The sequence below is a fragment of the Aristolochia californica genome, unplaced genomic scaffold, assembly GCF_029961685.1.
Source record: "Aristolochia californica isolate CCGP_79_NKW_82.1479 unplaced genomic scaffold, dmAriCali1.0.hap1 SCAF_13, whole genome shotgun sequence".
Lineage (NCBI taxonomy): Eukaryota > Viridiplantae > Streptophyta > Magnoliopsida > Piperales > Aristolochiaceae > Aristolochia > Aristolochia californica.
This window is the reverse complement of record NW_027181804.1, coordinates 7149054-7289792: the sequence shown is the minus strand read 5'-3', so window position 1 is coordinate 7289792 and position 140739 is coordinate 7149054. Positions and strand designations below refer to the sequence as shown.

At 37.0% G+C, this 140739-nt stretch overlaps 14 protein-coding genes and 1 non-coding gene across 21 annotated transcripts; 9 read left to right on the top strand and 6 right to left on the bottom strand.

The window, feature by feature from the left end:
• The first annotated feature begins 5724 nt into the window (after positions 1–5724).
• Positions 5725–7025, top strand: LOC137948039 (probable aquaporin TIP-type RB7-18C). The gene is made up of 3 exons (XM_068793956.1): positions 5725–5951; positions 6065–6315; positions 6398–7025. Exons 1-3 carry the CDS (start codon positions 5825–5827, stop codon positions 6770–6772), a joined length of 753 nt encoding a protein of 250 aa, XP_068650057.1. The 5' UTR covers positions 5725–5824; the 3' UTR covers positions 6773–7025.
• Positions 7026–13599: 6574 nt separating this feature from the next.
• LOC137947593 (probable glycosyltransferase At5g03795) lies at positions 13600–14704 on the top strand. The gene is made up of 3 exons (XM_068793401.1): positions 13600–13962; positions 14043–14173; positions 14293–14704. Exons 1-3 carry the CDS (start codon positions 13600–13602, stop codon positions 14702–14704), a joined length of 906 nt encoding a protein of 301 aa, XP_068649502.1.
• Positions 14705–15227: 523 nt separating this feature from the next.
• On the bottom strand, positions 15228–15468 carry LOC137949074 (uncharacterized). Its single transcript, XM_068795346.1, has 2 exons — positions 15390–15468; positions 15228–15355 (listed from the first exon to the last, which is right to left on the bottom strand). Exons 1-2 carry the CDS (start codon positions 15466–15468, stop codon positions 15228–15230), a joined length of 207 nt encoding a protein of 68 aa, XP_068651447.1.
• Positions 15469–34913: 19445 nt separating this feature from the next.
• LOC137948861 (VAN3-binding protein-like) lies at positions 34914–37134 on the top strand. Its single transcript, XM_068795044.1, has 7 exons — positions 34914–35292; positions 35359–35618; positions 35708–36074; positions 36168–36356; positions 36583–36629; positions 36716–36773; positions 36867–37134. The coding sequence occupies exons 2-7, from the start codon at positions 35379–35381 to the stop codon at positions 37085–37087; spliced, it is 1122 nt and encodes a 373-aa protein (XP_068651145.1). The 5' UTR covers positions 34914–35292; positions 35359–35378; the 3' UTR covers positions 37088–37134.
• A 730-nt stretch (positions 37135–37864) lies between these two features.
• On the bottom strand, positions 37865–41244 carry LOC137948590 (formyltetrahydrofolate deformylase 2, mitochondrial-like). Of its 3 annotated transcripts, none has more exons than XM_068794682.1 (9): positions 41014–41244; positions 40731–40843; positions 39595–39745; positions 39287–39375; positions 39053–39212; positions 38860–38958; positions 38671–38757; positions 38346–38525; positions 37865–38278 (listed from the first exon to the last, which is right to left on the bottom strand). In XM_068794682.1, exons 1-8 carry the CDS (start codon positions 41149–41151, stop codon positions 38379–38381), a joined length of 984 nt encoding a protein of 327 aa, XP_068650783.1. In that variant the 5' UTR covers positions 41152–41244; the 3' UTR covers positions 37865–38278; positions 38346–38378. The 3 variants fall into 3 exon arrangements, with proteins under 3 accessions (XP_068650783.1, XP_068650784.1, XP_068650785.1); XM_068794683.1 differs by having other exon boundaries at positions 37865–38273; XM_068794684.1 differs by having other exon boundaries at positions 39287–39360.
• A 12089-nt stretch (positions 41245–53333) lies between these two features.
• Positions 53334–54340, top strand: LOC137948943 (uncharacterized). 2 transcript variants are annotated; one of them, XM_068795168.1, is made up of 3 exons: positions 53334–53575; positions 53741–53889; positions 54056–54340. In XM_068795168.1, exons 1-3 carry the CDS (start codon positions 53570–53572, stop codon positions 54072–54074), a joined length of 174 nt encoding a protein of 57 aa, XP_068651269.1. In that variant the 5' UTR covers positions 53334–53569; the 3' UTR covers positions 54075–54340. The 2 variants fall into 2 exon arrangements, with proteins under 2 accessions (XP_068651269.1, XP_068651270.1); XM_068795169.1 differs by having other exon boundaries at positions 53741–53893.
• A 21782-nt stretch (positions 54341–76122) lies between these two features.
• On the top strand, positions 76123–80290 carry LOC137947938 (leucine-rich repeat receptor-like protein kinase TDR). Its single transcript, XM_068793801.1, has 2 exons — positions 76123–79160; positions 79736–80290. Exons 1-2 carry the CDS (start codon positions 76502–76504, stop codon positions 80149–80151), a joined length of 3075 nt encoding a protein of 1024 aa, XP_068649902.1. The 5' UTR covers positions 76123–76501; the 3' UTR covers positions 80152–80290.
• A 6317-nt stretch (positions 80291–86607) lies between these two features.
• TRNAE-CUC (transfer RNA glutamic acid (anticodon CUC)) lies at positions 86608–86680 on the bottom strand. Its single transcript has one exon. It is a non-coding gene; the product is annotated as a tRNA-Glu (tRNA).
• Positions 86681–89224: 2544 nt separating this feature from the next.
• On the top strand, positions 89225–93049 carry LOC137948462 (transcription factor MYBS3-like). 2 transcript variants are annotated; one of them, XM_068794547.1, is made up of 4 exons: positions 89225–89664; positions 91029–91237; positions 91325–91876; positions 93011–93049. In XM_068794547.1, the coding sequence occupies exons 1-3, from the start codon at positions 89388–89390 to the stop codon at positions 91853–91855; spliced, it is 1017 nt and encodes a 338-aa protein (XP_068650648.1). In that variant the 5' UTR covers positions 89225–89387; the 3' UTR covers positions 91856–91876; positions 93011–93049. The 2 variants fall into 2 exon arrangements, with proteins under 2 accessions (XP_068650648.1, XP_068650647.1); XM_068794546.1 differs by lacking the exon at positions 93011–93049 and having other exon boundaries at positions 91325–92054.
• A 4115-nt stretch (positions 93050–97164) lies between these two features.
• On the bottom strand, positions 97165–99497 carry LOC137948679 (uncharacterized). Its single transcript, XM_068794805.1, has 4 exons — positions 98956–99497; positions 98104–98262; positions 97909–98017; positions 97165–97574 (listed from the first exon to the last, which is right to left on the bottom strand). Exons 1-4 carry the CDS (start codon positions 99478–99480, stop codon positions 97369–97371), a joined length of 999 nt encoding a protein of 332 aa, XP_068650906.1. The 5' UTR covers positions 99481–99497; the 3' UTR covers positions 97165–97368.
• A 563-nt stretch (positions 99498–100060) lies between these two features.
• On the top strand, positions 100061–106135 carry LOC137948290 (peroxisomal acyl-coenzyme A oxidase 1-like). The gene is made up of 14 exons (XM_068794326.1): positions 100061–100629; positions 101594–101702; positions 101787–101848; positions 101944–102153; positions 102242–102329; positions 102410–102572; positions 102689–102887; positions 103003–103200; positions 104188–104319; positions 104533–104653; positions 104848–104958; positions 105127–105196; positions 105359–105542; positions 105639–106135. The coding sequence occupies exons 1-14, from the start codon at positions 100492–100494 to the stop codon at positions 105843–105845; spliced, it is 1992 nt and encodes a 663-aa protein (XP_068650427.1). The 5' UTR covers positions 100061–100491; the 3' UTR covers positions 105846–106135.
• Positions 106136–107270: 1135 nt separating this feature from the next.
• On the bottom strand, positions 107271–116602 carry LOC137947864 (probable anion transporter 6). Of its 3 annotated transcripts, XM_068793682.1 has the most exons (3): positions 115799–116602; positions 112306–115528; positions 107271–109396 (listed from the first exon to the last, which is right to left on the bottom strand). In XM_068793682.1, exon 3 carries the CDS (start codon positions 109328–109330, stop codon positions 107999–108001), a length of 1332 nt encoding a protein of 443 aa, XP_068649783.1. In that variant the 5' UTR covers positions 109331–109396; positions 112306–115528; positions 115799–116602; the 3' UTR covers positions 107271–107998. The 3 variants fall into 3 exon arrangements, with proteins under 3 accessions (XP_068649783.1, XP_068649781.1, XP_068649782.1); XM_068793680.1 differs by having other exon boundaries at positions 112306–116602; XM_068793681.1 differs by lacking the exon at positions 112306–115528.
• Positions 116603–116888: 286 nt separating this feature from the next.
• On the bottom strand, positions 116889–122079 carry LOC137948603 (8-amino-7-oxononanoate synthase). Its single transcript, XM_068794699.1, has 11 exons — positions 121770–122079; positions 120623–120765; positions 120424–120531; positions 120064–120302; positions 119853–119894; positions 119221–119308; positions 118984–119117; positions 118287–118375; positions 117575–117725; positions 117411–117479; positions 116889–117187 (listed from the first exon to the last, which is right to left on the bottom strand). Exons 1-11 carry the CDS (start codon positions 121999–122001, stop codon positions 117058–117060), a joined length of 1425 nt encoding a protein of 474 aa, XP_068650800.1. The 5' UTR covers positions 122002–122079; the 3' UTR covers positions 116889–117057.
• A 3874-nt stretch (positions 122080–125953) lies between these two features.
• LOC137947587 (chaperone protein dnaJ A6-like) lies at positions 125954–131526 on the top strand. Its single transcript, XM_068793396.1, has 8 exons — positions 125954–126060; positions 126788–127028; positions 128842–129004; positions 129120–129258; positions 129834–129967; positions 130064–130206; positions 130662–130860; positions 130949–131526. The coding sequence occupies exons 2-8, from the start codon at positions 126879–126881 to the stop codon at positions 131272–131274; spliced, it is 1254 nt and encodes a 417-aa protein (XP_068649497.1). The 5' UTR covers positions 125954–126060; positions 126788–126878; the 3' UTR covers positions 131275–131526.
• Positions 131527–133887: 2361 nt separating this feature from the next.
• LOC137947852 (chaperone protein dnaJ A6-like) lies at positions 133888–139181 on the top strand. Its single transcript, XM_068793662.1, has 8 exons — positions 133888–134030; positions 134726–134966; positions 136767–136836; positions 136953–137091; positions 137697–137830; positions 137927–138069; positions 138522–138720; positions 138809–139181. The coding sequence occupies exons 2-8, from the start codon at positions 134817–134819 to the stop codon at positions 139141–139143; spliced, it is 1170 nt and encodes a 389-aa protein (XP_068649763.1). The 5' UTR covers positions 133888–134030; positions 134726–134816; the 3' UTR covers positions 139144–139181.
• Positions 139182–140739: the final 1558 nt, after the last annotated feature.

Here is a 140739-nt window from a genome sequence, read left to right as displayed (position 1 = left end):
ATTTGTATTATTTTTGTTGGAAGATGAGCTCCAACCTACATGACCAAGGAATGCTCACATATCTAAGAGTATTATAAGATGGGTCACACAACCACTAAAGGCCTATAAGATAGGCCCAAGCCCATAAGAACTAGGACCCACCATGATTACCACGAGTTGACATCCTTATCACATAAGTTGGAAGATCAAGAAGAACTGAAAAATGTATCTTTATCTTATGGTCATGTTCTAGAAGAGTTCTGGTTTGAGTTATGTTTGTCTTTTATCTATATTGAGTTATTTAATTATGCTAGGACTTATCTTTAAGAGTTAGAGTTTGGGTATAATTAGGACAAAAATAGTTTTATTGTAATTGGCCACAACTACATTTCTCTATTATAAATAGAGGTTCATGTACTTTGATTATAATATGTCAATGAAGTATTTTTCTTTTCCATAAATTCAATAATTTTTATTTTTATTATTACGATGTTTGCGTAGTGCACTGGGTAATGTCTTTAAACAAATATAACTGTGCATATACGTTAGTTTAAGAGTGAGAATTTAAACACTTTTAATATAATAATTGCATTAAGTTTTTAGGTATTATTAAAGTAAGTATTTGTGTAAATATTTATATTTTATAAATTATGTTAATAAATTAATATTATTTTGATATTACTAATATATATTAAGTTAATAAATATTTTATAATATCCTGTTTATATAATTATTTCATATTTAGATATTACAAATTTACAATTTGATTACAATTTTAATTGTATAAAAGTAAGAATTTGTTTAATCAGTATATATAATATATTTTATTTATTAACTAGTATTAATTTAATTTTCTAAAATTAGATATATCAAAATATTTTATTAATAAATAATCTCTCTATACTTTACACCGCACTTTCCATTATGCATACTAACACAAATATGTATTTTACACTGCACTAATACAAACAAGTACTTTCCATTGTGCACACTAATACAAGCAAGTGATTCACTTTAACTTTCACTTTCCCTCTCACTTTCACAGCACGTACAAAGAAAATAAAAGAAAACAAGGAAAAATGATTTTCATGTTCGACAATCTCTTAGTTAATAAATTTTCTCTCACAAAATGATGAAATTTGGGAAGAAAAAAAAAATAGAAACTTGAGAGAAAATTTTAATCATCAAAATTTTAAAATATTATTAATATGGGCATCTAAACAAGAAAAAAAAACTTCATTTATTTTATTTTATTTTTTGTTCCTTTTTCTCTCTCTCTCCATCTCTTGTATTCTAAACACAGTCTAAAAGTTTTTAGAAATGATTTTAATTAAAATTTTTTAGAAATGATTTTATTTAAAAGTTTAAAAGATTATCGATGTGTACAAGTGTCCTTGATATTAAGGGAATTTGATTATATTTTAAAATTAATTTCACTATAATATGGGAATGAATACTCGTCCATGTTTGAAAAGTAGTACCATTTTATCTACTCTTTTCAATCTGAATCGGTCCAATGCTTTTTAAGGGAATATTTTTTCATCAAATATTATATCCAAATCTGAAAATTCAATTTGATCTGATTTTGGTGGGATAGGTTTTTCCTGACCCCCTCGACACATATGGTTTGAGGGAAAAAACCCAATGGATATATAAGAAGCAGACAAGTTTTTTAATCCCTATCTTAAATGTCACTCATGGGTCTTCTTCTTATATGGTGTATTTTAAAGTTGATTTATAAATTTAATGAGAACAAAGGAAACAAAATTATTATTTTTTAAAAATTAATAATTATTTTTATATTCTACTCTTATCCGACAAAAAAATAATTTCATGCTCCATTCAGTGTGCAAGATTTGGCTGAAGTTAATTGATTGGGTAATGCTTCAAGAGAGTACTGATTGTTAAGTATAAATCATAGACCACCACTAAGTTAGGGGGGTTAGTGCACTTAAAGGGGGAAGGGGAAAAGGAAAGTAAAAGTGAATTACTTTTTCGTGTTAGTTTGTTCAATGTAAAGTGCACTAGAAAGTACTTTCTCGTGTTAGTGAGAGAAATGGAAAATGTAATGAAAACAAAAGAATGAGTTACATTTTATAATATACCTAACAAATCTAATAAACCTAAACAATGGTTACTTTTATAATAAGTAATTTAATGTAATTTTAAAATATATTAATATAATAAATAATTAAGTAGGGTATTTTATTAATAAATTAAGATAGATTGTAGTTTAATCTAAATTAATACAATAATTATGAGTTAATATTAATTTTTTAAATTAATTAATTATAAATATAGAATATTGAAACACAAATATTTACTTTTATAATGTCTAGATACTTCATCAAATTCTTACTTTTATAATATCTTAATTATCACTCTTAAATTAGTAATTTAATATAGCATTAATAGAAATGAATATAATAAATAAATAAATATGATATTTTTTAATAACATAAGATAGATTTTAGTGTAGTATAGATTAATAATATAATTAAGAAGTAAAATAAATTTATTAATTTAATTAATTATAAAAAATAAAAAATAAAAAGACTCTGATTGAAGGTATTTAGGTTAATATTTTAAAGTCATAAAAAAATAATTTATTTAAAAATACTTCATATGAATTGAAAGGGGAAAATGGTTCAGACAACGAGAGGGTTTTACGAGAGGGTTCGACGAGATGGCAAGAGGACGCAGCACGATGAGCCAATAGAGAGCAAGAGACAAAAGAGATGAGGCTTAGGAAACAAAGAGTGTCAAGAGAGAAGAGAATGGAGAGAACATCGAGAGCATGGTGGACATAGAGAGCTTAGCGTGAGTAAGTGAAAGTGAATGAATCGAGTTTAGGGTCGGAAGTCACTTTCACTTGTTTTACACTCGTGTACATGCACTAACGCTTTGGGGTAAGTGAGAATGAAATCACTTTCACTTTCTGAGGGTGCACTAACATGCCCTTAGCTAAATAAAAATTGATATATAATTAGCTTGTTCTAAGCATGACAAGGTGGACAACCAAGCCACAAAAAGACGTCCCAACCAGTTCAAGCCACTTTAAAAAAAATAGGTCCGCTAATCTTGGAGCCCTTTTATTATTTTTAATGGCAAATATTTTTCTCCAACTTTTCAAGCTTATCTTCATTGCTTTTGGATGGAGATGTAAGCACATAAGAATTAGAATAATAAGGGTCAGTTTTCTTACCAGTCTCAATTACCCACAATGTATTCGACTACATGCTTTATTTTAAAAGTTGTAAAAAAGCATTTCATTCTCTATTTATTTGCTTGAGTCAGAATAGATAAGAGTTATTTTGTTATTGGTTTCAATTATGAAAAATGTGTTCAATTACAAGATTTATTCAAAACAATTAAAAGGGTATTTTGTTGCGGATTTATTTACTCAATTGCTAGGAGGAAATGAGATGGAAGATAAAATGGATAAATATTAAAAATTAAATATAATATATAAATCCATCATACGACCTATATATAATAGACAAAAATGTAAATATTTAAATTTAATAATTAATTATTAAATTATATTATATTTAATATTATTATTTTAAACTACATCTCATATCTATGATCAATATTTTTACTTACACACATGTGGGCATACATTAAAATTATAAATTTAACTTCACTATTGGAATAATGTACATAATAATATTGATCTAGACCTATTTTATTTAATATAAGTAAAAAAAGGCCCCAATATATTTAATTAAAACTATAGAAATTTTTTCAATTTTCCAAATATTCCCAACTAGACATGTCATGAAACCATTTGTAAATTCACCCACGGATTAATCATATCGTGAAACTATACATGAACGAGTATTGGTGAGACATATCATGTGTCATGGGGCGAAATTAATCTATCGTGTCATCGAATAAAATTTCCAATTAAAATTATATAAAAACATTTTTTTCAAAACAAAAGTGTTATCAAGAAAATTGGTTTCAACAAGTTACCTCAAATGAAGTCTTTTTTGTAATTAATTACCATTATAAGTTTATAAATTTATTTATTATTTATTTAAAAATACATCAATTTTCATTTGGGGGGGGGGGGGGGGGGTTAATCACAATGAACTTAAATTGAAGTGAATAATTGAATTGAACTTAAATGAATTGATTCAACTTCAACTCATCTTTTGGTGTTAGTGTAGACGAGTTCAAGTACACTAGATAGATTCCAGTGCTAGTGCCCCCAAATGAAAAGTATGATATAAAGAAGAGAATGAGTAACTTTTTATAATATACTTAAATAGAACATATACCTAAACATATAATTAACCAAAATAAACATTATTACTACACTTATAAGTGATTTAACGTGTAGTATTAGAATATATTAATATCCTAATTAATGAAAAACTATATTATGTTACTTAATGATTATAGTTTATTATAATTTAATACAATAATTACGTGTGACTAGAATAAATTATTAAAAATAAATAAATAAATAAAAATAATATAAGAGATTATAATAAATAAATAAATAATTTTTTAATAACATAAGATATGTTTTAATATTAAAAATCACTAATGTAGTAAAATAATAACAAAATTAATATAATAAAAAATATATATATTTATCAATAACATAATATTTTTTTATGTATTATTAGTTAATAATATATTGTCACAAAATTTAAAACCATTGGTTTAATTAATTATGGCAAAGGGATAATTAAACCAAAATAATTTATCAAATATTTATTTTAGCAATATTTGAATTATGACTATTAAATCACTAATTTAATATAATAATTATAAAATAAATATATTAAATAAGTAAAAATAATTATTTTATAAATAAAAATTATAAATTAGTGATTTTTATGATGATGGTTTAATTTTTCTTAACTTTTAGGAAAAATAAAACTATCGTCTTCTGCAGCGCGCGTCGTCTTCCTCAGCGGTGGGCCAATAGGCAATGGCGACGAGCCAATGGGAAATGAAAACGGAGGCGGCACTTCGATGGTATGTCGAGAGAGAAGAGAAACCGAGAGGCTGAGAGGCTCTGCGACAAATGCTCGCCTCTCGTGTTCTGCATCGGAGGAAGATCGACGGGGAGGGGGGCAGAGAGAAAAACAATTGGCTGAAGGATCGCGGGGGGAGGAGCAATATGCTTCAATTGATTGATTCGCAAAGTAGGTGAGAATCTAAAATCCTTGATTTTTGCCGAGGTGACTCACTTTCCAAGTAAGTCATTTTACACTAATAACCCATTTATTTAATGAACTAGGTAATACTTGGGGAATTCATTCCAACTTGATCGGAGAGTAACCCGCATTTGAACTAGAATCATTCAATAAAGTATATTCCTCTTATTATAACTAATAATAAAATTCATATATTTCCAAGGAAAAAACCAAAAGCAAATCAAGTCACGTCACTTAATATAAAGTTGAAAAGAGGGTAATTATGAAATGATTAGGGAGTGGTTACCAATTTTGGACTTTTTTACTGATTAACAAAATTCCCCCATGTTTGGTCGACTATTAATTACTGATTATGGACTTGTCGTTGTCTCCATCATTCCTAATAAAATCCAATTAGGGCGGTGGGCGGCTAACCAATCATTGCGTTTCGCTCTGAAATGTCTCTTTCTCGTTAGCAGGAGGGGGTCCCATTGGACGGTGCTGTCTAGGACCACCACTCCACGTCGTGGCCGGAGATGCCATTATAAAAGCTTCGAGCTCTATTGCTTTTGGATTCGTATCAGACAGCCTCGGCGTGCTCGGAGCACCACCAATAGAGAGAGAGAGAGAGAGAGAGAGAGAGAGAGAGTGTGTGTGTGCGCGTAGGGCGCTTGACTTCTATTGTAAGAATGGTGAAGATCTCTTTTGGTAGCATTGGGGATTCCTTCAATGTTGGGTCTCTGAAGGCGTACCTGGCGGAGTTCATCGCCACCCTTCTCTTCGTCTTCGCCGGCGTCGGCTCCGCCATTGCCTTCAGTAAGTATTAACCGGCGTATCTCGTTAGAGTTTCGCTGAGGTTCAATGGATGAAGCATGATAGTACGTAGTAGTTGAATTGGACGTTCTTGCTAACTCATGATCAATGTACAGGTAAGCTGACCGCCGGTGCTCCACTCGACGCCGCCGGTCTAGTGGCCGTCGCCGTCGCCCATGCCTTTGCCTTGTTCGTCGGTGTCTCCGTCGCTGCCAACATCTCCGGCGGCCACCTAAACCCTGCGGTGACATTCGGATTGGCCATCGGAGGCAACATCACCCTCCTCACCGGCTTCCTCTACTGGGTCGCGCAGTGTCTTGGCTCCATCGTCGCTTGCTTCCTCTTGAAGTTTGTCACCAGCGGCGAGGTATTTAATCGAAAGTAGTGCTATAATTTCACAAAGTAAATGAGAATTAAACGATCTAATGGGTATGTTTTTCTTTTGACAGCCGATCCCAACTCACGCGGTCGCAGCGGGAATGAACGGCTTCGAGGGTGTGGTGATGGAAATCATCATCACCTTCGCACTCGTCTACACCGTCTACGCCACCGCAGCAGATCCCAAGAAGGGTTCTTTGGGAACCATCGCTCCCATTGCAATTGGTTTCGTCGTGGGTGCCAACATCCTCGCCGCCGGTCCCTTCAGCGGTGGCTCCATGAACCCAGCCCGCTCCTTCGGCCCTGCTGTTGCCAGCGGAGATTTTTCCCAGAACTGGATTTACTGGGTTGGTCCGCTCATCGGTGGTGGACTCGCCGGCCTTGTGTACGGCGACATCTTCATCGGATCCTACGCTCCCCTCCCCGCAGCAGAAGACTATGCTTAGAGCGGTTTTAATGGCTGGGTTTAAATGAGTTCAGAAGACTCAGATAATTGGGAGTCACGGCTTCAATAAAAGTGTAGATAAAGTTTCTGTGTTTTGTTGGTTCTTGCTGCTTGTCTTGTCTCTGTCTCTGTCTCTGCGCACTGTTTCTGTTCTTAATTGAGCAGAAGCTGCCATAGATCAGCCATCAAACTTAGGTTATGTAATTTCTGGTTTCCTCTGTTTCTCCTATAAAAATGTCTGAAAATTTAAATTAGGAACTTGACTTCTTCATAAAAAAACAATTAGATCCGTACTTCCAATAAAATTCTTGAACCATAAGTCGTAGTATGTACCTATGATAGTTTATAAAATAGTAAATTTACTTAAGTAAAATAAAAAAATATTAGTATTAATAGATAAATTTTAGTAATTTTATCTTTTGACATATGATACAATAGAATACATTTTTACAACCTTTTTCTATTTTCTCTTTGTTGGAAGATGAGCCCAAACCCACACGACCAAGGAAGGCCCACGTATCGAAGTGTGTGGAAGATGAGCTCAAACCCACAAGACTAAGGAAGACCCACATGTCCAAGTATGTGGGAGATGTGTTTAAGCCCACAAGACCAAGGAGAAGGCCCACGGGCTCACACATTGGTGACATGATGGTAAATAAAGAATCATCTCATAAATATGGTATTGATGTAATTAATTTATGATTTATGTCTCTTATTCACTCTTAATAGGGTGAAGGGTATTCTTGTAATATTAATACTTTTGATATCTATAAATACATCTTAAGGGGAAGAGTTTGGATTAAGTCCATTACCCTAATCTTCATCCTCTTTTCTCCAAATTCGTCACTCTTCTTCATCTCCTCCTAAAACCTTCTCCCCACAATTTTTATTCTTCTTTTCACTCCTTACTCTTCTACTGCAATTATACATCATGAAATCTTAAGTTTTAACATGGTATCAGAGCAAGGAAAGATCTGAGATGGAAAATGTGTAGAAGACAGAGAAGAAGGGGAGGAAGAAGAAGAAGAAGAAAAAACAAGAAAAAACAAGAGGAGTTTCTCCTTTTTTCTTTAGTGTTCTTTTCCAATTATGTTTTTATTGGTTTTTTATCTCTCGTACCATATCTTTCATATAGAAAACTATATATCATTGGAAAGATATTTGAGTCTATTTTCCAAATCAAATAGAATTGTTGAGATAAGATTTTACTAGAAAAAGAAATAGACATCTGAAATAGCAAAGGTCGATCAACAAAAAAGTTTCATGCAATACTAGAAAACTTAAACTTGCGAGCCGTTTTATGACATCAAGAACGAAACTTTATATAGAGAATTATATATCAAAAGAAAGATTCATAAATTTATTTTCTTACCTATTAAACCGATTCTTATTTTGAGTTTTTTAGATGGAGATATCAATCTCGAAATAATGCTATTATTGATCAACAATAATAGGAAAGTATCTCATGATCTACCCTTGGAAAGTTTCTGTTTGTTAACTAACAATATCTGGAAAGAATCTTTAGAAGATCATCTTATTTTCAGAAACTTTCCTTGATTTATTTGTCAAAGATTACCTTGCCTAAAAATTTTAAGAAAAAAAGGCAAGGAGATGTGTCTTCTTTGATTGCTAAGCTACCACCAATTGAAGGGGAAAATTATCATATTTTAAAAGATTTTTCCAACCACAAATTTTGTGAGCTTTTATTGGTATTTTGAAAGATTACAAAGAATTTGATTTGGTATTATTGGCTAAAAAATAAGGCAAGAAAAGATTGAAATATTTTGCTTGATTTGAGTTACTTGGTTTACAATATTTGAGCCAGTGAAGTTGTTGATACTGGCCTTATCTTACTTGAATATACAAGAGGTGGATTAGTACTTGAGCTTGCAAAATATTTGTTAACTTCAAGCTAGGAGCATTGACATTATCTCCCAGCTTGAGGGGGAGAATAGAAGGAGAAGTATGAAGGATGAACCCATTAGAGATTGTTTAATTTATTGATTATCAAACATCACTTGGTTCAACTTATTATTGGCAGTCTATACTCGGCTTGACTCACGCACTCACTATCAAAGCTACTATCCACTATCTGCTACCTGCTTGACTTTGGATTATTACCTTGGATTATCCTCAACTTATTACTGGTGCATAACTTCCTTTTTCAAGGATGAACTTGCTCTAGATTATTTTATGAATTCTTATTGCTCTTAAGGACTTTTATTACCTACTGGTTATCCATTGCTATAAAACTGCCTATTTGGTACATGTTATTTGGGTCTAGGCCCATTTTATCTACTGTTATTGTGTCTCTTTGATTGAGACATTATTATTGAAGAAAGACTTTTCGATTGCTGATTGTTGTCAGTATTGGTTATTTGGATGAAGAAGAAAACACATGGTGGCCCCATAATATTATTTTATGGTAATTACCCTTTACCCCTCTTATTTGGTATTTTTACTCCCATTTGAGAGTCGGTGCCCTATATTAGGACACCGTGATGGAAGAGCTTATTACTACGTTTCTGAGCAATGCCTATAGACCCACTACTTATAGAGGATTGAAGTGTGCCTAACATCAAGCATGATTCAAGTCTATTATTCACCCAAGATGTATTTTTTTGAGCTACCCTGAGAAAGCGGGTAGACTCTCTGCCCATAGTAGAGCTACTTTTCCGCCTAGAAAATTGAGCGGAAAGTATTTTTGACTATGACCATTTAACTGGAGTATGAAACGATATCTTACGACTAGGAGTGCTTTGACTCCCTCTTATATTATGCTAGCTCAGTCTCTTGGTAAAAAACAAACAAACCACCATCTTGAGGGAGTGTGTTGGAAGATACGATGGACTGCCATTTTATATGGGAATATCCTATACACCATTTGCAGCAAGTTGGGCGTTTATGATGTTCTCTCACCTTGACTTGAGGGGGGAGTGTTGGAAGATGGGCCCAAACCCACATGACCAAGGAAGGCCCACACGTTCAAGTGTGTAAAAGATGGGTTTAAACCCACAAGACCAAGGAGCAGGCCCACAAGCTCACACATTGGTGGCATGATCATAAATAAAGAGTCATCTCATAAAAATGGCATTGATGTAATTAGTTTATGATTTATGTCTCTTATTCACTATTATTAGGGTGAAGGGTATTCTTGTAATATTAGTACTTTTGATATCTATAAATAAACTTAGGGGGAGGGTTTGGACTAAGTCCATTACCCTGATTTTCCTCCTATTTTCTCCAAATTCGCAACTCTTCCTCTTCTCCTCCTAAAAACCTTTTCTCCACCACTCTTATTCTTCTTCTCACCCGTTATTTTTCTTCTACTGTGATTATACATCATAGAATCCTTAGTTTCAACACTCTCTAAATTGGACTAGTTGTTTTTTTGTTTTTCAATGACGATTGTAGTTTTAAGTAGTAGTAGTGAACAAAACCTATATATTGTAAAAAGCTTATATGTTTAAATCAAAGGATAGTGCATGATATGGAGATAAAAAGTTAAAATACCTTTCAACTATTTGCTTCACTTTTAAAATATTCAAATTAAAATATAACTTAGTTACAAAAGTTGTCTGTAGATGTAAACATTCTATAAAAAAACTCAACTTTGAAATCATAACAATAAACTGAATAGATATAAATCTATTTATTTTTTTTATAATTTATTTACCTTAATACTTGTCCACTCTTGAAATTTTTGAAGAGAAAAATTCATTGAATAATTGTAATATAAATATAGTAGTGCTCTATTTATAATGAAAAAAACACACATTGAATTAGAGTAAAATTAAACGCTCCATGTCCCAATTACATAGATAATAAATCTTCTAATAAGAAACAAAGTAAACAACTATTATAGAGTATTATGTTAAAGAAAATAGGGGCATTATAAGTAATTAAGTGAATAAGTGCCATGTGATGCAATTATGTATAAGTTGATGTTCTTTCTTTTACTCAAGTATGAGGATTACAAGCCCTCACATCTATAAATAATAAGTAAGGGGGAGGGTTAAAGGGATATGCACTGATTTCTCCCTTTTCTCACTTCTCTTTGATTCACACGAGCTCTTTCTTCTCTCTTGATGTCTTTCTCTCTTCTCTTCTTCCACTCTCTTCTCTCAAACCCTAAACCTTGTAAGCAGTGAGGAATAAACCTAAAAGAGGGTGAATAGGTTTGTTCAAGTTTCTTGAATATCAAACTCATATCTTGTAGTTGTAGGTCTCCAAATATTGTAAGTGACCTATCAATATGTTCAACAAGAACAATAAATGAGATTTCTATCTCCCTAAAGTGAAAGACCTCACTCATGATTTGAGATCAGATTTGATTGTTTCTTCATTGAGCTAAGTCTTTTTGATTCAACAATTATATTGTAAGTACTTGTGTGATTGATAATATTCAATACATGCTTATATTTTATTTTATTGGGGGCACTTGAAAGGGTTCTTACTAAATATTGAGATTTGGGGATAAAATTTCAAATCTAAATATTTACATACATACTTTTGAGATATATCCATCATACATGGTCAAGTGAAGTGAATTAGTGCTTAGTACACTTTGAAATCATTCACTAAAGTTCATATTACTATTCGTGAGGAACATTTTGAAATCAATTGTTACATTCAATTGCATTGTGTGGCATTCCTCAACTTCAAAGTCAATCCCTAATTTACGTTGAGCAAATATTTTTCAAATTAAGACATCTTGAGTTGCCTATATTTCCAAATCAAGTCAGTAAGGACTATTATGAGTTGTCTTCATTTTAAAATCAAGTTATTAAGGACTATTATGAGTTGTCTTCATTTTAAAATCAAGTTATTAAGGACTATTTTAAGCTGTTGATTATATTGGATAAATACTTAAGATTTAAGTACCTATTTGTTTGCATTTAGTTGTTAAAATTTGACTATTAAGAGTCTGATTTACACTAGGTTATATTTTAAGCAAGTAGTCATTGCAACTAGGTCAAGCCTTGAGTAGGTAAAACCGTTCTCGCCCCAAAATGGTTTGAGAAAAGGTGTTGTGACCGAGTAAAGCTAGAAAATTGTGTTTGTTACTATATGAGCTATAAGACTCTTTGTATAGGTAGGTGATACTGAAAATCCCATTGTGGGTCTAGGTTGGGGTACTTAGAGAACTATTGAAAATCTCTATGCAGGGCTAGGCTAGTGTAATTTAGTGAGTTGCTAGAAAATTCTTTTGTGGGTCAAAGCTAATGTGCCTAGTTAGCAATTGTAACTCCAAGTAAAGGAGTGTTATCGTAAGTTGGTCATTATGGTCAATTGAGTGATGTAAGTCCCTGTGTGGGTAGCATTATCGTTGGTCTTACAGGATTTGTTGTAGATGTCATAGGGCAACCCATGCTTAGCGGATCCTCATTGTGCTTAAACATCTTGAGGGTGGATTAGCAATCTGCAAATGGATTATACCACCTCAAAATCCTATTTGTACTTCATATGTAATTGCTTCCACAAGTACCATTGGTCATTATGCATGAACATAATCTATAGAATTAACCTTGTCCTTAAAGAACAAATAGGAACTAAACAAACGAAGGGGAGTGATGATGTCGGTGTAAATAATATTTTATAATATGAAATTACTCTCTTACCCTTATAAGGGTACCGTCGTCAACCAAATTTATGTGTCATCTGTTCTATGGAAAGAAGTGGCAGATTTGTATTTCTATTGAAATTTTACGGTAATAAGAAGGTTGGATCTCCCCATGTGTGATCTAACCGTTACCTTCCTGTCGTTAACCCGCATTTTTTTCCGTTCGAGCGCGGGGTTGTTCCTTTCCCACTCCCGGGAATTTTGTGGTTTCCATTTCTTCTTTTTCTCTTTCTCTTCGTCGCTCCCATTTCAGATCTTACATTCTATTCATAGAAAATTCTTCTTCGTTTCCTCTTCAAATTGAAAACTTTTATGTGGAAACAACTCGTTCTTAGATATCGTATTCAGGATTCCTCTCGTTTTCATCCGACTTCCCCCGCCGAGGTATGACGTTTTCTGCTTTCTTTAATCTTTCATTTCGCAAAAAACTTGATCCTCGTTCAAGTGCTACTGCGTTCTGCTCGTTACGTGAATGTTAGAATCATTTTTGGCTTGTAGTAATGCTTTCATTTCTTACTTTCCTCGGTCTTTTTTTCTGCATTCGTGCTGCTCTGACTGTTTGTGATTTCTGTTTACATTTTATATTCGTATTCGACCTAATGGTATTGAAAGTTGACAACGAGTGATGTTTAAAAAAAAATCTCTATTGGAAATTAACTGTCCGAAAGTCTGTAATTTTGTACAGGGTATAAATGGTTCCATTTCTGGTTTCACAGTGCATTTCTCACGAACTATTTGGATCCTAATATTACCTGTTTCTGTTTGAGGTTTTAGATGTAATGAGATCTTTCAAAGTTGATTCTTCCTGGAGTTAGTTTTATCAAGTGAAGGGTCGTGTATAGTTCCATTGGTCATATGTCATCTTGCTGGGTGAGCAATTTATTGCTAGTAGTCGATACGAGTTTTAGGTCCTCTTGGCTGTTTCCCTAACGATTTCACGGTCCATTAACTTCCATATTATAACAGTCAAGGTGACAAATTTCATTGCTCATCTCAGGTATTGTTCTTTGACAATCACTGGATTGGAGCAGTTGGAAGATTGATAAATTGTTTCAATGACATGATTCTGAGTTCTGCTTAACTATAATATTTTTAAGGAGATGAAAGGCTTTTATATAGTGGCTCCTCACTGGTTGGGGAGGGGTTTAAGACAAATCTGTGGAGACTTCGGATATGATTGTTGGAAACTGATCTTCTTGTTGTCCATGCTTACAACAGCAGGAGCTCTGCTGCTGACTTGTTTGATACCTTATCCATTGACTATCTGGTTCCTTTCACCTCCTGTGGCTATTTCTTCGTACAAGACCCTTAACGGAACAATTCAGGTGGAGTTTCAGTCACCTCAGCTGGTGCTTGAGCAGTTTTCTTTAGTTTCATTTCCTTACAGTAAACCCAATATTAGTGCTTCAAGTGTAATTGCGCCAGAAAAGGGAGGAACTGTCAGAGTTTCTGGAAGAAAAACATCTCGTAGAAAAAGGCGGAGAAGAAACCGCAAAAAGGATGTTGCTAAAGATCAATCAACCCAAAGTATTCCAGGTGAAGATGAGGATACTAGTTCATATATAGAGGTATTGTTTAGATTAGTGTTAATGTCGAGACTATTGTGATCTAGAAGTGTCCTTATGCTCTTTTCTTGGTGTTCTTGTAGGTACCAGCAATAGCTCTGAAACCTGATCAGGCGCTTCTATATGCAAAGAAACAGATACTAGATGTCCCTATTCTAACTGATGATCCTGATCTATACGCCCCTATCTTTCGGAACATTTCAGTTTTCAAACGGTGAGTCTTTATGGATACGAGCATGTAGCTATGGATGCTTCTTGTCCAAAAGTTGTCACTTCTCCTACAATACCTTTTCTTTTTTTCTCCTTATATATCACAGTTCTTGAAACTCTCAGGAGCTATGAATTGATGGAAGGGATACTTAAGGTTTACATTTACCCTGATGGAAAGCAACCAATTTTCCATACACCACATCTCAGAGGTATTTATGCTTCAGAAGGATGGTTCATGAAATCGATGGAGGAAAATCGGCATTTTGTAGTGAGAGATCCAAACAAGGCGCACTTGTTCTACTTGCCTTATAGTGCACGTCAGCTGCAGCTTGCACTTTATGTACAGAATTCTCATAATATGCGACCACTATCTCTCTTCCTGAAGGACTATGTGAATCGAATTGCTGCCAAGTATCCTTTCTGGAATCGCACAAGAGGGTCAGATCATTTTTTAGTTGCTTGCCATGATTGGGTATGTAATTCTGCAACCAGTGTTTGTGTCAGTCCTGCCCAATGCTTGGCTTCTATTCAGTAAATTTGATTGAGCTTCTCTATAACGAGGGACAGTCCCCAATATATAACTGTGATTGATTACAAATGCTGATCACAAATACATTTGCTGCCTCTGATTATCTTACTCACGCCACATCTTTTGTTTAGGGTTCATACACTTTAACAGAGCACGAAGAGCTATGCATGAACACCATCAAAGCACTGTGCAATGCTGATGTGTCTGAAGGAATCTTCAAAGCTCATAAGGACGTATCTCTCCCAGAAACAACCATAAGAACTCCAAAGAAGCCCCTCCGAGATATTCGTGGAAAACCAGTCTCACAGCGTCCCATCCTAGCCTTCTTTGCTGGGAATATGCATGGCAGAGTTCGACCAGTTCTTCTTGAGCACTGGGGTGATAAAGACCCAGACATGAGAATTTATGGACCACTTCCAAACAGGGTTTCTAGAAAATTGTCTTATATACAGCACATGAAATCAAGCAAATTCTGCATTTGCCCAATGGGTTATGAAGTGAACAGTCCTAGGATTGCTGAGGCTATCTATTATGAGTGCGTCCCAGTAATTATTGCAGATAATTTTGTCCCACCTCTTGGTGATGTTCTGGATTGGAGCAAGTTTTCAGTAATTGTAGCTGAGAAGGATATACCTAAACTGAAGGATATCCTGCTAGCTATTCCACTTAGAAGATACATCTCTATGCAGACAGGTGTCAAGATGGTGCAACGGCATTTTCTGTGGCATCATAAACCCATAAGATATGATCTTTTTCATATGATTTTGCATTCTATTTGGGTCAGCAGGTTGAACCAGATTGAAATCTCATGATAGTAGTGTTACTAAGATAGGTTTGTCAGTGACCAAGTGTAAAGAAATCACAGGATGAAAGTTTTATTACTACTATTTTTTTTTTTGTTGTTGCAGAAGAGTGCAGTTTCAAATGTACAATGTAGATATCTGAGTTTTGATAGCATTACAAGTATTAGGAGAATTCATTAGTTCTAATAAGGTTCACTTTCAGGTACAAATAGTAAGTAGTTCTCTTTAGTCAGGAGATTCACTTTGGAACTTTTAGCTCAATGTAGTGTGTAGACATTTGCACCAACACAATATACTTAAATATGGCCTCAAATTTCAAAATTTAGCCGAAATCATTTCATCTCTGGGCATTTCTTTATCTGTAGAACAACTTAAAGATTAAACTTTCAAAATTAATTATAGGGTTAAAGTCTCTCGGCAATGACATTGAAGTTTTTTAACTTCCCTTGGAGGATGAGTTAAAAGAGTTGTGGTCAGAATGTATGTGGACTTTTAATGTACATAAAAAGAGGTGTTTAAAATACATGCTACATTTCTTTGGATCATAAATGATTTCCAGGCTTATGAATCACTTTTAGGTTGGAATACTAAGGGAAAATTAGTATGTCCGTGTATAAGTGAAATAGACTGTGCAATTGAAACATGGAAAAAAAGGTCACATGGGCCATCAGTTTTTTATGCATGGATGATATGCAATGAAAGGATATAAAGTTTGATAGTAGATTGAACATCAATCTTCTCTTCTACGTCGGTTAATTGGGTATGACATTGGGAGACAATCGTTGGAGCCCCCCCTTACACTTTATGGTAAAACGATCTGCTAATGAATTGAATTGGAATAAGAAAAGCACATTTTTTTAGTTGAATTATTGGTCAAAGTTGAGATTGAGACATAATTTGGATGTCATTCATATTAAAAATATTTGTGACAATATTTTGGGCACACGACTAAATATAAGTGGTAAAATGAATGACTCATATATCATACACAATGTTTCAACAAGAGAAAGTACATGGTTCTATAACATTAAGTTCCCAGATAGAGTTGCTTCAAATATATCACATTGTGTCAGGGTGGATCCTCCAAACGTATCAGGCTTAAAGAGTCATGATTAGCATATAATGATGCAATATTACATTTTGGTAGGGTTACATAGTTATCTATCAAACAATGTAACTACTCCAATGATTGAGCTGAGATTATTCTTCAGAGAGTTGTGTTAAAAAACACTTAAGAGTTTATGCATTGAAAAAATTATTAGAAGACATCATGGTGATCTTATGTAAGTTGAAATTTCTACCATCAATTTTTTATATAATGGTCCATCTAGTAGTTCATCTACCCCAAGAAGCACTATTGTATGATGCGGTACAATATTAGTGGATATACCCGATTAAGAGGTTCCTACGTAAATTAAAAATATCTATATATGGAATAGAGTTTGTTCTGAAGGTTCAATTATAAAAGCTTATATTGACAATGAAACTTTCACATTTTGCTCATTGTACTTAGATGGTGTTGAAATAAAGTTTAAATTGACATATCAAAATTATGATAGAGATGTCGATCACCAGAAGGACAAACTCATAGTTTTTTCACACACACATGAACTAAGTGGAAAATAAGAATCGATCTTTGACGTGAAATTGGTTGACAAGATGTTGTAGGTTGTACTTAACAATTGTGATGAGAATGAACAATAACCATGTAAGTACTTGTTGAGTTCTTATTGTAGGTTTAATCATTGAACCTGATTTAAAATAGTTTAATATTTTTATTATACAATGAATACAGATAAGTTTTACAAACATAGGCTACAACTAACCTAGACCAATGACATGAAGAAGAATTTCTCGTTTGTTTTAACAAAAGGTTAGTTCTGACAATCAATTATATGAGCTCATGATCAATGGGTTTATCAAATATTTCTGATATCATCTAATTTATTACAGGTCAAAACTCTAGTAGCTTGTAGCCAACTAGATGTGAATAATGATATCTATCATCTTGGAAGAGTCCTATATCAAGTAGCAACTACTCATCTTGTACTGTTAATGGCATGTGCATCCACACAAAGCAACTTAAGGCAAATCATAAGACTCAAAACAATGACATAGTTGTAAAGAGGTATTATGAAGATAATTACCTTGATTATTATGGAATTTTAATGGATATAATTGAATTATGGTACTTGGGCAATAATTTTGTTTATGTACTCAAGTGTATGTGGTTTGATATAAGCTGTTGGAAGATGGGCTCAAACTCACACGACCAAGGAATGCCCACATATCTAAAAGTGTGCAAAGATGGGCCCAAACCCATAAGATATGGATCTACAGAAAATGTATTTAAGCCCACATGACTAAGGAAGGCCCACATACTTACCTATTTAATCAATTTTCAATTGAAGTTATCTACAAAGAGAAATCTATATTTGAAGCAGAAAGATCAGATTAAAAAAAAGGTTCAAGCAGCAGTAGAAAACTTCAACTTCCAAGGTATTTTATGCTATCAAGAACGAGACTTTATATGTAAAATTATATATAAAAATAAATAACTGTAAGTCTATTTTGTTACATATCCAACCAATTCACGATCTGAGCTTTTTATAAGAAGATATTGATCTTGGAAGAGTCAATGGTCATGCTGAAAACTAAAGGAGAAACAATACTTAGTTTGGCCAGATGACAGAGACTGAAATCTATCAGATTATTTAGCTTCTAATAATTAGATTTTATGAAATGAAGTTATACTTGGATGAAAGGTATTTAAGTCTAGTTTCATAAAAAGAAATTTTCATGTCAATCTGATCTATATTTAAATATATATTTGCATTAATAGAATCAAATGTCATGTTGGTATTCTGTTGCATTGAAAACTCTGAATTTAAACCCATTATTTTGCATCACTTTTTGAGTTGATATTTCAAGAAAATATCTCACTTCTCCCTGCTTTGAGGGCTTACATATACATCTATGTTATTTGGGCTTATTGCTGCATCTATGATATTTGGTTCAAGCTGGGATCACTGCTATTACCTCCTAGCTTGAGGGGGAGAAGTAGAAGAAGTACAAGAAAGAAGTATTTTATTCGATATGTTGTGGATAAGTTTATGTGACGAAAATATTCAAGAAAAGGGGAACACAAAATATGAAGCTTCTACATCTAAGAAAAAATATTTATATCGGGGGTCCTTCTACAAGTTTTATTATTTTGGTTTCTGTTATATGTGTTGGAAGATGGTCGTGTTATAATCAGCTATAACTATTATGTCTCTTTGGACGAGACATTATTATTGAAGAAGAGGTGGCCTCAGTATATGTTACATCACAGTGATGGAGGAGCTTATTACTATATCTACTACCCGTAAGGACATCTATGTTATTTCACTGTGATGGAAGAGTTTATTACTAACTCTATTTTATACCCCCATGGATTGGTATTTATAACTCCTACCACTTGAGAGTTGTTCTCCTGTGGAGGGACACGATGATGGAGGAGTTTTTTTATTACACTTTTGAACAACGTATAGACCCACTACCTACATTAATAGGAGCGACACTACCTACATAAGATAGGAGTGTGTCGAATATCCAGCATGAGTTATTTGACTGGATAATGGAGCAATGTCATACGACTTGAAGTGATTTTACTCTCACTTATTTTATGTCAGCTGTGCCTCATGAACGAGAGCACCGACGTGAGGGGGAGTGTTGGAAGATATGGAGGACTACCATTTTATACAAAAAGATTCTATACATCATTTGCCGCAAGTTGGGAGTTCATGATGTTCTCTCACCCCTAGCTTGAGGGGGAGTGTTGGAAGATGGGCCCAAGCCCACACGACCAAGGAAGACCCACATATCTAAAAGTGTTGGAGGATGAGCCCAAGCCCATAAGATATGGACCCACAAAAGAGTTTTAGTTTAAAGGTGTTTTAGTCATGTTAATCTTTTATTTATTTTGGGTTATTTAATTATGATAAGACTTACCTTTAAGTGTTAGAGTTTGGGTGTAATTAGGACAAGGGTAGTTTAATTGTAATTAGATTCTACTACCTTCCTCTATTATAAATAGAGGTTCATGTACTCTGATTATAATAAGTCAATAAAGTATTTCTTTTTTCCATAAATTCAACATAAACAATAGTAGGCTTTGTATTAAGATGGATAAGTGATTTGCCAGTGTTGATATTTCGCAAACCTGGAGCAATGACAACCCTTTTGCATTGGCATTTTAGATTGAACAAGTGTATTACATGGAAGACCCAAAAAATTGTGGTTCATAGCACGTAGTTCAGAATGTGGTTATGAAAAAATGTGTTTATGTGTTAGAACAACAATTGTCAACACCTGATGAAAAGACTGCTTACCAATAGGAAAATATCAAATACTAATCTCAATGTTGACCAAGTGGACAATGATGTTGGCCCATTGATAAGATAAGGTGTTCCTCTAGATCGTGTTGGTGTATCAGTAGTTGAAGGCAACTAATGAAGGCAACAAGGAGAAAAGACAAACTTGAGATAGAGGGCAAGTCCGATGAAGAACAAGATGAAGTAGGAGAAGAAAAATAAAAGGTTGATAGAGGGGTAAGAAAGCGATGAAGATATATAATGTTGTTATAAGACTATGATTTGAATATTTATTTCACAGGTCTACAACTTAATTTATGCAAAATTATTTATTTCAAATATCATTAGTGTTATTCCATTTTTAGAAATAACATTATTATAAACATACTCCATATTTAGGTTCATTATATATCATTCTTCATCGTCCACCAACGCTACCACCGGTCTCACGCCATGCATCATTTGAGAAAATGGTTTAGCCAAAGTCGCCATTTGAGATGCATGATAGTGAGTTACTTGGGAGGGATGATCACGCTTCGGAGACACAAAGTATGGTAGTAAAATAATTATTATCATTATTTTGTGTTAAATTATATTTTACCTACATTAATTTATGTTTTGTGTTTATTATCCACATAAGCTCCATCCGCATCCTCACATATGAGGCGATCACAAGCCCTGAGCAAGGGCTATGGGGTTGATGAGTTAATGAGAGACGTCAATGGGATGATCCCAGTGCAGTTTCAAGATTCTCACAGAGGGCATTGGGTCTCCATAATCCACTTTTCACTCATTGGGTGGGCCATGCACTAAGGGCTTGTGATTATCCTTTTATTGAGGTAAATAGTACAAATTAATCAATTAATTTTCTATTTTTTCTAGCATACAATGTTAACTTATTTTTTATTACATTAGAGTTTTGATGTTGATTTGAATAGTAAAATGGTAGCAGGAGCTGTTGTGCATGCTATATTGGGTGTTGCATTTCAATAGTACAGGACTGCTATGCATGCTTGGTATAGAGAGTGTAGATGTTACTCCATGACATTGTTTGCTCCTTATAGAGAGGTTTCCCCTAGAGGACTGGGAATGGCTGTGCATAAACGTGTTTGAGGGGGAGGGGTTTCAAGTGATTAGACTGTTAGTGATTATATTTTAAAACATTATTTATTTATTTATTTTGCTCGTGTCTTTTTTTTTATTTGCAGAGATATTCCTAAGTAAATGTTGAAAAAGTTAGGAAACAAAATGTTCAATATAATTCTAGGTTGAATTCTTTTATGAGTCTGAGAGAGGAGATGGTATGCATTTTAACTTGGAGTACATTTTCTTTCAAATGTACTACTAATGTAATATATCCACATGTCCTTCTATATGCATAGGTACAAATTGCTCTTACATTCATAGATTTTGGATTACTATTGGTTTGATTATGGGTGAACTCAGGGATCTAAAGAACAATATGTAAATATAATTTTCTTATCAATATAACATTTTATTTTTTAAAATATTTTAACTTATGTTATTTTTTCATAGGAAGAGATGTAGTGGCTGGTACGGGAGACACAAAAGGCTGGTGAGATAGTTGATGAGAGTGCCATTGTATGACAGTTTCGTGGAGTTTGGTCTGGGTACGTTAAGGGGTTATGTTTGTCTCAACCGCCTCTAACCAGGAATGTCTAACCATCTTTTTCTTAGACGACTATATGTATAGAGGGGTTGCAAAAAATTAAAGAGGAATCATCTCATATTCAAGAGTAGTGGAGAAATGTACACTGTCATGCTGAGAAGTTTGACCATCATGTTGAGGAGCAAGAGTTTAAGATAAAGAACTTAGAGATGCACATACAATTGTTCCTTCCATAGATGTCGAATCAGAGCCAACCACCTCAGATCCTCTTTCTGATGGGGTATAGTTTTTTTATATTTTAAAAATTATAATTTGTAACATTTTTTTTAAATTTTATCATACATTTTTATGTTATATAAATATTTTTATTTTTAAAGAACTCATTTATTAGACTAAGAAAATAAATATTATAATATATATATATATATATATATATATATATTTAAAATGATAAACTACAGGGAGCAAAATTGCAAGTTCACTGGCAAAAATTTCTTAAATAATTTAAACTTCTGCCAATGAATTTGAATTTCACAAGCAAAACAGTTGCCCAGTGATTTTTAGAGATCGCTAGAAGAATCACAACCAAGTGAATTATACGACCTTCCCAGCAAACTACTTTCATTGGGCGAAGTATGAAATTCGTTTGCCAAAGTCTTTTCTAGCAAAAACAAGCCAGTGAAGTTTTCCCAACAGAATTTTTGCTAGACGAACTCTATTATGAATAATCTCCATTTCAAGAATCAAGTTATCACGAAAATAAAACACGGGAAAAAAAAAATCATTTCTGGCTTGATTTTTTCAAAGCACCAAAGTCTCTACTGCGCCGTGCAACGATTCCGGAGGAGAGGAAGGAAAGATGACGTTCTGGTAGACGACAGCGGCGGCTCCGGCACCTATCAGGGGTCCCACCCAGTAGACTCCGTGATTCTTGAAGTTTCCGCTGATGATGGCTGGTCCGAACGACCGCGCGGGGTTCATGGAACCTCCAGTGAAGGGACCCGTTGCCATGATATTCGCCCCCAGCATTAACCCTACAGCGATCGGACCGATTACGGCCTGTAAACCTCCTCGAGGATCTCTTGCCGCGTAAACTGTGTACACCAGAGCAAATGTGGTGATTCCCTCGAGAATGGCCCCACCGAAGCCCGTCATCTCCGTTGGGATTCCAGTCGTCGGAACAGCCTGCAAGAGGAGCATGAAGAGGCCTATGAGCACAGAGAAAGTGAAACAACTGATATTTTTATTTCGCTGGAGGAGCATGCCGGATGACAGGGTGCAGTAATGCGCTGACCTGCCCGGCAGTGATTAGTTTCAGGACAAGGCAAGCGAAGGTGGAACCCGTCAACTGGGAGATCCAGTAAAACGCGGCAGAAGTGATTTTGATGTGCCCTCCAATGGCAAGAGCGAAGGTGACGGCAGGGTTGATGTGACCGCCGGAAATCTTGGCCGCCATGTAAATCGTCGCGGACAGTGCGAAGGCCTGAGCCAATGCGCCAATGACGAGGGAGGATGGATCCGACGAGGCATCTGTCGCCATTTTACCTGCAAATTAACATGCCATGCATGTAATTAACTAGAGGCAGAAATTGCCATGAAAATTTGATCTATTCTGACGCCAAAAGTAATATGCTCACTCGCAGCCATGGCGGATCCTACTGCAGCAAATACAAAAAAGAAAGAGGAGATGAATTCAGCCAAATAAGACCGAAAGGCGCTATGAGTTATAGATTGCTGGAAATGGTCCATCGTCGTCATTGAAGATGGCTTTAGTTTTGACTGAAGAAAGAATATCTCAGAGATTAAACAGGACAACAAACAGTTCCAGTTGTAATTCACGAGTGGAAAACCCAGTAATGATCGAGAATTCTGTTACGACTTTTTAACCTTTTTTTTTTCAATTTAAAGAGGCTAACGGTCGCCTCCCAAAGGAAACGAAGACGAACAAGCAACTGTTTTTCTTTTCGAATGGTCGCGCCTTTGCAGTAAAACGACCAAAATTGAAAAAAACTTATTTAATGAGAAGTTTCTTTCTTCAACCTCCGGAAAACCACATCAACGGCCAAGATTACCAGCTGCAATTTTCGTTAATTTTAAAATAGAGAGAGACTAGTTGACCTGTTGCAGTCACAAAAGACTGAACTTTTCTGAGTTCTTCTCTGTTGAAAATTTCTACAGAATCGACCATGTCTATGCAAGCGAATTAAGCAACCCATATTGATAGAAATACAACCTTCCATGCCTCATTCTTCAGCAGACACTTGATCCATGCCTCGACTTTTACCTTCTCTCTACTCTTTAAATAGCTTCTCCGAGACGACGAGCTCCCTTAAAAATTAATCTGCTCAATCCATTACTGATCTCACTTCTGGCTTTTTCGCCCTCCATTGGCTCAGAGCTATGAAGCTCCCCACCAAGAAAGAGTCTCACGGCTCGAGGCCTCCACCCCTTAATGTTGTGAATTTCTCTCTGAAGAAGACCACCCGTTCAGTCCCACCGCCGGTGACTCGCAGCCGTCCTCCACCGGTAATCACCTACCTGAGGTCTCCCATGGTCATCCGCGTCGAACTTCGAAATTTCATGAGAGTGGTTCAGAAACTGACAGGCGACTCATCATCCTCATGTTCATCTACTGAAACCAACAAGATTAACATCCATGGCTCAGACGAGGTGACCTTCAACACGAAGAGAAACCTTGATCAACATGCTGAAGCAGAGGAGATCAAGTGATGCCTTCTCAATATATTCGATACTTCTTCTGCAAATTAATAGCTTGATCGACTTGCTGAAGCAGAGGAGATCAAGTGATGCCTTCTCAATATATTCGATACTTCTGCTGCGAATTAATAGTTCTTGTCATTTTTGCTCCTCTAGGGTTGTTTACGATGGAGTTATAGTACAAAACCCTAATTGAACCATGCTGAGACATTCCAGTTGTCTTCTTTTTTTTTGCAGTTGTTGTTGTTGCATGCTTTAATAGTTTTTTCATGTGTATCCATGGTAGTTTATATAAGCTTAAACATGAATTTCTAACAATATGAAATTCATCATATAATTTTAAATAGAAGCAAAATCATACCTCCTTCCATATGCTTTAGATTTCTTCTCTCTGTTCTTTGTTCGGCGCATCCGATCTCTGAACACTCTTAGCAATGGCTAAAACTGAAGGGGTTTGAGTGACGAGATAGGGGACCAAAACAACGATCTGAAGCCAACCACCCATCAAGGTTGTTCATGGCTTCGTGTTACCAAGGGAGTTGCAACTGCCAGAAGTTGAGACTACGATTAATGAGAAAACCGTTTCTCATAATAAAACGGTTAACAATCTCCCACTTAGTCCAAACTTCTAATATAATCTTAAACCCATCGATAATCTGAATTTAAGTAATAAATACATGAATCATGGCGATAAGTCCTCTAATGACATGTATTATCTTCCATGTATTACTATGTATTTATTTCGTATACTTTATGAATAAACCCTATGTTTACTCTTGGTCCAACATAGATGAATTTTCTCAAAATTAAAGTGCACATAAAAATGAGAAAAAAAACATCACATTAATAAAGAATTTCACTGAAATAACATTGTTCATAAAATGAAAAATTTACATAATGGAACCAAGTCCCATATTCACAACATGATCCTTGAATTTAAACGGTGGCATGCCCTTAGTTACAGGATCTGCGATCATTAAGTCAGTGCTGACGTGCTCAATGACCATTTTCTTTTCTTTAACACGTTCTCTTATGTCCAAATACTTTATGCCGATGTGTTTACTTCGACTTCCACTTTTGTTGTTCTTGGCCATAAAAACAGCAGCTGAATTATCGCAATATATTTTTAATGGCCTAAAGATAGAATCCATAATTTTAAGCCCATAAATAAAACTCTTAAGCCATACACCATGTGAAGTACCCTCAAAACAGGAAACTAACTCGGCTTCCATAGTCGACGTGGCAATCAAAGTCTATTTGGCACTCCTCCATGATATTGCTTCACTGGCCATCAAGAATGTATCCTGATGTTGATTTGCGAGAATCAATACAGTCAACAAAGTCAAAATCTGAGTAACCAATGGCGTCTAGAATGTCCGTCCGTCTATACATCATCATGTAGTCTTTGCTTCCTTGAAGGTACCTCATTACTTTCTTTGCAGCTCTCCAGTGGTCTAACCCGGGATTACTTTGATATCACCCCAACATTTCAACATCAAATGCAATATCTGGTCTTGTGCAGACTTGAACATACATTAGGCTTCCGACAGAAGAAGCATATGGAATGTCCTTCATTTGTTCCCTTTCAAGGTCGTTCTTCGGGCATTGGTTCAAATTGAACTTATCACCCTTTACAATGGGAGCTACACTTGGTGAACAACCCTTCATCTGAAATCTCTCTAACACTGTATTAATACAGGTTTCCTGAGACAGACCTAAGATACCTCGAAATCTGTCTCTATGAATCTTAATGTCAATGACATAAGATGCCTCACCCATATCCTTCATATCGAAATTGTTAGAGATGAATTGTTTCACCTCATGTAGAAAACCTTTATCATTGGTTGCTAGCAAAATGTCATCCACATATAAAACAAGAAAACAGATTTTACTCCCACTGACCTTCTGGTATATACATTGATCCATAATGTTTTCTACAAACCCAAATGAAGAAATTACATTATGGAATTTCAAATACCATTGGCGGGATGCTTGTTTTAATTCATATAATGACTTTTTTAGCTTGCAAACCAATTGGTCACCATCACTAGAGGGAAATCCTTCAAGTTGTTTCATGTAAACCTCCTCCTCTAGATCTCCATTGAGAAATGCCATTTTCACATCCATTCGTTGCAACTCTAAGTCAAAATGGGCTACTAATGCCAAAATAATGTACAAAGAATCTTTCTTAGATATAGGAGAAAAAGTTTCCTTGTAATCGATTCCTTCTTTCTGAGTGAATCCCTTAGCAACGAGTCTTGCCTTGTATCGCTCAATGTTGCCTAATGAGTCTTTTTTGTTTGTTTTAAAGACCCATTTATACCCAATGGCTTTAAATCCACTAGGCAACTCAACAAGATCCCAGACTCTGTTACTCGTTATAGAATTCATCTCTTCCTTCATGGCATTGTACCATAATTCTGATTCTTTGCAACTCATGGCTTCTGAAAAATAGATGGGATCATTTGCGGTTCCAATGTCAGATTCTTGCAGATACACAATATAATCATCAGGAATTGCTGATCTCTTGAGTCTAGTAGATCTTCTTAATGTTGAACCATCATGTTCCTGAGAAGTATGTGGTTCAACTAGTTGTTCAAAAGTGTTTGGCAACTCTTGAAGTACCTGATCTACTAGAATATCGTCAGCATTTTGGGGAACTTCAATGATTGGTTGTTCAACACCAATTTGTACTTGAGGGGTGCTGTGAACAATAACCAATCTATCACTTGAGGTGGAAGGTTGAGATTCTAAATGATCCTTCTCAAAAAGTATGTTCCTAATTGGATTCCTCCCACTAATCAAGTCAGTTTCAAGAAATTTTGCATTTCTTGATTCCACAATCCTAGTGTTGTGAGATGGACAATAAAATATGTAACCTTTAGACCTTTCAGCATATCCAATGAAATACCCACTAATAGTCCTTGGGTCCAACTTCTTCTCTTGTGGATTATAAATTCTCACTTCAGACAGGCATCCCCAAACGTGCATATATTGCAAACTCAGTTTTCAACCTTTCCATAATTCAAATGGAGTTTTTGGAACAACCTTGGTTAGAACTCGGTTTAATATATACATTGCCGTCTTAAGTGCTTCAAGCCATAAGGATCTAGGAAGATTGGAGTTGCTAAGCATACTCCGCACCATGCCTAATAATGTTCGGTTTCTTCTTTCTGCTACACCATTTTGGTCCGGAGAACTAGGCATGGTATATTGGGCAACAATCCCATGTTCTTGAAGAAACTTTGCAAATGGCCCAGGTGCTTGTCCATTCTCTGTGTATCTACCATAGTATTCTCCATCTCTATCTAATCTCACGATCTTAATTTGCTTACCGCATTGTGTCTCTACTTTAACCTTAAAGATCTTAAAAACATCTAATGCTTCATTCTTGTTATAAAGCATGTAGAGATACATGTATCGTGAGGAATCATCTATAAAAGAGATGAAGTATTTCTGACCATGTGAGTCCATGTCTGGACTACATATATCAGTATATATGATATCTAATATGGTTGAACTCCTATTGGCCCCTTTCTTTGACTTGTTAGTTTGGTTTCCCTTAATGCAGTCTACACAAGTCTCAAAATTAGTAAAATCCAGAGTATTAAGTACTATTTCATTTACTAATCTTTTAATTCTATCTATGGAGATATGACCTAATCTCCGGTGTCATAATGTAGAGGAATCCTCATTAATAACACCTATTTTATTACCAGTGTGAACATGCATTGAATCATAAGTGGCATTGTTTTGTAAATTAATGCTATAAAGACCATTAGACAATGTACCATTCCCAACACAATCAACCTTATAATATAAATTGAAAGATGAGTCTAAAAGTTAAAAGAATATTCATAAGGTACAAGCCTTAAAACTGAAATCAAGTTTCTGGAGAAACTTGGAACATAAAAGGTTTTTTCTAATTTTAAAACAAAGCTACTACTTAAAGTTAAATAACAAGTTCCTATAGTTTCCACATATGAGCTCATCTGGTCTCCTGAGAAAATATAATGCTCACTTCCCATTGGTTTCCTTAGGTTTTGCAAACCCTGCAAGGAATTCGAGATGTGGATTGTTGATCCAGAATCAATCCACCAAGTATAATTATTGACATTAACCATATTAGATTCATAACAAATAAATGAGGTTGGTGTCCCTTTGTCAGCAAGCCATTGCTGAAACTTGGCGCATTCCTTCTTCATGAGTCCCTTCTTTTTACAAAAAAAACACTTGGAATCTTTCTTAATACCATCTTGGGGGGGATTATTTTACCCTTCCCTTTTTGTTTGGCTTGATATTTGCCCTTTCCATGTGTTGCCAACATGACACTTTCTCCTTGTTCCATTGCCAGTCGCCCTTCCTCTTGAACACACATGGTCAAAAGTTCATGAACTGACCATTTATCTTTATGTGTGTTGTACGAGATTTTGAAGGGTCCATATTGGTGCGGAAGGGAATTCAAGATGTAATACACCACGAAAGATTCTGACATATCAACCTCGAGATTTTTTAATTGAACCGCAATATCCCTCATTTGCATGAAGTGCTCGCACACACCTCTCATACTGGTGTGCTTTAGGGATGAGAACTTCATGATTAGGGTGCTTGCTAATGCCTCATCTGAAGTGACAAATTGAGCAACAATGGCTTTCAGCAAGTCTTTGATATTTTCATACTGCTCAACAGAATCACAAAGACCAGCAGCAATTTTAGTCTTAATGAACATTACAGTGAGGCGATTAGATCGCTCCCATCGTTCATAAAGTGTAATTTCAGCCACAGTGCTGGTATCGGTAATTACTGGTGGTTCGTCTTTCCTAATAACATAATCTATGTCTATCCACCCTAAATAAAGAAGTATTTTCTCTTTCCAGACCTTATAGTTATCTCCCTTAAGATCAGGGATACCACAACGAATATCAGAGAAATGTGTTGGTTGTACAACTGCATAAATTACATGTTGATGTTAAAATTGAGGCCTGAATAAAATATCATGCTTTACCAATGTAAATCATGCTTAAAAATTAAATCAATTGACATAAAAAAATATTGCCTGTGGGCTAAATATTTTTTAATTCAAGCAGAGTCAATATTCTTTATGAGTAAACTTGATGACATAACTATCAAATTATTTATGAATTCATAATTCATGTGGGTAAATTATAAATAATTTGATATTTTATCCTAATTAATATACTTAAATATAATAAAAATTCCTATGGGATAAAATTTATTATATTAAGTATAATTAATTACAATTAATATCTACTTTTTATTTATGATAAAAATATCAAATTATTTATGAATTCATAATCCTTGTGGGTAAATTATGAATAACTTGATATTTTATCCTTACTAATAAACTCAAATATAATAAAAATTCATGTGGGATAAAATTTATTATATCAAGTAAAATTAGTTACAATTAATGTCTAATATTCTTTATGTGATCCTAATAATAATATATAATCGTTATTAAGTTAAAGATGTTGTGGCTACTATCTAATTAATAAAAATTATATGGATCACTAAACATTAAATCTCACAAATGTATGAGAATAGCATGAATTGCATAATTTTAACTTACACTAACATGTTATCATTATGCAAAAAATATTCTCATAAGATATGCATAATTAAAAACTATAATATTATGCATAACTTTAATTTCATGCATTTAAATATATGCCAAAAATGCATAAAAACTGTAAAAGGAAATAAATCTAACAATTTCAATATGCATAACAGCTGACGGCCAGTGGTCTAATGGTCACTGGCACAATTGATTTTGCCAGCGCGCGGGTTCGAATCCCACTGGCGCAAAATCAAATATAAGTACCGAGTCGGCTCGGTCTTGGAATGGCGAGCCAACTCGTTCGAGTCGACCCGTGTGTTTTTTTTTTTTACACCAAGTCACGCCGACCAGAGTTACGGTTGCCGAGTTGGAACGGCGAGTCGCAAAAGACTCATCCCGAGCCAACTCGACAGTATTTACAAAAATACCTTATGAATTTAATTAACCAGTTTCTACGCGCTGGAGGTTATCTTCAACCTCCATCCACGCATAGAATAAAGGTTCGCCGACGTTCCACTGGTGTTCTTTCAAGTCGTCAACGCTGACAAACCTGTTGGAATGGTCGCCGGCGTCGGCGTTGCGGCTCCGACGCTTTAAGGCGTCGTGACAGAGCTACCGATAGTCCCGCACAGAGAGTGGACAGAGACTGTCGGCACCAGTTGTTTTTTTTTTTATAGAATGTCGACGCTGGCATACCTTTCGGAATGGTCGCCGATGTCGGTGCTGCATCTTTCTCCGACGCTTTTCGCCGATGCGAGAGCCCTGGCTGTCGAAAGCAGTGAGCGCATAATTTGTTTTTAAAAAACAAAGACCGAAAACAGATCTTTTAAACTTAAGCTCAAATGGAACCGAAACGTTGGATCAGAGGTCTGCTCGAATACCAACTGTAAGCTTAAACATGAATTTCTAACAATATGAAATTCATCATATAATTTTAAATGGAAGCAAAATTATACCTCTTTCCATACGCTTCAGATTCCTTCTCTCTGTTCTCTGTTCGGCGCTTCCGATCTCTGAACACTCTCGATGATGGCTAAAACTGAAGGGGCTTGAGTGACGAGACAAGGGACCCAAACAACGATTTGAAGCCAACCTCCCATCAAGGTTGTTCATGGCTTCGTGTTACCGAGGAAGTTGCAACTGCCAGAAGTTGAGACCACGATTAATGAGAAAACCGTTTCTCATAATAAAACGGTTAACAGTTTACGGAGTTTCAAAGAGGATTTGGCCTTCATTATCATTAAGGCCTGTTTGGAACTCACATTAAAGAAAAAAAAAGGGAGAAAAAGTTAATTTCTTTTGTTTGGTAGAAGAGAATCATTGAGAACAAAGATAACAAGCACTTTCTCTCTTATTTAATTAATTTTCTCTCACAAAATGATGGAATTTGGGGAGAAAACAAATTCGAGAGAAAATTTTAAAATATTGCTATTTTTTTCCTTTTTCCTTTTTGATGCGTATTCAAACAAAAAGAGCTATATTTCTCTTCTATTTTCTCTCTCATTTTCCATGGACATCTAAACAGATTCTTTTCTCTTTCTCTTTCTTTTCTTTTCCCTCCACTTTTGTGTGTTCCAAACACAGTCTTAAGGTTACAATTAGATTACAAGTGTCCTTAGACTTTTTGGCTATCTTTCAAGGCTAAGGACTTCTTATAACCTAAAAATTGCAAGTTTGAAGAGCAAAGAGGATGAATGGACACATTCACCTTAAGGAGAAATCATATTTACTATCTCAGATATGGGATTAGTCCATTCTAATCACTCGTAAAAAGGACATGTCTCACCTATATATGTGAATGATTCTATTCACATTGTTGATGGGAGGAGACTAACCTATAATGCTCTGGGAAAAGTTATAAATTCCATCTGGTTCCAAACATAGAAGTTTTTAAAGACAAAAGATAAACAAGAAAACAAGACTAGGTTTCGTTTTTTTTTAATCAGATATGGGTCCCTAGTGGAGTTCAAAAGAGATACAAGGAGGCTAAAATACAAGCATATTGTCCTTACCGATCTTTGGTCGAGGAATAACTAAACATACCTTTGCTTTTTTTTTTATGGCTATTATCTTAGTAAGTTGAAAAATCTTTTAGCAATCAAGTGTGCATTATCATTATTATTATGTCAAAATGTTTAGAATTACCATGTTATCATTTCCTTCTTCCATGACCTTTTTTTATCTTTTGCAATTTGATTTGTGCAAGTTAGTAAACAAATAAAGACAGTCTTGTCACTACTACGATCCGATAAATGAGAAAGTAGATTAAAGTTAAAATTTATATGGCCTCAGCCAAGTTTTCCATCGTTTCTTAGTATTTGTGATGTCAAACACTTGTTCATTGATTCATCGAGTACTCCAACATAAATAATCAAAAAATTTGGCCCATTTTTGTGCAATAAATAGAAATAAGATTAACGTGTATCGCCCGATATTTTTGGAGTCTTCAAATAGCTAATTTATAATACACTCCTCAAGTTGTTTTAGGTTAAACCAAAACACTTAACATCCCAAAAACTAGGTATATCAGATATTATTTTTTAGACATTACACATGAAATATTATGTGTGACAAATTTTGTATTTAATGTTACAAAATATTGCAAGATGTTATATGCCAATTATAGGGAATTACCCTATGATGTGTATTGAACTTTTGTGTTACTTTCCAATAGAAAAGTGTAGGAAAAAAATGTAATAAGAAAATTTTCCCACTGAACCAAATATTTTCAACATTTGTATTATTTTCATGGATGAAATTTTTTTGTATTGATTCATCTTACCCTTTAGAAATGTTAAAAAAAACACTTTCTTATTACACCAATAGGAAACTATAAGAAAAATAAATCAAAAAACACTAAAATGGTTATGATCAACAGATAAGGGAAAACTAGGAAAAGGTGAGCCCACGAAGAAGAAGATTGAAAAGACTCGCCATCACCTAAGGCACTTCTGGATTTCCCAATCCAATGTTTACAGTGGCTACCGTAAGCAGTGTTGTTCCATAAAAGACGAATGACAGGCAGTGTTTTCAAATCAAACAAGGTAGAAACTGCCGACCTGCTAACCCGATGATGATGATGATGATGAAAAGTGAAATTTGACACCGACTGGTTTTTTTCGAGTCGGTAAAGATGAGAAAAAGGGATTCCTCGGTGGATTGAATTGACCGAGAATTGATTAAGAGAGACGATGGGAAGCTTGTTCTGGTTCGTGGGATCGTACTACTTTCGGTCCGAAACGAAAGACGACGCTTACTGCGCCAGTAGAGACGATGTGGATGACGAAGAATTTGGGGCAAAAACACTACAAAAGAAATAATTCATTTTGTAACGATTGCAACCCCGCACCGACCAAGTATCTAGTATCTATCATTTCAACTGTAACACGACTCCGACGCATCAACCTCGACCACTCCTTACCACACACTTCAGTGCCCAGTCCACACCCACGAGGGCCTCCCCAGTCCTAGGGCCCAGACTCGTCAAATCTCACCTCGGTGGACCCACATACCATCTGTCATCATGAAGAGAGCCTGTCAGATGGCCCCCACAACAGATATCCTCGTCAAGTCTCTCTGTGGAATCGATGGATCATTACCTCGCCAACCACCGGTGCCAATTCTGTTAGCGAACCGATTCGTTTACTTAAAACCAACGAGGAGCAGGGGGGGATAAGGGCATTCGGGTATTTTGGGTCTTGACTCTTCAGGCGGGCATTTCACCGTAGCAGAGGCATTCGTTGAGAGACTAGGGTAACCACAAGAGTCCTCTTCATCGATTTTCCTTCAACAATAACCACAAAATTGAAACGATCTTGTCAGTGTCTACCATTTCTCTACCATGTTCGTTTTCACTCTTCGGTTTTACTAATGTTCTTTCTTGTTGGTCATTTCATGTTTCTACCAAATGTCAATTACTTCTATAATCGATAATGCCAGAAACAAGTCATTCAATCCTCATCTCACTTGTTTTCTTCATAAGCAACAAAAAAACTTGTAAACTTTGGTTTAATGAGAGACAAGTAAGATTATATATAACAACACTGTTCGATTATAGTTTCCTTGTGATCATAAATCCAAGTTCGAAAGATGCCACCCCACCCCTACTGTTGCATGTAATGGGAAGCTCCATAAACTAAAAGTGCCACCCATTGAAATCTATCATCTTTTGGATGAGGTGGACTGCAATAGAGAATTCCCCTGCGCTGTCTTGATTGAATTCCACCTGATCCTTATCCCACACAATGCCATTCCGCCTGCTAAGCCTATAGAATTTTACACTGTCAATTATGCGTTTCTTTTATATCAGATGTCCTTATACACTGTCATGCACTCGACTGTGTCTTCCTGCTATAATACTACTAGGATTGTATGCTTTTCGAGATGCTTCTGATTATTATTCATGACATGAGATTCAAAGACATGGCTCACTTGTGGTGAACATGAAAATAAGGCTGGTTTGGTGTGTAATTTATGAATTCTTCTTTGGACCACCCGAGGCAACTCTAAAGTTGGCAAGTTTCTTACAAGTATTCTAAATTGGATTTTCCATTTCAGTAGGGTTTAAGTTCGGAAACAAGGGATTTTGAAATCTCATTATTCTACTGCCTTTTCTTTTTGGATTTTCACCATCACTATGCTAGTTCCCTAATGATGTTGGTTATTTTTCTAGTAGTTTGGTACTAAAAAACAATATACTTCAAAGAGAGTACAGTTTATTTGATTCGTATTTTATATAAAGTTTTAAATATAGGTTAGAGTTCAAACTTGATTAAAATTCTTAGGCTCAAGTTGAAAATATTCATATCAAACCTAACTCGAAGATATATAGATTCGAACTCAGACTCGACTCGATGCCAATCACAACGTGCCTCTTCTTAAACAGAACCAACATAACAACCTTTTACCTACACTAAATTATTCGAATCAAGATGCATTATTCTGTTTGCTACTGCCAATGGAGCTGCAGGTGCGCACTTTAGCATGTGGGGATGGATGAGGTGTTCTACCCTTGTCTCTCCCACTCGTGGGGGAGGGGCCGTTTTCTCTGTCACCTTATAATAGAGGGAGACGTAGGGTCTCTATATTATCAACTCATACGTCATATTTCAAACCATTGCCTGGTATATCATATGGGCATCTCCAAACTCTGAGACATGTTTGAAGGAAGAGAGCGCTGCTGTAACCGCAAAACCGTCCGGGGCTAGCGAGCGTCTTCCGTTTAACAAGGGGAATGTTTTTTGCGACTGTATAAAAAGCACGGAGTCCAACGTTGGACATTTCCTGGACATGCTGGCTTCTTTTCGTGGTTTTTTAATCTCGGAATTTGGATTCGGGAACCAGAGGGAGAAGTAGAAATCAAGCACGAGGCATCGGTCGCTTATCGTGTCCACTTCTGCTTTCCTGCTTCGTCTTCTTCCTGCGTGTCCTCTGCTCCTGTATATTTATAGGGATGGGCTGTGGGGAGAGAAATTCAACATAGCGGATCGTCCGGTTGGTGGGATTACCAGGTAAAACTCGAGATTTTCTTTTGTTTACGTGTTTGGGTATTTGTATGATGATGGCTTGATTTGCAGAATTTGGGTCGGATAAAGAGATGGAAGATTTGTATGAGTTGAATTTTTCGTTGAAAATGGGGAGTTTTGAAGAGGATGAGGGAGGTCTAGAAATGTACAGGATCCCTCCTGAAACGCCGAAGGAGCCGATGGAATTTCTCTCAAGATCGTGGAGCGCTTCCGCTGCTGAAATCTCTAAAGCACTCGCGCATAAGAAGAAATCGTCTCTCGGAGACAAGAGGCCCGATGTTATTTCTGAAAGCTTTGTTACCTCCCAACAGGTGAGTGGTCCCTCCCAACGCACACCTGCGGATTCATTTATCTATATGAACTTCTGCTACTTAGCTGCGGAGATTTTATGATATTGCAGACCATTGATCGGATTCAGTCGTCCCGGGCCTCGATCGGAGACTGGTTCCATAACAGGGAGTTGAGTAGCAACAAATTGAAAAGGAAAGAGCGTGCACGGATGGACAATGCTCGAATTCACGCTGCCTTGTCCGTCGCTGGAGTAGCAGCCGCTATAGCGTCCATTTCTGCTGCTGCAAATCTAGAACATTCAAATTCAAAAATGGGCACCGCCATGGCGTCGGCGACAGAACTCCTGGCTTCGCATTGTGTGGAAATGGCACTACTTGCCGGAGCAGATCGCGAACAGATGGGATCCGTGGTCAGATCTGCAGTGGATGTTGATAACCCGAGTGATTTGATGACCATGACCGCTGCTGCTGCAACAGGTCAGTATTAATGTTTGGACCTTTTCAGAATTCAGAACAAAGAACCATGGTCAAACTGATCATTGATTTCCATTTTGAATTACCCAAATTAAGCTCTTCGAGGAGCCGCGGCATTGAAGGCTAGAGCTCACAGGGAAACGAGGAATAACGCTGCTATAATTCCATGTGACAAAGGCGTTGGTGCAACTTGTCATCTTGTTTGTACCAGTGGTACAGACCCAAATCGCAGCAGCTCTGTCATACCATTCAAAGAAGGCAAGCTGCTGAATCGCTCAGGAAAAGGTAAGGGAAGCTCTGACTGTTAAATTTGCAGTTCTTATCTTTAATCGAGGATGCAACTGGGTATCTTTATTTGTTTATAAACTACCCGGGTGGGATCCTGCAATCGACAGCTTCTTATCACCCTGGAACCTCCACATCTAATGACATGGGCTTCAGTTCATCGCCATTCCTTTTTATCTGGTTTGAAAAAAGAAAGTACTGATGTATCCATTCATGGGACCTGCAGGTTTACTTCATTCGAAGCGAGTCTCTGTGTATATCAAGAGTTCACAGGTATAGATAGTAAACAAACAAAAAAAAAGCACCAGTTAAGATCAAGATATAATTGTTTTGATGGACTTGTGGAATGAATTTCACAGGTCATTGTTAAGCTCAAAAGCAAATATGTTGGAGGTGCATTCTCGAAGAAGAAAAAGAGTAAGTACTCTGTTATCCCAGTGATCTTGTTGGAAAAAAATGGATTTTGATAATCATTCACATGAGAAATATACTTACGTAATTTGTCATTAGGTGTGGTTTATGGCGTCTGTAATGAGATCCCAGCGTGGCCTGGGAGAGAAAGAGGTGAAGGCGGAGAAGACAGAGGGTATTTTGGCTTGAGAACAGCACAAGGTCTTCTGGAATTTGAATGCAAAAGCAAGACGCAGCAGCAGAAATGGATTGACAGCATTCGAGATATGCTTCAACAGGTCAGCAGCATGGAACGCACAAAGCGTTCACTGAGCTACTGAACATAAACCGGTGATATCATCACATGTAACTGAATGAGATCTGTATAATGAGGTAATAAGGTATCAAATATATACAGGAAATAAAGTTACTTCTTTCTTGTTTGCAAGACCTGTCCCATTGAAAGGAATGCTATTACTTCTCTCTGGCACCAATTGAACAACTCACTTCTGCAGTTACGAAACTGACACAAACCATGCATTTTATAGATCTGGTTAGTTGCCAATTCTCTATCAGTTTAGGAATCACAGAGATTGTATAAACATTGAACTGAACAAGAAAGAGAACTATCAAACTCTCAAGAGATATGAACTATCTAATCTCACTGCCATATTCATATTTCACGCTCATGGGAAACCGATAATTGAAAATTTTATCCTCCTGCTGCTCAAGGACCTTAATAGCACATTGACATCAACAATCTAACCTCACTGCCATATGCATATCAAATATTGATGGAAAATTCATAATTGAATTATTTATCCTACAGCTTGCAGACCTCAAAAGTGCATTGAGCTGTTGCTGAAATTAATGCAGTGAAACTTCTGAATCTCTGGGCTCATTGAAATCTACTTTAAAAGACATCAATGCAACAGAACAAGTTCTTTAATTTAATCAAGTATAGTAAAAAGCTCACCAGGCAATCTACCGGCAGATAAATGCAATATGTTCAACCAACTGGAAACCATAAAATGGAGGCATTTAAATTTCATAATACAAGAATATAGCAATTTATGAGATTGTAACAGTGACTTTTTTTAAGAAGAAGAAGATGATGAAAAATTAGAATTTATTAAGAATAAAACCCCAGAAGGGGGAATATAGTCGGGGAACTCAAGGAAAAGAGGGAGAACAGCAACAAAGATAAGATAAAAAACCAAAACTATCAAAGACAGGGCTGAACTGACTGCAAGGTATTGCCAGGTAACCCCGTTCCTAGCCAACACATTGACTATGTTGTTGGCTCGTATAGGGGTGTGAAGCCATGTGACATTTAGGATACCACAAATATCTTCTATTCCATCAAAATACATAAAAAAAAAGTTGCCCGACAGGGTCTTGTTCTCATAGGCCCAGCTGATGACTATGGTTGAGTCTACTTCAATGACGAGAGGGGAGGAGAAGCGGTTGGTGTAGAATCAAAGGCCCTGAAGGAGGCCCCGTCAATTCTGCCATCGTAGCATTGCACTGACCTAAAGGGGCAGAGAGATAAGGAACTGTGACAATGACTAATTTTGTTCAATGAATTAGAAAACTTACACAGGTGAAGACCATTTATATAAATATTTCCTTTCAGAATACAACAGTCTTGTTTTCTTCATAGCGTAGCACCCGAAGCTCACAATATGAGTTTATTGCCTTCCTTAAGCATTGTTTTTCGAGGTTCTCCGACTTCTGCACAAAGCTTCGGAGATTATCACGATGGGAAACTTGCTCAACCTGCAACCATAGTATTTGGACCACTCCAAAAAATTTATTGCTATCATCATACAAGATAAAATATTCATGATACTTTGATTGATTGAGTAAATAGCATTATATAAATATGAATTTTTTACAAAGTTTATAAGCAAAAGAACGTCACCATCTGTTCAATAATGGGACCTCCATCAAGTTCTTCAGTGACAAAGTGACTGGTTGCACCAATCAATTTAACACCAGCATCATAAGCCTGGAAATTGTGAAGCAAATCCAAATATACTCTCTTTAACCAAGCAAGCTCAAAAGATATCATAAACCTATATGGCTAAAAAAACAGGTAAGAACATTAGACCTGCTTAGAAGGATTCCCACCCCTGAACGATGGAAGAAGGCCATGATGAATATTTATTACATCCTTTCCATAGCTCTCCAAAAACTTTCCAGATAATATCTACAAAATCCAGCAAGTTAACAGTCTCAGGCAAAAAAGAAAATCGTTTAGGTTTGGTTTGAAATCACACATAAAGACAAAGAAGGTGCGCTACCTGCATGTATCTTGCAAGCACAAGAAAATCAGTATCTGTAACCAACTCTAAGAACTCATCTTCTCTTTTGTTCCCTGAAGTTGTAGGCAAGTAATGATATGGAATCCCATGCCTTTCCAAGAATCGAGTAACATGAGTGTTTGGAGCTCTCTGATGATTACTGAAAAGAAATTCAAGGTAAAAATAAATAAATTCAAAAGTAAATCATCTTACAAGATTCTCAAGTTCTCTCACCTTATCACACATGTTATATCCACAGGCAATCTTCCCTCCTGCCATCCATATAACAAGTCCACCAGACAATGGTCCTGCAACAAGATAGCCTGGCTGGCATGAAAAGGTTTCATATGAAAAACTTAAGCTAAAAGTTTCACCCAATTCATGTAACATATGTTAGTGAATGAACCATCATCCCGTTGGTCATGCCCCTTCCTTTTAAGTATGAAAAGCAACAATCAGGATGGAAGATCCAATAATTCCTAACAAAACATTGAATAATTCAATGATTGACTCTGAAAATGGGCCAAAGCAAAGTAATTTACCTGCTTCGAAGCAAGAATTGCAATCTTATATTTCGGATCCAAAAAAGGAACACGAACTGCAGCTTTCACTGCATTAAATAACTTTGATAGTTTCGCAAAGTCTTCATCGATCAAGGCTCGAGACCACCGGATGGGATCAAAGACAAATTCACTGAGAGAAACAATATGAGAAATGGAAACATTTGGTTGAACTTTCTAGAAAGTATCTTTACTTGATCAGTAATGCCCAGAAAACTGGATAGCATATACCATCATAAACTGATACTACTTCAAAGCTTATATACCAAAATTTAGAATAAAAAAAGTGCAAGAGTGTTAAATTGCACATAACCCAGTCTGCTGAGCTGTCAACGTATATTATAGAGGTCAAAGCTAAAAGTTTTGTTACTCATAGTTTACAGGATAGCTAGAATTCTCGATTGGGATAGAAACTCTACCACATCAAATTTCTTACAGCATTTACCTTATCAGAACCAATAAACACAAAAACCATTTTCAATCATAAAAAGTTACAATCCTTTTACATTTTTGCAAAATATAACTGAATAAGAGGCAAAGAATTGTGGCCGCTATGAGAAAGGTATGGATGGTAGAGGTCTTTCATTTGAATTTAAAGTAATGTGAGTGATGAGATCTCTTGATTTTTCAAGCAGAAGACCATTTCAAATGATAAGTGAACAACTTTTGAAAGAAAGGAAAAAGTAGAGGAGGTATTGTCCTAAACAAGAAAGGCTATTGGATTAGATAAAACAAATTAGACAAGCACATCGTTACTGCCTTCATAATAAACAGTGCCACACAGCTTCAAGTTTCAGGCATTTAAACGTCTCTCACATTTTCAAGATCTAAATAGAAGCATGAGCTACACATGCAAGAAAATGTTACAGAAAACACAACCAAGGCTCAAGTATTCATCATCATATACAAAATTACTTCAAGTATTCAGAAGAAAAAAAAAATTATGCAGTTTATGACTTTTCAACTGTAATTCTTAGTCACCCCTAAACGACGACAACATAAACGGTACTAGAACTACATGTCCACGTCTAGTTCAAAAATAGTAACTACAGATCTATTGTCATTCAACCCTTTCTCTTTTCACAACGATTGAACAAAGTAGGAGAAAAAAAACTAACCATCTAGAATAGAAAATTTCCTTGTTTTCCGGTACAAAGACATCAATACTCTGTATATTCCCTCCACGCGACGCAATGCATTCCGACAGCTTTGCAACTATCCCCACAACGTCCTACGAAATTTTTCAAGCCAAACAAGATCCAAAACACGATTCAGCCAGACGAAATTTTACATCCGAAACAAATCATACTGAAGGCGTTGCCACTAATAAGTCGAAAGCAAAATTCATTCACCCAGTGTTCAGCCTGGTTGTTTAGATGGGAGAAGAAAGAGAAACAGTACCGGGCACTGGAAGGCGTGGATCCCGAGAGTTGCATTGGAGGAAGCATCGTGAAATTGGCCTGGTAACTTCCACGAACTAAATGGCCTCGAGCGAAATCCAACGATCTGTAAAACGTTTGAAGCTCTCCGGAAGAACATCGGCTTACCGGCGAAGTGGAGTGGAGGCACGACACGCCCTCCCGCCACCAACCGCCGCACCGCGCGCGAAAGCGTTAGAAACCTCGTCCTAGAGTGTACTTTCCTTCTGTGTCTAAGCCGTGGGCCGTGGCCAAGCAGTTGCCATCTACGATCCGCGGATCCGACAGATGCGAGCCTCCGGATCCGGCTTTTCTTAACGGGGAAGCTCGATTTCGAATCTAATTGGTTTTACGAATTCCACTTGATTCTATAGACAAGTGAGAATCTCTTAAATTGATTAGATCCAATGTCATTAATAAAATCTGATCCTATCTAACTTTAATCATGTTTACCTTTTAGTTGATAATCTTAAATAAGAAATAAAAAATAAATAAAAATTATTTTGGTGATATAAAAACCAGAAGAAGAAAGAATCTCTTTGAAGCATATTATTTGTGGTGAAGAACCCGAGGACATATTATTGTTGTCATCTCGATGTTTCATTTGTTAGAAACTCAAGTTTCTTATTCTAATTTGGGCAACATATTTATTATTTAATTATATTTACTATTTAATAGAATAAGCCGAAATTAAGTGATCTAATCATGTTAAGCCCATTAAGGGATATGGGCCAATTGAATAGATACCATAGGGATATGGGCCAATTGAATAGATACCAAGAGACTAAATCACACACGATTTTTCTTCTCCCCACCAAAAGAGAGACAACAGTCTCATTAAGGACCTAAGGAGATTTAGTTGAGGCAAATCACAAAACCAATCATTCGTTTGTATCGATTGTCACAGAATTCTGCTACAGTAGGTGATCATTTGGAATGGATCCAGGTATGTATCCTGAATCCTAATATTCTGGCATGATGTAAATTCTGGATTAGGATTTAAGATTAAGGTTTTTCTAAAAAGTGGTATCAGAGTAGTACATTACTGTTAGATTATTAAGATTTTTGGACTAATTCCGTGGAGAGCGACGCGCAGAGCGCCGACACTGTGCAAAAAAATCGACTTTTTCTATGGAACTCGTATCGGGGTTGTGCGATGGCCGACATAGGGGGGGGGGGGGGGGGGGGGGGGGGGGGGGGGGTGAAGCTACTTTTGCCTGTTGGGAATAGCTGTAGCAGGGCGCGCTGCAGTACCCGTTCACTGCAGCGTCAATGAATAAAATAATTTTTTTTTCGAAACTAAGGTTTCGTTTGATTTAAATAACGAGTCAACTCGAACCGGTTGGGATGATTCGCCGAGGGTTGAGATGAGTCAGACGGGTTAGCGCATATGACCAGTATACCAGCTCGCATTCGTGTGTTATCATTGGATAAAAAATATTATATATATTAAATTATAAAAATTACAGAATCTGTTTTTTTATGCAATTTTCATTCATATGAATATTTATGTATGCATATATAGTTGTATAATGTGCATATTTAAGTTGATTTTTCAATTGTGAAAATTCCTATTAATTTTTATGCAATTGGTCTAGTATTTTAATCAAGTTGATTGAAGCTACATGTTGCCAAAGTAACATATGTAGTATAGATTAATTTGACAAAAAATGCATAGATGTTTGTGCGGAGTTATATATGCAAACACAGTTTGGCCAAATCAACAACGTGCATGCGATGATAAATGTGTGACAATTATAAAAACTTTTCATATGAACAATAGTTAGTCCAAAGAAAGATTGTTGTTTGATAGAACTAATTGTTAGTATTTGATCAATGCACTGAGAGTAACACTTACAATTAATTTCTTTGACAAAAAACTAGGAATTAATGTTGTACTAGGTATCTTAAGATGAGTCCCCAATTTGGATTGTTTGTACATGTCTTGTTTTTCTTTATACGACATGCTAGTTAATGTGAGTATACTTGTTTATTTTATTCTATATACAATTTCTGTTGCTATTGCTACGAATGTTTTTGCCCAAATCAGTAACATGCCAATGCTAAGCGGGACGAACTTTAAGGCATGGAAAGATAAAATGGAAATTGTCTTCAATTGTATAGATTTGGATCTTGCACTTCGGGCGGAGCAACCCACTTCTACTCTGAAAAACCTCAATGAAGTTAAAATTGAAAAGTAGGAGCGCTCTTATCGAATATACTTGATGATCATGAAGCGCTCCATTCTGGAGACGTTTTGGGGCTCTATTACTGAGAGCAAGAGCTCCAAAAAGTTCCTTTAGGAAATTGAACAATATTTTACCAAGAACGAAAAGTCGGAGGCGAGTAGCCTTTTGGCTATACTTGTTTCGATGAAGTATAAAGGCAAATGGAACATAATGGAGTACATCATGAAGATGTCTCATCTTGTATCAAAACTCAAGTCATTTAAGATGGAATTGTATGAAGACTTGCTTGTGCACTTGGTTTTGATATCTCTTCCTACATATTTTGGGCAATTCAAAGTGAGTTATAACACTCAGAAGGACAAATGGTCCCTAAATGAGTTTATATCTCACTGTGTGCAAGAGGAAGAAAGGCAGTAGCGGGATTACACTTAAAGTGCTCACTTGGCCCCAACCTCTCAGAAGAAGAAGTAGAAAAGAAGTAAGGATGCTATGGAAGGATCTTCTCAAAATAAGAAACAAAAGAAGCAAGTTGAGGAGTTTACCTGCTACTTCTGCAAGAAGCCGGGACATATGAAGAAGGATTGTCCCAAGTATGTCGCTTGACATGTAAAGAAGTCATGTCTCTAACTTTAGATTATTCTGAAGTTAATTTAGCTTTTGTACCTAAAAATACTTGGTGGGTGGATTCTGGTGCTACCACTCACATAAGTAGGTCGTTGTAGGGTTACCTGTGGAGCCGACCACCAAGTGATGTTGAAAGGTTCATTTTTGTGGACGATGACAATAAAGTTACGGTAGAGGCTATAGGAACTTTCAGATTACAATTAAACACTGGATTTTATTTAGATTTATTTGAGATATTTGTCGCACTGTTTTTTAGGCGGAATTTAATTTCTATTTCCATTTTTTATAAATCAGGTTTTTTTTGTTCTTTTGGAAATAATAAAGTTACTCTTTAGCAAAATTCAAATTTTGTTGGTTCCGGTCCCTTAATTGATAATTTGTATATGCTTGATGTTGTTAGTTCCTATAGAGAAATACTGCAAATAAGTTCACGTGGTACGAAACAAAAATTAAGTGAGAATTCTGCCACATTGTGGCACAAACGTGTAGGACCCATCTCTGAACAGAGAATTCAAAGGCTTGTGTTGGATATAATTCTTAAACCCCTAGATACTACAAATTTCCAAGTTTGTGTTGAGTGCATCAAGGGGAAACAAACAAATGTTAGAAAATTAGGTGTCGAAAGAGCTACTGATGCCTTAGAACTTATACATACAGATATATGTCATTCATTCCCTATAGCTTCATGGAATGGACAATAGTACTTCATTATGTTCATAGACGATTACTCTAGATTTGATTACCTATATTTAATACATGAGAAGTCACAATCCCTGGACTTCTTCAAGTATTTTAAAGCTGAGGTTGAACTTCAACTTGGAAAGAAAATAAAGGTTGTCAAATTCAACCGTGGTGGTGAATACTACGGAAGGTATCTTAGATCAAAAGAATAACGTCCAGGACCCTTCGCGATTTTCCTCAAAGAGTGTGGAATTTTTCTACAATACACCATGTCGGGGAAACCCAGCATGAGCGGTGTTATAGAGCGACGAAACTGAACTCTTAAGGATATGATAAGGAGTATGATCAGTCATTCCTCCTTGCCAGAGTCACTTTGGGGAGAAGTTTTAAAGACCGCAGTGTACATCCTTAACAGGGTACCGAACAAAGCAGTTGCCAAAATCCCCTATGAGCTTTGGACAAGCATGAAGCCTAGCATTGGGCACTTGCACATTTGGGGTTGTCCAACTGAGGCACGACCTTATAGGTCACATGAAAGAAAACTGGACTCAAGGACGGTTAGCTGTTATTTCGTTGGTTACGTTGAATACTCTCGGGGCTATAAGTTTTACAATTCCACATCAAGATCCTTCTTTGAAACAGAAAATGCGAGATATTGGGTTTGGAGGGGAAGAAAATATAAGGAATGTTGTCTTTAAAGAAAAATCTGTTATTAACAATGATCAGGTTTCCATACTTATTGCTATTCAAGACACAGTTCAGGCACTAGAGGGCAATGTTAAGGCTCCTTTTCTTGACATTGTTCTAGATCAAGACAACAATGAAATTCTTCCTCTTGCACCACCTTTAGAACAAACTCAACAACCTCAAGAAGTGCCATTAAGGAGATCCACTAGGGAGAGGAGAAATACGATTCCAGATGATTATATCACATTTCTCCAAGAACATGAGGAAGGCGTTGGATTGACAAAAGATGACCTAATTAACTTCTGTCAAGCCTTGCACAGTTCTAACTCTCAAAAGTGGATCGATGCCATGAAGTCCATGAATGACAATGACTTTTGGGATCTCATCGAGTTACCTAAAGGTGCGAAGCCCATTGGTTGTAAATGGATATTTAAAACCAAGAGGGATTCAAATGGCAATGTCGAGAGATATAAGGCTCATCTAGTCGCTAAAGGCTTTACTTAAAGGGAAGAATTAGACTATAAAAAGATTTTCTCTCTAGTATCTTCGAAAGACTCTTTTAGAACAATAATGACACTAGTGACTCATTTAGATCTAGTGTTACATCAGATGGATGTCAAAACTGTGTTTGTCAATGGAAACATTGACGAGATGATTTATATGGTATAACCAGAAAACTTTGTATCTGGTGATCCAAAGTCTATGGTCTGTAAATTGAAAAAATCCATCTATGGTCTCAAATAGGCTTCCCGTCAATGGTATCACAAGTTCCATTAAGTCATCACCTCGTACAATTTTGAGGCGAATGTTATTGATGACTGTGTCTATCATAAATTCAGTAAGAGTAAATACATCTTCCTGATATTATATGTCGATGACATTTAACTCGCTAGTAGCGATATAGACTTACTGCACGAAACCAAGAAATTCGAGATGAAAGATCTTGGTGATGCCTCCTTTGTATTAGGTATACAGATTGTTAGAGATCGTTATCAAGGTATCCTTAGGTTGTCACAAAAGAGCTATATCGATAAGGTTTTGAGCAGATTCGGCATGAAAAATAGTAAAACAGGAGACACACCCATCTCTAAAGGAAACAAGTTTAGTCTCAAATAGTGCCCTAATAATGATCTTGAAAGAAAAAATATGCAAAAAATTCCATATGCATCAGTAGTAGGGAGTCTAATGTACGCTCAAGGATATCATAGGGAATTATGAAAACCCTATATAAGGAGACACATTATGGTTATGGTCCCCAAGTGATTAAATCACACACAGTTTTTCTTCTCCCCATCCGGAAGAGAGATGGCAGTCCCGTCAAGGAACTAAGAAGATTTAGTTGAGGAAGATCATCAAACCAATAATTCATTAGTATCGATTGCCGCAGAATTCCGCTACAATAGGTGATCGTTTGGAATGGATCCAGGTATTTATCCCAAATCCTAATATTCTCGCATGATGTAAAATTTGGATTAGGATTTAAGATTAAGATTTTTCTAACATCATCCTCCAATATTCTACTCATGAACCAAGTGATTTTGCTTCCCCCTGGACTCTTCAAGACTGAATCAATGAAAGGGAAGCAAACTGGAGGCCGACTTTCTGTTGTAGTGAAAATGTTAGGCCTATTCCTCATTATCCTAAGTGGGCATCCCTGATAGTTTACGTTACCAAGAAGTGTTAAAAGATTGTGGAAATCTCCATGGGATCGAAGCTTCCTTTTTTTATTACTTTGGTGAACCATGTTGAATTTATAAAAAAAGAGAAATCCTTCATTGATTTGTTATTTTAATCTGAGTACATGAACCCCTATTTATAATAGAGGAAAGTAGTAGAGTCCAATTACAATTAAACTACATTTGTCTCAATTACACCTAAACTCTAACACCTAAAGATGAATCCTAGTATAATTAAATAACTCAACATATATAGAAGAGTAATATAACTAAAACACCTTTAAACTAAGACTCCTTTAAACCTTACTTCCTCCTCTGGAAGACATCTCACTCCAACAATACCCCTCAAGTTGGTGCATATAGATATCTGATGCTCAATTTGCCAAGTGAGTTGTAGAAGTTCTTGCTGCATATTGCTCTTGGTCTCAGACAAAATATGTCATATATCCGCTCTTCTTGAGCTCTCCATCGGGTGTGGTCACTGGAAGTCTATTTCATGACAAAGGCTCTCGAGATTATTCTAGAATATTTCAAGATAGTCACCGATGTCACACATCACCGGAGATCATACACCTGGGAGGTGTCAATGCCATCAACATACATAGTAGTAATGTCGGTGGTGTGGGTCACGACTAAAGATTTGCTCAAAGCTTCTGTCATTGTTGTGGTCACCTCGACCACAAGCAAAGGAGATCGAAGGAAAATGCCTTCCAAATACCCCAACTTGTCTTTGCCTGAGATATACATCTCGACAACCTGGGATAGGTCCAAGTCTAGTCTGACTCGAGTTGGGTCGATGCTGAAGCAAAACTTCAGTGATTCTCATGGTCATCTTGTTGAATTTGGGACCCATAATTGAAACCTCGAGCAACATGAGAGATTGGGAAGAAAGAGAGAGAAAGCTTAGGAAGAGAGGAGAGAAGAGGAAAGAGAGAAAAAAAGTTTAGGCTAGAGAGAGATTCTTCACGAGTTGAGAAGTGGAGAGCTTAATTGAATCCTTCAACCAAAACCTCTATTTATACTATTTCAATTACATATTAAGAAGTAAGATAGGATTCCTAATATCCCTAAATACATCAATCATGATTATCCAAATTTACACAAAACAAGGGAAGATAAATCGATTACATTAATCAAGGAAGATTGCCAAATATTCCAACTCATGTGATAAGGATTCTAGCTCGTGTGATGACTCATCATGCCACCTTACGTGATCATGGTGGGTCCCACTAGGGGTGGCTTCGAATTGAGCCGACTCGCAAGCAGCTCAAGTTCTGCTCAGTTTGACTCGTTATCTTTTGAGCTCGAGCACCGAAATCGGCTCATTTACCTTAACGAGCCGAACTCGATCAAAGCCAGGTTCGGTTTGTCAGCTGACAAGCCGGCTCGAGGTGAGTCAGATCGGTATTAGGATCGGGAGCAGGGGAGCGGGATCGAGAGCGAGGGGTGAAAATTTTTCATCCCCTCGTCACCGTCGAGCCCCTCCCGTCAGCTGTTGTCGCCGCCTCTACCGTCGTCGTAGTTGTTCGTTGGCCGTCTCTACCGCCGTCGCAGCTGTTCATCGGTCGCCTCTGTGGCCGTCCGTTCGATTTCTTCCTCTCCTTGCCGTCGCCTCTTTTTGCGTCGTCGCCGCCTCCATCGCAGCCGTCATCCCCAATGACAGGTCCTCCCCGGCGCCATAACCCCCTTCCTTCCGCATCGTCTCGGCGGAAAACCAAAACCTAAGCTCAAGGGAGAAATTAGGGGAGAAATAATCTCCCCCCTCCCCCGCGCAAAGATGATTTCGCACGTGCGAGATCATAAAGTAAAAAAAAAAAAAAACTTTTTCCTTAAACTCTCTTCCTCATAGCTCTCGAAAAAATTTAAAATAAATTTTATAGAAATAACTTTCTATAAAATATTAGTGTCTCATTTTTTTTAAACATTTTTCTAATTAATTTTTTTATTAAAAATCATATAATTTTCTAAGTAAGATTTTTGTACCAAGATGGGTAGAAAACTGTATAGAAAATTTTTGAATAAGTATTTAATAGTTGATGCTGTAATACTTTTAGCATGAAGCAATTTTCATTGTAATTTTGTGTTTGATATTTTATTTAATTAAAATTTATCGATAAGTATAATAATATATTAGATTGATTATTAATTTTTATTTATTTTACTAGAAGAGGTAATAAAAGGTCCATTTAACTTTCCTAAGAAAATTTTAAAATATTTCTTGTAATTTTATAATAAGTCACTAATAGTAATAAGATTTTATTTAAAGGTTTTTTTTGGGAATATGTATCATAGGAAAAATATTTTTAGTTTTTCCTACAATATAAATTTTCATCTAGGGGCACTAAGGAGGCCATAAAAAATTATGGCCAAATTCAAAAATTACAAAACAAGCTAGACAACAATTGGAGTAAAAAATATTAATATTGGTACATTTTAATCCATTATTGAAATTCAATCCTGAACCTCCCCTATCATGATATTTTTTAAAAATGTATGGCCATATTCAAAAATTACAAAACAAGCTAGATAACAATTGGAGTAAAAGAGATTAATATTGGTGCATTTTAATCCATTATTGAAATTCAATCCTGAACCTCCCCTATCATTATATTTTTTAAAAATGTAATCATAATTTTAGATATAATTTATTCAAAGCCACCCCTACGTGCGAGATCATAAACAAGGAAAAAAAACTCTTTGTCCCTTCCTCATGGCTCTTAAAGAAATTGAAAAAATATTTTAGTATAAATACGTTTCTAGAGACTATTAGTGGTTTTTTCAATAAATGTTGAAAGGACATTTTTAGTAGAAATATAGGGACCATTAGTGCCTTTTTTTTTTTTAAAATATTTTTCTAATTATAAATTATTTTTAAAAAATCATATAATTTTCTAAGTAAGATTTTCTTGCCAAGATGGGTTAGAAAACCATATAGAAAATTTTTGAATAAGTATTTGACAGTTGATGATATAATAATTTTCTAAGAATGAGGCAATTTTCATAACAATTTTGTGTTTGACATTTTATGTGATTAAAAATCGATAAGTATAATAATATATTAGATTAATTATTAATTTTTATTTATTTCCTTAGAAAAGGCAATAAGAGGTCCATTTAACTTTCCTAAGAAAAATTTAAAATATTTCTTTTAATTTTCTAGTAAGTCTCTAATAGTAATAGGATTTTATTTAAAGGATTTATAGTTTTTATTTAGGTGATTGTAAATTGATAGTGATATTTCGTTTAATTTTGTTGTGTTTGATTATTGTATGGAGTTTATTTATAATGTTATGCAGCGTATGAAGTGTTTAGACTATTTTATGGAGTGTATAAACAATTTTATGGAATGTTTATGGAATGTATAGACAATTTTATGGAGTGGTTATGTAGGTATTATGTATATTAATTATGCCCAATTTTAAGTAAAGGTCCTGCTGAATTTTATACAAGTATTATATATATAGATTATGCTCAATTTTTAGTAGAGGTTATGCCCAATCTTATATACGTATTATATATATAGGTTATGCCCAATTTTATGTAAAATGTATGCATGATTTTATATACATTTTATTCGATATATATTTTAAAAAAAATTTAAATGTATGTTGACGCTCGAGCTCAGCTCTAACTCGTTGGGCTCGAGCTCGATAACGATTTTAGGCTCGAGATGAGGCTCGGCTCAAAGCTTAGCTCGAAATATTTAAATCAAACTCGGCTCAAACATAAGCAGGTTCGGGCTTGGCTCGGCTCGTTGCCACCCCTAGGTCCCACCTCATAACACATCTCAACCATAAGAAAGGAAATCACCTTTCAAATACCCCAATTTGTCTTTGCCTGAAATATACATCTCGACAACTTGGAATAGGTTCGAATCTAGTCTAACTCTAATTTGGGTCAAGTCTTGGTATGAGTCCAGTCTAACTCGAGTTCGGTCCGAATCTAGTCCGAGTTGAGTCCAAGTCGAGTCTTATCCGAGTCAAGTCTGGTCCAAATTTGGTCCAGGTCAAGTCGTCTAGTTTGTCCAATTGGATCCAATTCGGTTTGATCCATTCTGAATCACTCATTCCAATTAAATCCACTTAAGTTAAGAAACGGATTTAATCGGTTGTCGTCAGCCCTGATGATGGCTCTGAATAGTGCCAGATGAAGGTGCTTCTGCGCAAGGGATCCCCTAAACCACACAGAACAGGAAGGCTTTTGTCGTCTCCGGAACGCCTTTTTGCATGTCAGAGGTTTGGCCCGAATCGGTGATCGTCGTGACTGTCGATTTGCTTTCTGCTGCCTTCGAAGAGGATGACTCTCCACAACGGGAGTTTCTGATTCGAGAGAAGGATCCAAACCTCGATGGAGATCTTCTGTCAAGTAGTTACCAATTGCCGCAACGTAAGTCTCATCCTCGAGGCCGGACTATTCAAGGATCTTTCTTTGGAACTCAAGCGTTGCCTCATCAAACCTCTCTTCTCCAAGGTTGCAGAGGTCAACTTAGGGAGGACATTGCGAGGTGCTCCCTCCAGTAGGGAGCATTGCTCCATGAGTTTCTTGTCGACTGGCAGCCCGAGCTACTCGATGAGTGTTACCGACTGGAGCAGGTCTCGCCTCTGCAACAATAGCCGCAAGAAGCCTCTCTCCTCCGAACCCATCTTTTGCTGAGGATTCGTGGGCACCGCGACCAAACGTTGAGGCTAGGCGATGTTCATAAACCTTTGTGCCAGGCTTTTCCTTTTATCCAGGTATAATTTCATCCAGGAGAGAAGCTCCTCCTCTGCAACCAAGGACTGGTGACGGGAAGCCATCAGTGGTGAATCCTTAAGGTACGTCGACCTCCATAAGGGTTCCAATGACTGGGTGTCTCCTTCGGGCTTCTGCATCCTGCTAGTGTCTACTGGTGTCGATTGGCTCCGATCTCCTGCCAAGCTTGATAACATCCGATCGCCTGCGTGCTTAGAAAATCTCTCATGTCCTTTAACTCCATCGTCAACAAATCTGATGGCAAACCTCTGACGAAAGATGACCCCTCCGGGCCTTAGTAACGCTTACACCATATTAATATTTGATCGTATCGTGTGGAAGTCATGCCCCGCATCTACCACGATCAGATTGCCATAGATACCCTAAACCCTAAACCCCAGCATTCGAAATCGAGTCCACAACAGGAAGTAGGATGCAAGGAGAAAGTACAAGAATTTTCTAGAAAAGAGAGAAACAAGATAGATACAAGTGATCAGAAAATGATCACATTATCTTTGTTGGTTGATCGAGGCAACTCACAAAACATACTCTGATACCATGTTGAATTTATAAAAAAGAGAAATCATTCGCTAACTTGTTATTTTAATTTGAGTACATGAACCTCTATTTATAATATAGGAAAGTAGTAGAGTTAAATTATAACTAAACTACCCTTGTCTTAATTACACCCAAACTCTAACACTTAAAGATGAGTCCTCACTTCCTCCTCAAGAAGACATTTCATGCCAACAAACCACACGTTATTACAAATTATGGAGTCATGGTGTCAGACTACCAACAATTTGTTTACCTTGAAGGGGGAATTCTACATCTCCCATTGGAATTTAAAGAGTATCGAAAGTCTTCCAATTTTTGGAAAAAAATATGATAAGATTGTTCTAGCTCCCCGAGACTTCATCCACAAGGGTGAAGAAGGTAAACATTTAGTCTCTCCCAATTGTTGCAATTTATTTGAAGCTTTTCCCCAGATTCAAAAGAATAAGGGCTCAATAAATGAGTCTGAGTGAATATGTTTCATTTTTTGTTTCACTCAAACCAAACCTATAGGAATGTCATTTTAGAGAGGATCCTTCGAAATGCTAGTCTAAGGTTAATCCCGCTATGTTTCTCCTAGGTTGTCCATGGTGGAGTGAGAGGTCTCCCGCTATCTTCATGTTGACTTACACTTGGAAGTAGAGGCTATGTTTCTCCTAGGTTGTCCATGGTGGAGTGAGAGGTCTCCCGCTATCTTCATGTTGACTTACACTTGGAAGTAGAGGTATATCTCATTGAAAATTTTAAAATGTTGTTCTTAGGTTTGACTCCTTATATGACATGGTGAGGACCACTTTGGCCATCCCTAATGCACCAATTTGATCGAAAGCAGGCCCTTGAGATTCTTCCTTCTATTATGACGACTAGAATAAAGCAGCCATTTTTCTAATAATCTGAATAGATTCATTTTTACAAGGCATAGTTAATTTTAATGTATTTAATTTTAGAACTTAATTATATGATTGCGTTTAGAAATACTGTATTTAACAAGCTATATTTAAAATTTTAATATTTTTAAAAATCTGATTTAAAATTTCCCTATAATGTTACTCACGTAATAATATAGCATCCTCTTGTATGGTTGTTTGTTCAATAAATACATTTTGGTTCGATGAGACTAGAGGCAGGTTCGAGCCTCCCCGCGTCGGTCCGGGCGGCTCTTGCCTCTCCCAAACAACCTCTATTAAGCCACTTTGCGCAAGTCCTTGTATTCTCTCGTCTCGGGTTTGCCTCTCTATCTTCTCCTGAATTGGAAGACGGAAGATTGGTGTTCTGTTGAATAATCAGAGCCTTCAGTCGCTAGCCACTACTGAAAAAGCCCTTGTGGGTTGAAGGGAGGTCTCAGATTCCGTGGAATAGCGCTTCCACGAACTCTATCACCTGCAAGACGCTAAATATGCCTGTAATTTCTAGAATTCCTTTACCGTTTACCATACCTTGCTGATCTGTTTGATGCGCATCTTTTCATGTTGAGTTCTTATTCGAGAGACGGGAAGCTATTAATGGGAGAGAAATTGGCTGGGTTTGTCGAATGAGATCTGCTAACTTTGTTTTGTTTCCATCACAGCTAAGGAGATTGTTGGAGGTAGAACCGCCGTCCCCAATTCGATATATAATGGGAGCGGCAATTATGATGATCGGAGTGGTATTGCCTGTCGGCTACATGATGTTCCGCAACAAACGCGTCCCTTCTTCTTCCTCTTACGCCAAGCAGACGTAGGTGTGCTTTTTCTTGTTCTGTGTTTATATTTACATTTTCTTTTTAATTTTAATCTTCGGGAGAACACGGTCTTATGAACAAGAGCAGAACTGAACATAATTTTCTTTCACATATTTATTTCTCTGACCTTAATGGAGACTGACTCGCGTTCTCCTCTTATAGGAATAAAGGCCTTATGTAAAGATGCTGGAAATTGCTTCCGCCCTTCTGTTTGTTAGGATTGATAAAGGCATATCGCAGGCTGGTACACTGCAAATTCTGTTGAGTTCATTTGGTTTTGAATGTAAAAATTGATGAATAACTGTTGGATCCTTTTACCTCAGTCGATGACATTGAATGAACATGCTCACCGTTATTCATTAAGGCCTGCAGAAGCCGCACCTCTCTCTTATTCTAGTGGGGTGGAGGGTAGAGAGAGATAATGGCCTAAGTTTCTATGTTATTCCACTGAAATTAGTATGAGGACCGATGCTTCCGGTCATTGATTCCAATTTCTTGGTTTGGATATTGTTCTCCTTTTGTTAATTATAGGACACTTTCTGTCCAATTAGTAACTGCTTGAGCTAATGGTGTTGTTGATTTTGGCAAGACCATATGCTCTGCCACTGATAGTTAGATTTTGCATTTTTGAGGACTGTTACTTGCTGAAATCAATTTTAGCTGGCTCCGATGGTTTTGTGTGGCCGTTGGATACCTGCAAACAGTATATGCAGAAGCCTGACTGCTGCTGTGTTTTGATATAGTTATCCAGTATAGGTCTAGGAAGTGAGACCTGACTGTTGTTGTGGATGGTCTTGTAAGTTACTTTAGTGGTTCTAGGTGGGTTTTGGTGCATGTTTTGCAGTATGACTGATTGCTGGAATACATCAATTACTCTGATCTCTCTGAATCCTGAAATTTTAATGTAGCATTCTAAATCTCATTGCAGCACTATAGGGAGGGCTAACTTGATGGATTAACAGAATGATCAAACCCTATGGAAGAGCATCATTTTCATGATAAGCATTTTATTAAGTGTTTTTGAGTCATGTTGGCATGAACATAGGGGATTTTTTTAATTTTTTTTTGAAAGTTTAATAAGAGCATAGATGATTGAATATGTCTCAGCTTCCATGGTGATTGTGGATTTCCTTATGCAGTTTAAGTTTAAGCAATCTACTGTGTTTTTATTTTCCATCAAGTGTATCATTTTGAAAATCAGTGCTCACAATTTTTGGCTATGAACTCCGATTCTATATATTAGGGTTCTCTACCCCATATGATGAAAAACAGACATATGATGGTCCAGGATTTGTTTTGTTAGAGGTACTCAAACTTCCATCCAAAATTATAATTTAACCAAACTGTGACAAATGATCTCGCTTTAGTAGCCTACACTAGAATTTTCAAGTTTTGGGCCTGAATTTATGAAGCAGTCGCTTGTTCTTGCCTTTGTGGAGCTTTCATCTTCCAGTTTTACTGGATTTCATTAGTTGCTCAGTGCTGTCTTCAGTACCTCTAATGCTTGTTCTAGTTTCAGTTTGAGTTGAGTGTGTGTATCAGCATATTGCGTCTCTTGAATTCTTTTTATGTATTTCTGTTTTTTGTAGTATTCCAGAGGGTTTTATATAAAAGAAGTGCAAGTATTTACTGTTTGTTGATTGAAAATGGCATCTCCTTTGCCTCTAAACATTGGACCTCATTTGGCTAATATTTTATTAATAACCAAACCACGTGAAGACCACAAAAGATCATTATTGAGCTGAACAGAAAACCTATTTTCCTGGTAGTACTCATCCTCTTCACCATGACAACCATTGCATTTAGAGCTCTTCCTGAATCCTGCACTTCGCACATCTGAAGTAGGGAGTGACCGTGATGAGGTAAGGAAAACATCGAAACTGAGTAAAAGGCGTCTTTGTTTTGCCACAACAGAAGAGACTACTACGGCACAGGTGAAGCCACAAATGTATATTTGTCCACGATGGTTGTGTCCTAAGCACTCATCTGGAGCGAACAGTGGTTGTAGAAAACTCCTCCTTGTTATGTTTATTTGTAACCCTGATTCAATAGGAAGCAGCCATAAAAAGTTATGAACTTAGAGATTAACAACAATTTGGGCAACAGAAATTACTTAAATTGCTTATCATTGGTTTATTTAGCAATTAGTAATCGAATATGAGAGGATCAAAACTATCAACAGTTACCACTAGATTATGAGTCCTTGCAAGAAGTATAAGTTGCAACAAAGGCACAAATTTCATTATAAACCATCTCCAGTTTCAGACGAAAAAAGAAAAGAAAAAAAAGACAGAAACCATCCTCAGTTGTGTCATAGCAGTAAGGGTTGAGATAAATTCAGGGTTTCACTGTGACAGCATCCATACCTCTGCCTAACAGGAGATGAGAGAAAACTGGGGAAGAAAATGAGATGACAGCGACTTCCCTTGATCTCTCATCGTCTAAGAAAATAGAGGAGTTAACTGTTTATGGAGGAGTGAAAGGGCGGGAACTGAGATATCTCACCATTAGAGAGAAAATCATAAATGGAGAAAAAATCGGGGAGCTTGAAAACAAAAACTTTAATGGGAAGAGGATAATGGGAGAGATTGAAAAGGGTTGATAGAGTTTGTAAAATGGCAGAAAGGAATCAAATGTTTGGAAAAGGAATGAACACGGATGACTATTGAAAAGGTATCTCCTTCACTCCACTCTGTAGATGAAGACTTCCAGCTTTTGCTTCCTTCTACACATGAAGACAGTTCCTATCAAACCAAAAGTGGGTATTGTGTATGCTCCCTACTGTAGTGAGTACTCTATTTAGGGTTTCTAATTCAAACTTATTAAAAGCTTATTGACTTTTTTGAGAGAGAATATCGGGATTGGGAGTCAATTTTAAATCCTCAGAGAGAAACCAAGGAGAGTGAGAAGAAGAGGGAAATCCAGGAATGGAAATCAATATAAAATGTTTTTATTTTACATTTGCATTTAACCTCTCTTTATGATCTTTCTTTTTTCTATAGTACTTAGTATGGTCTATCGGGAAGGGGCTAGGCTTTCAATTCTCTATTTTCTTGTTGTTTCTTTCTGTCATTCAGGTCAAAAACATTTGGTAATTGTCCAAGTTCCTATGAGTGCATGAAATCGATACTGAATGTGAGTTGTGATGCAGAGTGGAAAGCCCTTTATTTAGTCAAAAACTTGTATTGATTGCTCATTGAGTTCTTATGGACCTTCTTCTCTCTTTTTAGTGTGCAAGTAAATGTTGACTACTCTTTCAGGCGATCATATGCACCTAGCAACTAGAAGAGACCCAACAATTTCAAATTGCTCTACTTATTATGTAGCTGTGTTTGTTGTAGTACTCCTTGGTGTTTCTATGTCATAACATAGTCAATTTATTGTGCAACTAGCTTTCTCACTCCAATCATTGAACAAAATGACACTGTACCACTAGAAGCAACATGAAGAAAAAAAAGAAAATAAGAGGTTGGAGAAAAAAACAGGTCTGTTGTTTTGAAATTTTATTTGAACTTTTGTTCTATTATCAAACAATAGCAGGAGGTAAAAGAGTTTTTCATTCATTTTGGGTTTTATATTTTTCTATTGTTGTTTTTATCTTTTGCTAACTTTTTGCTCTTATGGAGATTCAAAAGAGTCAAGTAGACTCTCTTTTTTTATTTTGCTTCACTAACCAAGTATATTTTCTGTATAGTGTCTCTCTTTTCATTTGCAGTCTTCTCTGACCTCCCTTGCTTGCATGTCTCAACAAGGGAGAGGGTACTATGGTATATGGATGACAAAGGGGCAGGTTCAATGGAACCAACCCACTTAAAGTAAAGTTGGATATCTCATCAACCTCATGGGCAAAAAAACCGGTTCCCTCAAAAACCCATGCAACGTCAACATGAATATGGGATTGACCTAATAGTTTTTGTCTTAACTTCAAATTATAGTGAGACAAAATTAAATATAAAAAGATTCAGAAAGCTACCGTTGGATAGGTGGGGCGGGTATTTTTTTTTTTTTTCTCTGTTGTGCATTGCAAAAGTTTTCTAACAGTTTTAGTAAAAAACAAAGGGGGATGACAGGGCTGCTATCCCCTTCCCCTTTTTTTAGTTCAGATCAAGAAAGGGATTCTCCCAGTGGGAGTAATGTTACACCACCCTTCCATCCCTGATTGGGCAAGAATTGTTAGAGGAGGTGGGAGGGGGGAGAAGGGGCAAGGATGATTTTCCAACAGGTTTTTTCTAGCCTCTCATGCTTGGAAAATTAACTCTTCTTAGGGGAAGAAGTTTTTGAAGAGGTATAATTTTCTCGGAAATGGAGGGGATTAGTGCTCCCTAAAAATTAGTTTCCACCTCGATTTAGATGTTTTTAACATTGCTCCTACTTCTGAGAAGACCCCAAGTCATTTTCGTAAGATTTATTTTGTTGCTCCTCTTTGATAGAATCTTGGCAGCAAAAACTTTTTCTAGCTTTTGCATGTCAAAGCTTATGGAAAAGAGCACTTGGAGAACTTGTAATCTATAAAGGTACACATTTTTATCTTTAACATAGACTGAAAAATCCAAAAACATGCTTAATGCGATTAGTAGCAAGCTAACAAGGAATAAACAACTGAAACTATATCTTTTCATTTATGACTTCTTGGATGGTAACAAAACGACCTTTCTCGATTGAAAGTTGTGATGGAACTCCCATAGCTACAGAGAAGGGACCATCTTGCAAGCCAACAGCTCCAAAGTTGAGTTGCTCCAAGTAACCTTGATCCATGATATAGTCCCTCATAGCTGAAAATAAATGTATAAAGCATGTGTTATGATTTTTTTTGGACAAAGTGAAGAACTTGATAACGGTAAGCATAATCCCTCCTTATCAGATAATATTACATTGGATTTATCTCATGTTATAATTATCTTTTCATGTAAAATTTATTTTTTATTGTAAATTATAAAAATACGACCCTTAATCAATTATTGTAAAGTTGTAGTCAATTCATCTTTTAATGTGGTTTAGTTCACATCTAATACGGTATTAGAGTAGAACGATTTTTTGCTTCTGCCATCCTTTTTTTTTCTTTCTAACTCTGCCTCTCCACCTGTAACTCACTTTCTGTCATACTCTCCCAAGTTGAACTACCTGAATGATGCACTCTCGATTCCGTTTGCCTCTCCCTCCCCCCTTCACCACCGATATTAAGAAGAAAAGAAAAACTTGTCTTCCCATTCTCCACCTCTCCAAACCACTAGCTTTGAAACCCTCCATTGAACCGTCGAATGCAGTAGTAGCCTTCTCAGCTTTCTCGAGCCTTGTCGGATTCGCACCAATTTTATCCATCTCATCCTCTCTCACCACCATCCCTAGTCCGATTCCACTCTCGTCGCATGATGCCGCACACTTTTTTCGTGTCGTGCATGACTTTCCCCAGTCGAGCCATAGCATTTGTCACCATCGTCAGCCTTCGTCGACTCTCCACATCAAATGTTGTCTTTTCGTCTCGTCGGCACCAACCCATAACCCCTTCTTCCTCCTTCTTTGTGTCAACCTTCCCTGAGCCATCACTGCCGACCAGCCTCTGTTATCGTCTTTACGCCGTCAACCATCGTCATTCTTTCTCGCTGATTCAGTCTGCCCCAGCCGCTACCAGTGTCGCGGCTCTTCCACATCTCTTCACCGGGTGATGCGTCTCCGATTCCATCCATTACCAATGCTATTCTAGTATTTTTGCTTCCAAGAACATTCAAAATATATCTTCTTATATAACCAGTGCCAAGTCTACAATTTCAGTTGCTACGAGATAAGATTGGCCTCTCTAACAGTGGCCTATCTTAAGGGGGCACGATAAGGGATAAGCATAATCCCTTCAGTTATCGGATAAGATCCTATTGGATTTATCCAATGTTGTAATTATCTTCTCATGTAAACTTATTTTTTCTATTATAAATTGTATAAATACCCCCCTTAGGTATGGTTCAATTCAACATCTAATAAAACTTTCATATAAACTCAATTTCTCCTCTAATGGAATTGAAAGCAGGTTAGATGTATCGCTCTGATACCAAATGTATGCATAAAAAAATTTCTACATTCATCACGAAATTCATAAATGGAATTGAAATGGAAGTGTGAATGTTTACCTCTAACCATAGCAATCAAATTCCAAATGTTGTAGAAGATCATCTCATCTATTCAGAGGTTCCTCGATGGAAAGGTCATAGGCTGCCACTGCCAAATCCATATTTTATAAACCTTTTTTTTTCTATTAAAAGACGAAGTGGTTACAACTACCCACTATCCCTACATCTAAGGGAATAATGGGTCAAACTAAAAATGGGGAACAACTAACACTAAAACTTCTCTAATGGTATTGAAAGCAGGTTAGAGTTATCGCTCTAATACTAAATGTAAGCATAAACAAATTTCTACATTCATCATGGAATTTATAAATAGAATTGAAACGAAAGTGTGAACGCTTACCTCCAACCATGGCGATCAAATTCCAAAAATTGCAGAAGATCGTCTCATCTATTCAAAGGCTCCTCGATGGAGAGGTCATAAGCGACCATTGCTAGACCAAATCCATATTTCATAAACCTTTTTTTCCCATCAAAAGATGAAGTAACTGCCCATTATCCCTACATCTATAGGGAATAATGGGTCAAACTAAAAAAAGGGAACAACTAGTATTGAAGCTCCTCTAATGGTAGGGGCTCGGTTCGATTCGTCATTTATCGAGCTCGAGCACCGAAATCGGCTCATTTACCTTAACGAGCGGAACTCGACCGAAGCTAGGTTCGGTTTGTCGGCTCGCGAGCCGGTTTGAAATGAGTCGGATCGGTATGAATCGGTAACGGATCGCGAGTGAGCGGGGGAGCGGGAGTGGGAGCGAGAGCGAGGGGGGGAAAATTTTTTCCTCCCCCCTCGTCACCGCCGACCCCTCCAATCGGTTGTTGTCGCCGCCTCTACCGCCGTCGTAGTTGATCGCCGGCGTCTATACCGCCATCGCAGCTGCTCGTCGACCGCCTCTGTGGCCATCCGTTCAATTTCTTCCTTGCCTCTGTTTCCATCACCGCCGCTTCCGTCGCCGCCAACTCCATCGTGGCCGTCATCCCCGATGATAGGTCCTCCCCAGCGCCGTAACCCCTTCCCTCCGCGTCATCTCGGCGGAAAACCAGAACAGGGGAGAAATAATCTCCCCCTTCCTCGCGAGAAGATGATCTCGCACGTGCGAGATCATAAAAAAAAAAAAAAAAAAAAAAAACTTTTTCCTCTGGAAAAAATTAAAAATAAATTTTATAGAAATAATTTTCCATAAACTATTTGTGTCTCATGTTTTTTTAAACATTTTTCTAATTGAAATTTTTTATTAAAAATCATATAATTTTCTAAGTAAGATTTTTCGTACCAAGATGGGGTAGAAAACTATATAGAAAATTTTTGAATATGTATTTAACAGTTGAAGCAATTTTCATTGCAATTTTGTGTTTGATATTTGATTTAATTAAAAATTTATCGATAAGTATAATAATATATTAGATTGATTATTAATTTTTATTTATTTCCCTAGAATAGACAATAAAAGGTCCATTTAACTTTCCTAAGAAAATTTTAAAATATTTCTTGTAATTTTCTAATAAGTCACTAATAGTAATAAGATTTTATTTAAAGATTTTTTTTGGAATATGTATCATAAGAAAAATATTTTTAGTTTTTCTTAGAATATAAATTTTTATCTAGGGGCACTAAGGAGGCCATAATAAATTATGGCCAAATTCAAAAATTACAAAACAAGCTAGACAACAATTGGAGTAAAAAATATTAATATTGGTGCATTTTAATCCATTATTGAAATCCAATCCTGAACCTCCCCTATCATTATATTTTTTTAAAATGTATGCATAATTTTATATATAATTTATTCAAAACCACCCCTACGCGAGAGATCATAAACAAGGGGAAAAAAAACTCTTTGTCCCTTCCTCATGACTCTTAAATAAATTGAAAAGATATTTTAGTAGAAATACGTTTCTAGAAACTATTAGTGGTTTTTTCAATAAATGTTGAAAAAACATTTTTAATAGAAATATAGGGACCATTAGTGCCTCATATTTTTTCAAAATATTTTTCTAATTATAAATTCTTTTTAAAAAATCATATAATTTTCCAAGTAAGATTTTCTTGCTAAGATGGGTTAGAAAACCATATAGAAAAATTTTGAATAAGTATTTGACAGTTGATGATATAATACTTTGAGCATGAGGCAATTTCATAGCAATTTTGTGTTTGACATTTTATGTGATTAAAAATTTATCGATAAGTATACTAATATATTAGATTAATTATTAATTATTATTTATTTCCTTAGAAAAGGAAATAAGAGGTCCATTTAACTTTCCTAAGAAAAATTTAAAATATTTCAAGTAAGTTTGTAATAGTAATAGGATTTTATTTAAAGGATTTATAGTTTTTTTTGGGTGATTGTAAATTGATAGTGATATTTTATTTAATTTTGTTGTGTTTGATTATTGTATGGAGTTTATTTATAATGTTATGCAATGTATGGAGTGATTAGATTATTTTATGGAGTGTATAAACAATTTCATGAAGAGTTTATGGAATGTATAGACAATTTTATGGAGTGTTTATGCAGGTATTATGTATATTGATTATGCCCAATTTTAAGTAGAGGTCATACCAAATTTTATACAAGTATTATATATATAGATTATGCTCAATTTTAAGTAGAGGTTATGCCCAATCTTATACACATATTATATATATAAGTCATGCCCAATTTTATGTGAAATGTATGCATAATTTTATATACATTTTATTCGATATATATTTTTTGAAAAGTTTTAAATGTATGTTGAGGCTCGAGCTCGGCTCGAAGCTCGGCTCGAACTCGATAACAATTTTAGGCTCGAGACGAAGCTCGACTCGAAATATTTAAATCAAGTTCGGGCTCGGCTCGGCTCGGCTCGATGCCACCCCTATCTAATGGTATTGAAAGCAAGTTAGAGAAGCAGGTTCGGGCTCGGCTCGGCTCGGCTCGATGCCACCCCTATCTAATGGTATTGAAAGCAAGTTAGAGTTATCGCTCTCATACCAAACGTGGGCATAAACAAATTTTTACATTCATTATGAAATTCATAAATGGAATTGAAAGGGAAGCATAAATGCTTACCTCTAGTCATAGTGATCAAATTCCAAAAGTTGCAGAAGATCGTCTCATCTATTCAAATGCTCCTCGATGGAGAGGTCATAGGCTGCCACTACTAGACCAAATCCATATTTCATAAACCTTTTTTTCCATCAAAAGATGAAGTGGTTACAACTGCCCATTATCCCTTCATTTGAGGGAATAATGAGTCAAACTAAAAATAGGGAACAACTAACATTGAAGCTCCTCTAATGGAATTGAAAACAGGATGCTTACCTCCAGCCATGGTGATCAAATTTCTACATTCATCATGAAATTAATAAATGGAATTGAAACGTAAGCGTGAACGCTTACTTGCAGCCATGGTGATCAAATTCAAGAAGTTGCAAAACATCGTCTCGTCTATTGAAAAGCTCCTCAATGGAGAGGTCACACAGGCTACAACTGCTAAACCAAATATGTATTTTATAAACCCTTATTTTCCCATCAAAGAGAAAGTAGTTACAACTACCCACTATCCCTACATCTAAAAAAATAATGGGTAAAACTAAAAATAGGGAATGGTTAACATTGAAACTCCTCATATGGATTTGAAAGGAGGTTAAAGGTATTTGATACCAAATGTAAGCATAAACAAAATTCTACATTCATCAAGAAATTCATAAATGGAATTGAAATGGATGCTTACCTCCATCCATGGCGATCAAATTTAAGAAGTTGTATAAGATTGTCTCATCTATTTAGAAGATCATTGATGGAGAGGTCACGGGTTGTACTGCTACACCAGATTTGTATTTCATAAACCTTTTTTTTTTCCTCAAGAGAGGAAGTGGTTAGAACTCCCCAATATCTCCACATCTAAGGGATAATGGATCAAACAAAAAATAGAGAACAACAAACATTGAAGATCCTTTAATAGAATTGAAAACACGTTAGAGTTATTGCTCTGATACCAAATGTAAGCATAAATGAATTTCTACATTCATCATTAATTCATAAATATAATTGAAATGGAAGTTTGGATGCTTACTTCTAGCCTTGGTAATCAAATTCTAGAAGTTGTAGGAGATCGTCTCATCTATTCAGAAGCTCCTCAATGGAGAGGTCACAAGCTGTCACTGCTAGACCATATTTGTATTTCATAAAACCCTCTATTACCATCAAAAGAGAAGTAGTTACAACTGCCCACTATCCATACATCTAATGGAAGAATGAGTCAAACTAAAAATAAGGAAAAGGTAACATTGAGTTTCTCTAATGGAATTGAAAGCAAGTTAGAGGTAATCACTCTGAGGCCAAATGTATGCATAAACAAATTTTTACATTCATCATAAAATTCATACATGGGATAGAATGGAAACGTGAACGTTTACCTCCAGCCATGGCAATCAAATTCTAGAAGTTGCAGAAGATCCTCGATAGAGAGGTCAAAGGCTTCTACTGCTAGACCATATTTGTATTTCATAAGCCCATCTCTTTCGATCAAAAGCAATTGCCCACTATCCCTACATCTAATAGAATAATGGGTCAAACTAAAATAGGGAACGACTAACATTGAAGCTCCTTTAATGGATTGTAAGCAAATTAGAGGTATCGCTCTAACACCAAATGTAAGCATAAACAAAATTTTATATTCATCATAAAATTCATAAATGGAATTGAAACGAAAGCGTGAACGCTTACTTCCAACCATGGTGATAAAATTTCAGAAGTTACAAAAGATCGTCTCGTCTATTCAAAAGTTTCTCGATAGAGAGGTCACACAAGTTATAACTGCTAGACCAGATATGTATTTCATAAACCCATATTTTTCCATAAAAAGAAGAAATGGTTACAACTGCCTAGTATCCCTATATCTAAGGGAATAATGGGTCAAACTAAAAATAGGAAACTGCTAACATTGAAGCTCCTCTTATGGAATTTAAAATAGGTTAGAGGTATCGCTCTAATACCAAATATAAACATAAACGAATTTTTATATTCATCATGAAATTCACAAATGGAATTGAAATGAAAGTATAAATGTTTATCTACAACCATGGCGATCAAATTTCTGAAGTACAAAAAGATCATCTAGTCTACTCAAAAGCTCCTCGATGAAGAGGTCATATGTTGTTACTGCTAGACTAGTTCCATATTTCATAAACCTCTCTTTTCCCATGAAAAGAGGAAATGGTTACAACTTCCCATTATCCTTATATCGAAGGGAATAATGAGTCAAACTAAAAATAGGGAACAACTAACGTTGAAGTTCCTCTCACATAATTGAAGCAGGTTAAAGGTATTTTTTATACCAACTGTAAGGATAAAAAAAATTATTCATCATGAAATTCATAAATAGAATTGAAACAAAAGCGAGAACTCTTACCTCTAGACTTGGTGATCAATATTTAGAAGTTGTTGAAGATCATCTTGTCTATTCAAAAGCTCCTCGATGGAAAGGTCACAGGCTACCACTAGTAGACCAGATTTGTATTTCATAAACCCCTCTATTCCCATAAAAAGATAAAGTAGTTACAAATGCCCACTATCCTCACATCTAAGGGAATAATGAATCAAACTAAAAAAGGGAATAACTAACATTGAAGTTTCCTAATGGAAATAAAAGTAGGTTAGAGGTATCACTTTGATACCAAATGTAAGCATAAACGAAATTCTACATTCATCATGAAATTCATAAATGGAATTTAAATGAAAGTATGAACGCTTACCTCTATCCATGGCGATCAAATTCCAGAAGTTACAGAAGATTGTCTCATTATTTAGAAGTTATCTCTTTGTAGAGGTCACACAAGTTGCCATTACTAGACCAGAACCGTATTTCATTAACCTCTCTTTTCCATCAAAAGTGGAAGTCATTACAATTGCCGATTATCCTTACATCTAAGGGAATAATGGGTCAAACTAAAAATAGGGAACGACTAACAATGAAACTCCTTTAATGGAATTGAAAGCAAGTTAGGGGTATCACTCTGATACCAAATGTAAACATAAACCAATTTCTACATTCATCATGAAATTTATAAATGGAATTGAAATGGAAGTGTAAACGTTTACCTTAACAAATAGTGGTTACCCTAGGGGCATTCATTTGATTTCACAATGAGTCTTTTATTATCCAGTGAAGGACCCAGAGGCCATTTGCCTCAAGGAGAATCATTTACCTTCTCTCACCCATCACTGGTCGTTCTTTAATCTACCCAACCATCAATCCATCATTAATCATCGAAAAGCACTAGAGTCACTTAAGAAGCCTAATCTACATAGTGCAAGTTAAATCTCCTCCCATGGATTCAATAGATTTTTTTATTTTTTATTTAAGAAAAAGAAGAAGAAAAAGAAGAAAAGGATTCATTTGATACGAGAGTTGAGAAACTAACCAACTTTTGAAGTTGTTCTCCATAAGACCTATGATTTCATGAATACAAAAATCATCTAATGTATTACTGATCTACACTGTTGTTACTCAGCAAACCTGCACATAACATACATATCAAAACTAAATCTCAGCAACCAGACCAAGCACAAAGAATAGAGTTATATATCTCCTTAGTTGTAATTGCTTGCTATAAATCACAATGATAATTAGTAAATTTATATGGATAAAAGCACCTCGTTATTACTATCAATCAAAATAGTACCATCTAACCACAATCTCGTTGACCACAGCAGAGAAATATCAATGATATCATGAGTATAGTGATCATAAAAAAATGTATTACAAATCTAAACTGCTATATTTCAACACACCCACATATCTGACATATATATCAAAACCAAATCTCAATATAGAACCAAACATAAAAGCATTAGTTAGCGGAATATTTCTCAGGCATATCTGCTTGCTACCAATCACGACTCTGAACTGTAATATCATCTATCCATAATCGAGTAAGTTGACAATAGAAGAGGCAAATAAAGTATTGAAAACCTTTAGAAGTGAAAACAAAAAATAAGAAAAACTAACTTTTATGTGAAAACAGACCACAGAATAACATATTCCTAACATGTGATCGAGAAATTGATCAAACCATAACACATAAATCAAATATGAAAACAATCTATAAAATGACATATTCACAAATCAAAACTTGATTTTTTTTTCTTTTAATTTCCCCATGTACTTAGAGAAGAAAGAGAAGAGCGAGAGCGAAAAAAATCACCAAGAGACGACGGTCGAGGGATAGGGAGAGGAGAATGGGGGTGGAAGAGAAGAGTGAGAGCAAAAAAAAGGCTGAGGGAGAGGAGAATAGCGAATGACGATAAATTTTTCCTTTCGAGGGGGCGGGGGGGCGTGAAGAAGCAACGTCACGCGAGGAAAATAGGTATGGATCAACTTTCCCCCGTTTTTGCCTGAGCGAATGAAATGGTGTAATCTCACTTCAATTCAATTCATTCTACACTAACGCCATTATTTGATGAACTAGGTAATGGAGGAGGAATTCATTGAATTCCACTTCATTGTGGATGGGTTTTTGCCTGAGCGAATGAAATGGTGTAATCTCACTTCAATTCAATTCATTCTACACTAACGCCATTATTTGATGAACTAGGTAATGTAGGAGGAATTCATTGTGGGGGGGAGGTGAAGAAGCAACATCTTGCGAGGAAAGTGGTTAATTCGCAAAATAGGTATGAATCAACTTTCCCCCGTTTTTGCATGAGCGAATGAAATGGTGTAATCTCACTTTAATTCAATTCTTTCTACACTATCGCCATTATTTGATGAACTAGGTAATGCAGGGGGAATTCATTCCACTTCATTGTGGACTATCCCCCCCCCCCCCCCCCCCCCCCCCCCCCTGCCTGTAGTGATCAAATTCAAAAAGTTGCAAAAGATCATATCGTCTATTTTGAAACTCCTTGATGGAGAGGCCACATGCTACCACTAATAGACCAGATTTGTATTTCATAAACCCTTCTTTTTCCCATAAAAAGAGAAAGTGCTTACAACTGCTCATTATCCCTATAGCTAAGAGAATAATGGGTTAAACTAAAAATAGGAAACAATTAACATTGAAGCTTCTCTAATGGAATCGAAAGCAGGTTAGAGGTATCGCTCTGATACCAAATGTAATCATAAACAAATTTATACATTCATTATTAATTCATAAATAGAATTGGAATGGAAGCGTGATGCTTACCTCCAGTCATGGTGATCAAATTCCAGAAGTTGTAGAATATTTTCTCATCCAATTATAACTCCTCAATGGAGAGGTCATAGGTTGCCTCTCTTAGACCAGATTTGTATTTAATAAACCTCTTTTCCCATAAAAAAAATGAAGTGGTTACAACTACTCACTATCCCTACATTTAATGGAATAATGGGTCAAACTGAAAATAGGGAACATCTTACATTTTAGCTCCTCTAAAGGAATTGAAAGTAGGTTAAAGGTATCACTCAGATTCCAAATGTAAGCATAAACAAATTTCTACATTCATCATGAAATTCATAAATGGAATCGAAATGGAAGCATGAACGCTTACCTCTAGCCATGGCGATCAAATTTTATAAGTTGTTAAAGATCGTCTCGTCTATTCATATGCTCCTTGATGGAGAGGTCCCATGCTACCACTGGTAGACCAGATTTGTATTTCATAAACCCTTTTTTTCTCATCAAAAGAGGAAGTGTTTACAACTGCTCACTATCCCTACATCTAAGGGAGTAATGGGTTAAACTAAAAATAGGGAACCGTTAACATTGAAGCTCCTCTAATGGAATCGAAAGCAGGTTAGAGGTATCGCTCTGATACCAAAAGTAAACATAAATGAATTTATATATTCATCATTAAATTCATAAATGGAATTGGAATGGAAGCTTGAAGGCTTATCTCCAGTCATGGTGTTCAAATTCCAGAAGTTGTTGAATCTCGCTTCGTCTATTTAGAACTCCTGGATGGAGAGGTCACAGGCTACCTCCATTAGACCAAATTTGTATTTAATAAACCTCTCTTTTCCCATAAAAAAAAAAAGGAAGTGGTTACAACTACCCACTATCTCTACATTTATGGGAATAATGGGTCAAACTAAAAATAGGGAGCATCTAACATTGAAGCTCCTCTAATAGAATTAAAAACAGGTTAAAGGTATCACTGAGATTCCAAATGTAAGCATAAACTAATTTCTACATTCATCATGAAGTTCATAAATGAAATTTAAACAGAAGCATGAACGCTTACCTCAAGCCATGCCGATCAAATTTCAGAAGTTGTTAAAGATCATCTTGTCTATTCATAAGTTCCTTGATGGAGAGGTCACATGCTGCCACTGGTAGACCATATTTGTATTTTATAGACACCTTTTTTCCCATTAAAAGAGGATGTGGTTACAACTGCCTAATTTTCCTACATCTAAGGGAATATTAGGTCAAACTAAAAGTAGGGAACAACTAACATTGAAGCTCATCTAATGGAATTGAAAGCAGGTTAGAGGCTTCACTCTGATATCAAATGTAAGCATAAACGAATTTTTACATTCATTACGAAATTCATAAATAGAATCGAAAAGGAAGCATGAACGCTTACCTCCACACATGGTGATCAAATTCTAGAAGTTGCAAAAAATCGTTTCGTCTATTCAGACACTACTCGATGGAGAGGTCACAGACTGCCACTGCTAGACCTAATTTGTATTTCATGAACCCCTCATTTCCCATCAAAAGATAAAATGGTTACAACTGCCCATTATCCCTTCATCTAAGGGAATAATTGGTTAAACTAAAAATAGGGAACGACTAACGTTGAAGTTCTTGTAATGGAATTGAAAGCAAGTTAGAGGTATCACTCTAATACCAAATGTAAGCATAAACAAATTTTTACATTTATCATGAAATTCATAAATGGAATTGAAATAGAAGCATAAACTCTTACTTCCAACCATGGTGATCAAATTCCAGAAATTGCAAAAGATCGTCTCGTCTATCCAGAAGTTCCTCGATGAAGAGGTCACAAACTGTCATTGCTAGAGCAGATTCGTATTTCATAAACCCTTTTTTTCCCATAAAATGTGGAAGTGGTTACAACTGCCCACTATCCATACATCTAATGAAATAATGGGTCAAACTAAAAACATGGAACGACTAACATTGAAGCTCCTCTAATGGAATTGAAAGCAGGTTAGTCTCTGATATAAACAAATTTCTACATTCATTATGAAATTCATAAATGGAATTGAAATGGAAATGTGAACGCTTACCTCAAGCCATAGTGATCAAATTCCAGAAGTTACAGAAGATTGTCTTGTCTATTCAGAAGCTCCTCGATGGAGATGTCACATGCTACCACTGCTAGACCAAATTTGTATTTTATTAACCCCTCGTTTCCCATTAAAAGAGGAAGTGGTTACAACTGCCCATTATCCCTTCATCTAAGGGAATAATGGGTTAAACTAAAAATAGGGAACAACTAACATTGAAGTTCCTGTAATGGAATTGAAAGCAGGTTAGAGGTATCGCTCTGGTACCAAATGTAAGCATAAGTGGATTTTTACATTCATCATGAAATTCAAAAATAGAATTGAAACGGAAGCGTTTACCTCCAGCCATGGCGATCAAATTCCAGAAGTTGCAAAAGATCGTCTTGTCTATTCAAAAGTTCCTCGATGGAGAGGTCACAAGTCGTCACTGCTAGACCAGATATGTATTTCATAAACCCCTCTTTTCCCATCAAAAGAGAAATAATGGGTCAAACAAAAAAATAGGAAACGACTAACATCCCTTAACCCTTCCCTCTTTAGAATCTGATTTAGGTAATTGGAACAGGTAATGGATGACCCTTACATGCATCAAGAAAGAACCAAGACTAACATCAAATGAAACCAGAAGAAGAGAGAGAAATAAGGACATAGTATAAAGGAGACGAATCCAGATAAACAACAGACCAAAGAAAATAACTCAAAGAATTGTATCATGGTTTACCTTTCCTATATCACCTACAACTTATATGCAAACAACAATATTAGGCACCTATTGCCAGAGTTGGAGGTTAGCAATAAAGAGAATCATAGATTTAAGAAGTCGGTTAAATCAAAATATATAGCTAATTAATTCCAAAGAGAAGTCATCATTTTTAGATTAAACCATGTCACGAATTGAAAAAAGAAACCTTAGGTTCTTTTTGAGAAAGAAAAGAAGTAAAGGCTTCAATGGGAACAGATCCAAGACTCAGCCCAGCTTGGCATATCTATTGGCCATTGAGTAATTGGATCTGCTAAATATTATTTTAAAATATAAAAAAATAAAGAATACTTTAATGTTATTCTTATTAAAATTAATTAAATAAAAAATATTTTATTTTATTAAAACTAATAAACTATGTGTTTAAAATTTCCCAACTTGAACATTAATACATTTAGTCATGCCATGCCAAACGTAATTTCTAGCCTCGGAAGTCGGAAATAACTCGCCGAGCTTCTGGAAACTCGCATGGGATTCCCGATAAAATGCCTCCGAGTCACCAGATACGACGGCGGATTGGTGAAAACCCGGGTAAAAGCAATCTCTGTAAAGCTCGGTAGGGTCCACGTTACAATCCAATCTGGACCATGCTTTTTCCCACATAGACGGAGAGACTTCCTAATTCCTACCTACATGGGCTCTCTCTAAAATGCGCCGCATAAGTAGACAGTCACGGGTCCGCCTTGTCTCCGAGGATGAGGCGTAAGAGGAACGGGACCGCAGGAGAAAGGCGGAAAGCGGCTAGATCGAGCGCCTGCCGTTGGCAAGGCGGGTGGAGATCTGCCGCGCAGGTGACGGAGATGCCGTGGCTCCGGAGGTGGGTCAGATTCATGATGTGCTCCCTCCCCATCATTCCCACTCTCACGATCCCGTACCTCTCCATCCCTGCTTCTGTTTCTCTTTTCCTCCGCTGGCTATTGAGTGCTACAGTCGAAGACTGCTACCAGTCCTTTTGTATTTGTAGCTTTCTACCATACGCGGCTAATTCACCCTTTTTTTTCCAATTCTTATTCTCAGATCGATCTCAGAACTGGGATGAGAATTGAGAATGAAAATAGTTTTTTCTCCACGGCCGAAAACAGCTTGAAATCTCTGCAGATTGCTTGCCCATCACACATCTAAAATGACGGAAATTAAAGGCAAATTTTAACAACTACAAGACTTCTTACAACGCGAGTGTTGGTAAAGATATAATTAAAGCTTGTATTAGAGATTGAGACCATGTTGCTCAATTGACTGTTCTATCTACTGTTTTCATTACAGGCTTCCAGCTGCAAGATAAATCATCATTAGAGGACAAGCTTGAAAAGCTTTTAAATCCTGCATTTGGACCAGCCAGTTAGAAATCTAGAACTGAACCCAGTGGCACTGAAAGGCCACTCAACCCGCTGGCTCTTCTCACTTTTTCCAGAACATGTAATGGTAGGTGGATGATTCATCAATGGTTGAATCCTTACAACACCCAGAAAAGAGAAAAGAAACAAAAGGGGAGGACGGCTATCAATCGACCATCTTCATGAATTGCAGTCTACCGAACGACACCATCACTCAACAAAACCGCACGCCTCTCTGTGCGACCTTTCCACGTCAAGCAGAGGAAGAATTTGACTCTGGTATCCATGAGTGTCGAAGGCGAAAAAAAGGACGACAGCAAAATCATCTTTGATCATTCCCATGTCGACCGGTCATGGACAAGACCCCTGCTCAAAAGCAACTTCACCTTTCGAAACCAGAATCATGAAGGGTTTGTCATTTCGATTTTTGCTTAAGATGTGGGTAATTGCTTGAGAGCTGTGCTTCCGAATGCAGTGATGCATGAGAGAGAGAGAGAGAGAGATGATGATTTTGTGGAAATGCTATCATATCTCTTCTTAATTTCTTTATCGTGTTCCTCTTGGATTTGTAATTTAAATGAGGCTAATGATGGGTTAGGAAGAAGGAAAACAACCTCTCTCACTACTTAGATTGATTCCTTTTAACTTTTTTCTACGAGCAAAATAATTTTTTTTTTAACTAATCAGGTGAATAAGAATATGGTTTCATAAATCCATGAGGAACTATTCTTTAACATTTCTCCTCACGTATAGGCTCTGCCATATATATATTTTCTGGGCCTATACCAGTGAAGTTGGGTCTAAGGCACATCCTAAAATGACTACCAATTTAAAAAAAATCAAAATTTCAACTAATAAATTCAAGATTTTTGTACTCACTAATCTATGTTAGACTATTTTTTAACAAAACTAATTCGTTGTCTCTTGACATAAGCGATTCAAATTGCATCACGCTTTGTCTAAAAAATTTAAAGTATTTAAAATCCATGAAGAAGTGGATAGTTAGACGAGTGCGTTACATAGTGACATACCAATCAATCATTGTGCATGATTTCTTTCATTTCTTCGCCATTTGAAAACGATCTTCTCCCTCTCCTGACCCCTCTCCACCAGGGCAGGCTACGTCGCTACACACCAAGAAACAATAATTAACCCTTCTGTAATTAACAAACAAATCGCTTCAAATTCTTAATAATTCGGTTCTCCACTCGGCCCCGACGCGCGTGACGTGATCCAGAATTTTTATGTGGAAAAGCGGGAGTGGGCCCCGCTGCCAATCATTTCGTCTCCGCTAAGCTGTTCAGCAGAGGCGCGCTCTTTGGAAAAAGTCAAAACCCTGGGCCTAGGAGTGGGACCGATTGAATGGCCCCGTCCACTTTCAACTCTTCCATCATCCCTTTTTTTGTGGGCCCGGCTACCCGAGGATCTTAAACTTTCTATTCTTCCCAAGTGGTGTTCTTGTCTTGCTTTTCTTCCCTTCCCTTCTTCCGGTCTTCAAAAAGTCTCAGACGTTTATTGAGTTAAAAGAGAAATTACATGTATAGCCTCCAGAGTCGTATAATTATTTCAATGCCCTTCGATTTCAAATGCATCTTCGCTCAATTTTCCACACATTTTTATTGAATTCAAATTTGGTTTACGAAAAACCATATGAAAAAATTGAATAAATATTTGATAATTAATATTATAATACTTTGATCCCAAAGCATTTTTTATGGTAATTTTGTAATTGTTATTTTATTTCACTAAAAAATTTATTCATTAAATATGGTAATGTATAAGATTAATTATATATTTTTTATTTATTTTCCTAAAAAAAAACACTAACAGGTAGGGGCTAACACTGAGTCGAGTCGAGCAGAGCTCGAACCTGTATATGTTCGAACTGGGTTTGATTTAAATACTTCGAACTCGAACTCCAGTTAAGTCCAACATCGAGCCTAAAATTGGAATCGAGTTTGAATCCAATAATTTTAACCGAGTTCGAACTTGACATATATTTAAAATTTTATATAAAATATATATCTCAATTTGGGTACGAGTAAGGTACGCCATATTACAATTATGCATGCAATTCTCTCGGCATTACGTCATCGGTGGTTTCGGATATATCGGGCAGCACCCGGTACTGAACTTAGGAGAAAAAAAAAATGCGAGTCAAGACGGACGGAAAACAAAAGGTTGTGGCGACGACCACGCGGAAGGTGGGGCCCAGGAGGCCGTCCCGGTTGCGACGGTGATGGCACACGTGGCATATTACGGTTAAAGATAAAGGGAGGGAGTGACCAAAGCTGCCCTTGGGCAATCATAACCTCTCTAGATTTTATACTCCTTCCCCTCCAACCCTACCTCCTTAGTTAGGTCAAAGTCAAAATGCGGGTGGTTCGGAGCCAAATTTGATACTGAAATTACCCTTACGATGTTATACTGAGATTTTAAATATTTTCATTGTGGTAGGGTGTTTTAGTAATTACAAAGGAGTAAATAATACGGAGATGAGTGAGTTGGGTTTATTTAGGGGCGCTTCTTTTAAGCGGGAACAGACCACTGAAGGTCTCTGTCCCATGGTATCCTCTCGGGTCCATGTATATGCTTTCTCGGATCCGGAGCGGAACTGTACAAGTGCTGTTGGGACTGGGTATCTTCGGATTTCGTTACAAAGGCGGGAACAAAGTTACAAAACTGGAAAAGACCAAAGACAAGTCGGATTCAGCACCGCCTTTGGATCCCTGGTGGGGCTACTTGATATTTATTTGATTATACATTTTTATGACCCATAGTATTTATAGAATTTAGGAATTAAAAATAATATTTATCATAATTTTCATCGATAAAGAGACAAGTATTGAGTTTGAGTCTATTTGGTATTTGTATTTCGATCTTATCCTTATCTCTATCATGTTCCGCAAGATGGGATAGAGGGGATTGTATCATCCAGTGAAGAGATGGAAGAGTAGGGGCACGGTAGCAGCTGGGGAGGGCAGAATTGCATCGTCCAGATAAGAGATGTGGAAGAGAAACGATACTGATAGTGGCTGGGGGTGGACAAAATTGCATTATTTGGATGGAGAGAAGAGATTTTGCAAAGAAGGTTTTTGTTCCCACACGTGTGCGGGACAAGAGTGTCGGGTGGGAATGAGAGAGACGGAGAAGAGGAAGAGAAATTTGCTGAAGGGGCACAAGGTCTTTATCCAAGGATAGGGAGCGACGATGATGATTGGATAGGAGTCAGACCAGAGACAATAGTGGGAGAGGGAGCGGTGTTGCGGAGGTCGGGTATGGGGTTCGGCTTTGGTGGCAATTTCCAACTATGGCAAGTTTGTACTGATTAATAGATCGAGAGCTCTCATACGATATAGAATTTAGGAATTGAGAATAATATTTATTGTGATTTTTATTGATGAGAGACAAATATTTATAGAATTATAACAGTAAGTATAGAGATTACAACTCTTCGTAGTTTGAATTTAAGTCTATTTAGGAGTCAATTACTTTATTTAAATTATTTTTTATGATATTAATATTAAGTCCTACAAGGATAAAACTCTTTTTATTTTCACAAATTACTTTTTCAGGACTTCTCATTTTGTTACTCTCAATTGCAAAAGATGAAAGAGTCGACTCTTTTTAAAATTCATAACTCACTATTTGTAATGGTTTAACTCTTTTTTACTTTTGCTTTTTATTTTTTCAACGAAACGGGTAACTCCTTACTGCTTTAAAGTCTCCAATGCTTCGAGTCATCCTCCTTTTGATTTTTATCGATGATGAACATAAAATTTGTGGGAGCATGACGATCAGAGCTTTCTTTGTGGTTGGGACATACGGTTACTCATCAGCAGCGGCGGAGGGATGAAAGCAAAAAAACTGACAAAAGGGAATTAGATTATAGAGAAAAGGGAGAAAACTAAATGGGGGCAGACAAAAAAAAAAAAAAAAAAAGGGAAAGAAAGATGGAGGAACAGAGCTAGAGAGTGCATTCATGAGGTATATAGTCGTTGATGAAGCGCAATTCCGCTTCCATTACTGAAATCCTCTGCAATCATCATGAAAAACCCTCTGCGTCCAGCACTCCCGAAAAGCAGCCATCGATTTCTATCCCTTGCTTTCCTTAAATCGAGCTTCGGAAACTTCATTCCCTTCAGAAAACAAGTATTGCTGCGGCCACTCTACCATGAAGCCCACCTTCTTCTCCTTCTCGTTCTTCTTCTTCTTCCCTGTTTTTATCTCCTTGTTTCAGACTTCTAGTTTGCTTCTCTCGACGGGTCTCCCTTTACCGCTCCACTCTTTGTTATCTTTGAAGAACTCTGTTAATGACCCTTTCTCCTCTCTCCATGACTGGAACTACAACGTCCCTGATCCGGGTGCGGACAGACCCGGGTGGTGCGCCTGGACCGGAGTCACCTGCGACCCTCAGACGTTCGAGATCCTCTCGCTCGATCTCTCGGGTAAGAATCTCTCCGGCTTCATTCCGCCGGAGATACGGCTTCTTTCCTGGGTGAACCATCTTAATCTCAGCAACAATGCCTTCGAGGGACCGCTGCAGCCCGCCATTTTCGATCTTCCGAATCTTAAAACGCTCGACATCTGCCGCAACAATTTCAACGGGAGCTTCCCTCCTGGCATCTTCAAGCTCCGCCGGCTGACTCTCTTCTACGCGTACAGCAACAACTTCACGGGCCCGTTGCCGCGCAGCATCGCCAGACTCCACCACTTGGAGGAGCTCAATCTCGGAGGCAGCTTTTTCGACGGGACTATTCCGGCGATTTACGGCGGTTTGCAGAAGCTCCGTTACCTCCATTTGGCCGCGAATCTGCTCACTGGAAGGGTGCCGCCGGAGCTGGGAGTGCTGAGTCGACTCGAGCATCTAGAAATCGGGTATAACGGATTCGACGGTGGAATTCCTCCGGAATTCGGACTTTTACGTAACTTGACTTACCTTGACATCGCCACTGCTAATCTGTCCGGTACGCTTCCGAGTCAACTTGGAAACTTAAACCGTCTCCAATCCGTGCTTCTATTCAGAAACCGGTTGACCGGAGCTATACCCAGCAGCTTTTCCGACCTTGCCGCACTGACGGAGTTGGATATCTCTGATAACCGGCTTTCGGGTCCGATACCGACTCGTTTTTCCGCTTTGAAAGAGCTGACCCGGCTGAGTCTCATGCAAAACAATCTCACCGGTCCCATCCCGGATGGCCTCGGCGAGCTACCCAACCTCGAAATGCTGCTGCTTTGGAACAACACTTTAACGGGGATCCTCCCGCCGAAACTCGGTTCCAATGGCAGACTCCGACGGATCGATGTCTCCTCGAATTGGCTCTCGGGTTCGATTCCGCCGACCGTCTGCTTCGGGAACAACCTCTCAGCGCTGCTGCTGTTCTCCAACCGATTCGACTCCGAGCTCCCGAAAACGCTCACCAACTGCAGTTCTCTCGCGAGGTTCCGCATCCAAGATAACAGATTCAGCGGTCCAATCCCTTCTGGTTTCGGGTTCTTGCAGAACTTGACTTACATGGACCTTAGCCGGAACAACTTTTCCGGAGAGATTCCGGCTGATCTTGGGTTCGCTCCGCAGTTGTCTTATCTGAATGTTTCCCAGAATCCCCTTGGAAGCGCATTGCCGAAAAATATTTGGACTGCACCCAGTCTTCAGATTTTCTCTGCGAGGTTTAGCAGATTGAAAGGTGCTATACCCGACTTCATTGGGTGCAGGAACTTGTACAAGATCGAGTTGGACTGGAATTCGCTTAATGGCAGCATTCCTTGGAATATTGGCCATTGCGAGAAGCTTCTAAGCTTCAAAATCAGTAATAACGAGTTAACTGGGATAATTCCCATGGAATTATCGGGTCTTCCTTACATCACGGACATCGATCTCTCGCACAATTTTCTCACTGGCACAATTCCCTCTGCATTCGACAATTGCAGCAATTTGGAGAATTTTAACGTTTCATACAATCTCCTGTCCGGGCCGATTCCCTCTTCCGGAACAATTTTCCCCAATCTTCACCCGTCGGCGTTTTCTGGGAACGAGGGGCTCTGCGGTGCTATGCTGAAGCAACCATGCTTGTCAGAAGCCAGCGAGAGTGAAGCCCGTATCCCGCGGCAAGCCAAGAAATCCGCCGGCGCGATCGTTTGGATAATGGCCGGAGCTCTCGGCGTGGGGATTTTTCTCGTCATCGCCGGCAGCCGCTGTTTCCATGCAAGGTACGGGAGGCCATACCGAGAGGAAACGGAATCGGGACCATGGAAATTGACGGCGTTCCAGCGGCTGAACTTCACCGCGGAGAACGTTCTGGAGTGTCTTTCCATGAGCGATAAGATCATCGGCATGGGTTCGACAGGGACCGTTTACAGAGCCGAGATGCCCGGCGGAGTGGACATCGCGGTGAAGAAGCTGTGGGGGAAGCACAAAGAGACAGTGAGACGTAGGCGAGGGGTGCTGGCGGAGGTGGACGTGTTGGGGAACGTGAGGCACCGGAATATAGTGCGGCTGTTGGGTTGCTGCAGCAACAACGATTGTACTATGTTACTGTATGAGTACATGCCAAACGGAAGCCTGGACGATCTTCTGCACGGGAAAATCAAAGGGGAGAATCTTGTAGCCGACTGGGTGACGCGATACAAGATTGCGCTGGGCGTAGCTCAGGGTATCTGCTATCTGCACCACGACTGCGACCCCGTCATCGTTCATCGTGATTTGAAGCCCAGTAATATACTACTCGACGCCAAGATGGAGGCGAGAGTTGCCGACTTCGGGGTGGCTAAGCTCATTCAGACTGACGAGTCCATGTCCGTCGTCGCCGGATCCTATGGCTACATTGCCCCCGGTAATTTTCTCCACTCTTTACTGTTAATTCTCCAGCTTTACCAAACCGCAAAAGTCGTAGTAGGCCCTCCTCTGTTTTTGTCCCCTTTACCTCTGAAACGAAGCCAGTCTGTTACTTTGGCTTCTTTCGAGTTTTTGGCCTAACACTCCCGCCATTTCTTCGATTAGCAATTGTGGGATGCACGTCGGTGACAACCTGTTTTTGCAAAATCAGTCTTGGGTGCTGACGACTGTCACTTCTCGGTGATTCTGCATTTCTTTTTTCTTGATCGGATCAGTTAATATATGTTGAGTGGAAGGAAAAGACAAGATCGGCATTTGCACTTGAGAGTAGGAAGCAAAGTCGGCATATCCGCCATTGATGGGACTAGGAAATTAAATTAAAAACACTGAAGCCCCTAAAGCGTTTGACTAAATTCCTCACCCTTTTTGTAGATGCCATTAACAATTATTTCTTGTGGAGATTTTTGGTAAAACACTTAATAGGCTTAATGGGTTTGTTAATTAAGAATGGATTTGTGGATTTGTTGCATAAATATCTGCACTGTGAGCTAACATAAAGGTGCTTGTGAACAGAATATGCTTACACTCTGCAAGTGGATGAGAAGAGTGACATCTACAGCTTCGGGGTGGTACTAATGGAGATCCTCAGTGGTAAGAGATCAGTAGACTCCGAGTTTGGAGATGGGAACAGCATTGTGGACTGGTTCCGGTCCAAGATCAAGACTAAAGAAGGGATGGCTGAGGTTCTTGACAAGAATGCAGGGGCCTCTTGTGCGTCGGTGAGGGAGGAGATGATGCTGGTGTTAAGGGTGGCATTGCTCTGCACCAGCAGAAACCCTCCCGACAGACCCTCAATGAGGGACGTCGTTTCTATGTTGCAGGAAGCCATGCCCAAGAGGAAATTGCAAGTAGGAATCATCGGAGGAGGTGGTGATGCTCTGAGTGGTGGAGCTGCTCCGTTGCCTCCAAAGCCACTAACAGAATGCTAATTTTTTACCTTTTGTATTACATGTAATGATTTTCTTTTAATTTGGGATTGATAAAGGAGAGGGAGATTTTTTTTACACTTTTTTCATCTTTTGTAGTATCTTCACATATTGAAATCATGTAGGCGGGGTTTCTGGGTTATGGTTGACTCTTCAAATTTCAGCGGCAGTGAATGGTGAATGGCGATTGTTCTGGGTATACGATGAAGGTAAGAACGAGTTTTGCTTGTTTGATCATATTCTTATTGATTTTAGTTAACGATACAGCGGCGAGAGGCGAGATGCCCATTCAACAAGGCCAATCAACAGATATAAGAGGAAAGTAATAGAGGGTGCTATCGACTGATCTGTAGAGCAGTAGTAGTCATGGTAAGAATCCTGCTTCATTGAGCCCAGGAATCAAGTTCAAGTTTTAATGTTTTCAGAGAATGAAGAAGACTGCACTTGCTTCTATTGTTATGTCATGTTTTGCATGTGGGGGCTTATTAAATTGGGTGGAAGGCCTTATCCCAAAATGACTAGCCACCTAGGAAACCTTTTTTGCCAACTAATAAACTCAAGATGTGGGACTATTCCTTAATACTCCCCCTCATGTGTAAGACACATGGATAATTTGGGTGGAAGCCCTCACGTGTGGTACGTGGATAATTTGGGTGGAATGCCCCACATACTGAGTGGTTGCTCTGATACCATGTTAAATTCGATCCAAAACCCATCCTAAAATAATTTGCCACTTAGAAAACCTCTTCTGCCAACTAATAAACTCAAGATCTTTAATCTCACTAATCCATGTGGGGCTATTCTTTAATAGGGTCTGTCGTCTCCAAATAGTGTTCTCAGGTCATAGAATGAGTGAACTCAAAGGATTCTTCGACTTAGCTTAGTAACTGTATCGATCCGTACACCAGATACTTGGATTTCAAAATATTGATACAGGTAGTAATCGTAGAGGGTATTGCAGTGATCATTTCAACAATCTATACATGTCACAGGATAGATGATAAGTATATATGAACAAAATTAGTTTATACATGGGTTTACTCAAGTTGGCCCCCTCTACCCTATATCACTTGGTGCAAATTCGGGTTGACTTAGTAAAATACTAAACATGGTTTTTAATTTTTATTGTGTTTTATAAATTACACTAGTAGTTACTAAGAAAAAATTGAGAATTTTCTTTTGATGATTTATTATTAGGGTATTAATAATACTTTTTTTAAAACTCATAATCATTAAAAAATCTACTAACAAATTTCTTTTATACTTGCTAGGATGGTTAGTGGGATCCAATTCACCTGAAATCTATTAACAAATTTGTTTAGGTAACGCACGTAAAACCATTGGATTTCATACCAATTAGTGTAATATAATTTTTACTCAATTAGATAGCAAATGTCACCCTTAAATATGTTAAAAGATTAGTCCAGAGAGGGGTGGCATCGAACCGAGCCAGTTCGCGAATAGCTTGAGCTCAGCTCGGCTCAAATCAATTCAAAATCGTCCTGAATCAAATTCGAGCTGCAATTTGCGCTCGTTTAAGTAACTGAGTTGTACTCGATTGAGTTGCAGTTTGGTTTGTGAATTTGCGAGCCAACTTGGTTACTTAACACTAAAGTCTCAAATCCCTCATTTACGATTACCCTTTTTTCGCGATTCCAGGAGCTTCATTTTGAACTCTTTCAAAACTCCAGAGTCCATATGGGAAAATTGATGTAGTTTCCCTCTCCTCCTGTCTTCTCCAATCCTCTCTTCTTTCTCTAGTTTTTCGTAACTAATATGAACGATTGATTCAAGAAAATCAAATTTGAATCCCTATGCCCTATTTAAGACTACGATGTAGATTTTCATCCTACCCTATTCCTCAACATCTTTATCTCTCAACTAGTTGTAGTCGACTTTTGGTGTTATTGACGAAAGAAATTTGATGTAAAAGGTACGTCTATCCACTTTTTTCTTTTTATTTTGAGGAAAATTCTTCCTCAAGGGTTCTATTTTGTGAAAGTTTTGGTTTTCATCTTTTATGTTCATTATCTTTCTACTTATGAATCTATGATTTGGAGCCTTTAGATTCGTACCTACTAAATGAGAAAAATATGGATATCGATAAATTTATAAAAGGAGAGATTTCTACCCAAAACAAACCAAATAGTAGTTAAAAAAAGGGGAAAAGTTAGAGTGTGTCCATGAGTTTCATCGATATTTGATGCCTTGTTCCTAACAACAACCCCATTGCCACATTCTTGCCTGTCCTCACACTATCTTCAATCTTTTCCCTGCTCGTCTCCACAAATTTTAATTAAAATAATGAAAAAATTAACAAAAATCTTTAATTATGTGCACCCAAGGTGAAACTTTGAAAATAGAGAAGAAATGATTAATAGTCGAGTCAATCCTTGGGTTCGAAATTATTAAATAAAGATAAAAGTCGCCTAAATAAGCAAACCTTGCAAAGAACTATTTGTTATCTTATGGTACTTTTGTTCTTATAGTATCATTCAAAATAGTATAAAAGTTATATTTATAAAATAAGATATATCATCCTAGTCTATAGTCTATAGACTATGAATTTTTAAGGAAACTTCGTCCTTGTCCCATGCCATAAATTGTTGAATCTGTGGTCCTCAAGCCTGTCACCCTATCTGGCTTATGGACCCCAATACGGTCATGTTTGAAGTACCTAAGCCTATGGACTTTGGAAATGCTTCCTCATTGACCCATGAGACCACATCCATTCTTTACTTAGTGCATGTATAATGTACTGATGCTTTGCTTAAACTTAGCACATGTATGATGTATCGATGCTAGAATTAAAATTGGCCCATGTATGATGTATTGATGCTTTGATTAAAATTGTATGCATCATGTTTTAAACTTAGTGCTAGATGCAAAAATCTAAGCTTAGCCTCTGATTTAGACAAAGATAATGACTTTCATAGACTAAAGACCTATTAATTATTTTTTTAGATAATGGTACCAAAACACCTATTTTTCTTTCATGAGGTTTTTCAGTGGTATAGTGTTTGTATGGAGTAGACAAAGAATAGACAACATATATATGAAATTGTCTTTGTTGTTTGGATTGCTATTTTTATTTAAATTTTTATTTGTAATTTTTTTTATAGAAGTAGCTAATAGGAATATCAACATCTTGTGCTCATTTGACATCTATAGTTAACACTAGGGTGGCCATAGATAATGACTCAATTTGTCTAAAGCATTGTCCATTCAAATTACTAACGCAATTACAGGGAGCCTAGATCAATGTACCCAAATTGAGGAAGAAGGGGGCTCTATCTAGAGTAATAAAAGATAAAAAAAAAGTCTCATGTAGTTGGAATTAAAATAAATATCACTTTTAGATAGTATAAAAAAGGTTCAATGTGTTCATTGTTAATCCAATTTGAGTTTTATTACTAGTGGAGTGACCTCACATATGAGACAACATTTCAAACATTATCCTTGTAGAAAAGTGACAATACAAAAGCAAAAAACCATAAATTTTCAACGAGTGGGGTCTAATATTGATCATAGTTCACAAGGCATTTCTTTTATGGATTTTGGAGGTAAATATGATAAATCTAAAATGAGAACGCTTATTGCTCATTGGATTCTTATGCATAAGCAGTCGTTCATGATAGTAGAAGATGAAGGATTTAATTTTTTAGTGAAGATGGCAAATGCGAATTGTAAAAAACAATATTATGTAAGACCATTAAGAAGTGTGGGGAGGTGAATGAGGCATAAAAAAGAATTTAAAATTTTTATTAAAAAAATTAACAAGATTAGTCTTACCAGGATCTTTGGAAGTCTCAAAATAAAGAAATTGAATACATGGTTATTATTGGGTATTTTATTGATAGTTCTTACAAGCTATAAAAATGAGTCTTGAGTTTTGTGCATGTTCTTCCTCCTCGTTGTGTTGATATAATAGATGTTATTTACAAGTCTTTGAAAGATTGAGAAATCGAAAAGAAAGTATTTAGCATATCAGTTGATAATGTTGCATATAATGATATTTGTGTGAGAGTTTTGAAAGGTGTTTTTTAAGAAATAAGAAATTGGTTTGTAGTGGGAAGTTATGTCATGGGCGTTGTTGTCCTCATATTCTAAATTTATTAGTCCAAGATGGTTTTGTTGAAATTAAGGATAACATGGAGAATGTGTGTGAGAGTGTCAAATTCATTAATTAGTCTGGGGCTACTTTTTCTGAAATTGTGTAATATCTACAATTAGGTGTAAAGAGGTTGGTTAATGATTGTCCAACTCATTGCAACTCTACTTATGATATGTTGTATTCTATATTAAAATTCAAATATGTAATTCCTAGATTTCAAGATAGAGAGCTAATTTATGATTGTTTGCCAAGTTTTGATGAATGGGAAAAAGTTGAAATGGTGTATGAGATTCTATAAGTTTTTAATGCAGTCACTAATATCATTTATGGGAGTGACTTCCCTACTTCTAATTTGTACCTTAGTAAGGTATATAGGATAAAAAAAGTTTTAATTTTCTATTCTATGAATAAAAATGTTTTTATTAGGACGATGGTTGGGGTAAATTTTGAAAGAAAATTTTGAGAAGTGTTGGGGTAAATACAATTTGTTGATGATTTATGCATGAGTTTTGGATCCAAAGGTCAAATTAAGATTGATTGAAATGTGTTTTCCAGAGATATATTTTGAGGTGGAAGCTAGAATGAATATAAACATAGTTCGACAAATCTTATTTGAGATTTATGATGAATATATAGCCATGTGTAATATGGAAATTAGTAATGAAGGGATTATTTTGAGTATTACCTCTATGGGTGTTTCCACAAGTTGTAAGTCATATTCTTCATCAAGTTCAAGTTGGTCAAAGTTAATGACTTGTGCGAACAATTGGAAATAGTGATTTCATCAAAGTTAGAATTGGATAATTATCTTGATGAAGGTGTGTATATCTGTGAGAAAACTTCTCAATATGATTTTGATGTTTTAAAATGGTAAAATGAGAATAATTTAAAATTTTTGGGTATTATCTAATATGGCAGTTGACATCCCTGTAATTCTTATATCTACAGTAGCCTTAAAGTCTACCTGTAGTGTTTGTGGTAGAGTAATGAATCCATAATGTTCTTTCTTGACACTAAATACAGTTCAATCTTTGATTTGTGGGGGGTAATTGGCTTCGGGCTCTTCACGGTGTTAAGAAAAATAAAAAAGTGAACTAGTTTTCGGAAAACACCTTAATCAAAATTTGACATTTTGCATAAGTTTTTGGTCACTTGAAGGTGCCTATGTAACTTAGAGTATTTCAAATGATCTGTTAAAATTTGTAATCATACAACTCTGTTTGATTGACACAATACCATTTTTTTTTAAAAAGATGTAATTATATTAACAAGAAAAAAATTACAAAGAAAGAGTGAACAAATCCCTAGCAATAAGAGATTGTAGGGTCGCTCCCTGCTTGGCAAACACGTCATCTGCCGAATTTGCGGATCTCGGGATGTAAGACCAAATAGAAGAAAATAGTGAAGCGATTTCTAGAATCTTTCGAAAGATGTCCCAATGGTACCACGGGGGAGGGGAAACACACTCGCACTGGCCAATGACCATCTTCGAGTCCCCTTCAATGTCAAGGGGACCACTACAATTGTCTCTAAAAACGCGAAGTCCATTGAGGAAGCCACGAAGCTCAGCTGCCATTGAGTCGGAAATGCTTAATGGGACTGACACAATACCATGTTCTGCACCCCTTGGTTTATTTTTTGTCTTCCTGCAAAACAGAACTACATTACTTTGGTGTGTTTTAATGTGGATGGTAATGCACTTTTTACTTGTTAGCCTCTCTTTCTCTTTACAGTTATTAATTTTAAAAACACTATAATTGGTATGAATTGGGCTTTTGGCTCAATGGGCACATTGGAGATTTCGTGTGATGTCTTCAAGTTTTACTGGGAAAAGGGGTCTAGTGTGCGTGTGTAATCCACGTTCAGTAGTCACAATTGGCAAGCACAAACATGGACAACACATTATTGGATTGCTTGACACTTTTGCCAATGTTTTCAGGCTGGACTTCGTTCAGATCACTATCATATAAATAACTTAGACGTGGGTAATCAATTAATTTGTGAATGTTACGTTTAAGAGCATTGTATCCTGGAAATGAAGGAATTACACATGTTTTTTATATCCCATGGTATGGTAAGACATTGACTGTTTGTGGTGCATGGGGATTGCTATCTTGTTAATAAACTGATATTAGATGGCACAATTACTGAGTTGATTGCCCTTACCATTTGCAGAATTCACCATGTGACCCATGTATAGCCCATTGTTGCATGCACTGGTGTGCACTCTGTCAAGCACCGTGAGATGAAGGGTCGCCTGTCAGACAATGTTGTCATGCCTATGACCATCATCAATCCACCTCCTGTCCAAGAAATGAGCTTCTGGGAATAGCAGCAAAATGGATTTCCGTTGCCGGGACTTGAACCCGGGTCTCTCGGGTGAGAGCCGAGTATCCTAACCAACTAGACTACAACGGATCAACGCATATTGAAAACACTCGTTAAAATTAAAGTTAGAGTGTTATAATTATTAACAAAATTTGAGGTTAAATTTGCTTGACTGTGTTCTAACAATGGAGTTGTATCATGTGGGAAGATAAAAAGGAACACATCTTTAAATTCTCCCATGTGATTGGAGGGAACCAAACACTATTGATAGAATAAAGTCTACCCATCCTAAACTCATCCAAAATTGTATGTCAATGTACTTATCAATTTGCAAAGAAAATATTTTTTAGCTGGAAGTTCTTATCAGGAAAATCATATAAAATTTCGGGTAAGATTTTTGAGCAAAGATGGGTTGGAAAATCATATGAAAAATATTTGACAATTGATATTGTGATACGTTTAGTACAAAGCATTTTTCATCGTAATTTTGTATTTGATATTTTATTTTACTGAAAATTTATCAAATAAGTATGGTAATGTATGAGATTGATTATTAGTTTCTATTTATTTCCTTAGAAAATACACTACACAGGTTCATTTAATTTTTCTTAAAATTTTTTAAAATTTTCCATATAATTTCCAAGTATACGCAATGAAAAGCACACAAAAGGGAGAGAGCAGGGCGAGAGGGAGCAAGGTGAGAGGTTGTGAAGGAGAGAGTGACAAGTGAAAGTGAAATCACTGGGTCAAGGGAAGAATTTCACTTTCACTCTTTTTCTCTTAAGAATGAGTGAAACTGAAATACCTAGTAAATCTCTTTTACCCGCCCATAAAAAAAATACACTAACACATTTTTCCTAATGAGTAACACATTTCCAAAAAGGGAAATGCTTGGTTGAGGGTGGTAATAAGACAACTAATTATTTAATGAAAAGGTTTCTATGGCCCAAAATTTTCCATATATTCTATGGCTAAGATGAAAAAATAGATGGCGTTGTGAAAAATATAATCTATGTTTACATTTTTTTTTTAAATTAGAAAATTTTGAGTAGGAAAGGTTCATGTATTATTTTATCATTTTTACAAGCATTTTGCTTCCTCCCTCTCTCTCTCTCTATCTCTCTCAACCCCTTGTGTTTTTGCATGTTTGGCACAATGCTACTTACTATAGATATAAAATCAGAAAAACCCTAAAAACTAAAGCTTTCTTGATTTCCAAATACCAAAAAAAAAAAAAAATCTCCCTAGAGGATTTTTTTAGAAAAACAACGGTGAAAATTTCATTAAAAAAATGAGGAAAATATGAGAGTTTTTTATTTGAACCAAAAATTGGTCCGATTCAAATTAAAAATTGAGAAAACTAGACCAAAAAATAGTAAAAAATGGCGAAACTGGTCAAATCTTGTATTCAAATCATGCGTAAGAGCCGAATCCGAGAAGTAGATTGTGATGTAGATATTGAATTAGATGCGGTGTCTTTAGGCGAATTATCTATCTATTTTTCAACACATAGCTGGTATTGCGCATCAGATTGTGTAGCGCATCCTCGAGTTGGAACCAAACCCGCGTACCATTGTATCAGTTTTGCAAGTGGTTTCAGCGACGAAGCCGGTTCCTAAAGCTGGATGCACAGGCCAACATGCCTATTAGGGTGAGCCAAACTGGCTCGTCATCTTCCTCTAGACGCAAAACGAATTAGAGAATTTGAAAGCTCAATTGTACTATCATTTTTTGATAGATTTTGACAAAAATGAAAGAGAAAATTTTCGGATATGAGCCCTCTTTCAAAATAACGCTGCAATTTAAATAAAGAATCATGATATTACAATGAAACAAGTGATTAAAAAACATGAAATTATAAAACCATTTCTTAATGGATTATAACGAAACAAGAGGAAAAATACTCTGGTATACGATATATCTCATTCATAATTCAATTTGAATGAAAATAGATGAAATAAATAATATATAAAAAATTATATAAAAGTTAACTAAAAAACAAAAAAATAGCCAAAATCAAACTTTGTTTCTATGCGAAAATAAAATTAAAGATGAAACGAACAAAATACACAAACCAATTTTAGGTGAGGAGTATTTTTTTAATATTATGAATTATCTGTTAAAATAAAAAAATACTAAAAATTTGGCCTTTCACATGGTCCGGCGGGAGTTCCAACACTTTGGGAAACCTGCTGCGGCTCCCGAGGGCAGGAGATGTGGCGCACAGTCGCGAGTCTCCAATGATTCTGACTTTTCTGTCTGACTGACACGAATCGTTACCGTCAATCTTGCTTCTCTGCGGGTCCCACAGTAGGTAGGATTGCCTCTTACTAAGAAAATACTAAATGCCACGTGGTTAGATGTCTGACTCGTGACATTCGGATATGGTCTCCCTCGAGATAAGCTTTTTAATCCTTTAGCGAAGCCGTCGGCTACTCTCACAATAACTCGTGTGGTACGTGCCTCGAAGACTAGCCCACGTCGCGAGGCTTCGGAGACAAACCCTCTTCTCACCGACTGCTTTATCGATCTCATTCGCTCCCTCGCCCCCTCTCCCGTCTGTCCTCCTCTCTTTTCCCCCTGCGAAAACCCAAACTCTCCCCCCCTCTCTCTCCCTCTTTCTTTCTTTCTTTCTTTCTTTCTTTCTCTCCTCTATCCTTTTTTTTTCTTTTCCTTCTCTGAAATCTTCCTCTCAAACCCTAGTGATCCGGCTCGGTGCCGTGGCTTATCAGCGTCTTGCGCGGGAGTTTCGGATCTGTTTGATCGTGATTGGACTGGTCCGGACCGGGAGGACGAAATGACTCGGCGTTGCTCGCATTGCTGCCATAATGGGCACAATTCGAGGACGTGTCTGAACAGAGGAGTTAAGCTGTTTGGAGTTATGTTAACGGATGGATCTATCCGGAAGAGTGCGAGTATGGGGAATCTTTCGCACTATGCCGGCTCCAGTGGTAATAACGGAAATAATCCGGGATCTCCGGATCATGCACCCGAGGGCGGTGGTCAGACGGATGGGTATGCGTCGGAAGATTTTGCACTAGGGTCTTCTTCGAGCTGCCGTGAGCGCAAGAAAGGTAATACTGGTTTCGTGTTTAGAACGGTGGGCGTTTTCTAGTTGAGTTTGAGTTTTTTTTTTTTTTTTTTTTTGTCTGTTTTGTCGCTTTGGCCCTTATTTGATAGCGAAGCGAGTTCAGTTCTTTCTTCTCTTTCATTTGTTAGGTTGTTTCGATTTTTCTTCGGATGGGTGTCAGAGTTTTGTGTTCGGAGGAAAGCTTCTGAAAAGATGCCCTTATGGGTTGGTTGGCTTTGTAGTTCATAGCCTGTGTTGACATAGAGAGTAAGAACTATTTTCCATCTTGAACCGATCGCGATATAGACTAATCTTCTTACACTGAAACTCTTTAGAATTCGCTTTTAAAGGATTCAAGTTACTGTTATGGTAGGTCCATGTAAAGTCAATAAGAACCATTTTACACCTAGAACCGGATTGAGATACAGAACATTTAGGCATGGTTTAACACTTAACTTAAAAATCCTTGGGACTGGTTTGTAAAGGATTGTGGTCTGTTTATACTGAAATTATCTATAATGGTAAAGAAGGCTACCATACTCCCATCTTCTGCGGAACAGTCAAGGTGGGGTTTGGAAAAAATATGTATCGTGTGTTCAAGGTGATCTGCACCTGCTAAATGTGTTACTCCCATCAAAATTATTGCATTTTGTTCTGAGCTGAAGAAGAATTGCCACAGACGCTCGTTCCTAAAATTAGTGCATCAATATTTCAGTATAATCTTCATTATGATAGTGGTGAATTTGAAAAAATGGTTGTTAATGATACCTCCTGATTGCAGAAGTAACTCTCCTCCTTTGTGTTTCATTTAGTGAAACTGTATTTGTTCGTGCATTACCTCATTCTGAAGGTTTTCAACCATGTACCCTGTAACCTTGATGTGATGCGTGACATACCTCTTGCATCCATTGATATGCATAGGCACTCATTTTGGCAGAAAATAAGGGGTAACTGGAAGAAGTGTTAAGATCCTGAAATTCATACAATTTGCTATGACATGATGAACAATGTTGAATGCAAGTCCCAAGTTTGTTTGATAAGATGACACAAGTATGGTGAATCTCATTATCTATGGTTCTCATTTATCAGTACTCATTTAAGTAGAATTTCCATATCAGTTATAGTTACAAATTGACTTAGACATGATCTCTTGCTCTTGAAACACAAGTGAATGTTAGTCTTATCTTTGTACTGAGGAAATGAGTGTTAACCTACAAAAATTTTAAATAAATGTAATAGAAGGCTTTAACAGAGCTGGTTTAATTGTTCTTTTATAGCTGGTTCACTATTTAGTGTCTAGAAACACTTAAAAAATTTCCTTCATCTTTCATGCGGTTTAGATTGACATTAGATGGTTTTAATTATCAGGTGTGCCATGGACTGAAGAGGAACATCGCATGTTTCTCCTTGGATTGCAGAAGTTGGGGAAAGGTGATTGGCGAGGTATTGCACGGAACTTTGTGGTATCAAAGACACCAACCCAGGTAGCTAGTCATGCGCAGAAATATTTTATTCGCCAGACCAATGTAACCCGTAGAAAGAGACGATCCAGCCTCTTTGACATCACAGCAGATGAGGTTAGTCTCTCTCTCTCTCTCTCTCTCTCTCTCTCTCTCTCTCTCTCATATCTATGTCAATGTTTATGTTAGTTGTTGTTATCTCAGCCTGCAGACACTCCCCCTGTGGTCTCGCGAGATTTATTTCCTGTCAACCATCAGCAATCTGAAATGCAGAGCAACAATCCTTTACCTCCTCCTTCCCCCCCTGCAGCTATTGATGAAGAATGCGAGTCAATGGATTCAACTCCTTCCAATGACGATGAAATTGCCGTTCCAAAAGCAGAGAGTTCACAGTGCAGCTATCCAGTAATATTTCCAGCCTGTTTCTCACCCTTCTTTCCGTTTTCATTCCCTTTCTGGACGGGTTACTCTGGGGAGCCAATGGAAAGAGGTACGCATGAAGTGGTAAGGCCAAGAGCTGTACACTCGAAGACTCCCATCAATGTTGATGAGTTGGTGGGCATGTCTAAGTTAAGTTTAACAGAACCAGTTGATGGGGTGGAAGCGGGTCATATGGCACCGTCATTGCTTTCACTGAAATTGCTTGAAGGCTCAACCAGACAGTCAGCGTTCCATGCTAACCCTGCTTCAGGCAGTTCTGGTATGAATTCTAATAGCCCAATCCACGCAGTCTAGTGGGTGCTTGGAACTTCCAAGGTTAGACTAATATTTTGATTAAATTCTGCAGAATTCGTGTTAATATATGATGAATAAACTGCAATCCTGTTTCGTATGAATCAGAAAACATTTTTTTATATCCAAAGAATTTCTTTACAACAGCTGGTTCATGGGGGAATGATCCTAACTACCCCACGGTTCCTTTTGTGATAACCAAAGAAGCAGGTCGGCAGGTTGTCATTATTTTTATTTATTTTGTTTCATGTTCTTAAACCTTGCAGTTGCTGGCGTGCTGCAGCAGTGTGTATACTGTATAGTAACTGCTGAATCTTGTAAAAACTGACCACTGAATTGAGTAATCTGGATAAATATAGATTACTAAACGAAAGATAGCATCTTAACAAAAACAGTATAAACCAAAAGGATCACAAAAATGAAAAATAAAAAGCCAAAACCAACCACCATCAAGCTCCAATCTTTTCACCAAAAAAACAGAAAGAAAAAAGGTTGGCATAAATTCATATTTACCTTATCGTTAAGGGATACATCTTTAATGGTGGGCTCTTTAAGCTTAGGATGATTTGACATATTTAATGGGTTAGAACCAGTATTATCTTTAACCTGCTATTTTAGTGATTAACAATTGCAAATCAGGACTTTTTCTATTAAAATAAAACTGTATGGATAGAGAAAGGACAAAAGGAAATAGAAGGCTAAAATGGTGCATTCAAACGTAGATTGAATCAAGGAAATATAATAGTAAAGCTAGTAGGATTTTATTCATTTTCACCTCCCGAGAAGCTCCAAGTTCCTCTCTGAGATCCCTCATTGTAGCCAGATCAGTTTGATAGTTTGGATCACCTCCACGAACATAAATGTGGATTCTTGCTGCTTTTAGCTTGGGCTCTTGCAAAATGAGGAAAGCTTTATGTTTCGGAAGCTTGTGAGGAGTAAAGCTCATATTTTGCCTTAAGGCTCGAAAATGCTATTAATAGTAGCAGCAACATCAGTCAAGTTAGCTATTCCTCCTCCAATAAGAAGGGTTTTGTTATGGCAATCAGAATTTGCAGTAGTACGCTACAACAGAATAATTATGAGAAAAACCTGTTTTCTTTCATTAGCATTTCGTAATCTTTTCTTGCTGAGTGATAGAGATTCTGGGGTTGACTGCAGGGGATTTGGACAGGGATGATCACTAGGGGTTAGATACTGGCATCACATTTGGAACAAGTTGGAACAAAGAGGTCACTCTCTCTTTCCTTCTCCTGCCTACTTCTCTCGCTAGTCTCTTTAGAAGCAGCAACTTAAAATTAGTTTTATATTGCAGGCCATGGTAGCAGAATCCAAGATCAGGAAATGGGGTGAGTCAGTAGATCACCCAAAACATGGCACCCAGGTTGTGACTCTTTTCTGTTATTGTGAAATCCTTACTCTACCCTATACCCCTTCTATTTAAAGATTTTGAGGTTGACATGCTCTACCTTATACCCCTTCTAGGATTTATTTTTAAGTGTTAGAGTTTGGGTGTAATTGGGACAAAGGTAATTTTATTGTAATTAGACTCTACGACCTTCCTCTATTATAAATAAAATTTCATGTACTTTGATTATAATAAGTTAATTAAGTCAATAAAGTATTTTTCTTTTCCATAAATTCAACATATTCAAATATTGAAATAGAGTTAATCATGGTAGAGATGTTGCCTGTTGGAATAATTAGGCCCTGCAGTAACCCCTTTTCAAATCCAGTGCCATTGGATAAAAAAACGGGGGATGGGAGTTTTGTGTTGATTATAGAGTTCTCAACAAAATTATAATACCAAACAAATCCCATATCCTCACCATTGAGGAGCTAGAGGAGTCAAAAGTTTTACCAAGTTGGACTTGAAATTGGGGTATCACCAAAAGGATAAGGACACACTCAAAACAACCTTTCGCACTCAAGAAGGGCATTACGAGTTCTTAGTACGAGTTCACAAAGAGGAGAACAACTGCAGACGAAAGATCTTCCTCCACAGACAGACTCACAGCACTTGAGGATGCAATGGACGATGTTTGGGCCACTCAAGCAATGATTCGTGCCACGCAAGAGCAACTAAAGGCTAGACAAATAGAGCTTAGAGAGAGCCAACAAAGGATCGAGAGCATGTTTGAAACTCTTCTCAGTCGCCTCCACCATCCTAGTAGATCTATCTATTCTTTAGGACCTATTTTGACTCGCTAGTATTTACATTTGCTTACTCCTTGTTTTATTTAGAAATCTTTTTGAGTATGAAAAAAAGGGGGGAGAAAAAAATGGAAAGATGGACCTAGACCCATTAGGCAATCTAGAAATTGAAAAATTGAAACCTAAATGACTAAAAAGAACTATGCAAAGATTAAGGGGCAACCTATTGCAAAATTACATAATTGACTTAGCTCCCACCTTAGGGATTGTGCATATTTTAAATTTTTCAAAGTTAGATTTTGTCATCATCAAAGAGGGGGAGATTGTTGACCATAGGTTAACTCTCTTCTTGCTTTTGATGATAACACAACTTAATAGAGCTGACAATTTATAAACTAAGTATTCCAGATTTGTTACCTTCAAGAGACACATTTTCAAGGTCTAAAGCTTCAAAATAAAGCAAGCCTCCTCAAGACCTCAAATATCATGGAAAGTCTACACTTGAAAAAATGCCTTTGAAGAATAAGACAAAATGAGCACTAGAGTTTAGGATTCATTGATTATGTCAAGACTCAATCCATGTAAAAGAGAGTTGTCCAAACTCCTTCAATTTGAGGTGCAATGTTAAGCATGGAGTTTTAGGACATACCTTGCATTCATTCTTGTTTTAAAATATCATATACATCTTTTTAAACATGTTAGATCATTTAGGATCATTTAATCCCATGCTTTGAAAGTCGACTTAGTTGAACTGGCACCGGAATGATCGATCAACATTTGCCAATAATCAATCATCCAGAAGTACACAAGCCAAGTTTCTAAAACATGATTGATCAACAACGTAAGTTGATTAATCGATCATCCAAAACATGGTCATTTTATGTTTTAAAGCATGATTGATCATCCCACTTGACTGATCGAGTAGACAAAATCTTGTTAGTCAGGGATATAAAGCATGATCAATTATAGGAAGTTCATTAAACGATCATACTTGCATTGCACTGCCAGAAGGAAGTTTGATTGATCGATCATCCTCAGGCAATCATCGATCAACTTAACATGTCAGGCCCAATAGGAAGTTATTGATCGATCATACTATCAATCAATAAGTCATATCCTGACAGAAAAATAGTCGTTATACACGATTGATTGATCAATCCCTTTACATTATTCGATCAATTCAAACATTGACTTTTGCAAATGGACAAAAAATATCTAATTTGCCTGAGAGAAATTATAAATAGGCTATCAAACCTCACATAGAGAAGTTAATGAGCATTTATTGGCAAATTTAAAAACCTTTATTTTAAAGTTTTGCAAATTTTCTCAAAGTGCTTTTGAGTGAAAGAGAATTATTTCCTTTGCAAATCTTTTACAGTTTCCTATACCTTTCCTTGCATTATCATTTAGACAAGCTCCCATCATCACATTGTGCTGCTACAATTGGATTTTTGGATCTCTCAAGGAAAATGTACTCTTCATGTGAAAGGGTGTAAGTGGCTCTTATCTTTTTTTGTCTTTTGTGAAAGGTTCATGTAGAACCTATTTTAATCTAGATAAAAATAGCCGGTTAGAGGTAGAATCTAACCAAACTCATGCGGTGATTGTATTTGAGCTACATGTGGCTTAAAGAGAGTTGAAATATTTTTTATGTAAATTCTAGCTATTATACCTTATAGTGAAAATTTCCAAGCATAGGTTATTGGGCGGTGAATACTAGGGGTGGCATCGAGTTGAGCAAAGCTTGAACCTGCATATGTTCGAGTTTGGCTTGATTTGAATACTTCGAACTCGAACTCAGCCTCGATCCTAAAATTGGAATCAAACTTGAGCCCAAAAATTTTAACCGAGTTTGAGCTCGAGCTTATGCCAGATTCAAACTCCAACCTACATTTAAAAGTACAAAAATAAATAAAGAGAATATTGTGATGAACTTGGTACCATTGAATTGCAAGCTAGCAGGTAGGAGTTCAAGACTTTGCAATGGAGCATACTAATGTATAAACCTAAAAGAATAAGCAAACACCTTCATCAAGAGTATTTATTCCATTGGCAAATAACAACATTAGATGTTATTGGACCCAAAAGGGTTGAACGATCGATCATCTTTGAGGTTTGAGGTAAATAAAAAAACTATGAACCAACTAAAGAGGGAATTAACGAGACTAATTAGAGTAAAGGGTATTTTCAAAAAATATATATATATACTAACGAGTCGGGTCACGAGCTTACAAGCCAAACTTGAAAAATCTCGAGTTTGGCTTGGTATACTTAACTAGCCTTATTTCATGTTTGAGCTTGAGCATAGCTCAAGTAAAAAATGAACTAAGTCGAGTTTTTTTTAGCCAGTTTAACTTTATGCCACCCGTAGTACATACCAATAGGGAAATATCAATAACAAAAAAAAAAATTGTCTTCTATGGTGTGAGATTGAATTTTTACTTTATTGTTTTGTTGCACATTTTACATTCCACACCTTAGTAAATTTAAATTCACCCCCACCTCAGCCAACAAAGGCCCAAATTGCATTTGACAAGTTAAAGCACGCCATGACCACAATGTGAGTGCTAGCCATGCCAGATTTATCTTAACAATCCATTATAGAGAGACCAATGCTTCATGAAAATGAATTGGAGTTGTAGTCATGCATGAAGGGAAGCCTATCGCCTATTTAAAACAATCGGAAAAAATGTGTAGGCCAATCTACTCCATTAGGATTGGAGCTAGCACATTGGTGGTTCTCAATTCCACTAAACTTGCAAAATAGGTCGTCTCTGACTGATTGCATGCTTAACATTTTATCATTTCCACTCTCATATTTACTACTTAGTATCCCATGGATAATATGTAAACCACATATTGTTTCCATTATCTCGCTAGTGAATTGTCTGCCGAAAGCTGCATGTTCCTGGAACATTAATCTTAGTTTCAGTGGTGACATCTTCTGCCTTTTTGCAGGCCATGTCTTAGAAAACCTAATGGGGGATGTATCTGTAGGAGCTGAATGATCAACTCTCTTTAGGTTCAACAGTATTGCAAGCCTATGGATGAATTAGTGATGGGTCTGCACTCTTATTTGTGCGTACTTAACCTCTAGTGCTGTCTGAGCAGGTGTTGACTGTTCTAATAGGAAGAAAAGGGAGCTGAAAAATTCTCTCAAGAGGGACTTTCTGTCCTACAGCAGTAACTCACAGAACCAGATGTGAAGTTCAATATAATAGTTTTTGCAGCTCCTCATCCACTAATTTCACACAGGAAAATGTGTGGAGAACAAAATAACATTGAAATGATCCTAAACAAAGAACCTCCTCCAGTTTTCTTATCTTTACTATGGTTCATGTTTAGGCAATATGGAAGGCTTCATTCTACTGCAATTGCCCTTCCGGCTCTGCCTCTTGCCAGCAGATACCAGTCATGCCATTCCCTGTTAAGACTTCAAAGTTTCCTGCTACGAATTTCTGACCAGCGCCAAAGGTGATTTGTCTGCGTGAATGAGCGTAGGCGCAGTACTCCACGTCATAAACGAAGACATTCTTGAGAAGTGAAGAGATTGCAACTCCAACTCCTTCACCTGTGACATTTACATGATGGTATGAATAGTCTATAACACAATCTAAAAACAAGGGTGGCGGAATCACCAATAGATGTCACATATCAGGATATCCATGTCAGATTTCAGAATAGCATTACAGCCTGAAAGACAATACAGGCCCGGCACAGCTTCATATATGGATTATACCGGCCAGTGTATTGGATTTTAGGTATCTGAAACAATTCCCAAAATTGATTAAACTTCCCCCTGCTTAAAACGTCTTTAAAAGGTGTGAAAAAAATTGATTTCATAAAAGAAATGATACACTAATGGGACTTAAAACAACTTCTAATGGTAGAACATGGCAGTTTACCATGAGTAACAAACAGCAAATTTTCACGAGGAAATTTGTTTGCCAGTGCAGTGATAACTTTTTCATATCTAGACCTTGCTTCTTGTGTCTCTTCTTGCCACTTTGGAAGCTGCAAAATCACATTTTCCCTCGCAGATTACTTCAAAGATCTCTGTTGACTATAAATTCAGAAGAAGTGTGGAAAGAGAAACTTACCTCATTATATATGAGCTCTACAGTGTGATCTACTGTCCCAGATGGTAACATAGTCTCCAGCTGCGAGAGCTCAAGATTCCAAGAGCCATTTTTGGGGGCTATCCCACCACGTATGGCATCCGTGTTCAAAACTTCACAGAGTCCATACTCTATTGATACCTGGACCATGTCAAAACAGTAAAGACTAAAGTTGAAGCATATAAGGCAATCACAAGACAACAGCCAAGTTGGGGCAACCCCCCGGTGATGGTGAGACGATGATTAGATCAACATTTCCCCTCTAGTTCAGAGCTTATCTTCAAGGGTGAAGAAGATGACAGAGTGAAGTTAGTCAGTAAGCGATCTGATAAAGCAACGAACTTTGCTTAATCACTCCATGCACCCATCAATTTGGATCAAAATATACTGCTCTCGAGATTTGGTCAATTTGCTTATAACGAGAAGATTCTCTTTCAGAATTTCATTTGATGTCTCTCTTTTAAAAATTATGTGCAGCAGCAACTCCGTTTCTAGTTTTCTTTCTTTCTCTAAGCAACTCTGTTTTACTCACGGGGAAGTCTTTTACATCATTGACTAGAGAGAGTTAAGAACGATGACCGTCAAACAAATTGCCTCACCTAGCACCCACACTAAATTCCTCATATAATTACTAAATTCTCTCAAATTCATGGAGACCAAAGGGGAATCCAAATAACCCAATCATATGGATTAAGATTTAGATATCGGCTGTCTTCAATCACGTCTGCTCATACAGATCTCAAATCCAATCGAAGGGAAAGAAGAAGACATCCACTTGCATGTTGCAGAGGAGGAAAAGAAAAAAGAAAAGAAGGATCCCACAGCAATAAGTACCTTAACTTTGGACGGATCGATGACGGCGTTCTGGCTAGTCTCAGCCTTACTATCGTCATCAACTGCACAGAGAGCAGCAACGGCCTCCGAGGCGGTCTGTATACACCGGTAAAAAGGGGAGACGAAGACTCTGGAGATGCGGAAATTGAGTCTCCGAATCTTTTTTCCGGTGCACCAAGCTCGCATCTTGCCAGCGTCGGTGAGGGGAGGGTCCCAGGGACGGGCGGCGTTGGCTACCCAGAGAGGTTCCGCGTTGTCGATCCGGTCCCCGTGTCTCATAACGATAACGTGCTGAACGAAATGCGATGGCTCGCACTGACCCGCCATGGTCGTCTTCCAAGCACAGATTGAAAATCTGAAAGGAGTAGGAGAAGCAGAAGAGGGAATCGTTTCGAAATTGTTCAAGCGTCCTCTGTCAGATGCGATTTTGTTGGAGGCCGAGAATAGATGCGATTGAAGATGGAAACGCGGATGAAAAAGAAGTTTCGGTGCGTGACGAATCACGCAATGACTGATGACTCGCATTCTCAAATTAATTTTATGCTTTTTACTCTTTTAAAGGCTACAATGAAAATGAAGTAACAAAAGCTTGACCATGATTTGAATGAAGACGCTTTATAGCTTTAACCCATAAAATAAAGCATAAGTGTTTATATTATGAGCCTAGGAGGGTACTTCTTTCCATCCTTCAACAAAAAACAATTACGATAATATTTATTATTTTTCTATTTTTTACTTGAAAAAAGAATACCAATAAAAAAATAATAAATATTACTTATTTGTATTGCGAGAGCTTAATAAAGCAAAACAAACTCAACTTTATTATGACAATTAAACAATTACTCTCGTTGCTATAAATCCACTATTTCATAAAAGGACAAAATACGTTGAGATTGACTATTCTTATGCACTTTGTGATATCTAACCCTGGGATGAGAAAAGACAATTGTACAGTTACCTACAAAGAATAGCTAGGCCATGTAGCAGTACATTAACCTTCATCAAGCAAAGGAGTCACTACAAACTAAAGGGTTAAATGCCATGGCTATCTTGCAGGAAGAATAGAAGTTCAGACTTTCCTAATCTGCAAAAGAAAAATGTCTCCGAAGGACTTTCACAAGCCATACCATTTTTCTTTAGCTCGAGCATAAACTGTCTTCTACATGGTTGATTTGTCCCTTCTATATTGAGTCCCCTTGAGTGCACAGCTTTGGACTAGGGAAGTCACCCTCTACCTCACTTCGACAACCCGACCTGGGTTAGGAAGAGCCCGGTTAAATCGTTACGCTGGCGTAGGAAAAACTGGATGTAACATGGGTGCGAATTTCTTGTTGAAGGTCGTCCATTATTGGGTGGATAGCAGATTGAAGAATTATAATTTAATTTGGAAGATGGAGATAACCAGAGGAATCCACACTGTGGATAACTTAATTAGGCTACATCTACGAGTTCAATTGGAGATAGGCCGTTGTTTCTTTTGACCTTTGCTTCTGTTTTTCTTTCTTTTCGCGGGAGTTTTGAGAGAGGTCGGTAAACATGGAGGGAGTTGATCACCTCACTTTCGAGAGGAAGAAGGCTCAGTTCGATGTTGATGCTATGAAGGTCGTCTGGGCTGGTTCCCGGCATGCCTTTGAAGTTAATGACAGAATTTCAGGCCTTGTTGCTTCTGATCCTGTGAGCGTTCTTTTTTTCAAAACTGTTTTTGGTTGATTTGTAGAGAATTTCTGCTTATGGGCTTTGGACTTCGATGCTGAATAATGCTCTGTTTAATAAATCTTTGTTTCTTATGCGAATTCGAATTTTTTTTAATCATGGGATGTTATTTTTGTCATGGTACTGAACTGAGTTAAGAGAATTCTTCAATTGTAAGATGGTCTTGTCTATAACGGCGATTTATCAACATTACGAGTGATTTATAGTTCTCCCATTGAAAATATTGTGTTTTTCCTCTGTGTGCTCTGTTATGTTTTCCAAGTTTGCTTGGTTTAAGGATTTCCTCTTGAAGCAATGGATCATACTAAAGTTCTGGACATAATAGGTCGATTGAAGATTTGTTAGTAATTGGTTTGTACTTTTAAGAGTTTTCTATCATTGATGTTTGCTCGGGTGAGGCACCAGATTGGATTAAACTCCTAATAGGATGTGAGGACCATTGTCTCATGACTAGGTGTTGTGTATTACAGGCCCTTGTCTCATGATGACTAGGTGTTAGAGATTAAACCAAAACAATTCTTAACTTCAATAAATGTGCCTGCACTCATCTTACCATAAAAAAGTGCTACCAAAGGAATTATTTAGTAATCACTCTATTTTAGATTTCTGAATAAATGCCAATATGTTCTTCTTTACAGAAGCATTTTGGAATTTGATTTACTTCCATGTTTGTTTACTACTGGATCACGTAATCCTGGTATTATTGCATTAAAAATAGTAAATATGGATATATATATAATAAGTTTCTGGTGTATGTGAAGAAGGAACATTGACATTATTCTGTTGGAGCTTCCTCACTGCATCTTTTATTCTTAATAGCTGGATACTTGGTTCGATGACTGACCTGCTGAAGTAATCATAATCTTAATTTTCTGTCATCTTACTTCTCTATATATCTTATGGTTATTCATTATTGTTTGTTTAGGTCTTCCGCAAGGATAATAGAGCAATGATGAGCAGAAAAGAGCTATTCAGAAACACTTTAAGGAAAACATTCTATGCCTGGAAAAGAATAGTTGAACTCCGTCTCACAGGTTTGACTCAGATATTGTTTTAGAGTTAAGTGAACTCAGACAGATAAACTACCTATCTAACTCTGGGGCTACCTTTGTCAACAGAAGAGGAGGCATCGAAGTTGAGGTTTTTCATTGACGAACCTGCTTATACAGATTTGCATTGGGTGAGCAATTAGGGCAGTTAAAATTACTTATTCTGTTCAGTTTTTTGTGAACACAAGAGCTTTAGTTGTTGATTCCTTCATTGATTTCTGTTCAGGGCATGTTCATCCCTTCTATTAAAGGACAAGGCACTGATGAGCAGCAACAGAAATGGCTACCATTGGCAACTAAGATGCAGATAATCGGTTGCTATGCACAAACTGAACTTGGTCATGGGTCCAATGTTCAGGGACTTGAAACAACTGCTACATTTGATCCAAAAACTGATGAGTTTATCATTCATAGTCCAACACTCACTTCAAGCAAAGTAACTAATTCTGATAGTGAAGATTTTCCTTGTACGGCTTCTGTCTACTGATTTTGATAATATTGACATTTGGGTTTGTTCTAAATAGTGGTGGCCAGGTGGCTTGGGTAAAGCTTCAACACATGCTATCGTCTATGCTAAGCTAATCATAGATGGCAAGGAGCATGGAGTGAATGGTAATATTGCAATTTTTCACTTCATGTGGACCAATTTTGCTCTCAGTTTCAAATTAAATGCTAAAATGTTAAATTCACAGGTTTTATTGTTCAACTACGAAGTTTGGAAGATCACTCCCCTCTTCCTGGTATTACAATTGGTGATATTGGGATGAAATTTGGAAATGGAGCTTACAACACCATGGATAATGGTGTACTGCGGTTTGATCATGTGCGGATACCAAGAGATCAGATGTTGATGCGGTTCGTTCATCTGTCACTTTTTATGCTTCTGTTTTCATATTTGTCGATGGTGCTTTTTTTCTTTCTGTTTTTTTTTTTTTTTATTCTTGTATTTGCTGATACACTTGCTTTTGCAGAGTTTTGCAGGTCACAAGAGAAGGGAAGTGTGTTTGGTCAAATGTTCCAAGACAGCTTATTTATGGGGCCATGGTTTACGTTCGGCAAACAATTGTATTAGGTGCTTCGAACGCCTTGTCTCGAGCAGTTTGTATCGCTGTCAGATATAGTGCTGTTCGAAGACAATTTGGTTCCCATGAAGGTGGTCCTGAGTTGCAGGTACTGTCATGCTCTTGGCTCGGGTTGCATTTCGAAAAAAAAAGTGGGCTTTGATTTTTTTTTTTTAATGTGTCTTATGGCATTTATTTTTATACATTTTTCCTGCTTGGTTTAGGTGATTGATTATAAAACTCAGCAAAGCCGGCTATTCCCATTACTAGCTTCTGCCTATGCTTTCAGGTTCGTGGGTGAGTGGTTGAAGTGGCTGTACAACGATGTGACTCAAAGGTTGCAGAACAATGATTTTTCAACACTGCCTGAGGCTCATGCATGCACTGCTGGTTTAAAATCCATAACAACCTCTGCCACTGCTGTAAGTAAACTGTCAAAGGCTTAAGGTTAAACTAAAAGAAAAGGCTCTCTAGATATTAAGAAATATTGCCACACTGGTCCTTCTTGAATTCATAAAAGATTTGGCATTCCTTTTACTAACCATGAAAATGAAAGTTGAGTGCTACAGTTTTGTCTTGCTGCTGATGTCTAAGCAATTACCATTTGGGTGCAACTGCTTGAACAATTTTCCATTTGCAAATTGCATGTATAAAATCAAATTTTTAAAAAAAATGTTTTTTTTATGTTTTTGTTTTGAAAATGTGATGATTTTATTTCAAAAGAGAGCAAAAAAATGCATCAAGGGAGACATCCCTTTACAATAAGAGATTGAAGGGAGGGACCCAATTTAGCACAAGAGTTTGCAGCTGTAATGGTTGATCTAAGTACATGACACCAAGAGCAGAGAATAGAGGAAACAAGGTCCATAATATCAAGAAAAAACTGCCAATGATGTCATGGAGGGAAAGAGGTGGAGGAGCACCATCCAATGACCACTTTCGAGTCCCTTTCCACAATGAACGGGCCACTGAAGTGATCTTGAAAAAGGCGGAGGCCATGGAGGAGGCCCGACCATCGTGGTTGAGTCATCAATGTCGAGAGGACCAGGAGCAGAGAATAGAGGAAACAAGGTCCATAATATCAAGAAAAAACTGCCAATGATGTCATGGAGGGAAAGAGGTGGAGGAACACCATCCAATGATATTTTAAACATTTTATCTAAACATCTGCTCTATTCCATATTTCTGTGGTCTTAGTGAATGTATGAAATACAAAGACCCTATTGGTAGTTAGTTTCCTGAATAATAGTCATGAAATGGTAGACAATAAAAAAATGTCACAACTTTACTTGTTCAAGTTATCAGTATGCAGAAAGTTCCATGTTTTCTTGTGAATACCTCATTGTGATATCTGCTCCTTTTCTAAGGCTTTGCACTTATTGAGCCTGAACCTTCTATTTCTGCTGCAGGATGCCATTGAAGAGTGCCGAAAATTATGCGGTGGCCATGGATACCTGTGTAGCAGTGGGCTTCCTGAGTTGTTTGCCGTCTATGTCCCTGCCTGTACATATGAAGGAGATAACACTATCTTGCTACTTCAGGTTTGTGAATCAGAGGGGAAAGTCAGCTAGTGATTAGTTGCTTAAGATTATGTGATATCCTAGGTTTATGGGCAACTTGGACACTAAGCTGCATATGCATGAACTTTCTCTTTTCCATTGTATTATTTCTAATTTCATTTCCGTTTGTGTTGTAAGAATTATGTGTATTATTTTGTCATAAAATCTCCCCCTTATTGAGTTGCATGTTTTCAGGTTGCTCGTTTCCTTGTAAAGACTGTTTCTCAGGTGGCTTCTGGAAATCAGCCTATTGGAACCACAGCATATATGGGTCGATTGGAACAATTATTGCAGTGCTCTTGTGGTGTCTGTGATGGTAAATTCCTAATGTCATGATCCTTCTTTTCATAACTTGTCTGTAGTGAAGAGCATAAATTCATTCTCTTTTTTTTCTCCTAGACTTGTTTTATAGAACTTGAAGATGGTCAAGTTTGATACTTCATCGCCCCCTAATTGAGATTGGTATTTCTGTTCCTGGTTTTAACTACTGGATTTTCACCTTCCATGCAGTGGAGGATTGGTTGAATCCTTCAGTCATATTGGAGGCATTTGAAGCAAGAGCGGTGAGGCTATGTGTTGCTTGTGCAAAAAATATTAGCATGGCAGAAAGTCCTGAAGAAGGTATCCTTCTATTTATATTATCTTTTTCTTCTGGGTGCCAGATTTGCTCTCTTATTCTGAGTTCTGATTTTTCGAGCTTCTCATGGATGAAAAAAGTACAACAAGACTAGTAAATAATAGTATTTTAACAATATTCGAAAAGCTTTTGATAACATCTCATGCATTCAGGGTTTGCTGAACTCTCTGCTGATTTATTGGAGGCGGCCGTGGCTCACTGCCAGTTAATCATTGTTTCCAAGTAAGCTACCTGGGTGTAGTGTGAGATATTTGAAGATTTCATGAGGAAAGGAAACATGCCTACTTCATATGTTTTGATGCATTGAATTAGCAAACTCACAATTGCTACCCCCTTTATGGCTCTACTTCTAAGTTATTCATGTTGAAACATACTCCCTTTCAGGTTTATTGAGAAGCTTCGACAGGAAATGCCCGGTGAGGGAGTAAAAGAACAACTGAAGGTCCTCTGTGACATTTATGCGCTCTCTTTGCTTCACAAGCACTCAGGAGAATTCCTCTCAACTGGGTCCATCAGTCCCAAGCAAGCTGCATTAGCAAACGAGAAGCTTAGAAGTCTTTACTCCCAGGTTCATCTCCCGCCCATAACTCCTCTTTTTTATCATCTTTTACAGTCTGAATCTGTGGTTTCCCTCTGATCGACAATTTTTTTTTAATCTCTGCAGGTCCGGCCAAATGCCATTGCCCTCGTCGATGCATTCGACTACACCGACCACTTCCTTGGGTCTGTTCTCGGCCGTTATGATGGAAATGTGTACCTCAATCTCTACAAAGAAGCATGGAAGGATCCCCTGAATGATTCAGTTGTGCCCGACGGTTACCATGAGTACTTGAAACCTTTGCTGAAGCAACAACTGACCTCAAGGCTTTGAAGGTAACTTGCAAAGGAGTAGCTTCTATCACAAGAGTTTCAACTTTCAAGTATACTATGGGGGTTAGTGCACTGGAAATATATAAGGAGATGTAAAATTAATACAAAAGGAACGATGAAGAATAAAGTCCAAATGTAATTAATAATACAAGAAGGAGAGATGCTAAAATAAATGAAAAGACCCAGTGTGTTAGAAGGCCTCACTTGCAGAAATAGGTTGAGGCTTATTTTCAATTTGCAAGAAAATTGTTTTGTTGCAGTCAGAACTATCTCTATGCAAATCAAGAACAATTGGAGCTCGAGTGGCACCATTTTCACCCGTTGGTTGTTAGTAGATGAGCATTAATAAACAACACCTACACGCAAAATATAAGACGAAGACTGTTCAACATTGCCGATTCACGAATACCTACAAACCAACGTTATGCAGAGTAAGGAACCATAGAGAGAAGAAGAAAGGAAGTAGCAGAGTAGGATGCGACTTTGCCCCTTAAGTCTATAAATATGACCACGTATGGCCTATGTAAAACCAAGTCTTTACTAGTACCAGTTGGAGCTAGTGACCAGCCATGGCTGCTCTCTTCTCCGTCTTTAGACCCATTTCACTTTTCGTTTTTCTCATCTTCTTCCAGATCTCCGTCGCCGTCAGTGTCAAATGGTGTGGGTTGACGATGACTGGCTCGCACTGGTCGCCGGCTGGGTCTACGTGGAACAGGAGCCCTGGTGGGAGCGGAGGCACGATAGGGATCCACTATCTAAAGATGTGTAATTTCTCAGTTTGTTACATGGTACAATGGATATGAAAGGTAGTCGATACACATTTTTATTTGTTTTTGGGCAGGTGGAGCTTTTGGGTATGGAGAGGCAGTTGCAGAAGCTTCTTCTCTTCTCTTCCATTATAACGTCCGGAAGCCAGTCGCTTTTCATGTCCGGGAAAGGTTGTGGGACTTCCTATACAGGTCTAGTTCCGGCTAGTAGCCTTTGTCATCTTCTTCTTTGTTCTTACATGCAAATGGACGTTTAGCTTCGGCAGTCTGATTGATTTAAATAGTTTTAACTTTCTTTTGTTGTTTCTATCGCTGGTGATCATATAAGCCAGGACATATTTGTTAGCTGCTTCAATCTCTTTCATCTCATACTTAGATTTTGCTTTTTCCTTCCACAGTGCCTGCAATCTTTTCGCAGATGTTAATGTTTCAACTAAGTCGGCCCAAAGCCAAAAGAATATTTATTTTAGCTAACTCATATTCTTTTGTTAGATTCTATATATCTTTCATCTTTCTTGGTTTCCTTTTTTCCACAAAAGCTATGGTGCTACCGTCTTTCTCCAGCAATGCATGCATCTTTAGCTTTCCATAATCCAAAGTTCATACCATCAAACCGAGCACAGTCATAATTTCCTCGTCCATCATCGAATTATTTATGTAAAAAAAAATTTGAAACAAAACTTCTCTATAAAAGAAACCACAAACTTTTATCTCATCGTCACCAAAAGTCACAGCTTAAACAGGAGAGAACCATGCAAAATATGAAAAATAACAAGAACATGTCTTATGCAGATGCAAGTGACCTGGAGGAGTTTAATTCTCTAATTCCTTTAATTTTTTTTGTCCGAATTTCTTCTTGCCTGCAAAATCATCTCTCCCCTCCCGACCAGTACATAAAAAATATGTAGCAAACAACATATAACGATAACAACAGAAAATAAAAACTTTCTAAAAACTAATATAGAGTACCAACCATCATCTTCAGCCTGCTGAAAATGAGCGGCCACAAAACATATGAATAGGTTGGTTGGCGTGTGTAAGCAGCAAATGATAGTGCACTGAACCAGATGCCAATCAAATAGCACATGAGGTAGACTTAAGCTCAAGCAAATGACTACGCAAATGAATCTAAAGATAATAATGGTCTAACAAATATGATGATCCAGCAAATAACTGAAATATTGCTGGAATGAAACAATGGTTCAACCGTTACAGTATTACCTCAAATGATGATTCCATTCGCCAATAATGTCCACAAACTCCAAATTTCACAGCATTCGGTGATGTTACCCAGTCCATGACTGCAGTGGTTAACAAAATTCTCTTCACAATGAATATCTTGGTAGGTCATTCAGCCTAAATGCTAGATGGTCATGAGCTGCTCCCATCAGTCAATAATCCTCTCCCCAGTAGAAAACACCAAAAACAAAATTGAGCTAAATATGCAAAGATAACTTGGAATGAGAAACACTGGTTTCCAACTATCTGGGCTTGAGATATCCATATTAGCAGCTTTTGCTGACTCAAGAATCCATCCAGTCAGCCCAACCCCAATAATTCCTGCTAAAGTTCCTGCAGTATTCGAAACTCCCATCACTATGCCAGCATACTTTGGAGCAATATCCATGTGATTAACAGCAAATCCTGCTCTTCCTAGTGCTAAGAATCCCAACGAAACAGATGAACAGAAAACAGCACCATTAGCAGTTCTGAAACTTGGGAGTGCCATTAAAGCAAGGGAAGCTATGACAAACCCAGTAGTATTCAAGAATTTCCGAGTCCTGGTTACAGACAGGATTTTTTTAGTTATCAAATGATCCGCTACTATTCCACCGATGTTTGAGAATATGAACATATTGAGATAAGGCATCATTTTGGATGAACCCATCTCTTGTAGACTAAGCTGGAGACCTTGTTGAAAGTAAGTTGGCAGCCAGTTCATCAGTACGTAGAGTGCATAATGGAAAGTGAAGTTATTTACAACAATTGCCCACACAGGTAAACTTAGAACAATCCTTTTCCATGGAATTTTGGCAACACGAACTGAACTTCCACCATTTTCTGATTTCAATTTCTCTTTATACTTTGACATTGGTAACAAAGGGTCCCCAAAAGCAGCAGCCGTGGCCTTTAAGGTATCTGAACGTGGGGGGTCAGAGGCATATTTGAACCAAAGAATGGACCAAATGGTGCCAAGAGTGGCTTCAGCTAGAAATACCGATTGTGGACCCTTCAATTTCACCAAACTAGGTAGGATAAGCATGCCAGCTGCTGCACCTAGGTACATGCCAGACATTGTAAGAGAAACAGACCTGGACCTTTCATGTGGAGGAACCCATTGTGCTAGAACAACATGAATTGAAGGGAAGATGAAACCCTGTGCCACCCCAACAAGCAACCGGGCAATCACCAAGATCTGCACACGATTGGGATCAAGTGGGACTAAAGCACATGTAAGGGACCACAGCACAAAGGATAGAAGTAAAATCCGCCGTCCACCAACCAATTGCGCTGCCCATCCTCCAGGTACTTGTGAGAGAGCATATCCAAAATAAAATGTGGAAAGTATAATGCCCTTACTAGATTGGTTCACCCCAACTGCATCCGCTGCAACTGTGTAAGCAATTGAAAACCCTACACGTTCTATGTAGCAGACACAGGTGCAGACAAAGGTCAGTAAAACAATCACGTAACGCTTAGGAAGTTTCACCTTCTTCATGGTTTAATTGTCACTGAATCTAAAGTTCACATCTGAAAGTACAATTTGGTGGGCATCTTTCATGACCTGCAAAAGGAAAGAATTTAAGGGTAATTTCTCTTTGCTCTCCGGATCATAAAAAACGATAGCAATGCCTAATATGGATGGAGAAAAGTTACTAGATCACAATAACAGAAAAGTTAGACGAAATTATTATATCACCACCAACTGTATTTTAAAAAGAAATGTGCATCTTATGTATTTATTACAAAACATAACTAAATCTTACCATTTATGTATAATGGACTTATTTCTGTCAAATTAGTCCAAAAATGAGGTCAATTTTAAAAATATATTTACTAAAAGTAAATTTCAAAAAACGGTTTTTAAATTTAAAAAAAAAACTGATTTCTGTTTACTAACTAATAAAAAAATAATATATTTTTTCAAAATTATCTATCTTTACTATTTCATGTTGGTTCATTCATAACACAATTTTGATTAAAAAAAACTATTAAGAAAACTAAAGAGTTCTAAAGTCTAAAAAATTTTAACATCCCGACTCACCAAAGCCCAAAATCGGTTTGGGTTTCTAAAATACACAATTCAAAAAAAATTTACCCAACAAATGAAACAATGACAAATAAATCCTCACAAAGTTCACCCATGATGTACATTTCACACGTGAAGATCCACAAAAATAGAAAACAAAATGCCATCCAACACAACTCCACAAGCTGCAATTTAGTTGGCCTTAACAGCAATTTTCTAGGTAACAGGCTGCAATTTAGTTACTCCTAGAGACAACTTAGTAACTACAGGCTGCAATTTAGTCTCTACTAGAGACAACTGCATTGCAGCTAGCATTAACTCAATTATAGTTTGAAGCAATTTCAATTGTTTCTGACAAATTCAATTACCGATAATTGCATATCATGAAGCAACATGGTTTGCACTTATTTTCTAATTCTTCTGGTATACACATCATACACAAAGCATGTAAAAAACTTTATGTGCTGCTACTACGTTTATAACTAAACAATTTTTTTGAGTCACAAAGGAAGCACCAACACACACGCCAGCATAAGCTTCATGCATGATATGGCACATAAAGACCCCAAAAAACAAAATGCAAACAACTTTGTTGTATCAGATGCCTCCAATGGCAATTTAATCACAACTACCAGCAATTCAAATCATTATCAGGTGCAATTGAGTTGACACCACTCATAGAGTAACATAAACAGTATCTGACTCTCTATTTCTATAATTCTTCAGGTGCCACATGCACATCAAGGGGTGAAACATAAGACAACCAACATGTTATTGCATCATTTGTGGCTCAAATTTTTTTTAAAGTTGTGCAACTCATAAAATAAAAGCTACTTAAACGGGGATAATTTTGAAAAGTAAATTTTAAAAATCTCTAGCTTTTTTCATTGTCTATATAAATAATATTATAAAAACACCAACATGAAATGATAACTCCTGAAATAGATAATTTTGAAAGTTATGAAAATATCATTAATTCATTTATAAAACATTACATATATTCCCAACCAATGAGGAGTAGAATATTACAATACATAACGAATTTTCTGCAGCGTCAATCCATTCAAAATAAAAAAATAAAACATGGAAAGAGTAAGTGCAGATGGTTTAAGAAAGAAAACTGTTTATCCTATGTTAGTGAAATATAAGTATGCCTTAATTATTAAATAAATGACAAATAAATAGGAAAATATTCAACTTTTGAGAGCATAAATAGGACTTTCTAGGGACGAAGTGGGGTCCAGAAAAACCAGGCAAGAACGGGGTTGGAGGACAAAGGGAAAAAAGTTTTAAATGGATGACAAATAGTGGACAAAAAGATAACATTGGAAGAAGAAAAATATATTTCAAACAAACCATTGGAATAAAAAAAGAAATTCTCATTACAATTAATTATGTAATTTTTTTGAACTGCAATAATACAGTATTTTAATGATAAAATACAGAAGAACAAGACAAACTATAATTTAGGATCAGATGATTAAAGCAAAAAGATGTGACTATTTAAAATAATCTACTCATCATCTCTCATAGACTTTCCATAATGAGAGGAGGAATAGAAGTACACAAAATCCAGATGATCATTCAAGGTTAGATCATTCACAGAAAGAGCTAATGAAACCAAAAACATTTTCTCAACATTTCTCAAATGCTCTCCTAATCTAAGTTAGGATATTCTTTTCCTACTCCTTAAGCCCTATCTTCTAAAAGTTCCGTACTTTGAAATAAATACATAAATAATCTTCCTTAGCTGATCTTTTACTGCCATCTGATGTAATGCAGGCAAAAAAAAAAAAAAAACAGATGTGCGCAATGAAGTCAAAATATGAAGAGAGCTTGACAAAAATGCAACAAAGAAAGAGGTAATAAGCACTATAGAAACAACAGTGAAATAGATTATAAAGAAAAAAAATTATAATACTAAAATGCTAACAAAATTAAGAAGTAGACAATCAAATGAAATCAATCAACTTAACAACAAGAACTTAGAACAGCATCAATGGACTGAGCTCAAGAGATAACAGTACAATTCTTTTTAAATTTTTGCCATTTTCATTTTAGAAATTAAAAACAGCAGAAATAGTGGAAGAAAAGAATTAATTTTTTTTTTGAAGAAGTGTGTAAATAGATGAAAAGAATTAACTTTGGAAAAGAAAACAAGTAATTCTCTTTACATCTCATGAGAAAAAAAGAATTTTTTTCATTACAATTCATACTATAAATATTTTATGACAAAATCAAAACTGTGTGTATGTATATAATGACAAAATCAAAACTGTGTGTGTGTGTGTGTGTGTGTGTGTGTGTGTGTGGGTATAATGATAAAATCAAAACTTTGTGTGTGTTTGTGTGTAATCTCGAAAATATTATGTACTAAAATTCAGGAATATAAAGACATCAAAGTGTTGTTTCTTGACAACTAAATTGAGTCATGGAGCACACACCTGCAAGGTGACCAAAGCCTGATCTTGGGAAACCGAGCAAGGAGAGTAGCAACCAGAGGTTCCTCTTCCATTGGCCATGATGAGGAAGATGAGTGTATACAGGTCAAAAAAAGAAACAGAGTCAGAAATACCACTGGGTATTAAAGGATGACCAGGATGACTGGGATGTGAAATGAAAGAATTGCCTTCACTCATCATTTTGGGGGCACGCATTTGTATTTGGAGACGTGTATGTTCAACAATAGGCTCTGTCCATCAATCAGATTCTATACCCATAGACCTTCTGTGGGCCGAAACAGTTTCCTGTTGTAGTTCAAGAAAACCATTGAAGGTGTAGATCTTATACAGGGAAGAAGTGAGTTCTGGTTCAGAAACTCATCCCATAACTTTGTCATCAATAGTGGCAGAAGATATATAGTTAGTTGTATCATGAAATTTCTCATCGGTAAACATGTTACTGGAGTAGATATTCCACAAAGCACAATTGAAGGCTTTCACTGGCCACAATTTGAGGCGAGTCTTTCTGCTTTCAGCCTCAATCTCAGATAACTAGCTTTCAAACAGCACAAAAGCCATACTATCCAACCATCAACAGCCCCTCCCCAAAATCTCCACTCACTACATCCGCCAACCCACAGATTGAATCGCCAGAAACACCCAACACCAACCACACATCTTTATGCCCACACCACCCCAGTCCAGCCACACAAGACCCACTTCACTACACCTACCAGTCATCCACTTACCTACCCCATACACATCAACCTAAACTGACAGAAGAAGCTTCAAACAGGCATGAGTAGCAATGTTGGAACAACAGACTGGGATGCTGCTTTCCTTTAGGAGTGGACTCAAAACTCAATGGAACCACATTCCCCCCAAAGATGCTTTTTGGGGAATGAAAGATGGTTGAAAATGTTCACAATGCTGATGAAGATTATCACACTCAGGAGAAGGAAGATCATGCTCCAGGAGCATACTTAGTTGACCTGAATGCTCAGGCACCAGTTTCCCCATTCAGAGTCACAAGGAATAGGTAACCTTCACTGGTTCCCCTTTGAAACTTTGGAGTTTTGGTGTTCCCTAGAATGTTGTGGAGCAGTTTGGCTTGGCAATTGATTGGAAATAAGGGATGATACAAAATCTAAAACTTGATTGGGCTTTGCTAAGATCATTCCACATGGACTCCCACAGCTGAAACTTGAGGTTTCATCATCTTTGGTGGTTGGTCTTTCCCAATCCTCATCTGTAGGAGGAGAGATGGGACTATTCATTCTCACCAGTGTCTTGGGCTATAGTGGCCAATGAAATCTTGTCAGTGCCGGTATCGGAGAATGCATCTCAGGAAATAATTAGCAAGAACAATAGAATGCAATATAAATCCTGGACACTTTTTTAGCAAATATTAGTCTTCCCCCCGTATTGACCAATCCGAGCTTCCCCTTGTAATGCAATGGGAGGCCAAGAACTTTTTCCCAAATCCCCTTAAACACAAACCCCACCACTTAATCAACACTTCTTGCCTCCTATCAACCATACACCGAACCAAGCCACTCACCCACACAGGTCAGTCAAAGACCTAGGCCCACCAAATGTCAACTCCACAAGTATTTTTAAAATACAAGATCAGCCACAATCATCTTCCTTCCAAAGCCATAACTCTTCTCATTCACCTCTAACTTTGCTTCTTTTAAATTAGACGGCTGCAAAAAAGAACAGAACCTTGTCCTTGAGCTCCAATTGTCCCTTCAAACTTAGACAGCTCAAAAAAGAACCAACCCAAAAGCCCCAACCCCTCCTCCCTCCAACTCCAACTACACCCTAACTACATCAATCATCCCTCAACATTGTTCACCCTCACAACCTTCACACCCAACCATTAAATTGTGAGTCTTCATAGCAATTGTCAAGCAATAATGCCTAGCAATAGAGGGGGAATGCTGCAATCAGCTCTTATATCGGCCCCATGCATTTGGCAATCCGGCCCTCTCAAGAACCAAGACAAGGGAAGTTGCCAAAAAGAAGAGATACTTCATCCATTCATATCATGCTCTTACTTATGGCCCCAATAATTCCCTAGGGGATAGAAAAACTCATCAATGATTTCTCCCTGATCTTTCCTAAAGCGGCAGAGATATTACAATCAATCTTCATCTAACACTAGAGCAGCAAATTCTGTCACTATATGTCTATATAAAAATCAAATTTGGGATAAAGTGAAAGAGAGCAATAGCATTAGGAGTTGACTTCAGCAGCCTCTGATCCTAGTCTCTTTTTGAGTTCCTGCTCATTCTAATCCTCTCTGTGCACATTTGCAACTTGGGCTCCAGTAGCAAGCAGGCAGTAATCCATGGTTTTGAGTCCCTGCTCATTCCAATCCTCTCTTTGAACATCCCAAACTTGGGCTCCAGCTGCAAGCGAGCTGGAATTCGTGATATTATCCTCTCTAGTATGTGTCGTCTTCTCTTCCACTAGGAATCAAAACTTACAGCCATTTCTAATACTCTGGTACATGACATTTGCTAATCAACATTACGCCAAGGAAGCCCTTGTTCCTAAAGGGTAGGCTGGCGGTATTTTAGCTATTTGAGACACTTGAACAACTTATTCTTGATCAAGTTACAAAGGGGGATATCAGTCTTTCTATTCAATTTCAGAAGGTAAATGATAATTTCAAATAGATTCGTTGCTCATATGGGCCTATGACACGCTCTCTTCAACATGAATTTTGCCAGAAATTGGCATACAACTGATGATTGGAACTATCCTTGGCTTATTCTGGCAGCTTTTAATGCAACTAGAATTTGTAAGGAGAAGAAGCTGGTAGCTTTGTCTACTACTCTCTCTATCAATGAATTTAACATCCTCATAGACAAGGATGGTAATTGGGCAGGTTTCACGGGGAATAGTATAAGCATAAACTCATGCGAACATAGCTGTAACACGGCAAACCATGAAATAATACAAAAATAAAAAAATTATATATTTTTATTTGATGTAAAAAAATAAAATATAATTTTATTTTTATTTTTGTCTACAAAGAAATTATAATTTTTTTAACATAGATGGGAAGATTTGCAGACTCAACAAATCACGCATGATAGAAGCACAGTACAAATTGCGTATTGTAGATTTCCCAAACTTTCATGAATATGAATACCTGATCTCAAATTAGCCTTTCAAGTTTTATCCGCTGATTACCACGTCAAGCAGGGAAAGGGAACTGAGAGAAGTTTCGAAAGGAGAAAAGTTACCCGAAGTAGAAAAAAAAATACTTGAATCTATTGAGTCTTCACCAAATACAAACTAAATTTTCGGGAAAAATCACAAAATCATATAGAGGAAGACTCGTAGATGAGAAGATTTGCAAATTCAAACAAAACAAGCATTAAAGAAGCACATAGTAAAAAGGATCACTCGCAAAAATCGGCTTTACGTCTGGGTAAACTAATTACGAATTTAAGGTTCCCCAAACTTTAACAAAAACGAATACCTGATCCACCAAGCAGCCTTCTAAACCTTTTTCGGTCGATGGCCGCCTCGAGAGAAGGAAGAGGGAACTGAGAGAAGTTTCAAATGGAGAAAATTTCCCCTCAGTAGATGGAGAATAATTGAATCGATTAGCCCAACACCCCTCACTAAATTTTTGGGGAGAAATCACAAGGAGATGGGGACGGCGGCGACCAGGCGCTCTCCGGCGACAATGATGCCGAGATCAGAGCCGGAATTCACCTGGCATTCGACGGAGGCGAGGATTCCAGCACGAGGAAGAAAGGAAGGGGTAGGGTTTAAGAAAAATGATTCGTCTGAAAAGACAATGTCAATGAGGAAGAGGGAAGGATAGAAAAAATATAGAAGACGGAAAAACCAGGAAAGGAAAGGCAGGATCGCAATAGGATAATTGGAGAACCGGTTGGTGAGAGGTCAACGGGGAGGGTTCTGGCAGAAAACCAGAAAGAGAACGGAGAAAGGGGAGAAGAAATTAAAAAAATTCACAAAAATTAAAAAAATCAAAGATCAGGGCTAGAGTACAGAAAATGAGAGAAATTTAGGGTTGAGGGTTCAAGATAGGGGGCAACTAGGATGAGATGAGAGAAATTAGGATTAGAGAGAGGTGCTAAGAGAGACGGCGAGAAAAGAGAGACGACGGCAGAGGAGATCTGGAGGGACACGGTTGCAACTGAGAGGAAGAGAAGCCGCCGAGGGTCGAGAACGCAGAACGCGGAGATCGAGAGCGGAGAGCGAGCGCCAGAAGAGTGAAACGGGAAAAGGGATCGTGGGAGTGGAACCATCGAGCGTCGAGTGAAATCACTTTCAATTACACAGTACGGGCAATTCACATCATATTTTAAAGAAACAGCTGTAGATTAGAGGCCTCAAGTCAACTCTCTGAGTTACCATCATTTTCACTTACTCGTTCTAAATGCCTTTTCACATATTTTAATTAAACAGCTGTAGTTTAGAGGGCTCAAGTCAACTCTCCGAGTTAACCAGGTTAAGGACCAACGACGGGTCTATCCGTTCTCCATGTGTTCAATTCGTTAGTAACAAGGTGGCTTAAGAAGCAAAATTTGATACCCAAGTTTAAACTGTAAAAGTCCATACCTTGTCAAATGAGACCAACCAGACGAAACTAATTGAACAAGATGAAACAAAACAAAGACTCTAACAGACTTGGTCCTACCAGACCTGAAAGTAACATTTTAAAATAATTGAAACAAAAAACAAGTGTTGCTAGGGCTAAGTAGAACATCAAAGCCTTGACACCATGTTAGTGATGGCTTTTGCATTAAAAGCTGAGAGATTGCTGCAAAGAAAGAGTGCATCTTTGAGCCTTTTTATGTCGTCGAAAGTATGCGCAGCACTGAGAGTTATTCGCAACCTGAAACGAATTACATGTTAATAGAAAATCATAATAAAATCCAGAAATAGGAATGGAGTACAATGAAGAATGGTATTGGAAGCACAATCACAACTTTCCTTTTGCACACTTCTCCAGCAATAAGCTAAGATACTTTGAGGAACTTAGTAAGAGTATGATGGAGTGTATGTGTTATATAGGATTTGATGCCAACAAAGTGGGTTGAGTTAGCAACCGACTATACCTGCATGAGTTAGGAGGGACAGTGGGAGGCCTAATTGCTGTCACATGGAAACCTGATTTCAGCATATATCTGATCCATAACAAACAAGACAGCTGGTTAGAAGCAGTATATCGAAAATTTATTTCAGGAAGAAAGTTAAAGGTTAAGAATATAAGAAAAAAGACCTGCTTGCTTGGAGTGCTGTTTCTTCATCACCAACAATCAGAGAAATAATCGGACTGTTTATGTGGATTTGAGTTAAAGTAGAGAACTCTTGTACTCGAGTCCAAATTGCTTTCCTGCGCCACTTCTCTTTCCTTGCCACATTAAGGGCAGCTATTAGGACAAACACAAACTGTCACTAATGGAAAACATATATTAAGCAAACAAAGATTAAAAAAAATTGTGCAAGAATAAAATCAAGGTCAGAGAGAGACTGATAATTTTTTTAGGAATAACTGGGACAAGAGTCAAAGTATGACCTGAAATGGTAACCATGTGGTAGAAGACCAGCAAGAAACTACAGGAACTAAAGATGATAAGGGCGGATAATTTGAGAAAAGACTTAGAAAATGTCAACCCAATAATGGATCTGGCATATGAGAGTTGCAGAACAGATGCGTGTATTCAATTCAAGTAGCCAACCCTGAAACAGACAGGATGACACTTTAACAATGTTGATGATGATGTGTGGGATAAATATCATCATTGCAACTGAACTAAAAGAATGTCTGAGAAGATCTCATAGGAACTTCTAATTGAAAATAAATTTGCCGATATGATCGCATTCATACAAAAAGAGCAAACTTAAATACAGAAAACTTTACTGTAAAGCATAAAAAGTCAACATATGAGCCAAAAATAAAAAATCTTGACACCAGCTTGCAAAAATTATACCATATGCAGCAGCAGCAATGGGCACTGGAAGAGCAGTTGAGAATATGAATGAGCGACCTCTTGATTGTAAGAGTTGTTTCCACTTTTTGCTGTTTAATGGCATAAATTTCACAAATAGTAAGATCAGAACTGACCATTATTTCCCACCTAACTTCTTCCATAAGCATCATTGTGTGAAGTTTGCAGAGTGTGGAAGAAACATCAAATATGATATTTCAGAGTACTTGAAAACCCATGTTTTTCGATGTACATTAATAGATATTGCTACTAAATGTGACCCCCCCCCCCCTTATGGTTTGCATCATTTTAACTTGTCTACTTCTTCATTATATGTATTCAGAATTAATTTTATAAGTGCAAATATAAAGATAGGGAGTTACTCTTACAATTAATTTAGCATTTTTAGGATGATAGACTCTGCTAATATACATGTTCATAAAATAAATTGAAGTAATAATGTGTGTAGTAATTTATGACAACTGACACATTATTATTCACCACTGGAAAGCTCAGTTTGTTTGTTTTTTTTTTTAGGAAGTAAGAAAAAGAACAGAAAGATATCACTTTTCCTTCAAAATGTATATACTTATCAATTTTAGTTCAACATATAGCATGATTAACACATTACAATCACAGCTAGCAATGTGTTTTTTTCCTACCAAGTAATTATGACTAAAAGAGAAAATGGTTGGATCACCTGCATGCTATAAAGCCACCATGGCAACCTGCAGCCTTACTCAAAGTCCCCACACAAATGTCAACATATTTTTCACAGCCAAAATGTTCTGCAACACCTCCGCCACTCTTGCCACAAACGAATGTCCCATGAGCCTAAAATAACGTCTTATTGATGTTAGAAACCCAATCAACCAGAATCTGGAAAACCAGTATTTAAAATTATACTGCTCTGTTGAACAAAAAGAACCACACATACATCATCAATAACCAATAGAAATCCATGTCTCTGGCGCAGCTCAACAAGTTCAACCATTGGTGCAAAATCTCCATCCATACTAAACAACCTGTGTTATAAGATGGAAGCAATCATTTACAGAAGAGCAATACAACAAAAAATTTATTGAAAGTACAGCAGGAGAAGTTAAAGAAATAGAAAGTGGCATTGGTGCAGTCTCTTAGAGTAGACCTGCTCCCAGAGAAGAACAATAGAACGCTGACCACAGACCATTTGTTCTACTTCCACCTAAAGGCATCCTGTAAATGTTACTAAGATCGCTAGGCCATCCTCCACATTCCAGTTTTTTCAACAATTGAACCCTTCCTTTTATAAAAAGACAAAAACAATTGAACCCATATGTTCAATGATGTCATCTCATAACCAAATCCAAAAACTTCTAAAAACCTTAAAACAATGCCCAGAATCATGATCAGAGTACCCAAAACCAATGTCCAGCTAAAAATATTTTTGGACAGCAGCATGCCTATGATACTATCCATTAGCAGGTTCCCAACGCTTGTGCTATTTGCCTACTTCGGAACCTTTTTCCTGGGAGTGGGTCTTCTACAGAGTTCTCACCTACCACCATTGCGGGAAAAGTTTGTGCATACCCATCAGTCACCACCACTTTCTTCTCCATTGTGCATGTAGACCTGTGTAGTTCACAGATAATCCTTGCCATTAGATGTTGGATAACTCGTAATGTTGAAAAGAACACACATAACACTAGTTTTAATGTCAAATAAAAACCATCACATATTGGACACATCATTATATTGAAAATAACACATCAAACGCTAGTTTTTTGTCGAGAAAACATACAACAAAGCATTAAGATGCTCCATATCACAGTGTCTATACACAAATACTTCCACTCCTTTTTTCCTCTCTGCAAGAAGAATCCCATCAATTATGGAGGCATGGTTCAGAGCATCTGAGAAAATTGCAACCTTCTCTTCCTTCAGTTGTTTTCTGCCAGCAGGGAGCAGATATCCTAAACTTCCAATAGTTACCATTACAGCCATGTTGGCAGCAAACCCAGAAGGGCAAAGAAGGCACTCCTGGAAAAAAAGGGGCACAAAAAATGTATAGATACACAGATAACTGAACACATTAAGTATTTACCTTGAAACCAATTGAAACACATATCTGAATATAGAACAAGTTACATTCATCCACTACCTCTTTCCTTTTTGAATCTGCCAGAGATGATTCAAGTAGCCGGTGATAATTTGTATAGCCACAAATGAGAGCAGAACCTCTTGGACCCATCCCAAGCTCTTCAGCTGCCTGGATTGGAGACAATGAAAACATTGCAATGGATAGGAATTGAATACTATATTTTACACAAATTATAAAGAAAAAAAGCAAGCATGAACACCTTAATTATGGCCCTTCGGACTGTTGGATGAGAACTCAAAGCCAAATAATCATTTCCTGAGAAGAGTAGTAACTTTCGCAACTTCCTGGGGCAAGAGTATAGTTTTGCATCCACATCTTCACCAATACATTTGGAATCTTCTCCTGTTAAAGTAGAACCATCTAAACTGAAATGGATCGTCTGAAGGACTTCATGGTCTAACTTAATGTGCAAAATGTGTCAGAACAATATTGAGATGAATGAATATCTGCCTCACAGGAGATGGATAGGCAAGAAATAAAAGATGGCAAAAGATGCACCGAATGGGAAAGGGAAGGAATGACTTAAAGAAGGCCAACCTCACAATGGAGCTAGCAAATGAATGAAAAAAAATGATGATGATGAAGACGACAATGATGTTTTCACATTTTATGGGAAACAACAAAGAGTCATAAACATGATTCCATGTGAAATTACCAACAGATGAAGTTGAACAGCCACTTCCAAATACTTGAATTAATCAGCATAACAAGTCATTCTTATTCTCCTAGACACACTCCAAACATGACAGATCCAGATGCAACTAAGTGGAGGCTTTCCATATTCTAAAAAGTGGTCTATCCCTGCTTACATCACAACAAAGATTCTCTTTGTGCAGCAGTGGGAACAAGACATTGAGGTCGAGCCCACTCTGTAACGATTACATACTAATATGAACAGGTGGGTATAAATTGGATTAGCCTAGAATTGGTGGACCCATTTACGTTGTTTTTCTTTCTTCTATTTATTTTCTCCTCCATCTGAAGCATGATACTGTAGCTGGTATATGGAAAACGTTTCTCCTGTGATGACCACTCCAAAATTCAGATTTCTGGCTGCCTTCGCAACCTGACAGACCTACATTATCCTCCATTCCTCCAAAGCGGCAGAATAGTCGTCCAAATTTACTTAGTCCATCGAAGAGCGCGCAATTAGCAATGTAGCAGAGTTTGTTTTTAACTACTTCAGACATTCTAAGATAACAATGCAGTGAGCAAGAAACGTTCATAAGGATTGAATATTCCCTCAATGAAGCAAATTTATAAATAAGCACAACATCGAATTGAATCCGATAGGCCACGTACAAGGCGTAGATGACATAATAATGGAGATCGAGAGTTAACAATACCAGAGCTAGGAACATCGTGGACCCATTTGTGGAAAGTAGATTCCTCAATCTCTACTTCCACTGACGACCGATCCCACGGCTGTAGCCCCTCAGAAGTTACAAAGTTTTGGATATCCTGAGCACTATCCAATGTTTCCACCGGAAGGGAGATGGGTCTGAGAGACCGGAGAACTTTCAGAGAGTCTAATCTCTCCAGAGCCTGGTTGACCCAAACATCCCATGAACGCTCCATTTTCAGAACTACGGGGGCGGGACAAATGGAAGGCGGTTCACAATTATCCCAGTGCCCAACACTGCCGCTTGCCGCAGTGACAACCTTCGCTCCCTGTAGATGCTCGAGTAGTGGGCCGTCCACGGATCTTATACAAATTTGCCAAAGTTGAAGGCCATCCAACCACTCTCAACAACTTAGTACATTTATTTCTGATAATTAACAAATAAAAAGTGTATTTGTGCCTTTTAATACATATATATTTTTTGTAATGAGATATTGATCTTGGAAGAATCCATGGTCATTCCGGAAAAAAAAGGATAAACAGTGTTTAGTTCGACTAGATGATAGAGACCGAAATCTATCAGATTATTTATATTCTGGTAATTATATTTTATGAAAAGAAGTTATATTTGGATGAAAGGTATTTAAGTCTAGTTTCATAGGGAGAAAAGTTCATGTGAATCTGACCTATATTTAAATATATTTTGCATTAGAAAAATCAAAAGTTAGGCTAGTATTCTGTTGCATTGAACATTCCGAATTTAAATTCATTGTTTTGAGTCACTTTTTTAGTCGATATATTAGAAAAATATCTCACTTCACCCTAGTTTGAGGGCTTATTTATACATCTCTGTTATTTGAGTTTATGGGATCACTGTCATTACTTCCCAGCTTTAGGGGGGAAATAAGAAGTACAAAAAATAGGTATTTTATTCCATATGTTGTGGATAAGTTTATGTGACCAAAATATTCAAGAAAGGGGGAGCACAAAAGAGGAAGTTTATGCATCTAAGAAAAAATATTTATATCGAATCAAGATTATTTCATGGGTCCTTCTACAAGGTTTATTATTTTGGTTTGTGTTCTATATGTTGGAAGATGGTCGTGTTATATTACAGTTGCTGCTATTATGTCTCTTTGGATGAAACATTATTATTAAAGAAGAGGTGGCCTTAGTACCTTTTCTCATACTGTAATTTATTTGACTCTCAAAAATATCACGGTTGGGACACCATGAGAGTCGATGCCCGGATTGGGATCTAAAAAATATCACAGTTGGGATACCATGAGAGTCGGTGTCGAATTGGGACACAATTATAAATAATCCCACTAGCCCTCTATAATGACTTTTATTACTCCTACCACTTGAGGGTCGTTGTCTTGTGGAGGGACACGGTGGTGGACACTCCAGAGCAATGTCGATAGACACACTACCTACAGAAGACGAAGTGTGCCCTACATCCAGCATTAGGACTGGAGTATAGAGCAATGTCTTACCAGCTAAGAGTGATTTTTATTTTCACTTATATAATGCTAACAGAGCCTCATGGAAGGAGGCAACAGCATGAGGGGGAGTATTGGTAGACGTGTCATTTTATACAAAAAAAATTATATGCATTATTTACAACAAGTTGGGAGTTCATGTTGTTCTCTCACCCCCAGCTTGAGGGGGAGTATTAGAAAATAGGCCCAAACCCACATGACCAAGAAATACCCACATATCAAAGAGTATTATAAGATCGGTCACACAACCAAGGACGACCCACAAGATGGGCCCAAACACATAAGAAGTAGGACCCACTATGATTACCACAAGCTGACATCTTTATCACATAAGTTGGAAGATCAAAAAGGACTCACAAATGCATCTTTATCTTATGGTCACGTCTTAGAAAAGTTATAGTTTGAGTTATATTTGTCTTTTATTTATATCAAGTTATTTGATTATGTTATGACTTATCTTTAAGTGTTAGAGTTTGGGTGTAATTGGGACAAGGGTAATTTTATTGTAATTGGACTCTACTACCTTCTTTTATTATAAATAGAGGTTCATGTATTCTGATTATAATAAGTTAAGTCAATGAAGTGTTTATCTTTTTCATAAATTTAACATAAATAAAATTGCTAAATATAGATAATAAAAAAAGTGACTATGTTCTCTTTCCTACTAGCAAACGAGGGAGTTCCTTCCTCATTTCCTCTCATATAAAGTAAGCTTTTGATATCTATCGTAAAAGAAGAGCAAATCTCCTCGCCCTTTTCATGTAAAAGAATTCCATGTACATAATTAGGATGTTTCTTATGTAATAAAGGGGGCGTGAGTTTCCCAACATTAAAAATAGCATTGTTATCATTATTTATTATACCAACGAGAATGCTATATTTTAACTAAATTATAATTATATGTCTATAGTAAAGATAAACACGTAACTAATATCATATTATTTTTTCTTATGTGAGATTTCCTTACCATAAGAGTCATGTATAACTCTTCCATAATTATATTTCCAATGTTCTTCCTATATGAAATTGTCAATACTACCATATCACTGTTAAAGTCCTAGGCAAGAGTACTTCCCAGGAGATCACCCATCCTAGAATTACTCTTGCCCAAACTCGCTTAACTTCAGAGTTCTGAGTTAGATACCTAGCCAATACAACCCGAAAAGACTAGCCGTTTAAGGTGCGGAAAGCCAAGTACCTAACTCAGACCACAAACTCTAACAAGAGTGGACGAAACCACTCTGACAATGCCCTCTACTTTTTCCTCTCAAGTTGGAATCAAAAGCAGATAAAGCCGCAACTTGGATTGAAGAAAAAAACATATACATCTTCTTCTTAAAAAACACACTTCTAAATGATACAAAAATAAACATAATAGAAAATAAATGAAAACATGAAAACCATACCTATAGGGTATAACCCGAAAAATGGCAAAAAGAAGGCTAAAATTGAAGCCAACACTATGACTTCTAATGAAAATAACTCAAATAGGCTAGAGCATCGGTTACAACTTCCTAGACACCTTTCAAGTAAAAAAAATCGACCCACACCCAACAACAACAAGCAAATCTCTAAAGACATAATAAAACCACTCATTTAAAATATGAAAACCAACTCAAATAACTCAAATAGAAAAAAGGTTAAAATATTTAACGGCCAAACATGAAACAATTTCTCAAGACAAAGTTCAAACCATAATTAAACATTAAACCAATCAAATAAAAAATAAGGAGTTTGATATTTAGCAAATAAAAGAGAGTCAGTTGTATAAGATAGAACAAAAGATAAACAAAACATATAAGCAAACAATCGGGAAAATAGATGGTAGGGCAAAGTGGTAGATAAGAACCATTAAAATAGACCAGACAAAAACCGTTCAAAATTTACAATTCTGGTAATAAAGATTTATCAAGAGGGAGATAATACACGACTTTCAAGATGTTGGACCATTAAAATCAGAAGAAGTAATTATATTGATAAACTCTCGACACTACTCGAAACCAAGCGCCAACATAAATAGGACTATAAAATCCTTTGTAAATTCTCAACTCGGAATACATAAACTAGTTGAAGAACAAATGAGTTACTTCATTGAAGAAAATGAGAGAGAATTATTGTGTAAATTGAGTATATTAGATATCTATTTAAAATAGAGAAAAAACATAAATTCGAGTTGAACTAAATTACCTATATCTCAGTTACACCTATAATAGATCTCCTATTAGCATTAAAACAAACAATAAATATAAATAACAGGTAATATTAAAACACCTTTTAATTCAAATATTTTTGAGACATATTATCATGAGACTCTTATAAGGCTCTACCCTCAGATAAAATTTGCTCCCTTAACCCTATGATCTAAGTAACTGTAGTAAGCCTTATTTACGAGTTGCCCGTCGCCTTTTGAAGCCATTGACGCAACTAAGTAACTGTAGTAAGCCTTATTTACGAGTTGCCCGTCGCCTTTTGAAGCCATTGACGCAACTCGCATCGTAGGCGGTGTGTGTGCTCCATCTCCTCCTGGAAATTCAATATTTATTAAATTCGGTAAGGCTTACTTATTCCGCACGTCATCTAAACTACCAGCTAAGCTCCCCAGCCATCGTTCGATCGGAGAGAAGCAACGGTTCGGATCTCATGACTAGGTCCGCCCAAAATCTTCTCGCTTGGAGGCCGTTCCTTTTTAGAGAAGCGTCAACGAAGGAGGAAAACCCTCTTGTCATCAGGCAGCCGAAGCCTAGGCCACTCGGCGTTTCTCTCGTAATTCTTACTTCCTGGCCTGAACATCGTGTGAGTTTATTGCATCTTGTCAGATTGTATTAAGTATGGCTGTCGGAGATTTACCGTATTTTTTTTCTGTAATTTGATTAAATTTCTTCTGCAACGCTATTTACTAGATCTCGGTGTTTAGGGTTTGGTATGTGGCTTGTTCATTTTGTACTGCACGTTATGAAACTGCTTTTAGTTTTCACCTCCAGTTCTATCTGGAAATCTAGGATTTAAGGATTTGGAAGTTGTGCGCATGTGCTTGTGTGAGCGAATCTGAACTGTCTTTTTAGAGTAACGGATACTAGTTTATTTGTTTATGTTGCATGCTTTTAATCCGCTTGCTTATATGTCTAACAATATCAGAGCAGGCTGAATAAGTTCTGTCTGTGCCTTGAAATTGTTACAGATGTTTTTCCTTCTCCTGGAGAAAGTATAAATATGGAATACTTGTCTCGCGTTTCATGAAATGAGGCTTTTGATGTTCGAAATTTGTAGCTGTTTTTGTTGATTTTTGGTGCCAGTGAAGATGATAGGTTACTTCTTATCAGTGTGCACCTACTGGTTTATAAACTGTGTAGCGTTACTAGTTGTTGAGATGTAGTTGGTAATCAGTTCCTCTTTTTGGTGTTCTTCTTCTCTTCAGTTCTTTCTGAAGCGGTAGAAAGTAAAAACGGTTTCAGTGTGTTTTTTTTTTTTTTTTTTTTTGCATTTTTGTATCTGTATTGATTTTCATCACATGGGCGTTCAGGTATAACCGTGAAACCGGGGAGTGAGATTTGAAATTGGTTCTAGTGCTTCATAAGTGGGCTGATTGTCTTTCCAATTAAATTCCTGTGATCATGTTTGGGCGTGCACCAAAAAAGAGTGACAATACCCGATATTATGAGATCCTTGGTGTCTCTCAAAGTGCCAGCCAAGATGAACTGAAGAAAGCATATAAGAAAGCTGCTATAAAGAACCATCCAGATAAGGGAGGGGACTCAGAGAAGGTCAGTTTGATTTTGTTCCTCAAATGCTAAAGAGTTTGTTATATCTGTTAGATATGCTTTTTTTTTTTTTTTTTAAACATGTATTATGGATGATGAGCTTTGTTTTGTTTTCTTTGTTTGTTTGCTAGAACTTGCTGGAAATGTGATTAGATTGTAAAAATAAAAAAAAAGTTTTAAAATTAAGATATAAAATCTCGAGTTTAATTGACATCACAGTTTTTTGAAATTAGGCAATTTTTTCTTTTACTTTGTACAGAGTATGAGGTACTTTGAGAAACTAGCATATTAACAATGATGGCAAAGGTTCTCTTTTTTTATGTTGTGAATATCATAAAGTATGTTTTTGTCTATGTTGTTATCTATTCAAGTAACTTGCTGGATATTAATATTGATGGCAAAGGAACTCTTTTTGTACATTGTGAGTATCATATGTTTTGTCTCTGTCACTATCTATTCAAGTAACTATACTGGAGAGCAGTTTGAAATTTATTGACGACATTGACTAGGTTTCTTCTTCTGTATTATCCTCAAATTTAGCATTGTATAGATTGGTCAAATTAGCAGAAGCAGCGCCGGAATCATCTCACGAAAATAAATATATTACTTAAAAATTCCTGCAAGTGCTACGGTTGATTAGTTTTTACTGGTAATATTGAAGTTTGCTTTCTTTAGATATTCAGATCTTTACCTTTGCGCCAATTGGAAGAGGTGGGAGAGAAGTTGGGGGGACAAAGTATATGGTTAACTGTAGCTGCACTATGTACCCTTCAGAAAAGGTGGAAGAGAAGTTGGGGGGGGGGGGGGGGGGGGGATAAAGTATATGGTTAACCTTAGCTCCACCAATGTACCCTTCAGAAAAGATGGAATTTCAAGTGTCATTCAACTAGCTCTTTAGGGGATAAATCTCACTTTTCCTAGTATCACTTTTATGTAACATAAGTGTCCAACAGGGTATTTTGTGTTTGTCACCATCTCTTAGATTTGTGGATTTACAATGTTGGGGATGTTGAAGTGGTAGATACTTCATGCAAGTTTTTCTCACAATTCTGAGGCAATACAAACTCTCTTGCTATTTAAAAAAAAAAAAGGAACTTTGAGGCATTACGCTTGCCAGTCATGAGGCTGTTTGGTGATACTCTTGAAATTAAAGGTTTAATTTGATCATAGGCTATATTTGTATTTTTCTGGTAACTTTACTAAAGCTGTAGGTTATGCCTTTTGCTTATTTTTTTGTTTTGCCCGTTTTTTTATTTTTATAACAGATCGTGTGTTCACTTGATTGGTCTCTTGATTCTCAGCTTTCACGGGCCACTATCTTGTGTGTGTCTTGAGCATACAATATTCAAATTTTTTAATACTATTCTGTTCTTTTGGTTTGTTTATAATTTAACTCAAGAATGAATGCTGGTGGTCTTGATATGTGAAAAGACATCATGTAAATTGTATTTCTTCATTTGAAATTTTTTATCACCTCCTTTGGATCTTTAACTTTTCTGTTGAGATCTCTCTGAAGATGTTGTTTCTATTTGGTTTCATGTACTCAGGTCAGCAAATATTGCTACTGATTCTTTAGCTAGAGAGGGGTTAGCCTTCAATCCCTCATTGTGAGGAGTTCCCTTGATTTCCCGGTTTAACCTTTGGCTTTTTAATGAATTGCGCCCTTTTCTCAACAAAAATAAAATAAAATAAAATTTAAAGGATATCTCTACCGGATCAATTTAAAGTGGGTGTCAATATCCTTCATATGCAAAGTCTACCTGTAGCTGGCACTTACGATTTCTTTTTTTTTTTTTTTTTTTTTGCCTTGGATTAGTTTAAGGAATTGGCACAAGCATACGAGGTGCTTAGTGATCCGGAGAAAAGGGAAATCTATGACCAATATGGAGAAGATGCACTTAAGGATGGAATGGGACCTGGCAGTTCGTCTCACAGTCCTTTTGACATATTTGAGCATATATTTGGTGGAGGTTTTGGTGGTGAGTAATGTTTATATTTTAGTTTTTTAGTTTAAAAAGCAATAAGAGTTGTAGTTTGTCGTTTATTTATGATGCTGTTTATCCTCATAACTGATGTTAATTTCATATTGTCTAGGTGGTAGTTCAAGAGGACGGAGGCAGAAAAGAGGAGAAGATGTTGTTCATTCCCTTAAAGTGTCTCTTGAAGATTTGTACAATGGGACATCTAAGAAGCTGTCTCTATCAAGAAATGTAGTGTGCCCAAAGTGCAAAGGGTAAGTTTGTTCAATTTCTCTTTGTTGATCATGCACTTATGTGCTGAAGCTCTATTGGTAGAGCACAATGGGCATTTGGCTAGTTGTGACAATGACCAACTCCAAAAAGAACTGATTCATCTAGGAATACTAGTTGGCCACTCTAAACTATATACCACAAGAAGATGCAGTTTCAGAGAACTGTTGGGGACTGCTGGAGATCTATTCTTTTCTGATACTTTCCTTCATGTAGAAAACATTTCACTCTCATGTCTTCATGCATGCCTTGGAGTAAAACAGTTTTGACAGTGGAGTAGATTGTCATTTAGATTGATATTGACAATGCCGGCAAAGTCTGTTAAGAGCCAGCAGGGAACAATACCTGTCCTGTATAGTTCTAGCAACCATTCTTTCTTCTTTGTATATGTCTTTCTTTGTTCTTGCATCCTTGGAACTCAATGGGACCCTTGTGAAACCATTTATTATAGCAAAAGTGGGTTGAAGCTGCTTAGGTAAATGTGGATGCTACTCAGGTGTTGAAGCTTGCATCTGTCTTTGTCTTGGTGTTGACTTTTATTTTTAACTGATTGTTTCAGGAAAGGTTCGAAGAGTGGTGCATCAGGAACATGTTATGGCTGCCAAGGTTCAGGTGTGAAGATCTCAACTCGTCAGATTGGTCTAGGCATGATCCAACAGATGCAACATGTTTGTCCCGAGTGCAGAGGGTCAGGTTAGGCAGTGGGCAGATTGTTGTACAGTTCAATTAATCTGTTTCATCCATCTATTTCTTTTATGGTGCCTTTTCTGAGCTATTGTTATAATCCAGGGGAGGTTATTAGTGAGAGAGACAAATGCACGCAATGCAAAGGCAACAAAGTCACTCAGGAAAAGAAGGTCTTAGAGGTTCATGTTGAAAAAGGAATGCAACATGGTCAGAAAATTGTTCTCCAGGGAGAAGCTGATGAAGCTGTAAGCAACACTTTGTTGTTTTTGTTTAATTTCTAAGGGATGATTTTATCACGTTTTTATTTAGTTTTACTGAGTCTTTTTGAGGAAGCGAGAAAATGAGTGAGGCCTGCTTTGAGCATGTACTTATTCTTTGTTCAGTTTCCTCTGATTATACTTGTTCCCCCCTCCTTTTGTTATTCTTTCGTTTAGAATTAGTTTAGGATGTTGCCTGCAATCCCTTCTATATAGTGGCAATACCTGCCTTGACATGTATCAACCACATTTTTTGTTTTACGTTCAATTTATGTCACCATTCAGCTGGATTAGGAGAAGCTATACAATGTCACTTTTGTGTTGTTAAAAAAAGAAGAGAAAAAGAAAAAGAAAAAAAAGCTGTTTTTGCAGCAGTTTTGGGTGGAATATCTCTGTTTAACATTTTAGATCACTTATATACTGTCTTTCTTCCGTATTTCCAGCCTGATACAGTCACTGGAGACGTCATATTTGTGTTGCAACAAAAGGAACATCCCAAGTTCAAACGCAGCCATGATAATCTCTCTGTGGATCACACCCTCAGCTTGACCGAGTCTCTTTGTGGCTTCCAATTTGCGTTGACTCATCTTGATGGGAGACAGCTGCTCATAAAATCAAACCCTGGTGAAGTTATAAAGCCTGGTATGCAAACTTTTCTCCTTGTAGTATATCTTTTTATGTTAAGAAAATCTGCAAGCTGAATTTACTGTTTTCGCTTGTCTTCATCCAGGACAACACAAGGCTATTAATGATGAAGGGATGCCACATCACCAAAGGCCTTTCATGAAAGGTCGGCTTTATATCCAATTCAAAGTGGAATTTCCTGATTCTGGTTCCCTCTCACTTGATCAATGCCGCATCATCGAAACAATTTTACCACATAAAGCAAGCAACCAGATCACACCGATGGAACTGGAAGAGTGTGAAGAGACTACTTTGCATGATGTGAGCATTGAAGAAGAAATGAGGAGGAAGCAGCAACAACGGCAACAAGAAGCATATGATGAGGATGATGATGATTCATCAGGACCCCGGGTGCAGTGTGCACAGCAATAGAGCCTTTGCTTGATCTCAGAAAGGTCTCTGGAGGGGCGATCTTATATATTATATTTCTTACAGGTAGGATACTTGAATCTTGTTCGATATCTTTTTTTTTTTTTTTTCATTTTCATTGGTTTCTGTTTAGTAGTTATGTCATATTTATGTCTCGACAGCCCGTATGATTCTGATAAGTTTCCAGTTTTTGGTTATGAAATGGTTGTACTAAGTTGCACTTGGTGATAAATACATGTTTTTGGGAGTGGCAAATCCTAGACCATCCAGGCATATTGATATTCCTTTACATACCTGCTGTGCTCTCAACAGTTGCAGGAGCTTGCGTGGTATCGAGAGAGAAGCCTGTTTTAGAAAGTTGGGAATATTGGAGTTACAGTTTCTCTGACATCCCAAACCATATTTTCCTGTTGTGGTAAATGTGTTTTTTCGCAGGGATGGGACCAGCCCTATGGACAATTGCTTTGGTGCGTAATTTGCTTTCTCAGAAAGCCAAGTAGGGAAATGCCGTCTCTAAGATGTGTGGGAACTCCAATACGGGTCATGGCTCGTTAGGGAAGTTCAATTTTGGTATTTCTGAAGGTAAGATTGCTTTCCCACAAACCACAATGAGACGGAATTTGCGGTTACTCTCCAATCAGTTACCATATTTTAAATTATGTTCGTATAACTAAAATTTAATTGACAATTATCGGTTCAACCTTTTAAGTAAGCATATCGGTTGTCCGTTCTGTCTCTCTTAAGAGATTTTGTTTTCTGACACTTGTATTTTCACTGAATTAAAGCTGATTCAATGAATTAAGAAATAAGAAATTATAGGAAAAATAAATCAAAAAGTATTAGGCTATTTTTTTATCATTTAACTTTTATTTTTTAGTATTTATAAAAACTAAAATTTTTACATTATAAAAATATGTTTTCGTTGGTTGAAATGGTGAATGTTATTAATTATGTTTTAAATGGATTGTGCATTAAATAAGTGCAGGGAAACATGGAGGGATCCTGCCTTCCAGTTTCCTCTATCATTAGGGGAGGGTAGTGGGGATAAACCTCCCTCTTGCTGCTTAGTTGAGGAAGGGGTCCCTTACCTTTCTCTATGCTCTCCTACCTTATAATCCTGATGGAGAGCAGGGGAGGCGGGGACATATTCCTCAATAGGGAGGAAGGCTACCAATGTGATACCTCCCGTGCTCCTTGCTCTTCACGATAGGATGAAGCGCAATAGGCTCCAATAAGGGTGCTCTCTATCCTTGCTCTCCAGCTGATGATTGTTGCCCGTTAGAACAAGGAGGGTCGAGGCTTTCACGTTCTGTATTGATTATGTGGTTTTTTTTAGAGTAGAATGAAGAGTCAAAATCAAAATTTTAACCTATATCATCATCTCAAGTCATTTCAAAATCCTTTCCAACGAATTTTCAAAGCTCTAATGACCCCAAACTCTCATTCCACTTTCGATTTTGAGTGATTGTTTTATCAAATCTGAGGCTAAAATCCTCATTTGACATCTCTCTCTCAATATCGAACAAAGCAAAAATGGTTAGGACTACAGTCATCACTTAGAAGAAACTCCAAGGAAAGAGAATGATGTTTGTGAGGAAATGTTGTATTAGAGGGAGTGCTTTTGTAAAAGATTGTAATGAGAAAAGTATTTCTCCACTGTTGCTCCCAAAAATTAAAAATTATTTTTAAGTGTTAGGATTTATTTTTAAGGGTTAGAGTTTGGGTGTAATTGGGACAAAAGTAATTTTATTATAATTTGATTTTATTACCTTCCTCTATTATAAATAGAGGGATGTACTTTGATTACGATAAGTCAATATAATAAGTCAATGAAGTCAATGAAGTATTTCTCTTTTTTATAAATTCAACATAAATAATATTGTTAAATATAGATAATAAAAAAAGTGAATATGTTCTCTTTCCTACTAGCAAACAAGGGAGAGTGAATATGTTCTCTTTACATTCTCATATAAAGTAAGATCTCGATATCTATAAAGTAAAATCTCCTTGCCCTTTTTTTATATAAAAGAATTTCATGTACATAATCAGGATGTTTCTTATGTAATAAAGGGGCGTGAGTTTCCCACATTAAAAATAGCATTGTTATCATTATTTATTATACCAATGAGAATGTCATATTTTAGCTAAATTATAATTATATGGCTATAATTAAACTATTCATGTCCTAATTACACCTATAATAAAACTTATAGTTATAATCGAAGTAACACCTAATACACATAACTAATGAGATTGAAACACTTTTAAACTAAAACATTTTTTGTGAGGCTTCTTGTCACAAAATTCCTATAAGAATCTATCATATTAATTTTTCTTATGTGAGATTTCCTTACCATAAGAGTCATGTATGACTCTCCAATAATTATCTCTCCAATAAATCTCATGAGACTCCTATAAGACTACGTCATGTTTATTTTCTATTTTTACAAGTGGATGGATAAAACGATAAATTATTGAGAGCAAGGGACCCCCTCTAAATTATTGAGAGGAAGGGACCCACCGGCTTGGGTTCCTTAACCTTTAAGAAAAACTGTAAATTAAAGAATTTAGTCTATCTCATGTTAAATGGAATTGGATTCATTCATTCGATTACTTTTAAAGCAAAGACACAAAGGTAAAGGAATCAGAAGCTTTTTTTTTATCTTTGGTGGCCGACAATCTCTCTTCAAATGGGGCAGCCGAAGCCTAAGCCACTCGGCGTTTCTCTCGTAATTCTTACTTCCTGGCCTGAACATCGTGTGAGTTTATTGCATCTTGTCAGATTGTATCTGTAATTTGATTAAATTTCTTCTGCAACGCTATTTACTAGATCTCGGTGTTTAGGATTTGATATGTGGCTTGTTCATTTTGTACTGCGCGTTATGAAACTGCTTTTAGTTTTCACCTGCAGTTCTATCTGGAAATATAGGATTTAAGGATTTGGAAGTTGTGCGTATGTGCTTGTGTGAGCGAATCTGAACTGTCTGTTTAGAGTAACGGATACTAGTTTATTTGTATATGTTGCATGCTTTTAATGCGCTTCCTTACATGTCTAACAATATCAGAGCAAGCTGAATAAGTTCTGTCTGTGCCTTGAAATTGTTACAGATGTTTTTCCTTCTCTTGGAGAAAGTATAAATATGGAATGCTTGTCTCGCGTTTCATGAAATGAGGCTTTTGATGTTCGAAATTTGTAGCTGTTTTTGTTGATTTTTGGTGGCAGTGAAGATGATAGGTTACTTCTCATCAGTGTGCACCTACTGGTTTATAAACTGTGTTGCGTTACTAGTTGTTGAGATGTAGTTGGTAATCAGTTCCTCTTTTTGGTGTTCTTCTTCTCTTCAGTTTTTTCTGAAGCGGTAGAAAGTAAAAACGGTTTCAGTGTGTTTTTTTTTTTTTTTTTTTTTTTTTGCATTTTTGTATCTGTATTGATTTTCATCACGTGGGCGTTCAGGTATAACCGTGAAACCGGGGAGTGAGATTTGAAATTGGTTCTAGTGCTTCATAAGTGGGCTGATTGTCTTTCCAATTAAATTTCTGTGATCATGTTTGGGCGTGCACCAAAAAGGAGTGACAGTACCCGATATTATGAGATCCTTGGTGTCTCTCAAAGTGCCAGCCAAGATGAACTGAAGAAAGCATATAAGAAAGCTGCTATAAAGAACCATCCAGATAAGGGAGGGGACTCAGAGAAGGTCAGTTTGATCTTGTTCCTTAAATGCTAATGAGTTTGTTATATCTGTTAGATATGCTTTTTTTTTTTTTTTTTAACATGTATTATGGATGATGAGCTTTCTTTTGTTTTGTTTTGTTTGTTTGTTTGTCAGAACTTGCTGGAAATGTGATTAGAATGCGAAAATAAAAAAAATATGTTTTAAAATTAAGATATAATATCTAGAGTTTAATTGACATCACAATTTTTTGAAATTAGGCAATTTTTTCTTTTACTTTGTACAGAGTATGACGTGCTTTCAGAAACTAGCATATTAACAATGATGGCAAAGGTTCTCTTTTTTTACGTTGTGAATATCATAAAGTATGTTTTGTCTATGTTGCTATCTATTCAAGTAACTTGCTGGATATTAATATTGATGGCAAAGGAACCCTTTTTGTGCATTGTGAGAGTATCATATATTTTGTCTCTGTCACTATCTATTCAAGTAACTATACTGGAGAGCAGTTTGAAATTTATTGATGACATTGACTAGGTTTCTTCTTCTGCATTATCCTCAAATTTAGCATTTTATAGATTGGTCAAATTAGCAGAAGCAGCGATGGGATCGTATCACCAAAATAAATATATTACTTAAAAATTCCCGCAAGTGCTACGGTTGATTACTTTTTACTGGTAATATTGAAGTTTGCATTCTTTAGATATTCAGATCTTTTACCTTTGCGCCAATTGGAAGAGGCGGGAGAGAAATTGGGGGGACAAAGTATATGGTTAACTGTAGCTGCACTATGTACCCTTCAGAAAAGACGGAAGAGAAGTTGGGGGTGACAAAGTATATGGTTAACCTTAGCTCCACCAATGTACCCTTCAGAAAAGATGGAATTTCAAGTGTGTCATTCAACTAGCCTTTTAGGGGATAAATCTCACTTTTCCTTGTTTCACCTTTATGTAACATAAGTGTCCAACAGGGTTTTTTGTGTTTGTCACCATCTCTTAGATTTGTGGATTTACAATGTTGGGGATGTTGAAGTGGTAGATACTTTTTTTACTTCATGCAAGTTTTTCTCACAATTCTGAGGCAATACAAACTCTCTTGCTATTTTTTTTTTTAAAAAGGAACTCTTGAGGCATTGCACTTGCCATTTATGAGGCTGTTTGGTGATACTCTTGAAATTAAAGGTTTAATTTGATCATAGGCTTTATTTCTATTTTTTTGGTAACTTTACGAAAGCTGAAGGTTATGTCTTTTGCTTGTTTTTTGTTTTGCCCATTTTTTATTTTTTTATTTTTATAACAGATCGCGTGTTCACTTTTGGTCTCTTGAATCTCAGCTTTCATGGGCCACTATCTTGTGTGTGTCTTGAGCATACAATATTCAAATTTTTTTAATACTATTCTGTTCTTTTGGTTTGTTTATAATTTAACTCGAGAATGGATGCTAGTGGTCTTGATATGCGAAAAGACATCAAGTAAATTGTATTACTTCATTTGGAAATTTTTATCACCTCCTTCGGATCTTTAACTTTTCTGTTGAGGATCTATCTAAAGATGTTGTTTCTATTTGGTTTCATGTACTCAGGTCAGCAAATATTGCTTCTGATTCTTTAGCTAGAGAGGGGTTAGCCTTCAATCCCACATTGTAAGGAGTTCCCTTGCCTTTGGGCTTTTTAATGAATTGCCCCCTTTTCTCAACAAATAAAATAAAAAAATTTAAAGGATATCTCTTCTGGATCAATTTAACGTGGGTGTCAATATCCTTCATATGCAAAGTCTACCTGTAGCTGGTACTTACGATTTCTTTTTTTTTTTTGCCTTGGATCAGTTTAAGGAATTGGCACAAGCTTATGAGGTGCTTAGTGATCCAGAGAAAAGGAAAATCTATGACCAATATGGTGAGTAATGGTGATATTCTAGTTTTGTAGTTTCAAAAAGCAATAAGAATTGTAGTTTGTCGTTTCTTTATGATGCTGTTTTTCCTCATTACTGATGTTGATTTCAAATTGTCTAGGTGGTAGTTCAAGAGGACGGAGGCAGAAAAGAGGAGAAGATGTTGTTCATTCCCTTAAAGTGTCTCTTGAAGATTTGTACAATGGGACATCTAAGAAGCTGTCTCTATCAAGAAATGTAGTGTGCCCAAAGTGCAAAGGGTAAGTTTGTTCAATTTCTCTTTGTTGATCATGCACTTATGTGCTGAAGCTCTATTGGTAGAGCACAATGGGCATTTGGCTAGTTGTGACAATGACCAGCTCCAAAAAGAACTGATTCATCTAGGAATACTAGTTGGCCATTCTAAATTATATACCACAAGAAGATGCAGTTTCAGAGAACTGTTGGGGACTGCTGGAGATCTATTCTTTTCTGATACTTTCCTTCATGTAGAAAACATTTCACTCTCATGTCTTCATTAATACTTTTCTTTACTTTGTCTGGATGAAGCATGCTTTGGAGTAAAACAGTTTTGACAGAGGAGTAGATTGTCATTTAGATTGATATTCACAATGCTGGCAAAGTCTGCTAAGAACCAGCAGGGAACAATACCTGTCCTGTATAGTTCTAGCAACCATTTTTTCTTCTTTGTATATGTCTTTCTTTGTTCTTGCATCCTTGGAACTCAGTGGGACCCATGTGAAACCATTTATTATAGCAAAAATGGCTTGAAGCTGCTCAGGTAAATGTGGATGCTACTCAGGAGTTGAAGCTTGCACCTGTCTTTGTCTTGGTGTTGTCTTTTATTTTTAACTGATTGTTTCAGGAAAGGTTCGAAGAGTGGTGCATCAAGAACATGCTATGGCTGCCAAGGTTCAGGTGTGAAGATCTCAACTCGTCAGATTGGTCTCGGCATGATCCAACAGATGCAACATGTTTGTCCTGAGTGCAGAGGGTCAGGTTAGGCAGTGGGCAAATTGTTTTACAGTTTAATTAATCTATATCATCCATCTATTTCTTTTATGGTGCCCTTTCTGAGCTATTGTTCTATTCCAGGGGAGGTTATTAGTGAGAGAGACAAATGCACGCAATGCAAAGGCAACAAAGTCACTCAGGAAAAGAAGGTCTTAGAGGTTCATGTTGAAAAAGGAATGCAACATGGTCAGAAAATTGTTCTCCAGGGAGAAGCTGATGAAGCTGTAAGCAACACTTTGTTGTTTTTGTTTAATTTCTAAGGGATGATTTTATCACGTTTTTATTTAGTTTTACTGAGTCTTTTTGAGGAAGCGAGAAAATGAGTGAGGCCTGCTTTGAGCATGTACTTATTCTTTGTTCTCTGATTATACTTGTTCCCCCCCCCTCCTCCTTTTGTTATTCTTTCATTTAGAACTAGTTTAGGATGTTGCCTGCAATGCCTTCTATATAGTGGCAATACCTGCCTTGACATGTATCAACCACATTTTTTGTTTTACGTTCAATTTATGTCCCCATTCAGCTGGATTAGGAGAAGCTATACAATGTCACTTTTGTGTTGTTAAAAAAAGAAAAGAAAAAGAAAAAGAAAAAAAAGCTGTTTTTGCAGCAGTTTTGGGTGGAATATCTCTGTTTAACATTTTAGATCACTTATACTGTCTTTCTTCCGTATTTCCAGCCTGATACAGTCACTGGAGACGTCATATTTGTGTTGCAACAAAAGGAGCATCCCAAGTTCAAACGCTGCCATGATAATCTCTATGTGGATCACACCCTCAGCTTGACCGAGTCTCTTTGTGGCTTCCAATTTGCGTTGACTCATCTTGATGGGAGACAGCTGCTCATAAAATCAAACCCTGGTGAAGTTATAAAGCCTGGTATGCTAACTTTTCTTCTTGTTGTATATCTATTTATCTTAAGAAAATCTGCAAGCTGAATTTACTGTTTTCGCTTGTCTTCGTCCAGGACAACACAAGCCTATTGATGATGAAGGGATGCCACATTACCAAAGGCCTTTCATGAAAGGTCGGCTTTATATCCAATTCAATGTGGAATTCCCTGATTCTGGTCCCCTCTCACTTGATCAATGCCGCATCATCGAAACAATTTTATCACATAAAGCAAGCAACCAGATCACACATAAATTTTGTTGGAAGAAGAAAATTCATTTGTCATTTTCATTCTTTCTCTTCTCTTTTCTTTTCGGGTTTAGTTCTATGTTATGGTGCAATGGCTCAAAACCTCAAAGAATGGATCGTGATAACCTCTCGCCATCTTCTTGTCCATTTTCTGCGATCTAAACAAGAGAAAATATGTTTCTTTTCAAAGGAAAGCCTAATTTCTTTCGTCTGTCTCTTGTTTGTTTTTATATGTCCACTTCCTATTGCAGCCTTAACCATTTTATTTGAAGGGTTAATTATTAAGCTCCTAAAATTTACTCACAACCCTTGAGAAGTATAAATTTCTTTCACCCTATCCCATTTTAAAAGCTAAATAATACGAGAATATACGAATCTTAATTGTGGGCCTCCTTTAATGCAAGGAAACATCAGAGGGATCCTGCCTTCCAGTTTCCTCTATCACAAGGGGAGGGCAGTGGGGATGAACCTCCCTCTTGCTGTTTAGTTGGGGAAGGGGTCCCTTACCTTTCTCCATGCCCTCCTACTCTATAATCCTGATGGAGAGCAGGGGAGGCGGGGACATATTCCTCAATAGGGAGGAAGGCTCCCAATGTGATAACCTCCCGTGCTCCTTACCCTTCACAATAGGATGAAGAGCAATAGCTCCAATAAGGGTGCTTGCTCTCCAGCTGATGATAGTTGCTCATTAGAGCAGGGAGGGAGGCTCCATGTCACTCTCTCTCTCCCTCTTGGAAAATTAAACTGGGGCTCCACACACATATATACAGAATAAACGATTATATTTATTAATTAATTCACTTTATCTTCGAGAAAAACATGGGGCTTTCAAAATTTATATTGATTATGTGCGTTTTTTTAGAGTAGATGAAGAGTCCAAAACCCTTTCCAACGAATTTCCAGAGCTCCAGGGACCATGAATCTCCATTCCACTTTCGTTTTTGAGAGATTTTTCATCAAATCCGAGGCTAAAATCCTAATTTCGCCTCTTTCTCTCAATACCGAATAAAGCAAAAATGGTTAGGACCACAGGCATCGCCAAGAAGAAGACTTGAAGGAAGGAGAGCGATGCTTGTGAGGAAATACTGAATTAGAGGGAATACTTTCGTAAAAGACTGCAATGAGAAAGGTATTTCTCCACCTTTGCTCCCAAAAGTGTCGTTGAGTGAATAAAAGTTGGCATTCCCTTTTGTGAGAGGGAAATTGATGGATTTGAAGAGCTTTTTCAGCCCTATAGAGGCTTATTGGAGACAAGAACTTTGTGTATTCCTTCCCTTCTTGAGAAGGTGTTTTATACAAACTACGAAATTGAGGAGCCTTAGGATTTCTTCCTATGTGAAGAAAACACCTATTACAATTTAGACTCCAGCATTGAATGACCTCCTCAGCTCCACCATTATGGGCATGACAAAGTATGTCAAAGAAAACTAGCTGACATTTCTCCATGAGGACCTCCCACAAAAATTTGCAAGATGCTATCCTCTGTCTTTGGTTAGATGACAAAATTCCAACGAGGTTAGGATACGAGACCTCACCATGCCTTAGAGTCGCCAAGGAGATTGTGACTCACTAGTTTAATCCAAGGAAGGGAACCTTGTTAAGGCTCACAACGGCCGACATTTTCTTGTTGATGACGATCTCCTAGAAAATTCCTTTGGATTATGGATACTTCATGGCTAGTAGGATGGCCAAATTTGCAATTAATTCCTTGGTGGCTAGTTTACTATTCGCTTGGGAGGTTACAACCATCCTCCTACA

What these genes read in the sequence shown, in the direction of transcription:
- LOC137949074 (XM_068795346.1), bottom strand. Translation starts at nt 15,468, where the DNA reads ATGCAAAATCATATGAAAAAGATCATATCTTATGGGTTTATGATGCCA. An exon ending in GTTGCACCATCTTGACACCT is followed by an intron (nt 15,356 to 15,389) that starts GTCTGCATAGAG and finishes TAAGTGGAATAG; the next exon opens with CTAGCAGGATATCCTTCAGT.
- LOC137947593 (XM_068793401.1), top strand. Translation starts at nt 13,600, where the DNA reads ATGCTTACAACAGCAGGAGCTCTGCTGCTGACTTGTTTGATACCTTAT. An exon ending in ATACTAGTTCATATATAGAG is followed by an intron (nt 13,963 to 14,042) that starts GTATTGTTTAGA and finishes GTGTTCTTGTAG; the next exon opens with GTACCAGCAATAGCTCTGAA. An exon ending in AACATTTCAGTTTTCAAACG is followed by an intron (nt 14,174 to 14,292) that starts GTGAGTCTTTAT and finishes TGAAACTCTCAG; the next exon opens with GAGCTATGAATTGATGGAAG.
- LOC137948290 (XM_068794326.1), top strand. Translation starts at nt 100,492, where the DNA reads ATGGAGGGAGTTGATCACCTCACTTTCGAGAGGAAGAAGGCTCAGTTC. An exon ending in ACACTATCTTGCTACTTCAG is followed by an intron (nt 104,320 to 104,532) that starts GTTTGTGAATCA and finishes GCATGTTTTCAG; the next exon opens with GTTGCTCGTTTCCTTGTAAA. An exon ending in CTCTTGTGGTGTCTGTGATG is followed by an intron (nt 104,654 to 104,847) that starts GTAAATTCCTAA and finishes CCTTCCATGCAG; the next exon opens with TGGAGGATTGGTTGAATCCT.
- LOC137948039 (XM_068793956.1), top strand. Translation starts at nt 5,825, where the DNA reads ATGGTGAAGATCTCTTTTGGTAGCATTGGGGATTCCTTCAATGTTGGG. An exon ending in CGGCTCCGCCATTGCCTTCA is followed by an intron (nt 5,952 to 6,064) that starts GTAAGTATTAAC and finishes ATCAATGTACAG; the next exon opens with GTAAGCTGACCGCCGGTGCT. An exon ending in AGTTTGTCACCAGCGGCGAG is followed by an intron (nt 6,316 to 6,397) that starts GTATTTAATCGA and finishes TTCTTTTGACAG; the next exon opens with CCGATCCCAACTCACGCGGT.
- LOC137948590 (XM_068794682.1), bottom strand. Translation starts at nt 41,151, where the DNA reads ATGTTCTTCCGGAGAGCTTCAAACGTTTTACAGATCGTTGGATTTCGC. An exon ending in GATATAACATGTGTGATAAG is followed by an intron (nt 39,213 to 39,286) that starts GTGAGAGAACTT and finishes ATTTCTTTTCAG; the next exon opens with TAATCATCAGAGAGCTCCAA. An exon ending in GTCCCATTATTGAACAGATG is followed by an intron (nt 38,526 to 38,670) that starts GTGACGTTCTTT and finishes CTATGGTTGCAG; the next exon opens with GTTGAGCAAGTTTCCCATCG.
- LOC137948603 (XM_068794699.1), bottom strand. Translation starts at nt 122,001, where the DNA reads ATGGAGCGTTCATGGGATGTTTGGGTCAACCAGGCTCTGGAGAGATTA. An exon ending in CATTGCTGCTGCTGCATATG is followed by an intron (nt 117,726 to 118,286) that starts GTATAATTTTTG and finishes TTGTCCTAATAG; the next exon opens with CTGCCCTTAATGTGGCAAGG. An exon ending in GTCCCTCCTAACTCATGCAG is followed by an intron (nt 117,188 to 117,410) that starts GTATAGTCGGTT and finishes AATTCGTTTCAG; the next exon opens with GTTGCGAATAACTCTCAGTG.
- LOC137947864 (XM_068793680.1), bottom strand. Translation starts at nt 109,330, where the DNA reads ATGAAGAAGGTGAAACTTCCTAAGCGTTACGTGATTGTTTTACTGACC.
- LOC137947852 (XM_068793662.1), top strand. Translation starts at nt 134,817, where the DNA reads ATGTTTGGGCGTGCACCAAAAAGGAGTGACAGTACCCGATATTATGAG. An exon ending in TCCTGAGTGCAGAGGGTCAG is followed by an intron (nt 137,831 to 137,926) that starts GTTAGGCAGTGG and finishes GTTCTATTCCAG; the next exon opens with GGGAGGTTATTAGTGAGAGA. An exon ending in TGGTGAAGTTATAAAGCCTG is followed by an intron (nt 138,721 to 138,808) that starts GTATGCTAACTT and finishes GTCTTCGTCCAG; the next exon opens with GACAACACAAGCCTATTGAT.
- LOC137948679 (XM_068794805.1), bottom strand. Translation starts at nt 99,480, where the DNA reads ATGCGAGTCATCAGTCATTGCGTGATTCGTCACGCACCGAAACTTCTT. An exon ending in TCGATCCGTCCAAAGTTAAG is followed by an intron (nt 98,263 to 98,955) that starts GTACTTATTGCT and finishes GACATGGTCCAG; the next exon opens with GTATCAATAGAGTATGGACT. An exon ending in TTTGCTGTTTGTTACTCATG is followed by an intron (nt 97,575 to 97,908) that starts GTAAACTGCCAT and finishes TAAATGTCACAG; the next exon opens with GTGAAGGAGTTGGAGTTGCA.
- LOC137948861 (XM_068795044.1), top strand. Translation starts at nt 35,379, where the DNA reads ATGGAAGATTTGTATGAGTTGAATTTTTCGTTGAAAATGGGGAGTTTT. An exon ending in GACCGCTGCTGCTGCAACAG is followed by an intron (nt 36,075 to 36,167) that starts GTCAGTATTAAT and finishes ACCCAAATTAAG; the next exon opens with CTCTTCGAGGAGCCGCGGCA. An exon ending in ATTCTCGAAGAAGAAAAAGA is followed by an intron (nt 36,774 to 36,866) that starts GTAAGTACTCTG and finishes ATTTGTCATTAG; the next exon opens with GTGTGGTTTATGGCGTCTGT.
- LOC137947587 (XM_068793396.1), top strand. Translation starts at nt 126,879, where the DNA reads ATGTTTGGGCGTGCACCAAAAAAGAGTGACAATACCCGATATTATGAG. An exon ending in AGGGAGAAGCTGATGAAGCT is followed by an intron (nt 130,207 to 130,661) that starts GTAAGCAACACT and finishes CCGTATTTCCAG; the next exon opens with CCTGATACAGTCACTGGAGA. An exon ending in TGGTGAAGTTATAAAGCCTG is followed by an intron (nt 130,861 to 130,948) that starts GTATGCAAACTT and finishes GTCTTCATCCAG; the next exon opens with GACAACACAAGGCTATTAAT.
- LOC137947938 (XM_068793801.1), top strand. Translation starts at nt 76,502, where the DNA reads ATGAAGCCCACCTTCTTCTCCTTCTCGTTCTTCTTCTTCTTCCCTGTT. An exon ending in CTATGGCTACATTGCCCCCG is followed by an intron (nt 79,161 to 79,735) that starts GTAATTTTCTCC and finishes GCTTGTGAACAG; the next exon opens with AATATGCTTACACTCTGCAA.
- LOC137948462 (XM_068794547.1), top strand. Translation starts at nt 89,388, where the DNA reads ATGACTCGGCGTTGCTCGCATTGCTGCCATAATGGGCACAATTCGAGG. An exon ending in CTGCCGTGAGCGCAAGAAAG is followed by an intron (nt 89,665 to 91,028) that starts GTAATACTGGTT and finishes TTTAATTATCAG; the next exon opens with GTGTGCCATGGACTGAAGAG. An exon ending in TTGACATCACAGCAGATGAG is followed by an intron (nt 91,238 to 91,324) that starts GTTAGTCTCTCT and finishes TTGTTATCTCAG; the next exon opens with CCTGCAGACACTCCCCCTGT.